General features: G+C 41.5%; 4 protein-coding genes and 1 long non-coding RNA gene across 9 annotated transcripts; 1 reads left to right on the top strand and 4 right to left on the bottom strand.

Annotated features, from left to right (window-relative positions):
* Positions 1–16,326: 16,326 nt before the first annotated feature.
* On the bottom strand, positions 16,327–17,301 carry SPERT (spermatid associated). Its single transcript, XM_017814986.1, has one exon. The coding sequence runs from the start codon at positions 17,299–17,301 to the stop codon at positions 16,327–16,329; it is 975 nt and encodes a 324-aa protein (XP_017670475.1).
* Positions 17,302–26,886: 9,585 nt separating this feature from the next.
* LOC108497425 lies at positions 26,887–29,168 on the bottom strand. The gene is made up of 3 exons (XR_001874810.1): positions 29,092–29,168; positions 27,665–27,743; positions 26,887–26,954 (listed from the first exon to the last, which is right to left on the bottom strand). It is a non-coding gene; the product is annotated as an uncharacterized LOC108497425 (long non-coding RNA).
* Positions 29,169–36,870: 7,702 nt separating this feature from the next.
* On the top strand, positions 36,871–65,957 carry LOC108497407. Its single transcript, XM_017814985.1, is given in 12 exon segments — positions 36,871–36,979; positions 38,999–39,102; positions 44,399–44,455; positions 45,193–45,546; positions 48,542–48,599; positions 48,943–49,080; positions 61,485–61,515; positions 62,000–62,056; positions 62,058–62,089; positions 62,385–62,497; positions 64,618–64,685; positions 65,811–65,957. Coding segments are annotated over 10 exon segments (1,035 nt in total). The 5' UTR covers positions 36,871–36,979; positions 38,999–39,102; positions 44,399–44,418.
* Positions 65,958–67,573: 1,616 nt separating this feature from the next.
* Positions 67,574–98,742, bottom strand: COG3 (component of oligomeric golgi complex 3). Its single transcript, XM_017815011.1, has 23 exons — positions 98,575–98,742; positions 96,285–96,431; positions 95,679–95,740; positions 93,807–93,972; positions 92,926–93,000; positions 92,711–92,803; positions 92,312–92,437; positions 89,989–90,069; positions 89,736–89,779; positions 89,406–89,532; positions 88,824–88,915; positions 86,218–86,357; positions 84,836–84,996; positions 82,462–82,567; positions 80,538–80,662; positions 78,824–78,913; positions 76,856–76,976; positions 74,466–74,554; positions 74,232–74,366; positions 72,965–73,040; positions 71,364–71,491; positions 70,673–70,771; positions 67,574–69,442 (listed from the first exon to the last, which is right to left on the bottom strand). The coding sequence occupies exons 1-23, from the start codon at positions 98,740–98,742 to the stop codon at positions 69,416–69,418; spliced, it is 2,478 nt and encodes an 825-aa protein (XP_017670500.1). The 3' UTR covers positions 67,574–69,415.
* Positions 98,743–101,882: 3,140 nt separating this feature from the next.
* Positions 101,883–113,323, bottom strand: SLC25A30 (solute carrier family 25 member 30). 5 transcript variants are annotated; one of them, XM_017815013.1, is made up of 11 exons: positions 113,212–113,323; positions 112,525–112,614; positions 110,432–110,510; positions 108,780–108,927; positions 108,047–108,141; positions 107,683–107,768; positions 106,223–106,318; positions 105,218–105,342; positions 104,561–104,696; positions 103,513–103,593; positions 101,883–102,754 (listed from the first exon to the last, which is right to left on the bottom strand). In XM_017815013.1, exons 2-11 carry the CDS (start codon positions 112,543–112,545, stop codon positions 102,713–102,715), a joined length of 909 nt encoding a protein of 302 aa, XP_017670502.1. In that variant the 5' UTR covers positions 112,546–112,614; positions 113,212–113,323; the 3' UTR covers positions 101,883–102,712. The 5 variants fall into 5 exon arrangements, with proteins under 5 accessions (XP_017670502.1, XP_017670501.1, XP_017670503.1 ...); XM_017815012.1 differs by having other exon boundaries at positions 113,181–113,304; XM_017815014.1 differs by lacking the exon at positions 112,525–112,614 and having other exon boundaries at positions 113,181–113,245.
* Positions 113,324–114,105: the final 782 nt, after the last annotated feature.

The following is a 114,105-nucleotide window of genomic DNA, read 5'->3' as shown; positions in this document are numbered from 1 at the left end:
TTTTTTTTTTTTTTTTTTACTAAAAAAACCTTCTATGCGCGTGCTTTCTTCCTTTCTGGATCGCTGCTGCTCCTGAGAAATCATTCAGGGCTATTCAGACCTAGCAAGTAGGAGGTCTTCATGTGGTACACCAGGTGCCCTCACACGCAGTTCACAGTGAAAGGGTCATTTATTTATCAAGCCTACATCTAGATAACTGGACCCATGAGTTTCCTCAGCTGCCGGATCCTACTGCACATCTGCATATGTCCTGCCTCCAAGAGCCTAAAGCAAAGCTCTTTGCCCCACACACACTACTTTCCACACAGAGGCATCCCGAGGCGTCCCCTGCCTCTTCTCTTCAACCCTCTTCTGGGGATGCTTATTGGCATCTTTGGACAGAACTGTCACACATAAGCTGAAGTTCTCATGAGGGTGCTAAGTGGTGGCCAGCAGGTGAGTTAAGACTCAAGGCCAGGTTGAAGCACCTGGCTGTGCAAGGCACAAGGGGCAGCAGGAGGGTGGAAATTCACTTTGGTGTCATGATAACTTTTGAAGTTCTGAAATCTGCTTTAATTTTGCCATATAGGAGAAATCCCATAGCTTCTGATGGTTTTCACAGCAGAGGATTATGTCAAAGCAGATTGAAAAGGTCTCTTGAAAAGTCAAGGGCTTTCAGGTCTTTCTGTATTTCTCCCCCTTTACTAACAACATTACTATTGTACATAAACCAAAACAATTTTGTTGAATCATCCAGTCCTGAAGAATTAAGTTTTTTGGGCTTCCTGAGGTTGTAGGCTTAAACCCATAGTGAGGTCAGAGACAAACTTCACTGCTGAGACTCCTCCCCTCCCTTTCCCTCCCCTCACTTCCTCTACCCTCTCCTCCTCTCCCTTCCCCTCCCTTCCCCTCTCCTTCCCTCCCTTCCCCTCTGATGGGAGCACGGCAAGAGCTTAATGCCAACAAAACTTTGATTTTTCTCTGAAAAGAAAGGCAACAGTCTAAGTTACTGCCAATTTTCATAAAGCCACAGAAGTCCAGCAGTATCAGTAAGATAAGATTCAGTCCATGGCTCCTCATTATTCAGAGGGATGGGAGGATATGGAGATACCAGAATAATCTGGAGCAGACAATGAAAGTTGTCAAGTCTCCCCTGATTAAAACTGCAAATCCTACCATCCTAACCCTAATCCTCCCTGTGGAAATGGGAGATTAGCCTGGGTCCTGAAAAAGATAACTCTATCTTTTCCTTAAGTTACGTGTTAAAATTCAATCTCTTCCCAGGAGACAGTGGGCATGGATATTGCTTTTTCTCTCCCCCTAATTAGAAAACCATAAGAAAGTAAACAGTACTGCTTGCACGGTGACCAGCATAGCGGAGGGGTGACCAGCATAGCGGAGCAGGCTGCCTCTGCACTCTCTGATTGCTTCATTAGCACGATAAGGTCAGGGAAGGCTGACTGGAGTGGGCCTTTTCCAGTCCTTGCGGGCTACATGGTGTTTTGCAAGACACATTGCTGAATCAATCCATGAACTTTTGCTCCCATGTACACTGGTGTGACTCAGCAGCAAGTGGGTGTGCTGTCAGGGAGAACACCAGCGTGCCAGGGCATCTCATCCCCTCTACCCACTTGGTTCTCTGGTCATTAGGACCAACTTTTTTATTGGGATTATACTCTGCATGATCTGCATAGTCTCTGAGACTCCTGATTCAGCCAAATCTTCATGTCTCCTAAAAGCTGCCTTTAATGTCAGCAGGACAGACCATGAAGGTTGCTTTCTCAGCAGCACACTGGAGGGATGTGATTGTGTGTTTTGTAATAAGGAGCTTACAGCCCACAGCCAGAACCTGAGGTAGCTGATGTCCTGTGGGGATGGGGACCGAGAAGCCATGCAATGCAGCCGGCAGCCAGTGGGGTTAAGCATTTGAAAGATGCTCAACAACGGTACATGGTGAAACACTCTCCTCTCTGGCATCCTCCATCATCCTTTGTTCCAGCAAGACCCTTGTGCATTTTCTCCTGGCTGACACCCTAGCAAGAGAAGAGGTAGACATGCAAGGCAACCAACAGGGAAGGACCAGAGGGGCTTTTTCCAGCTCCCACTGGTATCAACACTTCCTTTTCAGAGAGTGCATATCCTTGGTGACTTTCCTTCACTTAATTTTTCAAGCCACTGTGCTCACCACTGCCTCCATATGGGGCTGCTGGCTTTCAGCAGGAAAAGGCCAGTTTTGAAGTACAAAGTGGAGCAGACAAACCCTCCTGGAGAAGCGCAGTCACCACAGGGCAGGGGACTCACTGCAGAAAACCATGCCACTGGAGGGGTCAAAAAGCCCTGCTGAGGGGCACCAGGATGAGTCTCTGCCTGGGAAATGACCCTTCACAAAGGCTGGAAAAGATGACAAAATAGCAGCCTGTATTAATGTGACACTTTCTTTTTGTTAGCAGGGCTGTGACTGTGCTCAAATGGAGACAGTAATAACTCCATGTGGTTTGGTTTCCAAACCAAACACAGATGAGATCTTTGCAATCAACTGGAAACCCTGCTGATGTCTTTAAAACATGTCCATGGGAGGAATACAAAGCATTAGCTGTAATATTTATTTTTCACGACATAACTATGTTTTGAGAAGGGGAGGGCAATGCTCATTAGCAGCACAAATGTACCAACCTGTATTTTCAGGCTATTAATATGGTGGCTAGTGTTAATGGAAATATAATAGAATGAGGTGCTTTTAAAAGTGTGGGATGTAGCACAGTCGGGGAAAAAAAAAGACATTAATGAAATTTTAATGAGAAAATCAGCTTGCAGTAATTTTGCAAGTAATGATTATTCCCTTGATTTGACTAGCCTGAACAGCTTTGTCTTTGGTGCATTTTTGAGAAACTCTATCTGAGTAGTATGGTTAAATCTGTATGCTTCTTAAAGGACGTAGCCTCAGAGGCATTTTGCTGTTCCTGGAGTCTGACATCTAGAATATCCTCTCACCCTTTCCCACTTCTGCTGTTATTATGGAGAGATTTCTATAAGGCAAATTGTCTCTGGCCCCCCATAAAGAGCTGGATCATGGTAGTTAGCCAGGGAAAAAATCCCCTGTGACAAAAATTAAAACTCTTGGTGCCTGCCACTGCTAGTCCAAAATTCAGAAATTTTTGGGCAAGGAGGGAACTAATTGCCTAGTCTGAGCTCCTTGACAGAATTAATGGCCATTGATTTCACTCAGTAGTCTGAGACTGACCTCAAAACTTCTTGCTGAGCTGTGGCATGCACTTTAGGACAACATCTAATTACTTTCCAAGGTCACCAGTGAGAAAAAAAGAGTGAAGGTATCCACAAAGACTGTCACTTATAGTACCTTCTTTCTTAGTACTGGTCACACTTTGCTTAAAAAGTAAACTTTGGCTCTGTCAGACTGAAATGATTTGCTAATTTTATGCTCAGTGCTCTGTCCCCACTGTTACTGCTCACTCAAACAGTGTGTGAGCCTCCAACGTGGGCTGTGTGTTTTGGCAGGCTGAAGCCCAGGAAATATGTTATTACCTGAGCTTTTCTTCTTTTTTTTAATAGTTTCTTTTTTATTTTATTCTGGATTTAAAAAGCTTAAAGTGAAAATTGGAAGCCAAACCTTCATGCCTGAACTGCAGTGGCTGTAATACAGCAAGGTAGCTCTAACCACTTCGAAACTGTATTACCCATGAAAACAAGTGGATACCTCTAACATTCAGAAGTCACTGGAGGGACTCTCCATCATTTCATTTTCCCCAGTAGATTTATTCTGTCAGTTGTTTCTGTTTTTTTTTTTTCTTTCCAGTACACCATGAAATTTAAAATTAAAGCTCTACTCTGAGGAGAAGGGAGTGCAAGAGATGTTATAATTTATCTAAAAGTGCTAAAGAATAAGGGGAAAACTCAGTAAAGATATTTTTTGTCATTTGCCCTTTAAACTAGAGTATATTGCTCTGAAATGTGTACAATACTGCAAGAAACCTTTAGTGCCATTTACAGTATTGCTTCAAGCTTGGCTACTCACAACTTAATTTCTCCAACAGTTTCTACCTAAAAGCAAATTGTATATTAGGAAATAACACTGCAAACACAGATCATGCAGAAACACTTTTCAGCATCAGCAGTAGCACAGTCCCAGAAGCACAGGGAAACTGTGGGGTTGTGCAGAGCTCTCGCCTGTCAATGCACATGGAGCCAAAAGGGATCAAGCAGTGTGTGACACTGACTCATAACTGTTTTCTTGCTAGGTCTCCTGCAAGTTTTATATTAGTGAAATGCTGTCCCATGGAGTTTCATTTTAGTAGTTGTCACAGACAACACAGAAATAGATTAGTCATTTTTCTTTTTCGCTTTCGTTTCACCAGCTGAATCTTCTATGGACTGAACTTGTTTGCTTCAGGTCCTGTTTCAACAGTGTATATAAACATGCATTTACTATTCAATGGGTTATTAGTAGAATGGCTTGTAAACACTTTCAGGTTAGAAAACTGTATCTGTGCTAAAGATATCTCTTCCTATAGTGAAGGGAAACTAACAGTAGTGTGGAACCTCTTCATTTTTTTGTGTCGTTAACTTTTTTTAATGCAGAAGGCTGGACTTTACAGCAGCAAATCTTCAAGCACAAGGAATCAGAGATCTCTCACTCAGCTTTATAGTTTTAAATGTAGATGTTTACATCTAAGGCAATTGCTTCCTTTACATCTAAGGAAATAAGCACTTGTGGGGTTTTGTGGGGTTCTGCCTCAGGTCCCCTGTGCAGGTAGCGGTGACAGGAGACCCCCTGCACTCATGCTGGGGACCTTCACAGCAGCCACGATGGATCCCTGCAGCCTTCCTCAAGGATAAGCCTACTTTTTCCTTGAAACTTGAAAACCACATATTTTCAGCTTTGAGCTCAAGTCATTGATTTTTTTCTTTGGTGAAAAAAATTAAGCCAGTTGCAGATAATGGCAGCATTTCTTGCTTCGTAATCCATTTGAAAGAGGCAGGTAGCGCTACCAAGCTGTTCAGCTCACGGGATTTATTTGTGTTTTCAGCCCACTCTTAGGCTTCAAAGTGCCGTGTAAGTATTTTTGGGACTGTGTTTTCAAGACTATTCATTACCAGTCATATTGCTGCATACTTGACCATATTTCTATCCTTTGTAAACATCCACAAAACGCAGCTTGTAGGGGTATTATTTATTTATTTATGTATTCCTGGGCACCTTTAAAGGATCCAGAAATGAATTATAATTAATTTTACATACATATCTGTGTGTGTGTGTGTATGTGCATGTGTGTGCACGTACACATGTATTTATGGCTTATCTATTTTTTATATATTTATTTGTAATAACTTGGAATTATATTGGAAACAGATGATCCAGAAAGATTTAACCAGACATGAACTGCGCCTCTTCACCTTCATTTTACCTCTGATATGTGTATTTGAACGAGTGCCTTTTTCCACTGTTGCTGCCTGTATTAGTGACAATTCAGCCTGTTAAAAGAGATTTGGGGTGGTGAAGTTATGGTGCTAAGGAAGCAAGAGGGCTTCTGTCTCCCTGAATGACTGGGAAATCTCCAACCATAGTGTTTCCTGGGGTATTTACCAGGCACACATACTAGTTAGCTTAATAGCAGGAGTCTCTGAGGCCAGGCAGAAAGGAAAGCCATTGCTGTAGATGAACAATCCACCAGTAAACAGGGTCATTCCAAGCGATGGTCAAGCTCTGGGTGAGGCTCCAAGCCCCAAGACTCATTTCCATTTCCCCAAGGCTGGGTGTAGCAGGCAGCTAAGGCCCTTTCTGCAGACCAAGAAGTTGTCAAGAAGCCTGGCTCTCTTCCAGGGCATGTCAAGCCCTAAGGTAAAATGAATAGCTCCTCAGACTGTTTTGCATATTTTTGAATCCCTTTCCTGGAGACTGTTACTGGGAATATCTTTTATTAAACCACTGTTTAAAAAAAAAAAAAAAAAAAAAAAAAAAAAAAAAAACCAGACAGCTACCTTTTGTTCTCTGCCTTTACCCCATCTCTCCCAGAGAAAAGAGGGGCTGCCTGCCCCTCTGTCATAGCCACCGAACTGGAAGCAAGTCCTGAGGGTGGTCAACAGTTCCTTCACTGTCCCTCTCCCTTTCTTTGCCTTCTTTCTCTGTTGAAAACCTGTATGTTCCCGTTCAGCAAAGTAGTGGAGCAGCACAGAGCTGTTACTGGGTGCTTGTACAGTTGGATGCTCAGGGTCTAAAAGGTGGGATTGGATGAGGTAAATGTTTTAAGTCTGAGGGTTGACATGCAAGAAGGTGCACATCCTGGAAAAGGGCCTTGTTGTCAGTTCCTTCACCTAACTTCCCCCTCCCTCACACATCCTGCAAACTGCTACTTGCAGGGCCAGAACTAACATGTCTTTTGGCTTCAGGGGAAAAAGACCCCTTGGAACCCATGCTGGATCACAAGATACCATTTTTTTCTGACATGACACCTCCCTTTTCATGGAGAACTTGGCTGGGTCAGACAAACGCAAGGGACTTCCATCATACCTTGCTCTCTTAAACATCTATTCAGAAAAATTAGTACAGCTTCATGTCTGAGCAAGTATGTCCTGCTGGGAACCATGGAGGTTTAAAAGAAGGTAGCAGATCTTACTAACATAGCACAGCCCTTACAGCTGTGCACTTCTGAACTACATCTGCGTCAAGTCCCACTGAGTACTAGCGATAGCCCTGTGGCTGCACTCACCCTACAGATTTTCCACAAGTTGCAATGGTAGAAATCTCAAAGCTAATTTATTAAGAGGAAACATTTCAAGCTTGGCCCTCCCTTTTACCTGATGACATTTTTTGCCTGTAAAGTTTGCATCTCTGTGTTTACACTTGCAAAACACTTCCATGTATACTTGCATCTCTTCCCATTTATTCCAGCAAATAGCTGAAGGTGGCAACAGTTTTATTTGAGCTTGCTTTTCAACCTCAGGTGGAAAGAGTCCATGCAAACTGCAAGTCTGACCTTCTGAAAATGAGGCCTTGAAATACCCCTCTCTTGTATTTAACTTGTGATTTACCATAGAGATGGAAGATAAATTAGATAGGTTAATTAGGAAGCCCTGGAATTCTGTTCATCATTGTGCTATGCAATCATAGATGCATCTTGCCTTTAGGACCCTGAATATGCTGACATGAAATCTTTTCTGCATGCCAGCCTCATGGTATTTCCATCACAATAAAGGAGCAGGAGGGGGAGATGGTTTGAGTAGCCAAGCAAATCAGGAAAAACAACCAGCTAAACTGAGTGCTTTCTAATCTAATGCATTTAAGTCATACTCAATAAAGCTTGCCAACAGTCCCTGGCCTCTCTGCTGCAAAGATCACAGAGGCATCTGATTAGAATAACATGTGTCTTCTAAAAATCCCCTTTTAAAAAGATTTTCATTCAGAATAGGCAACATGTAATGAATTAGAAGTGTCCCTTTGGGAGCATGGGGTGAAGGGAGGCATTCAGCAAGCCCACCCAGCCCCACAAGTCTTACTGCTTACTTGCCTACGTCAAGATGGAAAACCTCTCAGCTTTTTCTTCCCTGCCAAAAGTAAAGAAGTAAAACAGAAATAGCCCTGATCAGTTTTGCATTCAACTAATTTCCTGAAATTACATTAAATCCAAGCCCAGTTTTAGATACCAGCAATAGCAGTGACATATGCAAGAGTCCCCAGGAACCTCATCCCTCAGAAAAGTGTCACTTTCAACATGTGTGTTGTATGACTTACAGTAACTTGCTCCAGGTAAGGCTCTTGGGGTTTAAGAGAGGAGAGCAAGCAAGGATTTGAGGAGAGATTAGGAAATAGATAACCACTGTGTCACATCACGGGCAGAGAGGCAGAGCCAAGTTGTGACGTGAGCTGTCAAGGAAAAGAGGACAGAAAGACTTTTCTTTTTTTAAAACAAGTTAAGTTTTGTGTCTGAATCTTGAAACACAGGCCAAATTAATATTTTATTGCATGTTGTAAAAGAGCACAGATTGTACAACAAATGCTTTGTCTGTGGCTATATATTTGCCTGTGGAAGAACAACTCCATGGACTATGTGCATCCATGCTCTGTGTGTGTTTATTCCCAGGAAGAGTCCGAGCTTTTAACTTGCAAAATAGCTGGTGTCAGTGCCAGGAAAATAGTACTTTCTTGTGCAGTCTTAGTCAATCTAATGCTCCAGCTCTGGAGACGTTCTTTAGCAGGGTCATTTGCTGCTTCCCCCACTGCTGTCTTAGCAGAGCACATGAGCCTGATAATGTCATAAATTGTATGTCCAAACTTTTTGAGCAGGATTGTGTTTGTGTGTTGTATTTCACACGTAGTATTAGAGCCAAGAAACACCTCAGGGTCTCTCAGACTACACCTGAGCAAAGTTTTTCTTGCAGTTACAATGTTCAGTGTACCTTCCCTTATCATAATCCAGTTTTCCCAGACTGTTGGTATCTTTGCAGCCTATGAGTCTTAGAGGACATATGATGGAGAAGGTGTTTCTGTTTCCTATAGGTGTGATGGAGAAGGGAAGAGATGGGTGGATATTCAAGGAAGGATCTATACTGGACTTGATTGGACTCAGTGATCCTATAGGTCCTTTCCAACTCAAATTATTCTATGGCTCATAGCCTTAGCCAGCAATTCCCAGGGTAGCAATACTGAATACAGCAAAGCTCAGGACCCTTCAGAGGTCCTTATGCCCAGTCAGAGCTCCGTTTCTGGCCTGGTGGGGTGGGATAACCTCCCTTTTCTAATCCGACTGCACCTGTGACAGCTGGGAACATGGGAGGTGATCAAAGCTGCATGGCCCTCTATTCTTTGCCCAACATCCACACCACTGTAAAATCCAGTTGAAATCCTAAGATAGCTGAGAAAATGTACCGTCAAAACAGACTTGCTGTGTACTGGTGCATGAGAAGAGCCTGTAATATCAGCTATATTCTTCAGTTGTATCTACAGTCCTCATAACCTCACACTTTCTTTGGAAAAACGGACAGGAATGAGGACGTAGCTTGTGATATCTGGTACCTGGAGGACCACTGCAGTGTCTTGGATTTGCAAACACACTTAAACTGAGCAGCAAACCATTCCTTAAACTTAGTGCCAGACTCTGCTTTTATTTGCTCTGATAAATGTTTCAATGCAGTGTTAATGCACACTGCTTTTACCAGGAATTAGAATGTCAGCTTTAGCGTGGCATATGGCATTTTGTTGTATCAACAATTAGGTATTTACAGGCATGTGATTTTATGCCTAAGGCTATCTTCCACCAAGCAGTAAGGGTTTGCACAGATGGTGCGGATTTCTATAATCAAGGAGCTTAGGTGGAATAGTAGAGCACTGGAAGGTTGTGTTCAAGTCTGATAATACCTTGAAGAATTGTAATTTCTCCTTGATTGTTCCATCTCAGAGGCATACAGCAATGCACTACCTCTATCCATTCCCTACAGTGTGTCCCATAGAAAATAATTTTGTATTCCCTTGTGGAATTCAATTAGCAGTGTTACAATTCCTCTTCAGGATGTTAAAGTATATATAAGGAACCTGTTTCTGATCTCCAGCTGACAGACACACACAGTTTTATACTTCCAGTATAAGCACAATCTGCTCCAATCCCCCGGTTGCTTCCTAGTCGAGTGCTCTTTTGCAGTGCATACGAAATCTCTGATTATTTAAAATAGTTAAAAATAGCTATGGGTTAAGAGCACTTGAACTTTTCCATGCTCTTTGAAGTCTAATTTAGAAAACCTGACAGGGTTCATCATTCTGTTCCTGATCAGTATAATCTATTACATTGTGGGTGGTGAAGTACCAGCTAGACCAAGGGAAGATGACTACTCTCGAGTAAGCTGTTGAAACAAAAAAGGTATTAAGCAAAAGGCTTGGACATAATTCAGTAACAGTCTTCATCAGCTGAAATGGTTTTGTATTTTAAGTGAACTAATGAGCTATAATTATTAGTTATCTTGGAGATGGTGATCAGAAAAAGCATTTTGCATAATGAAAAGAGAACAACACAAATGGAAGCACTGTCTGTCTCAAACAATCAGACAAGGTCCCTTTTGTTATAATTAAAGGTAATCACCTTCCTTACTTCTTAAAATGTGCTTCACAGTTTATACTTTGACATCCTCATACCACCACCCCATCACTATTTATGGTACAGTCACATCTGCCATAGCAATGGAGGTTTTGAAAATGTTTTACCTGACTTTTAACAGATGGATGTTAATGGGATATTTATTTACAGCATAAAATTAAATTGAAGCTGAATCTTAATGCACAATTTACATAATCAGCTTTGTTCTGAGCTGGTGAGCTGTTTTTCCAGCACTTGGGGCCCTTCAGTCACAGCTGCATCAAAGAAACAGCCACTGAGAATGGAGATTAAACAATTTCCTAAAGCTAGAAGTCTTGATGTGAATCTATTATTCCATATTAGAATCTCATAATTTCTCCAGACACTGCCATAAGATCAAAGATGTCTGTTAGAGCTTTGGCATAGCCCATGATCAAAAGGAAGATGATTGATTTGCATTTAGAAAATATTTCTACCAATTATATTTTTCTGAAAATTTGAAAATTCTGCTATTTTATCTTTTGCACCAAAAACATTAAAAAACCCACAGAGGCATAGGTTGATGAAACCGAGTTGAAAAACCAAAATGTATATGTTAACAATGAGTTTGGTGAGATTTGTTTGTGCTGGTTTTGCACTATCATCCTCTGTCCCGCTGATGCTCAGCTCGGCTGGAGTTTTGCCACAGGCTTCAAGAAGCACAGGGCAGAGCCCTCAGAGGCAATGCTGAATATGTGCTCAGTGCCTAATCCCTGACTCTGACACTGCAGGAATGGCTGTAGAACTGCATGGGATTGTTCTAATTCAAGTGCAGGACCCACCACTTTGCCTTGTTGAACCTCATGCAGCTGGCCCCAGCCAACTCAGATTCCTCTGTAGAGCCCTGTTGTCTGCAAACTGGCTGAGGGTGCACTCAATCCCCTAGTCCAGATTGTTGATAAAGATATTAAATAGAATTGGCCCCAACACTGAGCCCTGGGGAACACCTCTGGTGACCAGCTGCCAGGTGGATGTAACTCCATTAACCAGCACTCTCAGGGTCTGGCCATGCTGTCACCTTTTAACTCAGCACCCATCCAAGCCATAAGCAGCCAGTTTCTCCAGGAGAATGCTGCAGAAAACTGTGTCAAAGGCTTTACTAAAGTCCAGGTAGACAACATCCACAGCCTTTCCTCATCCATTAGGCAGGTCACCTTGTCACAGAAGGAGATCAGGTTGGTCAGGCAGGACCTGTCTCTCACAAACCCATGCTGGCTGGGCCTGATCCCCTCATTGTTCTGCACGTGTCATGTGATTGCACTCCAGGTGATCTGTTCTATAATCTTCCCTGGTACCGAGGTCAGGCTGACAGGCCTGTAGCTCCCCAGATCCTCCTTCCAGCTGTTCTGTAGATGAACATCACATTTGTCACCATCCCAGCTGACTGGATGTTAAACAGTTGACTCCCTGTTTAGCCAGAACTGCTGGTAAATCATGGAGAGTGACTTGGTGAGCACTTCCACCAGTTGCCTTGGTGTCCATATGTGAATCTCATCTGGCCCTATAGGTTTGTGTGTGTCTAAGTGGTAAGGCAGGTCACTGACCATTTTCTCTTGGATTATGGGGGCTTCATTTTTCTCCCTGTCCTCAAGCTCAGGGGGCTGGGTACCTGGAGAACAATTAGTCTTACTATTTTAGCCTGAGGCAAAGAAAGCATTAAGTACCTAAAATCTTCTCATCCTTTGTCACTATGTTTTCCTCCTCAGCCACTAAAGGATTAAGATTGTCCTTAGCCTTCCTTTTGTTGCTGATGCATTTATAGAAACATTTTTTTATGACAGTAACAAGATTAAGTTCTACTTGGGCTTTGGCCCTTTCAATTTTCTCCCTGCATAACTTCACAATGTCCTTGTAGTCTTCATGAGTTGCCTGCTCCTTCTTCCAAAAGTCATAAACTCTCTTTTTTTTTCCTTAGTTTCAGCTGAAGCATTTCATTAGGGATGTGACCATCACTCTGGTCTTGGCTCTTCCTACCTAACCTTGACCACTCTCTGCAGTCAGCAGGAAAAGACCTGCACCTTCTGAGAACACCAACAAATGGCCTGCACCACCATGGGAAGCATGGGTTTTGGCCAGGACCACAGCTTTTGTGAGGATTTCATGAAACCCTCAATTTCATGAAATCACGAGCAAAACTCCAGGAAAATTGTCTTCAGCAGTTAACAAGAACAAGCCAGGGCTCAGGGAAGCTCAAAATACTTTGAAAAAATCCCTAACTTGCAATTTAGGGATGGGAGGATGTGGTTGGGCTGCTAAGACAAGCACAAAAGGCCAGGGTAGGTGTTCTACGAAGACAGCACAAACCCAGCTGTATTAGGCTGTCTAATAAGAAATGAGAACAGGAAAGTCAGCATTTACACAGAGCCCAGCTACAGGCAATAATCCAATTTACAGGGAAGTAAGAGGCTGATGGTGACCTTGCCAAAAACCCAGCTTTCCAAAAATAGTACTGAGAAATGAGTAGTGCAAAAATAAGGGGCTAATCAGCAACAATAAGAAGGAGAGAGACAGAAAGTTTGTCTCTCTGCAAAAGGTAAATTATACACTATAAAAATGACATCCATCCATTTCAAGCCAAAATAGCTATCAGTTTCCAGGAATTTGTAAATCAGTGAACAGGCTAGGAAAAATTATTGAGCTTACCCCATTTTTCCCCAAACCTGCCTAAATTTTAGTAACCAGTTAATTAACCAGTTGTTTCTATAAATAGCTGCTGTTGCATTTTTCCTCCATTTGTACTTTAAATAGGGTGCAAAAGCTGTGAGTCCAGCCCATCTCACCACCACACACTCTGGATGGAGACCTGTAGGATACTATGATGGTCCCCACTGAAGTGATTAACGACACTGGCTGGGGACATGGAACAAGGCAGAGAATGGACAGTGCTTAGGACTGTCCCTATGCAGTCCTGTGGCACTCTGCAGGCAACTCAGTCAAATCTCACCATCTGTGCCCTCAACATTATCAGATCGAGCAATACTCAGGTGGACCAAGCAATACTCATGATCATCTGCCTTTCTAGTACCACCCAGAAATTATCCTCCACTGTTGTCACTAATTCTGTCTGGTTTGTAACCAAATAAGCACAGACCGGAGGTTTGGTACCTTTTGGGATTATGAGAGTTTGCTTATCACACAGTCCTCTGCAAGACTAAGTGACGGACAGTCATTATGGGCATTGTCATCTCAGCACATGACAGACTTGAGAAACCTTTAAGGAATGAGTCAATTCAACTTCTCTGTGAGAGATGCCAAAAAACATACATCAGGTATAGACTTTTTTATAACCAGGAAGATCAAAGATCCAAAGCAGTGACCAAAATGCAAAGGGTTCACAAAACCTATTCCCACCAGGAACATTGTTAGCATTCAGGAGAAGTAGTGTGTTCCTCTCAGGATCCTACATGAGTTTGTGACAGTTAAACTCTGCCCAAACTGACTCCATTTTATTCACAGAGTAATAATTTCTCCACACTAGAGACATCTGAGTCAGCTGCTTAATGAAGGCATCTCACAGAAAGCAAAGTCATGGACTGGAATACGCTTCCAAGCTGGTGCCACCTTATCACTTGATGAAGCACCTCCTCTGCCTAGGCCTGCCAAGATCCTCACTCAGAAAACTCCAAACTGAACACCTAAGGTGGAGATAATTGTCCCCAAAGTAATTATAGAGGCAACAGATAGAAACAAGGGACTCCAGCTGGTGACAGAGCCTACCCTAAAATTTTTGTCTAAAAGGGGTCAGATAAATCACAGCCTGAAGGTGCTCATTTCTTCCAACAGGCTAGAAAGGAAGCCCAGGGTCACCAGCTGACATGTGGATTTCCTGTCCTGGATGAACACTTGACATTAGGTGAGATTAGTCCCAAACGCCTGGTGGAAAGTTACATTCCATGTGTCCTTCCTGCCCATGTACAGGGACATGGCAGGATTCAGTGCCCTTACCACTGACAAAGGAGTGGTTTATTTCTTCTAACAGGACACATAAACATGAATATACAAAGCTTGTCACTACTGCTACCCTCCTCTGGAGCTCTGCATTAGAGTCTTCATAGTTCTATTTCTCACTCTTAACACACATTCAAACATGGTGAAGGAGATGGCTAAGAGAAAAGTAGCATGTTTGAAGGCACAGAAGCATGAACATGTTCCCCAACATGGGGCTGAGGTATTTAGCTATTTATAGCTGTGATCCAGTCATTAAGCTGTAGCAACTTGCTGTCAGCACATCTTCCTATTAATGAACATTGTTCCTCTTCTCACCTGATCCTTACACATACAGCCCTCCCTGCACCACTGAGAGCCATCCCTTTACCTTCAACCATGAGAGATTTTCCTCAGCATCTTGAAGCCCTAACAGCAGAAGAAAATGCCACTTTCTTTAAGCCTCTGAAGTAAACAGTCATCATTGGTACTTGGTATGGGGTTGTCTGAGTGAAATACAAGGTGAAAGATAATTCATGCTTTAGGTAATTTGGTGCCAAATCACTTAGAGACCTATAAACTAGAGTGACAACCCGGTTTTGGGGTCCTGTTGCAAGAGATAAACCTCACCATAACCTTTCCTTTGCTTTACAATAAAGCTCCTACAATTGCTCTGCAGAAGTCTCCTTATGCCTGTCTTCTTAGATTACCTAAAGGCTCCTATATTCTGCCTGAAAGATTGTGACAAATTGCACTGCATCCGGGATGTCCAAGACAGAGGAAAATGTGTTTCCAGCTGCTCTGGTCACACAACTGAGACTAGACCAGATTTTTAAACATGAGCATATCAACAGGCTCTGTATCTCCTGTGTCAGGAGATTACTTGAGACTGCATGTCCTTTAGAGCATGAGCAGATACACCTCCAAATACCAGCCTGAGTCATGGAATAGACATCAATATGCCATTTTTGGTAACGTATTTGCTTGCTCTGGAACAGGTAAAAACTTGCCTTATTTGACCATCCAAGAAATCAAGAGAGACCTCACTGCTCTGTTTAGGAGATGACAGGTTGCCTGCTCCATTCTCTCTTGTGGCCCCACCATGATGTCTGGGAGGAGGGATCCTCCTTTATTCATTATCACTTTGTAGCAGAGACCTGTGAGTATGCCCTTGGACTATGAGCTGGTACCCACATTTCTCATGGTCATCTTCTTGTCCACCCCTTCTGGGCTACAGTTACGTGCAACAGTTCAGCAGCAGTGCAAAAGCAGGCAGTTCTTCCCAGCAGCAGCGTCCCCCACAGCCTAAGCATCCACATGAGCGTGACACCTCTGTTCTTTCTCTCCCCTGCTGTCACAGGTGAGGATATACCCCTGACCTTCCTTCATTTTCTCTAGGGCTGTATACCTGGGGCAGGACCCAGAATTTTGAGCTGCCAATCAATGGGTCAGATCTGCTCAAAGCAACTTAATGGTGAACTGCAGGCTTCCCATCAGCTGGTCTGTATGCAAGAGGGGATGGTGGCTGCTAAGCTGTACAAGATTTGAAAGCAAAGCTGAGGAAAACACGTGGCAGGGGGGCACTGCTGAATTGATGTAAATTATCAACAGTTTAAAACAAAGGAGGGAAATTATCAGACAATCAAACAAAAAGGCACTATAAGGACAAGGTGTGACAATCCTAAGAGAAGCAGCAGCAGGACCAAGGTGCAGAGAGGTCAGACGTTCTCTGCCTGCCTGCAGTGGTCTGATCAATGAGTACCCACTGGATGATAGATCAGTGCTGGTGAAGATATCGGGGCTTACCCAGAAAGAATGTGGCACATACAATGTGTTTTTCTGTGTCCCATTTTCTTTCATGGGTCCATGTCATCTGGAAGGCTACATTTTCCATAATCCACTGCTTACCCTGTATGAAAGACAGAATGCTGGTGCATGGTAGAAGATACTTCAGCCATTGAACTTGGCCATCTGTAAGAAAGTAAGTGACCACCAGAGACTCAAATTCAGCTCACAGCTGGTATCCTCAAGCATGAATTATCTTTTGAAGATCTAGGCCTTATTATCAGAAACTTTGAAAAAAAAAAAGCTGAAAAACATGATTTTTGACTCTAGGCAAATTCATGGCAGTCACCCACACCGTATAACCGGAAGGTGAAATACATCTAAGTAGTACAAGAAAGTTTCAGAATAACACAATGTTCCCCAGATGTTTTCAAGCTCTACTGGGATTTTATTAGGTTTCACAAAAAAAAAAGGAGAAAAGCTTTCCAGGAATTGAACTAGCAGGTCTTAGAACAAAGCTTCATGTGTCCCCAAGCTGATGCTTAGTTGACAGTTTCTGTCCTGCTTCTTCATACATTGGGGAAGTGATGGCAACGATCTCCTTTTCCAGCATTTCCATTTGAGCCATAATGTCTGACACAGTGTTTTTCACAGCATTCAGCTGCAGCTTCAATTTATTGTAATCCTCTTGGAAGGATCCATCCATGTCATAGAGACTGTGACAGCCCTGTTTCTCCCCAGGGAGATGGTTCTTTTTCAGGAAGTTGTGGTGGAGCTCGCATAGGTCCGGGACAACCCAGAAGATTTCATGCTTACCTGGTGTAGTTGTGGCAGAATTGGTCTTATTCTGGGTTGGAATAGTGCTCCTCTTTTTACCTTCATGTTTCTGCTGAGGGACTGGACCAGTGTTACCTTTTTCCACAACTGTGATGGTATCAGTGTTCTTCTGAAGATCTGAGGGGGCATCTTTGCTCTCTTTATGGACTGCGATAGCTTCTTGGTCTTTCCAGGTAACAGGAACTGCTTTATTCTCCTGCTGGAAATCCTCAAAGACTTTATTCTTTTCCTGAACTGCTTGGAGAGCTTTTTTGCCTGGGCTGAACTGAAAGTCTTGGAAGAATGGAAATGACTTGTTTTCGTTCTGGAGGCTTTGCTGAATAGCATCAGTGTAAATAAACCGGACAGCTTTTTTCTGTGACTGACAAAGCTCTTGTAGAGCTTTGTTTTCTTCCCAGAGCATCCTGGTTTTGATGCAGAGGACTTGGTTTTCCTGCCAGAGTGCTCTGTTCTCCTCCCAGATGCTCCACTCATTCTGTGTCTTCTTGCTAAAGAGTTTCCAGTGGTAAGGAAAGGGTGGCTGGCAGTAGATCTCATTCCCCCATTTACCATCAGTGAAGACAAACATCTGATCCCTTGGTTTCATCCGAGGGGTGATATAGTCTGTCTCAGGCTCTGTACACTGCATGCTCTGGTTCCTCAAATCAAATGCAGACATCGCCTTTCTTTAGTAAATTGAGGAGAGCTGTGTGAAAAGGCTTTTTCCAGGACTTCTGCAAGGGGCCACTGTCCACTGTCAAGGAGTAGGTGATACACTGGGACTGGAGAAACTTGATTAGGACTGAAAGAACAGGGAACACAAATGCATAGACTTACTGCCAAAATTCCAAATCAGAATCAGACTACATTAATGATAGGAACGAGCAAATAAATCAGTTCTCACAGTTGACCGTGTTGCCCCTTTGATGCTGAAAGGTAAGGAATACACCAGATACTTAACTTATAGAAGCTGAGAAAATTGGCACTGGTAGATAAAGCACCCCTATGGCAGCACTACAAGCTGTTGATAAAACCTTAGACTTTTCCTTTGTCTCTCTACCGCATTTTTATGGACCTATAAGAGAGTAAAATGCAAGAATATCTTTTGCCTCAGAACAACCTGTTCCCAAATGACTGATAGACAAACAAATTAAAAATTGTTATGAGACTGAAACAACTTTACAAAATAAAATATTTTTAAAGGATCATAGAGCAAACTGGCTTTGAGAGAAGGATTTTCTTGTTGATGTTGAGTAGCCTGTGTTAACTGGACACCACAAAAATGCTGTGGCAGTTTTGATCTTAAAATCCACAGAACTGCGAACAGGAAGAGCATGAAGTGATACACTATGCACAGATAATTTAAAACTCCAAACCACAGCCCTGGGACATCAAGACCAAGACAGCTCTGTTGCTCTTTGCATGGTTTTTTGACAAGCTCCCATCACCATGGTCCAAACACTGTCACAACCCATAGATAATTCTCCATCTTTCTTTCTCATTTCTCCTGTCACTCTTTTCTTTATATCCCTTGATAGTTCTGTTATTTTTCTTGCTTTCTAACCCTACAATAGTGATTGCTTATCTTTTTCCTACAGTCCATCTGCCTCTTTTTCGCATCATCAGAAAACTCATCTCTAAAATCCATACTGCAGAGCCTCACCTTTAATGCTTCTCATTTCAGTCACAGAAACCTCAGCTGAACACTATTCCCCCCCTTTCCTCTACCCAAAATGTTACAGCATGAATCACCTTCTAGTCAGGAGTAAACCAAGGCAAATGAAGGACTTCAGTCTTTTACATGAAAAAAAAAGCAACCCACAAAATAATCAAAAATGTTTTGTGCCAAAGAAAAGCTTATTTTCTGCAGTTTTAACCAAAATTAAATTAGTGTGATTTTCATGATGAAATTATTTGAACTGAGGTTGAACTGTTTTTATAACTAAATTGTTGGAATTCTTAGGATTTCTGCACAATGTTTCTAATGGAGCAAATGTGCCTTTTTCTAGTTAAAAAAATAAGAAAGAAGTTAGTTGTCAAATTTCAGTCAGGTCTACTCCTCTCCCCAGCTGCCCTTCTGTCCCTTGGAAAGCCTTGTTCTGCCTTTTTGTCCATGAGGAGAGTTTTACCTTCATGAATCTTGCCCTCATGTCTCTACTCCAGGCATTAAGCACGGGGTGACCACCACACACAATCTCCTCGTAGCCTCCAGCTCTGCCATCCCATTGTGCACGCTGTGTCCTATTTTTGCCCTCTCCTTTTCAAAACCTGTTGCTTCCCCCCCTTTCCCTGTCATTTTCACAAAACAGCACTGCATCTCCAGGCTCCTCCAGGTTTCTTCTGAGAGCAAATATTGATAGATACATCCTTCACCCCCTTACTAAGCTTGTCCAAATGCTTATAAAATTATTGCTTCATTTAAAATCCAAAAGTCCTTAATATAGGAGAGGGCTATTGCAATATAGGTATGGTTGAAGTAACACTTGATTTTATTGAAATAGGGTTTCCATCTGACTTTCAGTGTTGTCTTCCACATCACTGGCTGCTTAATCACATATCAGACTTGTGTTTTCATAGTATTATTCCTCTTCTAAAAGGGATTTCCCCAAAATCTCTTTTTTAGCAGTTTTGTTTTCACTTACACCACATATGTTCAGAGCCATATGTTGCTCCCTCCCTTGCACCTTTTCCCCTGCAGCCTTTCTGACCCATTCCATTCCATTGGGGTGCCCATCCCATTGAGCCATTCACTTAAGAGTTGAACTCGATGATCCTTGTGGGTTCCTTCCAACTCAGAATATTCTGTGATTCTGTTTCCCCCAACAGCCCAAAGGCAGGGTCAGAGGGCAAATCAGTAACATGGGGGAAAGACCTCTAAATATCCAGAGGAGATGCAGAAAACATCCAGCATCATAAGCCCAGACCCACCTGCCACTGCGTATGATGGACCAGCAGCTAGAGTTGTTAAAGTCACTTACAGTTAAAGTGTTAAGACAGCATATTTTCAGGATAAACAGAAATGTATAATATATACGGCCTTGAAGGACATTATCTTGGGGACAATTAAACTTGACAGTGGCTCTGTCAGCTCTTTTGCACTGCAGGGGACACATCGACCCAAGCTTCAGAGAGAGACTTCAAGTTGTCCCGCCTCCCGTATAATTTTTCCCCCATCTCTGAATAGCCCTGGGAAATGCTGGGAGCTGGGGTGGATGGGCAAGGTAGCCAGCTGCAGGGAAGCCACACAAAGTCAAGACAGGCTGGGCAATTTGATTGCACTAAATTGCACACCCAGCACATGCTCACCTTCTCACTGAAGCCAGGGCTCTTCCCTTCTCCCCATGGTACAGCCAAGCATCCCGGTCTGAGGTCCTGCTGCTGCGGAGTGTCCAAGGGTAGAGAGAGCGCACAGCAAGGGACAGTGGGGACTGACAGTGATGTGAGCACTGGCAGAGACCTTGCCCCAGATGCAGCCACCTGCCCCCACCCCCGCCCAGGGGCTGGGAGCTCCTGCACGCCCTCCTTGCACAACCCACTTCTGCACTTCTTCCCTGCTGTCATCTCAAGATTGTCTTCGATTTTTCCCAGCATTGCTCTTTTGGGTTATTTCTCATGGAAACGACCTTTCTGCTAGCTCGGCTCCCACGCCCTTTCCTGATCCCAGACTTCCTGATCTGCCTTTGATGCTCATAACTGAGAGGCATTTGGATGGATTCTTTCTCCATCACACCTGCTTAAAACAAATTTTGTTTGTATTTTGAATCTGCAAATTATATTTGTTGCTGGACTGATATTGATAAGTTCAAAAATCACATCCTTGTATGCGCTATGAGAGTTGAAGTTATTTTCCAAGGACAATGTGGGTTTGAAGTTCTTCGACTATACGTTTAAGAGCAGATTATCACTAAACCTTATTAAGAAGAAAGTAGAATATGCAGGGCATTCATGCATTGCAAGTTTAGATATTATTTGTAGCAGCTATTCTCACTTCCATGTCTTTACATTTCTAATGATCTCATTGTCTTTCTTATTTGCTACATCTTTCAGATGTGGAATTTTTTTTCTAATCAGAGTTCTTGAATAATAAATACAGCAGTTAATTTCTTTTTCAGTGAAAATTACCATGGTGACATCAGCCTCAAGGTGACTGTTATTGCTTTAGGAACTTGGAGGTACAGTTCAGCTTTGGTGTTATATGAAAATTATAAACTCAGGTATAAAATTCTTCTCTGTAATTTCTCCCTTGCTTATATTTAATCTTAGACAACAAAAAAAATCACAGATTACTATGGCAACTCCCCAGGGAGCATTCTTCTTTATTTGAGCTCCAGGATCTTGTACAGGAAAACAAAAAAACGTCCTCAAAAGAGAAAGGAAAAGATTTCAACATGGGGTGCTTGTTCTTGGCCTGCCATCAGAGGGAATTTAAGGGCACTACCCTGTGCAACCAGTTTTCAGGAGAGGTGACTGAAATGGTCAGTCTGAACTTCTGGAGAACTGAGTCTGTGGGCACTGAAAGTGACCTCAGATGAACAGTTAGAAGTCTAAGAGCTGACTAGAAACTGACTTTTAAATAGAGACAAGTGCAGCATAAGACTGATCAGCAGAGAAAGCCTGCTTAACCAAAAACCATGGAGAACTAAGTTGGTAGTGTATCTTTGCCTTTTCTTATGCAGTATTTTTCTTAAAGTTGTGTAAAGTTCTTCTGGCAAGTCATTTATTTGCTGAAAATTATGAATTCAAATGCCAGTACATTTAAATCAAATTTAGTGAATATCATGAAATATGTTTATGCGCACATCAGAATTGGAAATGCTGCAACAGCTCACTGAAGAATTTTTTGTAGCAGCTACACTGATTTCTGAGCTGGACTCCCGAAAGGACTGAGATGTCATTCACAAGATTATAAAGGCAGAAATAATGCTGAGTGTGTTCCCCTCCCTGCCAAGAGACAAGCAACTTCTGCTCTGTAAGAAGGGTTTGACCTGACTTCCCAGCTGAGTGCTTTGTCCAGAGCTTCAAATTACTCAATTTCCCAAAGATGTTTCACTATACAAAGAATTAAATATTAATTGGAATCAAAGCCATATTCCCCATCCCACCCACACACCTTATATCAGGCTGTTCAGCTGACTTTGTTGTCCTTCTTCTTGGAAGTTATCTGGTTTTAGAAAGGATTCAGTGGGAGAGAGTGTATGACCCCAGACACATTTATATAATTCTCCATGTTCCATGCTGGGGTGCAAGAGGTCATCCAGTGATGGGTTGAAAGCAAGGGGGAAGAGTGAGGTCTGAACTGCTGCCACGAAGATATTGCAAGACCCTGTAGAACCCATACTAGCCTCCCTCCTAGTGGAAATGGTGGCATGTACCTGCAGTAAAGTTCATCCCTTTCCTTTCTTTGCGTTTGGGTTAGAAGACCTGTCAAAGTGCTTGCACTAATAATAATCTTTTGGTTTTTTTAGTAAAAGTATAATGTTTCTTTGAATTTTGAGCATCTTCTCTCTTTTTCTATGCTCATAAATATGCTATATTCCCAAATATTTATTTGATGAAACCAAAGGCATGTGCTGCCACTTTTTACCATCCCAAACACATTCGTTCTTCTGAAATGCCAGCCTCTGTTCATGTCAATGCAGTCTGGTCTCACCACACACTCATTCACTGTTCTCCAGTGCATTAAGCCTGGATGCAAATCCCACCTAGTCACTAAAAAGCCTCTTGCATACTTGAGTGCTCTTGAATCATATCCTGACCTCAGTAACTAGATAGGGAGTAAAAATGATGTTTTTTCAGTTTTTGAGGCAGTGAAGTCTCTGGAGGGAGATGTGGTGATATCTTAGCATAGTATTTTTCCCAGGGAGAGATGAGTGCCCTTCGTCAGCAGTGTAAAAATCAGTAATGAAAAACTCCAGATCAGTTTTTTTTGAGACAGATAAATGGCTTGAGGGACACACCTATGTCAACCTCTATTTAGACTAATTGTCCTTCCAGTGTCACCATCACAAAGCTGCGTTTGCCTTGGTATAACCCTCATACATCCAATACCATGCAAACACCAAACTCTGCACATTCCTGTCAACACTGGGTCAGTTGAGGGCTGAAACAAAAGGTAGAAATATCTACTTTCGTACCTTCTCTCTGATTCTATTTTCATTTTAGATATTGGGCAAGTCATCTGTTCCCATACCCCCATTTCCTCAGGTTCTCAGAGAGTTTGGGATACTGACTTTCTGATGCAAGTGTCAAGAGAAATTAATTTTTACTTTTAAAGTGCCTTGAACATGAAAGTATGACAGTAAAGAAGCCCTACATGCTACTTTTATTTATATCCATGATTGTAATACACACATTCTTTACAAGGTGAAGCAAAACATTTAACTTTTGCTAATAAGTGACATCTTACAGACATGTCAGGCTTTGTGTTGTTCCACCTTAGATCTCATTCCCACTTTGCTTTCTTTCTACTTCAGCTACAAATATTTCAAAAATTTCATCAAAACCCTGTGCAGTCTCTTGGTCAACTCTAAGCCATCGCCTGTCAACACTATTCCTTTGTGCTGTGCCTCTGTGATATACTGCTTGTGAGCCTTGCCAACAAAACACAGCCGAACTGCTGTATCACTCTCCTAGTTCTGCCTGATCAGATCAAAATTTACAGAGCACTCTGTGCTGCTGGAACAGCCCATTAGTAGTTTATTGTTGATTAAATACTAGAAGAAATTATCATTGGTGCACTTTTTTCAGTTCTGCAGGCAGAGGCACGCTCACCACAGCGGATGGAGGGGCAGAGCTTACATTGCGCCCAGAGGAGTTCCTTGGTCTTTCTGTACACAGGGACAATTTGGATTGGTACAGTCACCTCAATGTGCCACACATGACCAGGAGGTATCCCACATGGCCTGCAAAGGACACTCTGAGAGGCAGGCCTGCCACCAGGATGTGCTGAACACACTGTCCCTGACCTCTGATACTCACAGACCCCAAACAGCAATAGGCAGTGGTGTTCAGGCAACAGACTTGAGCCCTTCATGGTTTGTCAGCCAAGTGATGCTTGGGCCCTCATTACTGCACTGATTAGTTCCCTGCTGACTGCAGTAGAGCTTAAACACTTTACTGTCCTGTAGGTATTACATGTAGACATCTCAAAGTAGCTGTCTACAGTTTGGAGGTGAATTCTTCCTGGCCCTCAGTGTTGTTGGATATGATGTGCCACTTCCTAAAGGCGTAGCTGTCTCTCCCTGCAGTGAGTGCTGAGGAGTCTGCAGCTGTTAGCCTCCTCAATTAAGGTGGTTAAAACAGAGACTCACACCCCAGAAGAGAGCTCCAGCTCAGCTTGGCTCACACATGCACCGTATAAGGGAAGGTGTTGCCGAGCCAACAACTGCTGCATGGCCTGGGACACCTAAAGGGGATCAGCTTTGCAGAACAGAAAAGAACTGTCTCTTCTTGACAAGGATTAAAAAAACTACGTGCAAAATTCCTGTCTCTCATGGGCACCAAGCAAGATGCTGCTAAAATTGTGGGAACAGGAGGAACATTCCATTTCACGTGCAGAGGCAGGAGCTGTGAGTCTTGGTGAGTAGAATAGAACACGAGAGCACAGACTTGAGCTGTGATGTCCTGCAAACATGCAAGATTTGGGAGTTGAGGGCATTTCAGCTCATGCTGAACACAGCAGTTCCTCCACATGACAAGTATCTCTGGGCGAGAGGAAAAGTCAGTGGTTCCATTCCTGATTGACAGGGAGAAAATTGAGAGTTCAAGCTTGTTAAATAATCTCTAATAGTGATTTATGGGGTCCTGTACATTTTAATCTAAAAAAAAAAATTAAAATCATCTAATTAGCTAAGTGTGTAATCCTGTATATTAATTGTCTATTAGCCACTTCTTAATTATAACGGAATGGTTATCAAATAACATGTGATGTCCACGTCGCACCAATTAAGTCATTATCAGACTAGCTCCTACTTTAATAAGGATCTGTTTAACTGAAGTCTAACCATTTCATTTTATTTTAAAAGCAGTACAGAAGAGGAAACAAACACCTTAAAAAAGTAATATCCTATTAGGACTTAAGAGACACTGTACTGTAAAAAATGATACATGAAGAATCATGAAACCAACATAAAAATTCCATTCAGACACTAATCCAAGGATTTATCAAGGAACCTGAAAACCCAGACCTTGTGTTTAAGTTTCTCAGAGCTCCTTATTCATCCACGCAGACCTTCCGGCATTTTTGCCTGACTTCCTCTTTGTTGGGATGTATTGCTTCTGAGCTTGGAGGAGGTGATCCTTGATTAATAACCAACTTTCCTCTTTGGCTTCTCTATCATTTGGAGAAGGAATTTATTATCAGTGCATTCCAGGAACATCCTGGATCATTAATGTCCTGCTGTGTTGTTCCTCCAACAGATATAATGGATGAAGTTCCTCCTAAGGACCATGGCTTGTGAACATGAGGCCACTCCTACCTGTCTACAGAACAACTCATCCACTCAGTCTTCCTGGTCAGGCAGCCTGGAGTAGACACCCACTGTAATGTCACTTATCCCTGCTCTCCCTTTAATCCTAGCCCATAAGCTCTCAGTTGGTTCCTCATCCATTCCTAGGCAGAGCTCCATGCACTCCAGCTAGTCATTGACATAGAGGCTGACACACTCCCTTCTCATCTGCACATCCTGTCCTCCCTGAAGAGCCTGTATCCCTTCATTCCAACACTCCAGTCACAGAAGCCATCCCATCCCATCTCCAGGAAGCCAATAAGATCACAGCCCTGCAGGTATGCATACTTCTGTAATTCCTTTTGTTTATTCCCCATGCTTTTGATAGAGACATTTAAATTGGGTCCCCCATTAAGCTGACTTACTGGCTGGAGTGGCCAGAATCACACTGTGCTGCTCTTCAGGTGCTTTCCTGCTGACCTGGGATCCCTCTCTAGGTTCTGAGCATCTCTGGCTGGCACTGGCATCAAACTGGTAGGAGTGGATAGATTGAGGTTTCCCTCCCCTGGTAACATTAGTTTAAAGCGCTCTTCACTAGCTTGTCAAGCCTATGACCAAAGGTGCTCTTCCCCTTCTCTGACAGACGAACCCCATCAGCTCCCAGTAGACCAGGTTTCTCAAAGTGAGTCCCATGACCTAAGTAGCCGAACCTCTGGCTGTGGCACCAGTGTTGTAACCATTTGTTGATTCTTCAAAATCAACTGGCCCTTTCAAATCACTTCCCTTTGACCAGGAGGCCTGAGCATCTTAGAGGAGCACTGTACCCCAGAGATACCATTTCTAAAAATTATGAACAGTCACTCCTAAGATTTTATATAGACTCTTCTCCCCCTTTCTGATTACTCATGTTTCATTTTCCACGAAATTTTGAAATAGCTTACTTGGTCTTGTACCCGTGTTCTGACAGGCAAACATTGCTCAGTACAACTCTCTCAGTCTTTATGGGCATGCAAGATTTGTTCTCCCGTTACGTTATCACTAGATCTGCAGAAGCAGACTTCTAACAGGGCACAGAACCCACCCGGTAATCTTATTAAAAATCAGATTTGGCATTCAGAATCAGTCTTTGCCTAGTGGGTTTCTCAAATGGTAGCTCTGTCACCTGAGTTTTGCAAAAATCTCTGCACCCAGCTTCAAGGACTGTCCTTCCACAGCATTTTTGCCTGCCATAGCACCCAGATTTTTACTGAAGCTGATGGGCTTGTGCAAAGCAAGCATCCTAGGAAAAATATAAGTATCTTGAAGGATCTCTGAAGCTTAATGCCAGACAGTGCACTTTTGCCAAACTAGATATTCAAAAAGCACATGAAGAAAAAAAAAAAGAAAATATAGGCTCATAACTAAACTTCAGATGTAGAGTGGCACTGAAAGAAGACTATTTCAAGCTCTGTGGAGCCACTGGTTTACCTTTTCTAGCATGTATCATGCTTTGATGGGCCATGGCACACTTTACTTAGAGGAACACAGTTTTAACACCTGCTCATCTCAGGATTTAAATTGCTGCCAGAGTACTCTTTTAATGGTATGCCTAAAGAATAGAGGTTTCCATGATGAAAAAAGAGAATAAACAGTTAGATCCCAGGTACTATTGTTAAGCACACCTAGGAACAGTTAAAGAGGCAATTGTAGAAATGTTATGCAACCCCTAGGAATGATTTTATGCCACAGAAGCAGCCCTTCTTACCCATTTCCTTCATCTTTTAATCTACAGTCTGTGATGGGGTGAATAGAGGTTATAAAAGTTTTGCAAAACTACCTGCAGACATCTGTGCAAATTTGGGGTCACTGTCTGTCCAAATGCTCTGTGGTGGAACTTGAAAAATAACTGGAACCAGAACACACATCCACTTAGAGAAATGCAAAGAGAAAGAAACAGGTTAACCTGTCTTCATATGTGTCTGGAGGATATCATTAACATTAATGTAGTCATAAAGCAGCACCTGCTGGCTCAATGCAGCAAATCTTTGCCTACTACCAATTAACTCTTCAAAAAATAATAGAGAACAGTTTTTGCCCTTCTGCCCCAAGCACAATAACTTGTTTCCTGCTAAGCATTGTTAATTATTATGTCCCTGCTGCTCTGCCTTGCTCAAATGAACAGCCCCATGAGTGGCATAAGCTTCATAGCAAGGTGTATCTCAGCAGGAGCAAGTGCAGAATTATTGAGCTTTAAAAAATATTACACTACCTTTTATTACTATTGTTGTTCCTTACTTGGTGTAGAGCTTTTACTCTTAACCACTCACAAGGAAAAACCCACACATCTGTGAGATACTGGATCCAAATCTCACTGAATTATTGATATGGGTCGGAGGTAAGGCTGCCTTATCGCATAAGGCCTGCTGAGAGCACATGGCAGAGTCGAAAGGTCCTGCAGTGGACATGGCTGAGCCCAGGCAGAGCACATGGCATCACTGAAGGCCCTGCAGCCAGACTGTCAGTCAAGGCAGACCTGCCTGGTAACCCACCCACACCACACCCCTGCAGCCCGCGACTGCCTACAGCATAACTCACTCTGGCCTGGAAGACACTGACCAGATATCCTGCCTGGGAGGGAAAATTGAACTCTATAAATACATGAGACTCCATACGAGCTCGCTCTCTCTCTTCTCTCCTGCAACGTGAACCATGTGAACCATCAGATCTTGTCGATAACCATTTTTTCTTTTCTCTCTCTCTCTCTTTTCTCTTGCTGCCCGCACCATGTGAATCATCGAATCTTGTCATAAACCATTTTTCCTTTCCTCTCTCTGCTTCTCTCTTTCTTCTCTCTTTAACCTTTTAATCTGTTTTCTTCTTTTACTCTTTTCCTTCTCTTATGGGTAACTTAAAATCAATGAGTTGAGTTTTACTAAAGCTGGTATACTGATTGTTTGTAGTGGGTGTAATGGGTCTTTGTGCTGAGTGTTTTAGTCAAACATTTTTTCTTGGTTGTATTTTACTCCTGTAAAATCTTTTGCCAAAATATCTTATTTTTCTCACTAAATTAAAAGAATTTCTCTTAGAGAAGAGTGTGTGACTCTTTCTCCGGATGCTAATTCAAGGTTATAATGAACCAAAAGGCTTTCAAAAAGTCTTAAATAAAATGCAACTGCTCTGGGCAGCTTATGGCTTAAAATCTGGCTTAAAAAGTGTAACAACATCTCTATCAAAGAACAGATCTCACCTAGGTGAAGGGACAAACTCCATGAAGATGTTCCCATTGCAGTAATGTCAATGATTCAGTGAGCAAAGTCTGAGAAAAAGGCTTATGTGAGGCAAGTTGTGTGATGAGATGGGGAGAGACACTCCTCAAAAAAATCTGCAACCCTGTTCTGCATTGCTAAATGTGAACTACAGTCAGATTGCTGATGGGAAGAGTGAAGGTGAAAGTGACCCTTCTTCTGTGGTTAAGTGTGACAGGTCTGTGACTATGCAGCTGGACATTAGCTGTGTGCCACTAGCTTTCACATGTCCTTGGTTCTCCTTCAGTGGCCTTTTTAAATCAGCTCTTCTCCAGTCGATGCAACCGCCCCTTGTGCAAGGTTTCTGATATGGTGTCCAACAAGGTCACATACATAAGCTTTGGATCTCTGATTTACAGTGTAAGAGACACTGTCTCTTCTGCAAGGTGTCTCTTACAGCATGTCATGTTATATGACTGAGCTGCTAGCCATGTCAGGTGTCCCTCCTGGTCTGAGCAGAGTTGGCTGTATAAGAAGCAAAGTTAAGCTGCTTCTGCTTAGGAAAAAGATAGCTCTTTTCTTTCCACCTGTATACAGGGATGAGTTGGCAGAAAAATGTGATACCTATTAAAATATTTTGCATGGTATTTAACCTGAAAATTGTGGTAGAGACCATAATCCATCTAAACTTTCTGTACAAAATAAACATACAATTTGTGATAGTCATTAACACCGCTTTGCATAACATAAATACTGAGGTTACACATTGTGCTGATGTTACTCTTCCTCTTCTCTTACCAAAATCACTTTCTGCATAGACAGAGTATCAGGAATCTGATTTACTGTTCATGCTTGTCAGAGCATGCCAGGTGATCACAGACCAAGTACCATGGTGCTCATTGCTGAATGGAAAAACACCGAGGACGCTGGTTCCTGTACTTACAATAGAAAGACAGAAATGTGTAAATAGTTCCTATTTAAAGCCAAGTTGTCATTAGTGCCTGATTGTATGTTTATTCACAAGTTTGAACTGCATGGAAAAGAATTGTTGTTCTGGCTGACAAATCTCCATCAGCCCTTCTTTTATGAGACAATCAAGTTTTTCCAGAGCTATGAAATGCTTTGTATTATTTGCTGCTGTGATTTTCAAATCTTCTGTATCTAACAAGGTACCTGGAGACTGCCCTCCTGTTTCTAGCAAAGATTTCTACCTGACACTAATAGGAATATTGCATCTCAAAACCACCTTTTGGAGACAGAAAGGGGAAGTCCAGTGACCTGGGAAGCCTCATATGAAATGATTAAACCAAAGCCTGTCATCATCTTACAGACATGTCATCAGCCCATATCTCCCTCACCTTTCACCTCAGTGTTGATTAGTTTCTTCTACAAGTCTCATCACAAGTATTGATGAATGACAGAAAAAAGGTATTTCTGTGGCTTGTGGGCCAATTTTTTGCAATGCATCTTTATCTACTTTGCCTGATTGATCAAAGATACCATTATCTGCTGTACTCCACAGTCTCATTGACTAGGCGCAGCCTTGCTAACCCCGAGCCTTCAGAAATCATAAAGCTTGCTAAAATTAAAATTAAAAAAAGGGGCATTCTCCCTTGTTCACTTCTGGATTCAGGATCTTTATAGAGGTCAAATTTCCTTCTTACCCCTGGGAGAAGGTACTTTCTTTCTAATGACAGCGGATGTTGTCCTGCAAATAATGAGACATCTGCCTAATTATTTATCTTTGTTTTGTCATATTTACCTTTGTTCTGTAATTTTCTTCCCAGAAAGAGCTTACTTGTTATATAAGTAAAAGACTACACCATGAGCATCTATTTCATGCAACTTCACCTCAGAAGAGAAAAGCAGACAGACTAGACAGTAGCTACCTCCAGCTCCTCTGGCCAGTGTGATTGTTAGCAGACCTTGCAGTCCTCTCTGTTCTGTTACCTGCCAATATCTCAATTTCCTTCTCTTTACACTGGCACCATGCCACCAAATACTGAGCCCTTAGAAACTGTCTCCAGTCACCTCCATTTACACCTACACATAACCCTCATTTCCTCTTTTGAGAAAGCCCCAGGCAGTACTGTTTAAAGGCAAAAATTCAGATGCAATAAATGTGCTTGAGCAAATGAGATCAGAAATTGCTTACCATGTTGTTGAAACACATCATCTTTGATGCACAACCACCGCCAATGCACAGACATACCTGGGTGATGATTAGGGCTGAGCTGCAGATCTCCTGGGAGGTCTGCTAAAGAAACCACTTCTGAGATGTAAGTGAATGCTAATACCAGGTGAAACTATTATCTTTCTTGGGATACCTGTGTTCTTAGAGAGGAAAACAGCACTGGAAGCATAGACACTCACAGAAATCTGAAGCAGCATTCTCTCTGCATTATGCATGTAAAACATCAGTACCTGAGAAATAACATCACACAACCTTTTTTTTTTTTTTCTCCCAAACAACAGAATCACTGAAATACTTCCTAAATAAAGGACAGCAGATGTGGGTAACAAAAGTTGAACAAATATCTGGTCAGAACACGAAGTTTATTAAAAAGATAGCTGTTTTAAATGCCTTGTCATTTGCATATACATATAAAATAAATGATAGAGATAGTGGTTCTTCATTATACTGACATCTTTTTGTATTGTGTCTGAGAAACCACAGGTACAAGTTCACATACATGTCACTGCGCAAAGTGCTTGTAGTAATCATTTTCATGGGGAAAAATAAGCAGTTGCAGGATCATATATTTTCTGTCGTGAATTCAGTTAATGCACACATCAATCAGATTGTCAAAGCTGTTTCCAGCCCATGACTGGATATTTCCAGCTTTGACATGTTATATCAAGGAGAACCAGAATCCTTGAAACATAATTTTATCATACACTCTCTCTCTCTCTCTCTCTCTCTCTCTATTTACTGCTTGTTTCCCATATTCAACTTCCCTAGTAAATTCTTTATATCATTTGCAGCTGCTTCAGAATTCCACAGTCACCAGCTCATTAGCAACATAAAGATCCCATTCTTCTGAGAGCCTTCCCTGGGTTTCCCCCAAAATTTACAAGGACTAAGATTTCCACTATTCAGGTGGGTTTAACTATCACATCCTTCTAACCTAAATTGCTCTGGCATTCCTTCATGCATTTGCACATTACTGTCTAATGTCTTTCATCCAATTTCAAGAATGTACCATTCTTCTTTCTTATCCTTGTTTTTCATTGTTATTCCCTTTTGCACTTGATGACTCAGTGTCTGGCTGGTCATAATTTGTTGATTATGAGCTGTGTCTCTTCTGAGGTTTGGTTGAAATTTAGAACTAGCCTAAGATATGTTAGTCACAAAAGAGGGTGTGAGAAGGAAGAAGAGTTGGAAAAATCTATATCTTTTTCTTGTGAAAATTGAAGATCCTGGAATTAGAAATGACCTTTTCTTCTATATTTTTTTCCCAGATTAAAATTGTGAAGAAATATGAAGTTTTCTCCCCATGTATACCATAACAGGGACTCTGGAGTTGGGTTTTTCAAGCCATGAAGACACAGTACTCATTAACTGAGTGAGTACTAGCACAGGAAATTTCTAGGAATGTCCACTGAAAGAGACAAGCTCAGATGTGCTTTACACTATCACCAAACAGGTTAACTCCACCTGATGAACTGTCCTTTAGAGACAGGCACTGGACTTGACAATGAGCTCATGAAAAATGAAGAGGTGCAATTTATTCAAAGGACCAAATATCTCACAGAAAGGGGCAGGGGGAAGGGAAGAAAATGCAGCAGGGGAGAGGGGTCAGAAGCAGTCCAAAATTTGTGCAGGCAACTGCAGCATAAAAACAACCGAACCAGTACTACCCCAAGAACTCAGTCATAAATTTTAATGGCTTGTTGTCTTTACAAAGCCTTCAGCAACACAGTAAGAAGTGCCTGTTTTCCCTCATTTCACATCTTCACTATTGAATGCTTTCTTTTCCCTCCCTGATGCCATTTTAGTCTAAACAATGTATCTGTTTTGAGTGCAACAATGAAGCAGACTGCTAGCAGGGACAGAGATGTGTGCTACCTGGAAACAGCCCAGCTCCCATCCTTTCCCGAAATCGTTCCCTGTTAGCCATACCTGAGGACAAGCTGGCTATGTTGTGGTCAGTCAAGGGCATGCACCAAGGGTAGCAAAGAGACAACACGTCCCAGAAGCTTCCTGGGTTGTGCCTGCATCCAGCAGGATCTCAAGCCTTTGAGGTGTTGTCAAACACTGTTTGCCTTCAAGACGTCTATTAAACGCTAGATTATAGAATGCCCTGATAGGTTTGCATGAAGGGCATTGTGAGACTGACTGACAGACTGATGGGATAAAGATGTCAGGAAAACCTTCAAAGTTTAGTTTTGACAAAAGTCAAGGAAAAGAACTGCAAAGGATTCCAAATCTTGTTGCGAACGGGCTTTCCCACAGATTTAACAGGGAAAATAAATGTGCAAATTCCAATAGACCCTACTTTGAGTCACATTAGTGATTCAAGATGCTTCATCATTCTCTACATCATACGAACTGCAGACTTTATATTTCCCAGACTCTACTAATAACAAGCCCTATAATTAGGTATCTGTCCTTTGCAATCAGCACTACAGATTTCTGTTCATAGGAGAAAAATTGTAGGGCGGGAGAACCACTCAAAAGCTGTCACCAGCGTAGCGTGTCTGGCTAATGGTTTCAGAAACATTAGAAGAGAACAGTTCCTTAATTTTGGTATGTAGTATGCTAATAAAAATGTTCCTATTCATTTGTCTGTCTGAGTGAACCCACACAAGTTTTGGGTTCAAGCTCATTTTCTCAGCCTGCAGTAGTTAAGTAACAGATTTCTTCTGATTTCCTCCTTCCCCGTACCTGTGGAGCTGTTTTCCTGGATGACTGGCCACAAACTGTTCCTGCTCATTAGTCAAGATTTGCTTTTCAAGTTTGATAAAGCAAGATGATGAAGAAATGCTGCCTAGGGCTGGTTTAGGAGTAAGAATGAGAGCAGTACCCATACAGTTTGCTGGTTTCTGTTCTTTGACTTGAAATGAAGAGCCTATATTTTCAGCAGGCAAGAATCAAACTGTTACTGGACTATCCTGGAAAGCTTTGAGAGGTAGCAACAAGGAGGTTTTGGTGTAAAATCTTGGCCTATTGAAATCACAACAACATCAAGTGAGGGATTTTACATCCAAAGGAAGATGCATTTACCTAGTCTTATCACAGACTTTAGAAGCAACAGAGCAAAAAATTATTCTGATTACGTTGCCTACAGTAAGGCAAAAGCCTGCTTCTCACTGCATTGCACCATTGAGATCGCAGCAACTCTGAAAGATATTCTAGTAGAGTTCCTCTGGTCCCTGTTTTATGTCTGGAGAAGTAAATTTCCCCACCAAGTTGTCTTTGACTATATTTTAAAAATGAATTTCATGCCAGTGCCTCCCATTCTTCACTCTAGCAAAACTGCCTCTGGAGGAAGCAATGACAGCTCTCAGACACAATCTTCTGCCCAGTACTTAGCCAATAGTCCTTCATCTCTGAGGTTTCCAAAACCAGGAGGGTTATTTTCAGGGACACACATATTAAAATTAATGCTAAATCAAAAGGGCTGCCTGCCGTGGGGCTTGATTGGATATGAACAAAGAATGTCACTTTCTGAAGTCAACCTGCACATAGATCATTTTTTTTTCACCACCTAATCATGATTGTGAGAACATAAATCATGAGAATTACAATAAGCAAGCCTGATGAATGTGCACCACAGGAACTCCAGCCTCAATCCCCTTCGAGGTCATCACTGGAGACAGTCCTTTTCTAGGGCTTGGTTTCTACTGCCTGGCACATCCACTCCTTAGCCACACTCTTTGGAGGGAGATAAGAAGTACACCACCCTTGCTTCTGTTTTGTCTATAGCCTGTCTCTCCTTTTAACCTGAAAATGAAGCCCCATAAGTGTCTGTAAAAGCTTCCTGTATTTTTTTTTCATTCACTTACAATGAGACTCTTAATAATTGGAAATAAAGCAAAAATCCTCAGGAGCATGACAGTGAAATCTGCAAGTGCACAGGAATTTAGTCTTCTCAATATTTATGTTTAGAATTAAATACTTCATGCAAAAACAATGACTTTGACTCCCGAGGCCTTCTCTCTCTTATCTCAAAAACCATTCATACACATGCTCCGGGATCTCTATGCAAATATAAAAAGGGGATTAAGTTGTATGTGTAGTAAATCCTGTTTTTACATTAAATAGGTAAGAGCTAACGGAGGGCCTTTGGATTACAAATAGGTTTCTATTTGCTGAGCAGACTAAAGCATTCTTTCCTCTGGCTGCCCTGCCATGCAGGAATTGACTTTTTCCTACTGAGAAATTCAAGTTAATTATAAAATCTATAGTATATTAGAGGTATGTACTGTACAATAAATGATTTTGATTTAAATAACTGTACATTAAGGAATGTCCCCTACCTCCACAAAACCACTCATTGCTTTGCAATGGGAAGCTGTGCCCCAGCCCACCTATGACAGTAGCATTGCATGAGAAACTTCTACACCCTTAGGACTTCATTTGGGAAATATCAGGGACAAAAGGTGAAAACTGAAATCACAACTGTTTGAATAGGAGGCAAGTACTGCCCCTGGCCCTAGACATCATCTTTGACCATCATCTGGTGCTTTCTCTCCACCCTTTGCAGCAGAAGCCAGGAGGAGAAAAACTCCTCTAGTCCCACCAAATCAATTGTTACTTCTGTTATAAGTGATCTAAAGAAATTTGCTGCTCAAAATGGGAAAGAGTTAATAAAACTGCTATATTATGTTGAATGCTTTGTTGGAATCATAAGTTAACGAGTTGTGAAATGCCTAACCACAAGTTCTGTAAAGCTGCGGAATGATTAACACAACGCAATAATGAGTTAGCATAATGTAGTTTAAAGATGTTTTGTTCCAAGTATATTAATAGAACCAATATGAAGGGGTCGACCACGAGGAGTCCAGGTGATCAACCGTCACCCTGATGGAAATTTCCAGGACCATGGCCTCATAGAAACTAATGACTTTAAAATCATTGGTGGACACCCCTCAGCAACGGCGACTGCCCGCGAAAGGAGGAACCAACCCAACGTTTGCCCGCCAAGAGGGAACCAAGCAGGATGCAGCCCGCGAAGCCTCCACCAATGGACTGATGACTTTGGGGGGGAGGTGACAACGGGGGGGTATAACAAGTGCTGTTTCAGTTCTCCTTTGTGGACCACGGTAGGAACTGAGGTTTCCTCCAGTCACCCAGCTAGCCGTTTTTGTTGTTGGCATTAATAAATCCTTTTATTACCTTGCAACCAAAATTATAGCCTCGTTTTACTCATTACACTTCTAAGACCACATGACAAATGCACTGGCATTTTGGTTCAATTTTTATGGCCTGTCCCACAACAAGGAAAATCAGGCTGTGGCATAGAGCTGAAGAGAACACAAAGCATAGGGCTCTGTAGGCAGCCTAGCTGGGTGGCTGCTGACCCAATCATGTGTTTTTTTGTTTCACCCGTTGTCCTTTGTTCCCTTATAACATTAAAAAAACCACCAAGACACTACCCTGCACAAGGCAAATTCCTCTCTGTGCATCTTGTAAGGCCAGTCCCTGGGTCCGCAATGAACACAGTCACCAGAGTGGGAAATATTCCACAGAGTCTGATGGAGGGATTTAAAGGAACTGGCTGCAGAGGGTAAAGCACAGCTGGAGGCTGAAGAGATGGAACCACAACTTCCTAACAACACCAGTACATCTCACAGCTGGACTCGAGCACGTGTTCCTTCAAACCTGGCTTTCCTTTCAAGAAATCTCTGAATGAAAAGTAGAAGCAGTTTTTGCCTTTGCAACTTCACCAAGCTCTTCCAGCTCAGACACTCAGCTGCCAGAATAAGTAGCAACCTTATTTGGCCTCTGGATGGGAGAAAAAAGGCACCCAAACCCAACAGGCTAGAGAGCCCTTTGGAGGACAGCAAGGGTTACAAACGCACTCCATGTCCCAGCACTGGCAGCTGGATTGGGTGAGGATGATACTGGGGACCATGGGGGCAGCTCATGACAGGGAAGGCTCAAGAGGCAGCACACGGCAAAAAGAACAGCAAGGGAGCCTTGGCTGGAACCCATCCACCATGCCTTACACAGATGAGCCCACCTCTCCTCATCAAGCAAGGTGAGATGCCCAGGCTCTGTCTTTAGAGAAGCACAGGAGGGCAATTCACCTAACTTCCCTCAGGGCTTGCTAGAGGCAGAGTACCTCAGGTGCAAGCAGTACTGATCCTTCCTCAAGACAAGATCACATACTGGCCTCCCACTTCCAGCATACCAGGCTGGCCCCACCTCTCTGGATGTGATCTCACACATCCTCCGCCACAGCAAGTCCCTATCCCCTCCATTCCCCCACTCTGGCCAGGCTCCCATAGCCTCACCAAAACATCCAGGAAGGGCTGCAAGCTGGCAGGAGCCCCCACCTCCCTGTCTGACAACATGTGATATGGCAATACAGGAACTATGGCAATAGAACCCCAGCAGAACCCCAGCAGAACTTGACGGATCCCCAGTGGAATGTGAGGGGACAACAGCCTAGCAGAACAGTGAGGGGAATAATCCCAGCCACACCCAGGGACACGGAGGACCAAGATGGCATCTCAGGTACCTCCCTGCCAGTAGAACTCTGCCTGTTCTGGGACACCTGTCCGGGGTTTGATGGGGAGGAAGCTTTTCTGGGGCCCTGGTGTGGCTGTCAGATGCTGCTTTACCATTTACCCCTATGTTTCCTTGTTGAACTGATTTTTGCTGTTCTCCTTCCCTGTTTTCCCTTTCATACCTTTTGTCAAAAACCAAACCCCTGACAGAAAAAAACCCATCATACATGGGAGCTAGGGAGGAAGGAAGAGAAGGTACCTGCAGAATGCCCCGAAGGCCATTGCCTTCCCTGCAGCAGGCCAGGGTAGAGACACAAGGATGGGTAATCAGAGGAGGAGAGACACAGAGCCAATTTCCCCCTTCGGCCCCCCAGCCATCCCTGAGATCAGACTTTCCTGAGATGTAGAAGCAACAGTTGACTAGACCATATTATAACATACCTTAACAAAACGTAAAAAGGGGAATTAAAGAAAAACTTTCTCAAACCTCTGTTGAACCAGTTCTAGTGAGAGCTGGAGTGAGTGCCCCTTCTGCCCCCCTCCCCTCCACCTCAGATCTTGGTGCAGACCCTCACGCTGGCAGACCCTAAAAATGGGGACAGCACATCCTGGCATGAAGCCTCTTGACAAGGTGCCTACAGATAGGGTGCAGGCAAGAGAGTTTTAGAGCATTTGGTAGGACTGTGCTTAGCAGGGTCAGTGCTGACAGCATTGTCTCTTGGCTTCTTTCTCATTCTCTGTGTTCTCTTCATAAACAACATTCACATTCCTTTATCTCTTTATTCTTTTCAGATTACACTGTCATAAATTTCTACTTCAGAGCTTTTAGTTTTGATGGACAGTTCTACGACTATATGTATTTTTTTCCTTAGACTTACCATAACATTTAGATTTCTAGATGCATGCTTCAGAGAGTGCAGCATAAGAGACTCAACTGAAGAGCATAAGGATAAGTTATTCTACCAGTGGAAGGAGGAGACACCAGAGAGCTTCTCAGCTCTCTCTCAGTACAGCTGGCTCAGTATAACTGTGATTTATTCTCCTCTAAACCTACAGAAATTGTAGTTACTTAGTATCACTGCAAATTTACACCTCTGGTGTTTCACTGCCTGTGTTAGGACTGTGACCTTTAGCTCCGTGTTTAAGGCTAATGGATTAGCTATGCATTATTTGCCATCTCTAAGAAATGCTGTTCTGATCTCTACTAAAATATTGGGCTTCTGCAGAGGCCAGGACAAAAGGCAGCAGTGCCTGGGCTTCCTTCTTGCACTGCAGGACATGAAACAGGAGAGACTATCTTGCCAAAAGGCCTTTGTGTGGATGAGAGGATCAGATCCTGAGTGCCAAAATGAGCACGAAATGTTTCTACCTGCAGTTTGCTGCAGTGTTAGAAATCAAAAACCACAGCCAGCAGTAACTTCAGCTCTGTGTTACCCACAGCCGTACTCAATAAATCCCTGATGTTGCTTTCAGATGAGTTCTTTACCCTTCCAGAGCAGGAAAGAGACAGACCCACCAGCAGTGTTAATCTGGGATTTCTGTGCTTTGAGTCTAACTTCAGATCACTTCTTGTGTCTCATGATGCACATCCCAGAACATTCACTTAACAACCATGATTTATAGCTGGAGCTGCTCTGTTTTACTGTGTTGTACATCGCTATGCTCTTAAAGTGCCAGGCTTCCTGAAGAGCATTCATAGACTGTATCTCCTCAGTTGTGTGTAGAGCATGTGTTCTGGGCCACAATGACATCTGCTAAAGTCAGGTTTTAAATCCCAACAGTAGAGGTTGGGAGTCTGATCCTGCATACCTCTCTTGTTTATGCCTACATATTACAAATGCAATTTTTCTGATTTACCAGAATAAGTGTGTTCAGTTCTTAATTTGGAGCATTACTGGTTACAAACAGAGCCAGTTGGTTCTCATTCCTGCACCTGCAAAACTAGCATGGTCCTTTTAACCTTGAGGGAATTCTCTAGGGCCTGGATTATCACATTTTTGCCATATCTGTCTGTATTTCTATTAAGCCTACTAGTGGTCACTGCATGTTACAGAAATGTAGGCAGCCCCTCAGCTGGAGCCAGTGTCACTTCTGGTGAGATCCAGGTTTTTGGACACAGCCCTTCAAATGGTAAGACACTGCTGAGGTGAGTATTACTGGCTTCTGTTGATGCTTACAGGACAGGTGGGATGCAACAGGCATAAGTGCTGCACAACAGGAGACCACTCAAGAGTCTTCTGTGTGACTTACAGAAACCAATTACTTTCCAAATATATTTGAAAGTGCAAAGTGCAGAAATAGAGTTATTTCAGGAGATTGTTTTCTCTGCAAGAGTAGTGGTTATAACTCAGATTCTGGAGACCTAGTCTGGACACAGCTGCAATGGCAGAAATAGGTGAAACAACCTGGTTGGTTTCAATAGGTTTGTTTGGCAATTAAAGCCCATGAATGTTTTTTCCATATATATATATATATATATGTATATATGTATGTATATATATAAAATATTGCTTTATGGTTTATATACATATATATATAAAGGTATATAATGTGTATAATAATAACAGTACTGAGTGTATAATATGCACACTATTAGGAAAGTAGTCAGCTACTCTCCTTGGATCTGTAAATAGATGCATATATGCATATGCATATGCATATATACACAAACACAGCTGCTTTTTTGGCATTTAAGGAAGTGTGGAGTCCAGCACCCCAATCTGCCCTTTGTGGGTGGTGTAGCTCTGAGTATCACAGCGCCCATGGTGCCAGTAAGCCCCTCTGCTCCAACAAAATGTGGGGACTGCAGGGATGCTTCACTGGAGCCCACAGTCCCTTCTGGCCTGTGGGTCTGACAGCTCCTGAGATCAGCTATTGCATTGCAAAGTCCTACCAAAAAGTCACATCTAAACAAAGCTGAGACACCACCAGATGCCTTTCATTGCAGTGGACTGTAAACTACAAGATTATAAATCCCATAGGATCAAGCAGGCATTGCTTAGGGGGAAAGATTTCCTCTACTAGCACAAATATCTTGAAGATAGCAAAGGAAATCAGAGGCTGACTAAACTCATATTTACATAGTATTCTCTCCAGACCTACTGTGGTGTGGAAATTCCACTCCAATGTCTGTGTATGAAAGTCTCTCTAGCTTTGTGTACATAGCACTCCTTTGTGTACATAGCACTCCTCTACCTTCTGGGGTACGTGCAGGGAGCTTATAGATGGAATTAATTTATTTTACATTTTAAAATACGGCACAGAGTTTAATCCTCATTTGATGGTATTGTACTCTCTGTCTTCTGACTCTACCTGGGGACTTACAGATGTGCAAAAACCACCATCTTCCCTGGGACAATCCTCCAGGGAAGGTGTCATCTCCTTTGCAGCGCCCAGTGGAGCTGCCTGGGATACTGGGTCCCACCAATTGCTCTCAGTGAAAGAGCTTGACAGTGTTCTCCTGACCATCATTCCACCCAACAGGGGATCCCAACCAAGTGGACGTTGTCAAAGAAAGGGTGAAGTCAGCTTCATTTTTAATGGGGGATGATGGGAGAGCTCAGAGTAAGGAAAACTAGGTTTCGATGGTGAAGCTGGCACTTGTGATGGGAATACCTGCATGGGGCTTGGCAGCTTGGTTCACCAGCCCACTTTGCTCAGGGCAGTGCCCCAGGATGGGGATGGCAGGAGGTCCATGGACTCATCGAGCCTGGCTGTGACTGAGAGCAGGGGAGTGGGGGGCTATGAGATGGAGCAAGAGCTAAAGAAATATGGGGGTAACAGCGCCAGGGAGGCAATTCCACTGTTATTAACACAAATACAGTCATCGCTCTGCCTTTGTCTCCTGATGAATCAGAGGAAATTGCCTCCTGAGCCCTTTGCCTTCCAACTACTTCAGCTGTGTTTTGTTTCTCTAAGATTCAAATATTCTGACTAGGTTTCAGCATATCATTATGAGAACAGAACAGCTATAGAAGAAGCTTCACAGAAGAAATAGCCTGTAAATATTGCTTTGAATTCTCTTGCTATTTATGGAGAGTTCTGATATCAGGAACAGATATGGCTTCGGACAAAATGAGTTGTGGTGCTGCAGATGTGTTTGTGAATACTTAGTGGACAAGCTCCTGTGACATTATAATGGGCAGCTTACCATTATCTATGAGATTTTTAAGCCTGACATTTTGATGTAAGTGATTTTTCTATTTAATACTAGTCCCCATGAACTATAAGCTTACGAAAGCAAGACTACTCTTCTTTGTGTGGTGATCCTATCTGGCCAGATTAGCAAAACGTTTATTTGCATTTTGCAAAAAAAGACTGGGCTTTGTAACGAAAATACATCAGGTCAAGTGAAAAATAGGTTTGACATCAAAATCCCACAATGGCTCATGATGGAGAGGGGGAGGCAAACTTCCAAAGCAGGAATATTTAATTCTGGCACTTTCAAAATGTGGCATTCCATCCCTTTAATTTCCCACGGGATTCTTTTTCTAACATTTCTTCTGATGAAAACAAGCATGTAAGCAAAAAAAAATACTCTGTATTTAGAATTCAACAAAACACTTCATTTGATCCTCTTCAGTTTCCTGGATAAGTTCAACATGAACATTCAAGTACTGCATTTCTTCAAACTGTGCAGAAACTGCTGATCCGTGAGTTGTGCAGCTTTGATGTGCCAAGAAAGGGTCCTCTAAAAGCTACTGTAATTCATATTACTCTGTAGGACCTTCCCTATGAGTGTGAAACTCAGCCTGGCAGGTACAGTACAAGCACAGAGCCAAAAACTGTCTGTCCTAAAGGCTTTACCCTCCTGGTATATGATTTCCATACCATCAGATATATGTTTTTGTGTGGAGTGGCATATGGAGAATGGGAAAATCCATTCAAAACATTTTTCTACCACTTGAAGAGTAGTTCTCCACACCTGCTGTATAAGGTGATTTTTCTCTTTTGTTTTGGAGGAAGACAGGATAGGAAGTGAAGCAAGGCAACATAGACATACTGTATATGAAGAATGAGATCCTGCCCCTAGGCGCTGCTGCTGCTGCTGCATGGAGCCAGTTAGTGAGCTAAGCCTGCAGGTTCATGGCTCGTGCTCTTCCACTGGGTTTGAAAAATGTGCAGCTCAGCTGTGCTTTTATTTATTCCAATTCCCTATTTTCAAGGTTGAAAGAGGAAATTTTTGAAAAGCCTTACTTATAATGCATTATAAAACATCCTTTAAAACATACATGGAAGAGGAAGAGTTCAAGGATAGCAGTCAGTGTTAAGCAGTGGTGGTGTGCACAGACATACCTAGGTGAAACACTGTGCATAGACAAAAGGCCAGGACAGCCCTTGCCATGCAGACATTGTGAAAATGGCACTGATTTGCCTCAGAGCATTCTCTGAGCTTGCCCACATGCATGCATTGCAACCCAAGGCGAATGGCAACTACAGGGCATTACAGCAGGGAAATGCAGGCAGCCCTGAGTTGGAGGAAGCAGCAACCAAAACAGCCCGGTTAGACTTGGCTTCTAAACACAAGATAGAGAGACATTATTGTTACCCTCTCCTCAGCACTAATGAGGCACATCTGGAATGGTATGTCCAGTTTGGAGCTCCCTAGTGTGATAGACATGGATGTACTAGAGAAAAAGTCATCAAGACATGTAGAAGCTGGAGCCTACACATGTAAGAGGAGTTCAAGAGAATTAAATTTGTTCAGCTTGGAGGAGAAAATACTCAAGTACAACCCACTGCTGCCTGGAGCTGCCAAATGAGAGGGTTAAGAGGGGACAGCTAGACGTCTCAGAGCTGCACCGCTGTGAGATAAGTTGCAACAGACACACAATGGAATATTGGAAATTCCAATTAAATCTTAGCAAAAATATTTTCAGCATGAGAGTGGTTAAACACGAGAGTCAGAAAGGCTATAGGATCTCGACCTTTGGAAATATTTAAAATTTGACTGGGCAAAACCCCAAGGACCCTGATCTAGTTGACTTGCTTTGAAGAAAATCCTGGACCCCAGTGATCTCCAGAGACACCTTCCAGCCTGGCTTGTTCTCTAGGTCTGTGACCATGAAAACTTGACAAATGAAGCAGAATGACAGGAGGACAGTGATCAGCAGAGCTAATGACATAGAGATGTTTTTAAATATGGTGAAGAAGCAAAGGAATCTTAATGATTTGTTACAAGAGAAATGACAGAATTGTTTATGAAAGGCAGAAGTGACAGACTTTTCACAAGCTAGTTCTTTAAGGAGATTAAAATTAGTGATGTAATTAGTTTACACGATAATATGCTATTTGGGATATTTTAGGAAACTTTGTGTCCCAGCAATGAAGGATGCAGTGTTAAAGTGGCACTAGTAAAGCTAGGTGCTTTACAATCAGATGTTGACAGACAACCTAAACCTAAGAGTAGTCACATGGGTCATATGTATTGGTTTTCACAAGTATCTCGACCAGAAGGAAAGTTCCAGAAAACAAAAAAAAATATCACAGGAGAGGACTAAGAGCAGAATTAAAGACCATCCTTAATGTGAATCAGCTCAAGGTTAGGGAATATGGCTTTTGCCAGACCCAACTCAGTGATTTCTTTTAATGAGATGTATAAGTTTGAGCCTGAGATTAGCTCAGTTGGTCAGAGCATGGTGCTAATAACACTAAGGTCACAGATTTGATCCCCATATAGGCCATTCACTTAAAAGTTGGACTCAATGATCCTTGTGGGTCCCTTCCAACTCAGAATATTCTGTGACTCTGTGACTGACAAGGGGAAAATACTGACACCCTGTACCTGTCCTTCTCCATAGCATTTGAGTTCATAGTATCAGACACTTGTATTAAGCAAGTAAACTAGTTCAGCCTTGTGGATTAAAATGTGCTAACCACCTATGGTCTTTAGCACACAAATGGTAAGGGGTGACCGCTGCAAGAGCACCTCAGAAATAGTGCTGGCTGGGACCTTGTCTAGTCAGCGTGTTCACCTTCAACAGTGCTGTGCTGGTCTTGCTTGGCCTTAGCCTACTCTTTTCTCAGAAATTATTCCACTGGGGAAACCCAGCCAAGGGATGAAGAGCATGTCCTGCTGAGCGATTCCCAGTACACCTGTACTGCCTGAGTGAGAGTATGTCTGTGGGCTCCCACAGTGCTGGTAGAGACAACTCCGCTCGTGTGGACAGAGGGGTCTGCAAAGTTTGGAGGTGATTCATGGGTGCCACAAAGTTGACATGCAGAGCACTGCAGGGTTTTGGGCTTTCTGCATTGATAAAACAAGTGAAAACAGCCATCTCAGTCTGCAGTCAGACAGAGCAGGGAGCATCATGCCAAATGGGAATTGACAGGGAGGGGCAGACAGGGAAAGAAGAGGTTGCAAAGCACTAGTTCTGCCAAACTAACCCTATCGTTTTTCCTCCCTTTATCTCTTGACATTAAACAGACTGAGTGGGTGAACAGAAGATGGAGACACAATTAAGCAGATATTGCAAACAGGAGGGTGAGCCGCTTTTTATGGCTAGTTCATGTTTCAGATACAGAACTATATAGAATAATGCAATAACAAAAATCATGCAGTATTCACCATGGGTTTATTTGCCGCAGGTCCTCTGAGAGCTGCTTTTGTTTATCTTTGTTTAATTGGCATGGTCGGATGGCCACCAGCAGGTCCAATTAAACAGATTCAACAGATTCCACTGTACATTTTTATTTTTTTCTCCATCAGCATATAGCAAAAGATGTCCAAAATAATTTGTCTGAGTACTAGTGATGAATATAAAGTGCACTCTATTCCAGCCTGCACACAGTAAGTTTCAGCTGTGCAGAATTTTACAGCCGAAGCAAACTAGGTTAATAATGAAATCACTGATGTGTGTCCTATCTAAAATGCAGATAAGGCATTATGCCCTTCCTTTGTAGCTATCTTAAGCTTTGGCCTTTAAGTGTTGGATGGGAACTATTTAAGAAAATCCCACCAACAGGACCTGGGCATGCCCTTAATATCAGGTATTTGTATAAGTGCTTTGTTGAATTGGAGCCTAGTAGATCCTCTTGAAAAGAAAGTGATTTTCAATCTAATAAGGTTATCTTAGTGTGAACATTTTAACTACATCAATCAATATGCCCGTCAGGAGTAAATGACTAATGGGATTTCTCTTTTCTTTCTTTCTTTGTTACAAGAATGATGAATTGACCTTGCCTGTTGCTAAAGATTCTCATCTCCTTAATGCATTGCAGATATGTTTAATGGAAGCAAGCTGTCAGGGTCTTGCAATAACCAGTCCCAACCAAAAATATTTACCCTTGGGACTGGGTCATCAGATTCCAGTTCTGCTCTCACAGTGGAAAATTTGAAAAGGCTAGAAGAGGAATATGCAGCTTCTGAAGAAGCCTTCAAAATGCAGAGAGTACAAGATTATATTGAACAGACTGATCTTGCTCTCTTCGACAAAGAGACAAGTAGGAGAACCAACAGAGATTTTGTCTGTGATGTAGAGCCTGAAGGAGTCTCCTTATCCCCTCCTGCAAAACAAGAAAAAATTACAACTGAGGTTCCTGAAAGATCCCCAAAGAAAGGAAAGATATTAACAGGTATTTTTTAGCAATCTTTTAGAGGAAAGGAGAGAGAATAAGTCAGTTGTCCTTGATCTTTTTTACATTTCTGTCTGCATATAATAGAATCATAGAATGAACCATCATAGAATGGTTTGGGTTGGAAGGTACCTTTGAAGATCATCTAGTTCCAACCTCCCTGCCATGGGGAGGGACACTTTTCAGTAGACCAGGTTGCTCAAAGTCCCATCCAGCCTGGCTTTGAGCACTGCCAGGGATAGGGCATCCACAGTTTCTCTCAGCAACATGTGCCAGTGTCTCACCACCCTCACAGTAAAGAATTTCCTCACAGAAGAATCACAGAATATTCTGAGTTGAAAGGAACTCACAAGGATCATTGAGTTCAGCTGTTAAGTGAATGGCCTGTACCGGGATCAAAGCCCCAGCCTTGGTGTTGTCAGAGCACGATGCTCTGACCAAGTGAGTCAGGGTCAATATAAATCTCCCCTCTTTCAATTTAAAACCATTACCACTTCTCCTGTCACTATTGAGCTGTGAGAACATGGTAAGCGGTGCCAGCATCCAGACTTGAATCCCAGCCGTGGAGAGAGCTTATCAAAAGTGCAAGGTACTAGTCTGCAAAGAATGGGATTTTACTGTTAGCTAGTTTCAACAAAATCACAATGAAACCAGCACAAAGTTTAAACTCAAAACCCTCTGATCCATTTTAGATAGCATCCATTTTAGTTTTGTCTGGGTAAGAGTTTCTCTGTTAAATGTAAATGCAAGCTAATTAATATTAGACATTTATCTGCCTTAATAGATATCTCAAGCTATGTTTACTTCATATATATATATATATATATATATATTCCTGCTTTTAATAATATTTTACAGCTCATAAAGTAATCCAGCCAATGTTTGGAGGCAGTTAGCAGGGACAAAAATACAGTTAATCCATGGAAAGGAAACCCCTCTAAGTTATAGGGGATAACCCCCTTTTTTAAGGACTTTAAGAACTTGTCCCATTTCAGTTCTGGCTGCCTGTGGTGACACTACTTGCAAGTCAGGACGTGGCTTGTGGCTGCATGCAGGACAGGGTCACAGCTGTCCCCTGCGAGTGGGTGATAAAGGGACAAGTGGCTCCATCAAAAGCCACTGGAAGGGGACCATGCAGCAGCCGTGGGGAACTGCAGCTGGGTTGTCTACACAGAGAAAGTATGGCTTTCTGCAGGAGACTCTGGATCACAAACAGGGATCCAAGTGGGACAATTTGGCCTTATCCTAAGTAAAAATCATTTTTTTTGAAGGAAAGGTTGAACTTTTTCCATAATTCCTCTTTGAACATGCTGTAAGCAGGCATTTCACCTGCTATGGAAGAGCCCCTAGCACAGCCTGCTTTGGCACAAACAGAAATGCACAGCCAGCATGAAAGAGACAGGCTGTTCCCTGAAGTAAAAGGTTACCTATTTCCTAAGGAATTCATGAATTGGTCCTTCTTGGGGGTTTACCAACAGAAGTGTTTTCTGCTCACTTTCACATTTTTCTCAAGGTAAATTTGCCAGCTCCTAAGAAGGAGAAAGATCAACTGTTCACACATGTAAGGTTTATTTTTTAAGAGCTTTCCATGTGGAAATAAAGTATTCTTATCAAGCATACATGTGAGCTGCATCCTTGGGGACAAATCTGTCCTGGGAAGAGGCTGAGGGTCTGAAACAGCCACAAAAGACAGGAAGCAAATGCACGTAAAAATCTCTCTCAGTGCTATTTCAAGCAGTCATTTCTTGGATTTCTACATCACAATTAAAATTCAGATGATATATGAAGTTTGTTTCAGACTGTTTCAGTAGAGAGCTAGTATTTAGACACAAGAAGATTTACCAATGAATATCAAATATAGGAATGCCTCATTAGGGACCCAGTGTCAACATTTAATATGTCTTCAAGAATTTGTACAGTACAGAGATTCACTGGGGCTTTTTTTGCTTCTTTTTGTCTCTTTTCATTATTTTTTGTCTTTCATAGGGGTGGCTTATGTAATCCAAGCAGTAACCTTCACTTCAATGCTTTTGATGTTTCTTCTAGCTCCCTGTCATAGCCATACCTCTCCTTTACTCTATGTGTTTTACTCTCCTACATTTTCTTTTCTCCCCTGCCACCCTATTGCCCTCTCCAAGTGCCTTCTTGTTCACCCTCTTTCCCCAGTCCGTAGGCGCCTCTCCTCTCTCCCATCACCTTCTGCATATGCCTGCCCTAAATCTCTTCCATCTGCCCTTTCTGATTTTTTGGAAATAACACCACATGGTATGCAGACGCTGAGGTAGGTTGCATAAGAGCTGTTTTACCTGATAGAGCATTTGAGACAAGCTGAGATGTACAGCTAACCTGGTAGATGAGGGCTGTAACAGACCCCAGGTCTGTCATGCTCAGCACAGAGGGAAACAGGCAGCCTGTGGCCACTGAATTAATGCAAACCTGGAGGAGAAAGGTGCTGCTCTGACAGCAAACCCCTCAGGGCACCACATCTGACTGTATGAGCTGTTTGGGCCAAAACTGGCGGTTTCCTCCTCATTCTTGTAGCATCATGACCTTCCCACAGAGGGGCAACCGCAGTCCCCTGCACCCCATTGCCTCTGTGCAGCCGCAGGGAAGCTGAAACATCCATGGGAATATGTCCTCCTAAAGAGTCCGTAAAATAAGGAAACCCAAGCTGTTTACAAATGAAACATGAACAGAAAGGCAAAGTAAATTAGCTGGTAACTCTTGTCTCTTCCTCTGCAAAGCCTGTCTTCAGTCTCCAGAAACTTTTTTTAAGGTTCATTTTCAGGAGCTTTTTCTTTGCTCTCCCACAATTTATCGTACCATTAAAACTGGTGGGGAAAAATGTTCCTCGTTAAGGTGGGAAGGTTTTATCTGAAATACAAAATAATGAAATGGCAAGAAATCTCAAAGCAGGAAAAAAATCCTCGCTGTTCTACACAAAAAGAGGATCTTTTTTTATTTTTAAAGAAAGCCCTCTCTCTCTCCCCTCCAGCACCAGCAACATATTCTCCACCAGCTCAGCCCACGGGACCTGTGCCGAAGGAATCCAAGTAAGCAGAGTAATTGGTAACATTTTTCTATATAATTCAATCACATTAGGCTGTATTTATGCCATACACAGGTGAGCAGCAGGAACACCTAACAACTGGAAATTTACAGTATGCCCGAGACATTCACAGCCTGGCAGCCACTGCTGTGCCCCTGCTATTAATAAACTGGAAGTTATGTCTGTCTCAGTGGTTGTCTTTGGGCCCCTCTACATTTGCTGTATTAAAAGGGATGCTGTCAGCCTCTGCAGAGAGTTTTTTAATTTTTTTTTTTAATTTTGTTAGACAAATAAATCCCGTGCAGTATCTCTCAAATCAACTGAGATGTGTGACTTCTGTTTTACAGGCTGCTCTTCCGGCTGGGGAGGAAAAGGAGGTCTGATTCTCCAGCCACAGTAAATCAGTATAATACCACCCTTCACACCATCGACACTGCTGCAGCAACACAGATTTACACCAGCTGGAGACGTAGCTCACTCCTTTAGTCTGTCCAACATAAACATACAGACATATCTAATCTTCCTTGCAGAGAGAAGGCAAAGAAAAGAAATTGAATAGAGACACTTGTTCAAGAGACAAAGACCAAATTCTTCTTTGATGTACTTTAAATGGCACTCAGTTCACTGATATCTTCATAGGAATATCCAAGGAAGTTTATAGTTTTTTTCTTTAAAGATGTTACCAGATGTTACCTTGGCACCAAATGAAATAGATATAAGCAGCTGTTTAAGGGAAGGCTGTTGCATTGCTACATGAACATGCAGCAAGGTGTTTTTTTCATTTTAGTTTATAAATTTTATTCATATAAATTTTAAGTATGTTATGACTTTTATATATATAAATATAATTGTTTAATATTTCTAGAAATAAATGTTATAAATCCGTAACTGGCAGCCTGAAAGAGTGCAGACTCTATTTCTTCCCCAGATTTTGAAAATGTTATGGACTGAGGTAAAACATCTGATGTGACATCAAGGGAAATCAGTCAAAGTTTTCTGGCTAACAGAAAGTCACTACACAAATGAAAGAAAAAAGAGATTTTCCCTCCATCTGAGAGGTTTGTGAGAAGGGACCAGCAGTCCAGCTCCCAGCAGTCCTGGCCTGACCTGACCTGTCCTTAAGGGACTGACTGTGATCTGGGGTGCATGCAGCCAGCTGCCCATGCATTGTTGAGGTTGCACCCTGACCTTTAATGGGCAGGCAGGTTGCTCAGTATGATCGCATCTCATCCTCAAGCAAACACTGTGGAAGTGTCCTGAGTCTCTCACCTACCCCCTGGTCCTAGGAACAGGGGCTTCCATGAGATTTGGACTTGATACTGGTCCCTGTTAACCTGGACATGGCCCTTTACTGGGCTTTGCTTCTCATGTGTAAGGCAGTGATGATGGCATTTTACTAACTCAGCAGAGCCAGGAGACCAAACACACAACAAAGGCACCAGAGCATCACTACTCCCCCTATTCCTCAAAAGTTTTCATCCACACATGCATTAATTTGTGTATGCTGTGCCCAGCATCCTTTATAATTTATAGGTAACTAATAAGAAATCAGTGATGTGTAAAGGCCTTGTTGAATTACTAATGAAGATAAATTAAAAAAAAGAATTAAAAAAGCCCTTCACTCCTTACCCTGAATCAGAATACAGTCAAGCATCAAACACAGTTTGTTTGGTATCTCATTGTCCTAATTTTTTTTGTGTGTTTTTTTTTATTTTTTTTATTTGTCAAGGCCACAGGCATCTTTAAATTAGTATATCACAGGGGCTATAAGAAATTATCTCTACATTGCACAGATAGAAGTGTCTGGACACCTTGATAGTTCCGTGTTGTAGGCTCAGAATGATTTTGTACCCTGACTGACAACTTTAGGTTAAAGGAGACAGAGGAAGGGTGTATGGAAAGTCCCAGTTGCTGCTGGATGTGCTATGGTTATGGAGGGATGTCCCAGAAGAGCTGCAGTCCATGTGGGTGTGGAGCAATACCATACCATCAGCTGAGTGGGGGTCACCTAATGCCATTTGCAGAACTGTGTAAACTGAGATAAACAGAAAAGCGATTTTAGGACTGATATAACCTTATTTCATCCAGTGAGCTAGAGGCAAGGAAAGCAGTAAGACCATGGAAGACTTTGTGCACAGCTGCTACCAACAGTCCTTGTCCATTTTGGTGGGCTGGCAGTTACCCCTCTCCACTCTGCTGTCCTTACCTTCATGAGTGCATCTCTCCCCTCTGTGTGCTGCAGACCTAACTTTCACAGGGATAAATACCTTTCATTATTGATATCCCAAGTTCTGTTCTGTTCCTCTCCTCTTAAGTAAGGTACCCTCCTGGTAAACCAGGACAGTGCTGAGCACCTCACCTTAAAGCCCAGCAGCTGACGAGCATCATCAAGAGTGTTCTGAACCCATTTGACCCCACTCTGTCAAAGAGCAGGCATAAGCTGATTTTGCAGTGAGCTGCTCCTTAAAAGCTGCTATCCATCACTACCCTAAGGCATAATGCTACAGCTGACGGATGACAGCTGCTTGAGGTGGGAGAATGCCTAGATGTTCTCAGAATCTCCAGCCTAACTGTGTCAGTGTGAGCTGTCTCAGTCAACAGAGATGGTCATGACCAAGAATGGAGGAATATTTTAGTTTTGAACTTCTTGATTTTAACAGGCCTCCTCAGGCAGATAGTTCCCTCTCTTTTTGCCTGAAAAGGGGGAGCTGATTCACTTGAAATCTACCATCTGTTTGATGGTGCTGTCATTGTAGTCTACCAGCAATGTGCAAAAACTGTTCCTCCCCTCCCTGCCTCCAGCAGTCCTCAGATTGTCCCTCCTTCTTGCCACCAGTTAGATGGGCCTCTGCAACCATCCAAGGCCATTTTTCAAGGCCAGCATCTCCTTTTAGGCTAGCACAACTTCTCTGTCTCCAGACATCCAGGTTTCAAAGGACATTTGAGGGCTTTCTGAACCATTCACAAATGGCATTCAAATCAAGCACATTGATTTCGAGGGACTCATAAGACACCTCAGTGTTTTAGGGGATCCTGGCCTAAGGGTTTCTCCATGAGTGAAGCACACTGTCACTAGGCTGTCTAGGGTTCATGAAATGCTTAGCTAGCAAAACAAAAAACATTAACTGCTTGGCTACAGCTTTCTGCCAAAAGATAGTCAGGTTGTGCTTCAATGCAGATGTCTCAGGGAAAAAATGTGCAGTGCATTAGAGAGCTGTGACTCATAGAATAATTATCCTCATTTCTCATAGTTTATTAATAATTTAAACCCAATCTTGATGTTATTGATCTATCATTGAATCGGAGATTTGTTTCAGGTCTGTAGTCACTGAAGCAGTAAATTTAATCCCCCTTCCCTCCCACCCTTCTATCCACTAAACTCACTTTATAACTAAAACATGATGTTTAGGCTGTTTCAATAACAGGAGAGAAGAATAAGAGCTCAGAGGCAGCGGGTGGCAGGAGCAGCCTTAAGCCCACAGATGATCAGTGGTGGTGACATGAGGTTCTGGTTTTAATACATCATTTTTGACCAAACCATCCCTTACACATTGCCTCAGGGATGCCAAAAGGACCAGAAGCTGCTTGCTGGCACATGCATCACAACCAGATCCTAGACCAGTTTTGCCTGTTTTCATCTAGGTTTTCTTGTCCATTCCCACCATTAACCATCAGTTTGCACCCATCCCAGTTGAGTATCCCAGTCCTACTCTTTGTCCCCTGGAAACACAGATATAAGCTCATCAAGGTTAAGTGTCTGCAACACGTGGGCTGTTGCGAGGCACACAAGCTCTTGGATCCAATACTAATCTTACTTAAACTGGTGAAAACCTGAAGCAGCTGCCTTGGTGTCCCAGGAGTACCATGAGTGTAAAATCCATTTATATGCGTGGACGATCAAGCCTAGAGAACTATAACGTGAAGACTCCTACAGCAGTGCTCACTGGGCTGTACCATGTGTCTAGTGAATTCAATAATACAGCAGCAAGATTTGGCCTTTAAAGGAAGCCAGGAATAGAAAACAGCATCCTTTATGGCTGTTAAGTGCCCAGAAGAGTGATTTTTGTAGGCAAATGAAATACATTTTTATTAGACCAACTGTAGTATACAGTTGGGTTGGAAAACATGTTCTTTGATGTACGAACTCTTTCTCAGGTATGGAAGAAAACAGATGTGCCCAAATGCTCATCTATTCTTTTCCATCTATATTAATAGATATTAAATATATTACCATCCCCTGCCGGCCCTTGCTGCTCACCTTAGACCCTGCAGCTGAAACCACAGCAAGTGGGGGCTTTTGGCCACCACTGGGGGTCCCGCAGCTATAGGAACGTGTGACAGGGCCAAGTTGTCGCAGGCTTGCTCTAAAAAGCAAACCAGATCAGTGTCACCAGACAGACAGGATATGTTGGTGCGATAAAGGGCTGCATGCACCCACAAATGTGTGCTCTTAGCATGTCTGGTGTTTTTTGCCCAAGTGGGAAACATTCCTAGAGATGAACAGCAGGAAAACAAAGCACAGCAAATACAATATAGTCTATTGTGTTCCAGAACCCACTATCCACCCTGACCTTATCCTTCCCCAACTGTGTTTCCACATATCTTCAGGCACACTACTCACCTGCAATATTTCATATGGGATTGTGCTGCTCTCCCTCCTGCTGGTCGGTGGACCCCCACGGTCTGCTTGACACACTACGCTAATCCTCCCCCCCACCCACCCTCTCCCCCCACCCTCCCCTCCCCCCCCAAACCTGGAATGCCAAACCTCTGTGTGCTCTGAAGCTTCCTTCTCCTCTTTCGCTTCTACTCTCTTATATGGTTCCGAATCATGGGTCATCTACCGCCACCACGTACGTCTCCTAGAACGCTTCCATCAACGCTGCCTCCGTTCAATCTTAAACATCCACTGGTCAGATTACGTGACCAATACATCTGTTCTAGAACAAGCAGCAGTCACAAGTATTGAGGCCATGTTACTGAGAACACAGTTGCGATGGGCAGGGCACGTCTCAAGGATGAAGGACCACCGCCTCCCTAAGATCCTGCTCTATGGTGAACTTGCCACTGGCTGCCGCATGAGAGGAGCCCCGAAGAAAAGATACAAGGACTCCCTGAAACAACATCTCAGCCTTGGCCATACTGATCACCATAACTGGTCTACTCTGGCCTCAAATCAGGAGGCCTGGAGACACGCCATCTATAACGCAGCTGTCTCCTTCGAGAACACACGCAGGATCACTCTCGAGGAAAAAAGGCAACGCAGAAAGAACCGTGTATTGCAGAATACACCACCTAAGGAGTCTTTCTGTTGTGTCTTTTGCAGTCGGATATGTCTGTCACGTATTGGCCTCATAAGCCACCAGTGTGCCTATAATAAATGTGGATAGAGCCTTCCCAAATCTTCGTTCGCAAAGCCTAGCCATGATATGATGATGATGATTGTTTTCCAGAGGTATCATTCTTAATGGAATAGCCATGGAGCTGAATTTTCCATGGTTTGGGGAATTTTTGGGTTTTAGTTTATGTTAGCTAAACCTGGAATAAGACCAGGGAAATGCTGCTATTTCATTGATCCTGAAGGACAAGGTGCTAGCAGTAATACATCAAAATGTAGGTACTGGGTGTTGCAGGACAGCTGGGAGTGGAGCAAGTCCAGGGAAATCCATGGCCGGAAATGCTGCTGGATTGCTGGGTCCCTGTGACACTGGGTCCCACCTATACCAATGGGACCATTGTCATTGGCAAGTCACAGCTCCTGCAAAGCGCAGGCTTGGCGGTATTGAAGCTTTCTCTTCTTTGAAGCCTGAGAGACTTGTTTGGTGAGTTTTCACCTGAAGGCATAAATTCCTGGAAATTGGGGCTTTCATGTGGTTGCAAAGCAGTGACCTCCTTCCTCCCTCTCTTTAGTGAAACAGGTGGAGTGAGTTATCACAGGCACAGGAGTGAGTCATTGCATCACTACTGCAAGTCTATTTTAAGTACCCACCTGTGATGGGAGCAGATTCAGTGCCTCTCTGAATACATAACCTTTCCTCCCACAGTTTACACCTGCACCAGGGAGTTAGCAAGGTGTTTTCAGTACTGAGCAGCTGAGTAGAGAAGCCAAGCATCACTTCAGGGCTTGGTTTACTCAGAATATGCCATTTAGCATATTCAGGTCTCATTGCATTCTGGTGAGGTGAGGAAATGTCTTTTCCTGCCATTCTGGGAGGGTGTAACTAGAGAGCTGTGTCCACATCTCTTTCCCCCCAAGCTACGTGCCTTCTACTCCAACTTGCTTGCTGGAGATATCTGTTCCTTGCTGCTGACAATATCAGGCCCCTAATTCAGCTGAGGAATGACCTTGGGCCTTGACTCAGCCACATAGGATGCAATTGGCTTTCTGGGCTGCGAGATCACATTGCTGTGTCATGTTGAGCTTCTTATCAACCAACACCCCTAAGTCCTCAGTAGTGCTGTCAATCCATTCTCTGTCCAGCCTGTATTTGTGCTTGGGGTTGCCCTGACCCATGTGTGGGACCTTGCACTGGCCTTGTTGTACTTCATGAGATTTGTTGGGGTCAACCTCTCAAGCCTGTCAGGGTCCCTCTGGATTGCATTTGTTAGGTAGAGAGTGGTTGCCTGAAGCAGGGGATGTGCACCATGGTGACATCTGCTCCAGCATTTTCCAGAAGAAATGCCGGGCAACTGGAGTGACACAGCTGCAGAGTCGCTGCCTGTGCTATCTCCCCTCGCCCACTCCAAACCTCTCAGTCTCCCATCACTGGGGCACAGCAGCTTGAAATCTGCAGAAGAATTCCTGGAAATCCAGCTCTATGCCTTCCCGTACCCTGCAGCTTGTCCCTCCAACCCTCCTTTTGCTTGCCAGGCATTTGTATAAATAGGATTAACATCTGCAGTTACACTTAGCTAGGTTGCAAATTACACAGGCTATCAAGCCTCGTGCTTCAGGGCATACATTGATTACCATCAGAGGGACAAAAATTAGTTTTTTCAATAACAGAATATTGCCTGATTTACTGGGAACATTACAGGGCAGAGTGGATTAGCCTTTGCCATCAGTATCAGTTATACGTTATTACCACATCAAAGCACCAGACATGGGTGAGCTGCTTCCATCCAGACAGGGTTGGAGGTGGCTGGGTTTGGAGGAGCAGAGCTGGTCTTTAAAACTGACACAGATTTCTGAAGCTGCTTATAAAATGTGCCACCAACAAGCTGTGCTCCCTGCTTCTGCTTGCCTACCTCCTGGACTGCGTACCTTCAGCTGGTCAGAGGAGTCTGCCCTCCTCTCCTTTGTCCCCTGGCGTTTCTTGATTCTGGTGGGATCAAGAGGTATCAGAGGATCTGTGGCTCACTGTAACGGGAGACTGGGAGACACCTTTACTGAAAGGTCTGCTGACCCCATCCTTATTGTGTTTCCAGAGGCTTGCAAGAGGAGCTGAGGTCCCTGTTGTCTCCCTATTATGGATGAACAGCTTTGCCCACTTTCAACCCATCTCATTTCCTCCACCTTGGCAGCAAATGCTTTTCTCATTTGAATGGAAGAGCTAGAATTGACAGAAAATCTAAAATAAGAAACATAATTAGCACAAAACTTTTAATTCCCCTTTCTAAGCCATTTCTAAATGTGTTAGTGCTTATTTATTGAACTTGGCTTGACATTTAGACAGTTCTTTTAATGCTAATAGGGTTGATTATGGGGTTGAATCCTACCGCTTTGAGGAAATGGCTGCTCAGTATTCAGAGCTGCCAAGTTCCCCCTGCACAGAAATACACTCTTTTCTTCGCAGGAAAGATGTATTATTCAGCACAAATATATTAAAATAAGGCCATTGCAGGAGTGAGGAGCCTGTGCCAGCGATACTGCACCAACAGCCCATGCACAGAGCCTACGGCCATGGGGTGCCAGGGCTCTGCCTTTCTGTGGCTATAAACTCCCTCCAGCATGGGCTGGACAGTGCCAGCCCTGGGCTGGGGCTTGCCCTAGTTCATCGTTGTGGCTCTGGTGCTGGGGCCACCCTGAGGAAGAGGAAGAGGAAGAGGAAGAGGAAGAGGAAGAGGAAGAGGAAGAGGAAGAGGAAGAGGAAGAGGAAGAGGAAGAGGAAGAGGAAGCCACCCAGTTTCCCCAGGTTGCAGTCAGGACCTGGGGTTTCCTACCCTTGCCCACTGGCAGTTCCCACTTAAAACCAAGACTCTCGTCTTCCTTCTAGAGACAAACCGAGAAGGGATTCCTCCTTCCTAATAGAAATCTAGGGGCAAGAAATGTGGGTGGGGTTTTTTTTCCCCATAACAGTCACTATCAGAGTATTTACTTCCACGTGTTCAATGGGCCTTTTTGTGCTCCCCCTCCTGCAGATCAATCGACAGAACAGATGTCTGACTGTCCCCCGTTTCAATGTGTATTATCAGTACTCCTTCAGAGTTGCTGCAAAATAGCACAAACATCAATAAGAATAGAATTTGAACTTAAATTTACTTTAAATTAGGCTTTATAGGTGAAAATTGTAGGTTTTCAGAAAATAAGCCTCACCACCACATTACTGAGCGTGCAACGTCAACACAAGGATGCCTGGGCAATGCAACAGCCTCCAGAAATGGGACAAGGTCCTAAATGCTGAGAGTGACAAGCCAGCCTGGTTTGACAAGCTTTGCCAACGGCTAGCCAAATGCAATGAGATTACCCTGATCTGGGGAACAGAGATACTTGAGCTCAGGAATTTCCCCCTGGGTGTGATTACCTTGTAATAGCCACTATCCCTCATTCTCATTTCTAGCTGTAAAAGAGGTGCAGAGAGAGGTTAATCCTAGTTTGTGTCCATTAGCCAGTAAACTGTCAAGGCATGGTTTTTAAGGCAACCTTGGAAAAGTGCACAGGAACAATAATGTCTGTCATTAAGGTGGTGAGGTTTCAACTAGAAGAGGCACTTGTATACTGTGTCAGTGTAGCATTCAAGTGTTTGCTTTTAATTTACTGGGGGAAATCTTAGTGAATCACTCAGGTCTGGACTGGCCATTAGAGCCACTGCTGAATTTTGTTTTCCCCTCAATTTCCTGTTGCTCAAAACTAAGCATTCTCTTTCCATGATGCCTTGGAACGATAAATCCAGGGTGATCTAGCTCAGGCTGGAAGAATGTGAGCTGACTGCCATAGAACATCCTTGTTCTGAGACACAGCCACTAACAGGTCACATTTTCACTTCAGAGTGAGATGCATATGAGAGGTCTGCATGGAGCACCAGGTTGCATTCCAGAACAACTTGGCCTCCAGCTGAGGACCTGCAGAGAAGACTTGTCCACACAAGAGAAGGCTTTTGCTTTGGGAGATAAAGGAAAATGAGATGCATCTGCCTGTGGGTCTTGGTGGAAGACTTGTAACACTGAAAACTGGTCCTGGTGTAGAGCCTTGGTCGCTGAAGAGCCACCAAGCAACTCTACCTCTGTGATGCAGGGGGCTCAATCAGAAACAGTGGCAGGCAATAGCACCAGACACCTCAGGCCATTTTGCCTTAGTGGGAGACATGGTTTGGTGTGAAATGCAGGACATAGGGATGACTGCATAGGGTTAGCCCCCAAAATACACCTGGCCCAGTATCCTACCCTGGATGAGACCCAGCAGATGCTTAGGAAGTAATACAAAAATAGAGCAAACATTTGTTTATACTTCCCAGAATACTCTCAATTTCCCTAGTGATCTGTGACTCAAGAACACCCTGAACTGTAGATGCCAGCTTTACATTTAATAGCCCTTAATGGATTCCTCTTCCATTGATTAGCTTGCACCCTATTGAAACACAAATTTTAAATATCCACTGTACTTTCTGGCAAGGAGTGCCGCAGCTAAAAATCCCCTTTGTTTATTTTGAACTTGTCACTTGATAATTTTCTTTAATGTTCACTCTCTTCCTTTGAAGAGCACTGAATAATATGAACAGCTGTTCCCCAGTCACATCGCTCTTCCTTTCAGAAAACTCGGTCGTATTTCTTCTTCAGTCATTTTTTCTTCCAGGATAAAAAGTCTTAATCTATTAAGTCATTCCCTGAATGGAGGCCCTTTTGTGCTTTTGATCATCTTCAATTACCTTCCTCTATAACTTTTCTACTTCTTCTGTATCATATTTGAGATCAGTGAATCAGGACTGCACAATGGTATTCAAGAGAAGGAAGTCCACGGATTTATACAGCAGCATAATGATTTCCCCTGTTTTTCTCTATCCTCCTTTCCTAATAATTCCTAGTTTTCTGTTTGCTTTTTTGATTGCTACTGTCTTGAGTTGACATTTGCATAGAGTTATCTATTATAACCTGAAGATTTTGCTCCCGAGTGGAAATAGCCAGCTCAGAGCCCATTATTTTGTATGTAAAGTTAGGATTGTCTTTTCCCATGTGTATCACTTTACATTTATCTACATCAGATTTCAGCTGTGATTTTATTACCCTTTTATTCAGTGCCATGTGGGTCTTTCTGCAACTATTCACAGTCAACCATTTGCCTCAACCACTCTTGATGTCATCAGCAAACTTCTCCTCTCTCTGCTTGCTGCTATTTTGAGATTATTTATGAATATTTTGAAAGCATAGAACAATGTTTAGGCTCATTTAGCAGCTTCCTCTCTCAAATCTGAAGTGATGTCTCCCAAGGAGAAGGAAGAAATGCAGTTTCTCAAGCTCTTGCAGTGTCACTGGAGAACAGCTGGCATTTCTGGGAATAAAGGCATTGTGCCTAACCAGCATGACTACTTTTCCCCTTGCACAGATAGGATGGCGGGGGTGACGCCACTTGCTGGGATGTGTGTCTTCCCCCACCAGACCAGTGGAAGATGGACTCAAGCACAAAGAGGCAGAGTGGAAGCAATGGATGACAAAGCTTTTCTCTGAGAAAACCCCTGCACACAAAGTTGCGTTGAATGAATAGGAGGTAACTGGCAACTCTTCCTTGCAAAAAGTGATCTGGGAGCCTGTTGAGCTTGCCCAAGGGAGTTCAATGCCAGAGTCAGGTGAGGAGTCTCTATCCATGGGAGGAGAACATGAGGATGATGGAGAGTCACTGCCCTCTGCACAGGCAAGGTGAGACCCAGCTGGTCAGTTAGAGAGAATACCCAGAGATCACCAGTGATGAGCACTTTTTCAGTGGTGTATTTTCCCCAGGAAGCAGCACCTTGTAGCAGTGCTTGTTTGGGGAGCAACAACAAGGGGCACTTCTTTCTGCTGGGGGTATCCTTGTTTGGGGAAAGAGGCTGGAGAGTTGCTGCTGCTATTTGTAGCCAAGAGGAGTCCAACTGAGCATCACTCCAGCACCAGAGGCGAGCATGAAATTAATTCACCTAGGGAAAAAACAGGAGGGAAAGTTAATTGCTCTGGTGGAGGGTTCCTCGTCCCTGTCCAGTGGTGTACCTTGGAGCCACAGGGTCACACAGAACGTTTCCCTCTCCTCCTAGAAATGGGGATGCTTTCCCAGATAGCAGAAGGTTTTCTGCATCACTTGAGTTATCCATGCTTTGTTGCTGTTTCCTCTTTTCTCCCATCATTTTGATCCTTTGGGGTTAGACTTGCAAGTGCCATCATATCTTCATGGAAGCAACAGTCCACACTGAAATTTGCCTCCAGTTCTGAGAGGCAGTACAAAGTCCAACTCAGGTCTCCAGGTTGGTTCTGTTTTAAGCCCTTTGGGCAGGGTCTGTCTTCTGGCTCTGCAGGGATCAGCAATGTAAGTGGTGTGCAGCACTTGGTCCCACCAGCCACACAAGCTGAGTTTTGCCTTGAGAGACTGGAGTAGCAGTCAGAGACACAACATGCAAATGGAGTAAGACAGGGCTCCCAGTCACACATGTGATGAACTGTGTAAGCAGGATGTCCCAAAAGATGAGACTCACCTCACCTATGGAAGTGCACACACATGCCTTCCCCCATCACCTGCAGCTCCACTTGACCTAAAGGCAGGAAAACAGGCTCTACTCACTTCCATACCATTCACCTCTCTTACCCTCCAAACCAGGCTGCTCCATCCAAACTCCCTAGCGGGATCAGATCCAGGCTGCTCAGCTAGAAATCAGGAGGGGATGTACTCCTGGTCCCAGGCCAAGCTCCGGTCCAAGAGTTTAACAGCACAGGCAAAAGCTTTATAGGATACAAGCAGCCTTGAATTCATCAGTAAGGACATCACCACTGTGTCCAGCAAGGGATGGTATGTCCTGGAGTGTCCCCTCAACCCAGCTGCCAAGAGAAGCAGCTCCCCAGTGCTTGTTGTCCCAGCCCCGGTGACCCTGGGAGGGTAAGCCAAGACTGGATTTCTGTCTCATCAGCCAGGGGCTGGATGGGATCCCCCTGACAGCTCAGGCCCCTGCAGCACTCTCTTCTCTCCCTGCCTTCCCTCTCCCCTCCCCAGCCAGACAGCATTGCTGTTTCTGTCGGTGTGCAAGAAAATTACCTGTGATTTATCACACAATCAGTGATTTTGTTGGCTTTTTTATTTTCAACATAGAAGCACGTTATACTGCTCTCCCATCCTGAAGTATAGGGTAGGGGTAGCAAATCCTCCTGCCTGGGACTATTTGTCTTTTTAGCCTCATAAAAAGCCTGAAAAATAAAAGCAAGAACAAATCTCCGGTTTGTTGCCTTTTTGTTCCCCTCTATCCCTTACAACCAGGAAGGAGATTCTTAGCTATTCTGCAGAGCCAAAATGTGCATCTTCAGGTTATATATAAATTAGTGCCACAGTTACAGATGGAGTCAGACACTTCATGTGTACAAAATGCAGCTACCTGGGAGCTGCTGCAGACAAGTCCCTCGGGTCCCTGAGACAGACACAGCCTGAGCACAGTCCCTTTCTGCACGTGAAAATTAGCTGATGCATTAATGATGATCTCTTTGCTTTCCCCTCTCCTAGTTGCTCTTCATTCTTCCCAGAGAAGCAGGTGGTAACACTGCTTATTTCTGTTAGACAGCGTTAAACCCAGCTCCCTTGTAACGCTGGGAGCTAAGCCCGTAGCAAAGAAATGTTTCTATGTTGCTCGTTGGTACCTTGCAGGATAAATTACTTGTGTGTCTGATGGAAAGAGGGCCCTTAGCAAATTATATCCTCAGAGAGCAGCTACTAACATAGCATAAGAAGACTTGAGCTTTGTATATGAAATGTGAAAACACAGAAGTGAAGGATGAATTTTTCTCAGTTATTTGAAGGGGTTTAATTAAAAAGTAAGCAAACAAATAAAAAAATCCTAAACCCAGGCTATGTGGAAAGCACGGAGCGTGTGTCTGGCAGTGTTCCGGGGTTGGTACCAGTGTGGGGAAAAAAAAAACCTGGGGCAGAGCATCCACATCCTCTATGTTCAGGCAGACAACCCTATCACACTTTCCCCACATCTCTTCCTGCCTCTCACCACTTCAGTTTTGCTCCTGCAGCACTGTCATTCTTCTGAGCCCAGAAGACAATGTTATCCCGATGGACAGATGTTTTTGTCTCCTGTTCCAGGATGGAAGTGGTCAGGTTTAGTATCCAGCAGCAACAACACTTGTGTGGGGGAACACCTGCAGGAATGCCCTGCCTCCAGGTGGGTCACTGTGACCCTCCTGCCTTAGATAACTCCCCTCAGCCTCCTGGACTGGCTACACAACTCGTGCTGCTCTTGTAAGGAAATGAGGTCTATAGAGCTGCTGTCTTGGGGGTGGCTGTCTTAAGGGTGGTGGAAGCTGGGGTAACTTCCCCTAGACACTCTCCCTTGACGGTTTTCTTCCAAAGCCTACTTTATGTGGGCTTTCTGTGGGCTCACCTTTCCTTGACTGTCAGCTACACACTGGGCAACATAGCTGTTTTCATCACATTCACCAAGGAAGGCCTGTTCACCTATTGCATGGAGAACAGCAGGTACCCAGGGCTGAGGACTGCCTCTGGGAGCCATGGTCACAGGGCCTGCTCCCACCCTGATGGCCACCTCTGGTGACTGCAAGCCTGGGGGACACCAGGTACCAGCTCACACCCAAACAGTCCCAGTGGCATCCCAGGGCTTTAATGCTTGCTGAAAGCACCTTCAATTTTTTACTCTAGTTTTATTTTTTCCTGTGTGAAAGCTCATGAAAAGTACAGCCTACTAGAGATGTCGTTTCTTGTGCACCAAGGTTCCAGGTGCAGGCAGGGTGCACAGCACAAGGGCACTTGGGTATTGCTCCATCGCAATTGCCAGTGACATTTGTCCACAGATGTCCTCATATCCCCTGGCATGAGGATTGATCCTGGCATCTACTTTACCAGCTTCCCATGGAGCCCCAAGTGGCCATGTTGGAAAAACATGGGCCTGCTATCTGCATGAGGGGAATCTAAAATAGCCAGTCAGTTAGCTTGAGGTTAGCATTGCTTCTGGTTTGTTTCACATCTCCAGAGGGTGCTTCTCACTAAAGAATGACTTAGGTGACCAATTTCACAGAATCACAGAATCGTTAGGGTTGGAAGGGACCCCTGGAGATCATTTAGTCCAACCCCCCTGCCAAGGCAGGTTTATCTAGAGGAGTCTCCTTCTTGCAGTCTAAGTTGTAATATGAAGTGACTGATGGCTTTAGTAAAAATGGCTAGTGTTTGAGCCATCAAATATTAATTTTTGACACCCCATCCCAGTCTTCAAAGTTTCGCTTCAGAAAGCTAGTGTCTGGGGGAATCAGTAAATCCCATCTCAATTTTACAAGTCTGCCCTGTGTTGAGGCTAATTAATGAACATCCTAAATGTCTAACTGGCTATTGCAAATCATTTTAAATAGCTTTTGCAATAATGCTTCCATCAGACTCCTGCAGTCCTACCATTTGCCTGCAGACATGTTGGTCTTTCATCCATCACACGGCAGCCAGGTTTTACAGCCTGACACCAAGGCGATCCCCGGCAGCACTAAGCCATCGCTGATCTGCTGTGGGTCTCTCCTGACCTCACAGGACCACAGGCTTCCCATTGGTGTTAGCCATGCACCAGCTGCTGGCTCACCACTGAGCTGGGGCAGGCTGCTACAACCCACCCAGCCTCCCCCAGCACTAAAGGGCAATACTAAGAGACCACTCCGATATTTGTAAAGAGAATATTGTAGTTTTGACGAGAGGAAAAGAGAAAACCAACAGCCTGTCCTACTTATGGACTGGTTCAGGCTTGCCCATGGCAAGCACACTGTAGCACATCATAGCAAAGTTAGATTTGTTTTTTTTTTCTTGCTGTTTTTTCAAAGTTGCAGCACAAGGTAACACTGGGGGAGGCCAAGCTGCTTTTGCAGCCCGGTGAGAATCAACTTCTTCATGCTTAGGCAGGAAAATCTCAATATAACACATGCTGTGAATGATAAAAGCTCCCCATGTGCCACTGCTAGGGGGATGCTCCAGCACCCAGAGTCATCTACGCAGATTGTCATGAGATAGGGAGTATTGATTTGTATTTGTATGCATAAATATGGGCTGTTTTCCCTCACACGCTGTCTTTCTCTCTCCTTTGTAGTTTGGCAAGGCCATTTCCCTCACCCAGCCACACGCACGACCATGCACACGTGCACAGAAGACCTATTTTTAGCATAAAGGTTGCCAGGGCAAAAGGAATTCCCATGTCCAAGGACTTTCAGAAGATGTAGATACGCAATAGAAGGAGGGGAACACACACACAACCCACACTCTGCCCAAGGATATTTTCTGCCCTTCAGGGACTCATTGCTCTCCCAGGGGCCATCCAATCTCTGTAGCATGCAAAAACTCACCGAAAACCAGCCCCAGAAGGGGTTGGTCCCAGAAGTGATTCTTGAATGGAAAACTGGAAGTTTGGTCCAATTGCAGACAAAATACAGCATTCGGGACCGGGCAGTTGTTGGGTCTAAATTCATCTGTGTGTTTCTCCCCAAGGCCACCCTGGACCCATGCACAGGGATCTACTTGGACTGGGCAAGGACCAGTCAGAAGCTCTGGAAGTGGCATGACTTCAGACACCACTCTCACAGTCCTCCTTTGCAGTCCATCACCATGAAACTGAACTGCCAGGTCACCAGTAAAACCCTGGTTTAAGGTGAAATTGGCTTAGTGTTCCCCAGCCACAGCAATCCTGTCTGCTTCAATGTGGGCTCCCTGCTCAAGGCAAGCACTTGTGGTAGCCCAGCCTGGCCAGCTCCTGTTTGCCAGCTCCTCAGAGAGCAGCAGGGAAACCCCCCAGTGGAGATAAGCTTGGGACTGTTGTCTGGGACTGGTCACAAATTTTCATGCGGAAAAATCACCATTTCTTTCAAAACCAAATTTCCTGCCTGTGTGACTCTTAATGAAATTCCATCTCAGGAAAGCATTTAGACGAGATTGAAATGCTGTCGCTGAAGGGTAAGAACAACAAGACTCACAAATTCATTTTGAAACACTTTTTCTTTTCAAAACCTTAATATTAAATGTCAATACAAGCACAAAGCCTCTGATTTTATCTAAACAGCATTTCACTTAACGTGAAACAAGCATCTGGGGAGAGAAACACCAGAATCTTCTGGTATTTGTTGTCACTCAGGTTTCCTACCTCTGACCCTTCCTCAGAGGTGGAAATGCCATTCTGGTCAGGGCTCAGCTGTGCTCGGTGCCACTGTGACAGTCCCAGCCTACTGGTGTGTAACCCTGTCCTTCACTAGATGCAAACACAACAGGTCACCACTGAAACACAGTGTTTGGTTGGGGGCTGAGGCCTCAGGGTAAAGGACATAAGTTGTCTTCCCTGGTGCAGGCGCAAACCAAATGATGACTGTCCTCACAGCAATAGTCTGTACGTGGCCACAGATGTATCACCAAGGGAAACAGGCCTCTGCCATAGCTGTTCAGAAAGGTGGCAACTACACACTGCCTCAAGTACACAGAACCATAAAGCACTGGCTACTGCTCTTTGGCCCCCAAAACTCAGACTTCTCAGGACCAATTGCTATGTTAGGTAAGGAGGTGATCTTCCTTGCCCCACTACTTCTGGGCAGCCCACTCCCACCAGAGCAGGCTCAAGTCGTGAGTTTAGCTCCTCAGTCCCTTTGTACATGTACTGGAGGAGGATCAGCTCCAAAGGGCAGCTGTAAGGGTTAGTGTGCTCCATGGCCATGAAAGGAAAGGGCACCCATGACACATTACACGGATAAGTGAGAAAGGCTGGGTTACAAGAGATGCAGGATACTCTCCCACTCGGCCTCCCCTCAAAGAGTTTAGCATTAACACTTTTCACTTCGCATGGACTTCTCTTTGCAGCTGAAAGACCCAGAAAAAAGTCACCTGCTGAAGTGGCCAGAAAGCAAAGACGAGCTCATCCTTCAGTATAAAAAGATTCAGCTCAGGAGCCTGCCGTCCAAAAATCAGACAATGTTGCAATACTTTTGGCAATCCCTTTCTCACTGATATCACTCCTTGTGTTTCATCATCTTCTGTATCTGCATGAAATACTGAAATGAAGATATCTGTGCTCACAGCAAGCAGTTACATCAGCATTTCAGATCAACTCTTCCTTCATCAAGGTGGTAACAGTCACTTTGCGATGAAAATAAAGTTCCTTTTTTCAAGCTCACAATGCCTATCTGTACATCAAGTCCTTGTAGCACCAAGTTTCTTTCAGCTGACAGCGTTTGATGGATTACAGTCTGATCAGTGGGGTTACACAGTGAATGCGCAGTACTCTGAAGCAGATGGCTTCCATCCTACAGCCAACAAACTGGAAATTTTAGGAACTGGTTGTACCAAATGTGACTGATGAGCCTGCTTTGGCTCTCAGCCAGAGATACCTGGGCTGGTGGAGAGAGGATGGCAACCAGGAGCTTAGGTACAGGGACCAGGGGCAACCCAAGAGAGGAAAGATGAGGTGTCTCTGGGGTTTCCAGGCTCCAGTTCATGGTAGGTGGCACCTCCCATGGCTTAGTGGCAGGGTTGGGCACCTCAGAAAGGGATCAACTCATTTCTTTTTGTTCTATTTAGAGCTCTTTACATCAAAGATCTGATTTGTTCCACAGTGTTGGCTTGGGTCTAGGACCCAGTGAGGATGAAAATGCATGAGAGCAGGAGAAAACAGCAATTGTGGACAAAGAGTTGGATCTACCTGCAGTCACCAACATGCAGCTGCTTCAGCAGCACAGACGTTTCCATTTCCCCTTTTCGTACCCACATCACTTTGTCAATACCAAACATGCAGTGTGAGGAAAGGACTATTAGTTTTGCTTGAAAAACACATGCCACAGTGTAAGGTTATGCCTCAGGCATCACTGTTGTACAAAAAGAAGGGTGGATGCCCGGCCAGCTGCTTTGGCATTCACCTCATTTATGAGATGCAATCCAAAGGGCCAAACCTCTTTAGGAGGCTCCAAGCCTCTAGGAAGCTAGTCACATATCACTGCCCCACACCTGTCAGACAGCAGCTGATTTCCACAGGAGGGTTTCTACCCAGGTTAGCTCATTCACATGACGTTGTCAAAGACAGAGGGTGAAGGGAAGCTTCATGGTGACATTACAGAAGACAAACCACAAGTCTCTGGATGATACAATACCAAGGGCCAGAAGAACACTGTGGTAACGAGGAACTATGGGAAGATGAGTCTGTGAGTAACCAGGTAAGAACAGTTATCAAATACAGTAATACTTGTGTTTTCTGCCACCAGTTCCCAAGTTTTCTCTTAGTAAAAGCCAATAGCTAAAATATGTTTTTGTATTACAGTTGTGGTTTCTTCCCCCTAACAAAATTGTAAGGAAAGAGACCAATCCGTCACACAAGACTGCTTGTCAGTAAAGAAAATATAAATTTACTTTTATTATAACCATAAAGAGGCATTAATTTAACAATTAGCTGTACATTCAGCACTCAGGTATGTATGTGTGCCAAATAAACCCAGTTCTCTTACTGCTAAAAAAAGAACACTTCTCAGCAATGCACTTGCCTGTGCTTACAGGATGTTTATTGTCTCTGTATTACAGTTATCTTGACAGACAGGCCTCAGGATACAGAATAAAGTTTTACTCTTGGACCAAAATAGGAGGCAACATTTTTATTTAAAAAAATTAAAACCAGCAAGTTTCTAGTCAGATAATATAAAGCATCTTAAATTAATCTTTTGAAAGTATTTACACTATTTGTAAACGTAAATATCTGAAACTGTACATGTTTAAACAAATGTTCACTTAGCAAACAGGCTGTATAAACTGATTGCTCTTCTAATCTTTCCACCAGCTGTCTGGGTACTCTAAGAGAGAAAAAGATCCCAACCACAAAAGTGACTACTGCCATGGTTTAGCCTTCATGTCTTTTTTGTACAATGTCTGTATTAAGTCAGTCATAACTCTGTACAGTGACCAAGCAGTCCTTCTGAAAAACTTCATAAAAAACAAATATACATATATTACAATGCACTGGACATTATTTTACAGCCTGTATTTCTACATAAGTAAAGAGAAAGGGCAAGTTTTCTTCCTTGTTAGTTAATTTTTAAGGGGTCATATAAGGTCCTAGGAGTACCACTGATGTTCCTCAGCACGACTGCTGCAACACTTCTTGTGGTAGCTTTAAATCCTACCATCTTGTTCTCCATTCATGTAACTTGTAATAGGAAAATTATTAAATCAAAATACCACCAATGTGCCTGGAAATTCTTCATATTTAGAAGTACAGAATAGGTTTTATAAATAAATAAAAAATCTGCCGTGTTTCTCACTACATTTCTGTTTTGCAGTGCTGACCAATAAGGATTTACACACTGACACGCCCTGAAGCTGCTTGAAGTGTTTCATTCCATTAATGCCCAGGTGCTTAGCATTCAGCTTTCTGCACTATTGACCAATAAATGCATACTGAACAGCGTGCATTGTTTAACAGGTACCGAGCACCTATCCTCTGTTTACAATGCTGATTTGACAGCCTTGCACACTGAATTTCAGGCATCCCCACTCCCCCTTACTCCACGGCACAAAGGCTGTGCAAGTTCCAGTCTCGATCCTGCTTTAAACAATATGAAACCACCATTTGATCTTGGGAAAGGCAAAAATCCAACTCTACCCTAAAACTAAGTACCTGAAAACCTCAATGCTAAGCTTTGCTGTAAAGCATCTGAAAGCATGCAGCTCCCTAGAAACAACGGAACTTATATTGCACAGCTTTCTATTGCATATTCCAAGGATCTGAGTCCCTTTCAAGAGGAAGGTGAGACCCTTTACAGAGGAAGGTTAGTAAAACTTCAGGTCAGACCTCACAGCTCCCAATCACAACAGTATAAGAAAAACAACACATCCAGTGTTTCAAGAAACACTTCACATGTGGGAAATAAAGTTTTCCCAACTAAGAACCTCTGAATTATGTTCAAGCACACGGTGGATTACCAGGATTTTCATGGCAGTTAAAGAAAAACTCAGGGCATGCCTGCTTGAGTCAAATTGTCATACCAATGTGCTTATCTTCCAAGTCTTGCAGATATCTCTTGCTGCTCTCATTTGATTCCCTGCACTTTATTTCCAGAGTGTCTTTGAAAGTGCGACTTTCCATTGCATACATCAGCTTATTAAGGGAAAGAAAAAACGTTTTTTTCATTAAAAAGCAAAAAACAAGAGGCTTCAACTTTGAAAACGTCTGGAGAAGGCAGTAACTGAGCTTCCATAAGAGTGATCAGCAAAGGCTTTTTTGTTTTGTTTTCTTCTGCCCAATTCTCAAGCCTATGAACAGAAAAACCTTGGGGGTTTTTTTCTTTTTTTTTCCCCTAGAAGTTTTGATGCAGACTGGACTGCACAGTGGGATCCTTCGTCTACTTCAAGTAAATGTCTTTGTGTTTCCTTCACTGCCTGGCATTGAGCTGAAGCTTATTTCAAGCAGTCTCATTGCTGGGTTACTAAGACATCGATAATAGTAAGTTCACCTGAAAGACAAAGGGAAAGCCTATGTTAGACAGAATAGCTAAGCTTCAGAACTGATGTGTTATGTTTTAACCTTTAAACATGATTCCTATGAAGCACATTAGTCAGGAGAAGACAGCTACAAAACAACCAGCCAAAATTTCCAGTCAAGTGCCTACTCGTAGGCTTTTTAAAATGCAGTTGTTGACCATACTGACTACTTATTTCACCAGTCACAAGCTACTGTGTCAAATTTTCTAAGATGACTTCATGTGTTGTCAAGAAACTCCAAAAAACAGGCACACTGGCAAAAAATGGTAACATTCATCTCAGATATCTGAAATACATTTGGGATCCTACGCAATACTTGTTTCCTACAGATTACAATATGGTTTCCCATCCAATTCAGTTTGTAGGATAAGTGATCCTAAGGTTTAACAGATAAATGATTAGAGGAAGCCATCTCCTCTAGGATAACCCCACCTCCTTATGGTGCATCAGTCCCACTCTGTGGTTCCTAGACAGTTATCACACATTCCTGTGGCCACATTCACTGCAGGAAACATCCTCTAACCCACAAACTAGTTTACCTGTTTAAATATTAGCATCCTGTGATAATCAAGATTCTACCCACTTTCCCTAGACCACTAAGGTCAAAGTGACATCTTCAAAACCTACTTGGTTTCTGCCAGAAAACCCTAACAGAGAGAATTCTTAAACCAAATCATCTCTGAGACTAAAGACTTTACCTACCACGTAGGGTTACACTTCCATAACAATCGCACATTTTCCCAATGCAATTTACTTGAAATGCACCCTAGTAATTCTTTCTCATGCTTCCTGAATGCAGAAGTTGCTGCTTTTTATATTTGGCAAAAGCAAGACTGCCTTCAAATGCACAGGCTTTTTTAAGGTGCATTCATTGGCTTTGATATCTCTCTGAAAAGACAACGCCTAGAAACAGAAAAACTCTTCTACAATGTTGTACAACTCAGTCCCAGCAACATCAATCATCACTTTGGTTTAAGAAAATCAGTTAGATAGTCTTTAAAGAAAAACCCAAACAAAGCCCTTTTCTAGCTGAGAGCCTAAAGTTCAGATAATGCCCTGAGTTTAATCATCCAGGATTAAGGGGGATAATAAATAAATAAAGATTCTGAACACTGGAAATACTAAAAATGAAAAAAATCAATGTTTAGAAAAGCAAGTCACATGAAAGAGCAACTGATAAAACATAGAGCTTCAATACATACCTGTTCCATTGAAGGACAAGCTATGATTTGCAGATCTTCATTACTAAATTCTTCCTTTAACAAAGCATGGAGTTTCTGGAACATTTGCTGAATGTTATTCTTTTAAATGAAAGAAGAAAAAACTCATTATTAAAAAACACAACACTCATCTCAAACATGAACCACAATAAGCACAATGTACATGGAATAGCTACTTATATGACCAGGCAAGGAGAAGCAGTCAAGCTTTAAGAACTTTTCCTCTAAAACAAGTCGTTTTGGGAACAGCTACAAGGAATCCATGTTGGCTGTGAGATAAAAAACTTCAGCCAAGATGTGCTAAACTGAAACACTGAGTCTTAAAGACTTAACCTGGAAGCCTAAAACTCAAGCTTGGTTCTTCTGGTAGTTTATGGTAGGTTTTTCATTAAATCTGTATTATCTTCTCTGCCCCTGGTGCTTCTGCCCAGGCATAACTGACCAAACTGAACTGGTTTGGGCTGGGACAGAAGTAATTTTCTTTACAGTAGCTCATAGGGTGCCAAGTGGCAGACTTGCAGAATAAACAGGACCAGTTACTTCCCTGTAGTGTGTGTGTGTTACATAGGCTGAGTACAACAGAGAGCAGGACAGCTGTTTGGGTTTGGTTTTTTTTTTAAGCTAAAGATATCATCGTGAAACACCTACAGAAAAACATGCCAGCAATACTCACCCTGACTGGCTTAAACAAAATTAATTCTGTATCTTTATTGGACAAGTACAAGGACATGCTTCGTAACGTTGACGGCAGCTTTGTTTTTATTGTCTTATAAGTGGAAGAGACCAGATCGTTGATCTTTGCTGGAAGTAAAATAAAATATGCTTAATAGGCTAAAATAGCTAGCAGTTCTGCTAGCTGAAACCTAGACTCCAGAAAATCAACTCCATTTTACTGGGGCTGACCATTACCACAGGTTTGGGCGAAAGAGAGAGAGGGGGCGGCTCGACTGTGCAGTATCAAACCCATCACATGACCACAGCATGCCAGACACTGCAGAAAATGCATCCAACCCATTTCTGCAAGATACCACATCCTCCTGAGGTTCCTGAAGTCACAGCCTTCCATTAGCAACAAAGTTCTACATAGGTTTCCCCCATAGAAAACCTACCTGGAAAAGAAGCTGCCGGGAAATAAACAATTGTAGTAAAGAGAACAGAATATCACAAATTCACCTTACTGAGCACAGGCCACATCTGCGAGAAGAAATGTCTGCACAGACACCTGGATTTTGAAACAACCAGACAGGAATCCTCTCAGACAAGACCTTCTTTCTTTATTGCTAGGAATTTTAATGATTTTACAAGATCATTGCTTAAAGGCCAGGGGAAAAATATATTTTGCAGTTTTAAAGTACTGAAGTTAATACACTCAATTTCTGCCATATCTAAATTTTTTGCCTAATCCTGCTTCCCAGACAAATGACTCCAAGATACAGCAGAAGCTCTGCTTAGATCTGCTTCTACACACATAATTATCTCCAAACAAACATTAAAAATACTCCTGAAGAAGCAGGAGACGTTAAGTAGAAGCTCAAGTTAGCCCTTGAGAGTGTCTGACCCACGGAGCAGCACTGAATTACGTATGAATATGGCTGGCTTTGCATCTTAAGAACATGATGCAACAGAAGGTTTTGATGTATGAATTGGAATAATCAGATTTTTGACCCAGAAGCACAACTTTGCAATGTGAAGAGCAAAACAACCCAGGAACATCTAAAACTGTTCCAAATGTTCCTATGAAGCATTCACATTTCAATTCTTAAGAATAGGAAAACAAAGCCAGATTCCATTTTTGCATAGTGACAGGGAAACTGTAAAGAAAGTAGGTACCAAATGTACAGACAATAAAAGCTACAGGGTGGATTCATTCTTTCGTACAAAAGCAAAATATAATCATAATATAATAATTTATAATTTAATATATAATTTAATATAATATAATTTATCATAATATAATCAAATAATTCCTTAAGCAGATTCTGTATGCAGTTGCAGAAATGCTGTTTACATGCAAGAACAGTCACAGCTTGAGAAATACTCAAGGCATTCATCTACTGCACCAATTAAATACATATTCTAAAGTTTGTCAGGTTTTGATTTAGAGGTGGCTTAACACATTTAAACTAGCACATGGGTTAAAATGGAAGGCAGGATTTTCAAGAAAAAGGTAGACAGTTCAATTTTTCAAAATCAATCACAGTCTCACAGTCCAAGTTATTCTGGCCACTTTTTCAGGTTCTTAATAGTATCATAAATATAAACCAAAGCAAATACCTGGTTGTGCCCAAGGTTGCTGTGATAGGCTGTAATTTGGACCTCCTTGAGTGGCCATTGTTTTTAAAGCAGCTACCTAAAAAAAGTAAAATCAACAAAATTATGTTTCTTTCAGTTGAATTCACAACAAAGTGACCAAGTGAAAATTGCACAAGTCTCTCAGATACCGTAGTGTACGGAATCTCCCCTGCTCTTTCTCTTCTATGACCTGGCTTAACAACACACAGGGGAAGCAGTGTGACAGAAATGCAATTCAAAATTACAACTGTGATGAATTCTTGAAAGTAAAATTCAAAATGGGATTAAATTTACAAAGACGCTTAGGCATCAAAGGATACAAAACCTCAAAAAAGATTTATACTTAAGCAGCTTAGTCAAACTCCCCAGATTCTCAATGAATCACTGGGATCACTCAGACAATCTATCAATCTCTCCAGTTACCCATCTATATTTTAGGCATGCCACTGACCCCTACCCCAGCATGAGAGGCATCAGTAAATTTAATACTGTAATCTTCTAAATTCTCAAAAATCAGCAGCTGGGATATCTGCTGTCCATGCAATGCTGTAGCCCCAGTTTCTGAGAGGTCATGTCACTTATTCTCAGCACATCAGGATCCACATCACTCTTCATTTTTCAGAATAGATTCTCCTGCGTGGTTGTTCTCAAGATACCTAAAAATCCTGAGCTCTAGAGCAGGTTCTAGAAAGAGATGTATTGTAAAAAGATATCTTTTTTGTTTCTATCCCCTAAGATGCTTCATCTTTCTAACCAACTTTTATCAGGAATTTCTGTCCCAAGAAGAACTTGTAAAGAAAGTCCTGCTCATCAAACACCTCATTGGTGTAAAATACACTGAAACCAGAAAATTTTAACACACTTCACAGTCATACTCTAAGACCTCCCTCAAGAACACACATGACCCAATATTGTTTTTGAAGGCTTACAAATGCAGTCAAGGTAGGAATTTTCCAAGAAACAGAAAAGCTCCAGCCAACCTTCACAAACCTGTTTCAACTCAATGGAACATTAAAGCTTCTTGATCTAAGAGCACAAGGGTTGCTTTTAAAAACAAACTATGTCATGTACCTTTAATGCATTAACCTCAAAAAATGCCCGGAAAATTGTTTTTGGAATTTAAAGGAAAACACATCATCTTCAGCTAATCAGACAGAACTAGCAGCTTCTCCTATACCCAATTTAAATACTAATTCCCTTGTGCTACCAGTACTTCAGTTAGGTTAACAAACACACAACACATTTGTACCTTTGTCATGAACTCCTCCAGCTGTTCTATAAATTGTTTGGTTTGCTGCTGAATAAACTGCTCACAAGCTGATTTCAGATGACGATCTACATCTTTCTTAGAGTCGATATAATGTTCTCTGATTTCTGGAGTACCCTTGAACAGAGGACAACAATTCTCTTCTTTTAATTTGCCAGAAATCACCAAACACTTAAATGACACAATTTTTCCTAATGAAATAAGACTCCGTATTACCTCCAGTAAGAACTGTATCAAGGCGTTGTTGCTGTTTAGTCTAAAAAATCTTGAAACTGCCTTGGGATTCAGGATTTTAAATGCTGCATCTGTGAATCAGAAAGTCACTCATACCATAAGTCAATGCGATTCATCTCCAGGACTTACAAACTCTAATCATCCAGTCTGAATGATTACAATGGTGACATTAATGATTCCAGTATTGCTAGGAGTGGATGCACAAGTGCACATGCACAGAAGCACACAAAGCTTAATCTTCTATTTTTTAACTGTGCCTATGGTAAACCTGAATCCAATAGTTGCACAGTCTAAACAGATAAATACATTACAAGAAACTAACAAGTTACTGATATTAACTGCACTGCTATGAGCATGTAAAGTGTGCAAGCTCTCCTTGTTAACTGTATCTACAAGTGAAAGACTTTTACATAAGCTATGTAGTTAAGCATTTACAAACAATATGCAGAATTTTGCACATTGCCTGGGAAAACCAAGTAGGGTTGCATGAAATAACTTAGAACTGGTGCTTTCTTCCTCTGTGCTTAATTGTTTTAGTTAGAACTAAATAACAAAACACCAAGGTTGACAGACACTCATATTTATGTTCTCTACAGAAGTCCCCGGAAGAAAAAACAACAATGTCTGTAATTAACGCAAGATACTGAAATTACTCCTATAGTGCTAACAGGATGTTGTCAACCTGAAATCTAGTCAAATTGGGGAAAAGAAAATTATCAGTAGTTTCAGTATAGCTTACTGCCCTACTGTCATTCATTTATCATCCTACACATCCATCTGCTTTTTTATTTTTTCAAAAGCAATTCTGTGCCCTTCTTGCTGTATAAAACAATGTGAGGGAAACAAGACATAAGAGCTAAAGAAGTGCTGTACAGGGCATTAAATCAAGAAGGAATACCAAATACACAGGCATGTAGGTTTAGCACCGAACTAAGAATCTGCACTCCTTGCAGTTAACGGAAACCACAGAGAAACATTATTTTTGTTCTCTGAATTATTCCCCAGAAACTTCACTAATTCCAAAGACAGCCCAAGCTCTTGATTAGAAGTCTATAAGCCAGCCAGTGAGAAAGTCCCTTTTCCCACTGCATATTTCAGTTACATGAACCTTACATTTACACTACTTCAAAAAAAATTGGGTGAAAGCATGACTTTTACATTAAGCAGTATTCCTTTGTCTATAAATCCCAAATTAAATCTTAAATCTATGTGCAGAAAGTTTGGCTAGAACACAGTAAACCTGCTAGCCCATTAGCTAATTCGTTATTTTTCTTCTACAACTCCTCCCAAATATAAAAGCCCTACTGTTCCATGCTACACCACATTAAGAATTAAGCACAACGTACATCTTTTCAACACCACTGCCACCACCCAATATAAAGAAAGTGTTTTCCATTACTTACCACTACCATCTGCAAAGCACTGGCTGGCACAAAAATTTATTCCATTAAATGAAAACGGAGAACAAACTTGTGTGTCAGCCAGGACAAAACACCAAAAGGATATATTTGCCCTTTAACCTCTAGTCAACTAGAAACTACTCAACAGGTAGGAGGTTTCATTGATGTTCAAGTGCAACAAGTGAAATAGTTAGTGTAAGAATTGCTTGCTTCAGAGTTAAGAGCGCAGTTTATTAGATAGCAGGAGAGACAAGTTATTTTTTCAGCTCTCTCTTCTGGAATGGAAGGAGAGAAATTTGACATGCTCCCAGTAATTTTTCCCATTATCTTTATAAAATTGGAAACTGCACAACAGTTCACTTTTGTATTGAGAGCTTTTTTCCTGTATTTTACACAGGAACCATAGTACAATTTCAAAACCATGATCATGGCCACTATTTCTATTTTCACTTCCTAAAACAAACACACTTGCTACATAATACCATTCAACAATACTGTTTACTGAACTTGTAAAAGAAGAAAACCTTTTCAAAACAAAAACCTCACAGAAATGTCTAGGAAATCTTGATTTGTTCTAGGAAAGTTGACTATGTATTGTTAAATTCACCTGCTAAACAGCAGTAGCAAAAGATATTCCTTTAAGGGGTCAGAAGAGGGAAAAGACATCTCTGTGCAATAGAAACATAGGTTACTTAGCTGTTCTTAAAAAGGACTGGATAAATAAGTTAGGTCAGCAGCAAAAAGCAGACAAACACATTTCATACAAAAATAAAGAATTTGTTAGATACATCTTGAATTGCCCTGAGTAAGAGAATGGTTTTGGGTTTTTTTCAGAGAAGCTAAGAACAAAGCAAGAGATTAGAAAAAGCATACAGGTCATTGCAAGTGAACATAAAATAAACCCAGAACTTTTGCTGGCACATTAAGGGAGGACAATCCCACTCCATTCTGTAGCCAGCAACTGTTCAGTACCTCTAGTTTTCTTAAGGTCCAGGGAAATTTCCTTAATGGTGAAATCAGTGTGGAAAGGAGCAATTTGTTCACGAAGAATCAAAAGGTGTTTTATTAAGAAAAGTTGTCCATCAACCTGGGTCTACAGCAGAAGAGAAAGAACATGCATTACATGTAAAAAAATCCCCAAACAATTAGATGAAGAGCAAAGTTTCAACATTTCTGCTTTTATTAGTTAACAAGCTTTTTCCATTAGTCTGTAGTGCCATTAACTACGCTCTGGGATCAACAAATCCCGCTTCTGTACTATTCCTAATACACTGCACTACAGAAACAGACTTTATTCACATCTCTTAGAAGAATTAGATTATATAGCCATATTACTAAATGTCCCCATTAAGTACAGGTATCCACTCTTTGAAAGATACAAACTTATTCTTCTTAAGAGCCAGGAATTATTTAATGTAATTCATGTAATTTATAGTTGAAAAACATGAGGTTCTAAATTTGTTTTAATCATTATGATGACTAAAAAAAAGACAAACAGTTAATGTTCCTGTAATAACCCTGATTAACTGTGCTATTCTGCAAAGGTCTTACAAGGCATTTTTCTCATGTCATTAAACACAAAACTTAGTTAATTTCTAAGCAGTACAGCAAAGATAGAAAGAATAAAACAAGGCCAAGTTCACACCACCCAGAGGATGTTTTGCACTGCTTGTTATTTTAGCTAAGTGGTTTATAATGCATGCTGGTTTTAATCTTTGAAGTCCATGGCTCATTGAGGTAAAAGGAGGAGGACTCAAGAAATCAAATTTGCTTTTGCAAGCTGGAAGAGAAATTTCCTTGATATAATGTTAAATAAAACAGTAAAGAAGAAATCAGATTTAAATATGCAGTTTTAACAAATAAAAATTTCACTAAAAGTAAGTGGTGGAAGGGCTTCTTGAATTGTTTGATTTTGGCCTTTTGTTTTTTTTAATTCTTACATCCACGATTTCACCAGGTAATGTTAAATTAACATGCATCAAGAACAAAGTGGTACAGATCCTAGTTCTGGGCCAACCTATCTAAGCTTCACGGCAGGATAAGTTTCATTCTCCATAATACTTTTAAGTTAATGCTGAACACAGTGCTGGAATGGATATTTAACTGCAGAATTCTGAATCAATTACATAGGCAATAGTTATCTACTCAAACTAAAGGAAATGCAGTTTGAATTTCTTTTTAAAGATACTATGTTTAACAGGCATTTTTCAAAGGACACTCAAATAGTTCAAAACAGCTCTTCACAACTAAAACTTTTCATTACTAAGTATTTACTGCTTATAAAAATCCAACAATTTTAGCCTACTAAGACTTCTCCTTTTTTTTTTTTTTAAATTCACTTCCTGGCTGTTAAGAATTATCAAATTACTACAGTATTTGTATTAAAGGAATTGTGACAGGAAAAACTAAAGTTTACTCCAACTACTTAAACTAACACTTTAAGTTAAAATGACTTGATGAATCTGCATTGAATTCTGAGCAACATAACAGATCAGACCTTGTGATAATACAGCTCTGAGCAAAGAATACTTAGAAAATCTTCCCAGTGAATATAACAGAAAGATTTTTGAAAATTCAAACAAACAGTGGAGGTAGAGAACAAGAGTAACAGACAGTGAAAATAAATATAGGGAGCAGAGTCCTCTAGCAGAAATTTTTCTTTAGACATCACTTCATTGTATTCCCATGAGTTAGAGCAGCCTGTAAACATGATTGCTACGACCTGTATTTCCCATTTTCAGATAGGCTTGCATGTGAATCATTATCTTTGCTTGGCAATACATTAACCATAACTAAGAACTGGCAAATCCCTCAGGTCTCTGGGGGCAGAGGAACATGTTTTGACTAAGATTTCAACAGAATTCTGAAAAACTGCTTCATGACTTTAGATATACACAGAGTGGAGGGGAAGGGTTTGGAAAACATACCACAGATTCTGACCTTGTTTTTGCTGATGGAATCAGCAGCTCCCAGCAGCGACTGGATGCAGGCAGATAAGGCCTCCTGTGATAATCCCTGAAACACTGCCCTCTGCGGGGAAGAGGAAATCAAACCAACAAAAAAGGTGTTAGCAAAGCTTAGGCAGAATTTAAAGAATTGCAGTTTCTGAACGATGTGCTTACCAGCATATAAACCTCCAGATCAACAAGCTACAAACATGTTGTCTGCATGCAGTAAGACAGGATGGCGTGACACAAAAGGTTGCTACAAGCACTCGGGCTGGATACGGGTGCACTCTCGAGCATGCCCTGCTTACCCTCTAGCTCTGAATTGGCACCCGGGGAGTGACATGGTGAGTGACACCTCACGCACTGAGAGCTACCAGCACGAACGATGTTTGCTGGGTAACCTGACCAGACACTTTGTGTGCCAGGGTAACTACCTGTGTTGTGCGTGCAAGTTGAACCTGCAACAGACTCAAGATCATTCGCATGAGTTTAACCTCAAGCAAACTCAAATTACCTCACATTTGCGACAGGTTAGTAAACAAACGTGACAGCTGCGATGGCCCAGGTGACACGCAGTAACTCACTAAGCTGCAGCATCTACATCCTACGGCTGAACCAGCTGTAGGAACACAGCTCGCCTCCACCAGCACTGCAATGCAGTACATGACAGCCCTGACTGCCCCCAGACTTGCCAGTGCCACGCATTCATGACTTCTCCTATCTACAGGGTGCAGGCAAGGGGTACCAGTTCTCTAAAGTACCTCATGGGAAAAATAAATGATTCTCTGTGCAGACACACTACAAATGAGCCTTGCAAACAACATAAAACCGACCTCATCTCCAAAGGTCTAGCTGACAACAAAGGCAAATACTCATCTATCTTTAATGAGATTGATATTTTAAGCAATAAAGCATTCAGATTTTCCAGCTTCTTTTTAAGCAATAGCATCTTGGTAGCAGTCTCAAATAACACCCATCAAAGGTATTTTGAAATGCACTCTGTATGTATCTAATAAAGATACAAGACATACAGAAAATTTTCCTCAGAGACTTATCAGCCTCTTATGCTATTAGGTGAAAGACAATAAAACAGATTCTAATGGGCAAGTCTCAAAATATGTGTTAAGTAAACACTGCTTTTGTTTCTGTTAGACATGTAGATTTCTACTGTCTTAAACTATGGAAATGTCTCCTACGTTTTGGAACTTCAAAGATGTGCCACAAAAAGAATTTCAGAACATTTCCAAAATATAGAAGTAGTAGAGTCACCATTTTTAAGAGCAGAAACATCACCTTGTCTGATGTCCTGCAAAGCACAAAGAAATACGTTCACCCAGTAATTTCAGCAATAAAATCATTCTCTACAATTGACCCAGAACTTTCTATTCTTTCTTGTCCTACTCACTCCTCAACTTTGATGCGACCAGTATCTTGAACATCACACACTGAATTATTTCTATAATAGTAAAAGCAATAGATGTACAAATCAGTGCCATTCTTCTAATTCTACAAGTACAAAATTGTCTTGAAAATTATGACCTACATTTTTTAGTTCTCCTGTTTTACATAAAGATAGCAGCAAAAAGACTAAGAGATAAGAGGCCTGTAATTGTCCATTCCTAATTTATATTAAAATATTTAGACATGGTGCTATACACACTTCATAACTTCACTTAAAAAAAATAGATAAAGAAAGTTTTGCATACGTCTATACATCTATACAGTTTGGAGAGACACACTAGAGTCCTTCTGACAGTAGGATACCACATTCCATGCAGATCTGCTGGTGAAATCGTGGTCTGGTGCCTGGGATTAAGGGATTCAGCTGAACCTGTTTAAAAGCAAAATACACACATGAAAAACTTGCTCATCTGTCCTTTCAACCAAAGCAGACTGTAACATCCACTGCACTTATACTGACTGTAATAAGTAGTAATATACTGACTGTAATAAGTAGTAATAAGACATTTTATTTTACCCAACCAGGTAATTTTTTTTCCTTCTGAGCAGGTCAGTACTAGATTTCTGATGTGAATAGAGCACATGGCTGTAAAAGACATGAATTTGCTTTCAGGGGTGGACCAGCTCAACACCTTTGAAAGAGTTACTTTTACAGGCCATGTCTCCAATGACAGGCACTTCCCACTCAGCTGAACAGCTGAAATGATCGAACAATTACTGAAAAAATGGGTAGAGATCAGAGAATTACAGGAAATGTTCAAGGGAAAAAAAATTCCATTAATTTTACTTCCTGTTTTCTGTTCTGCTGGGGATAATCCTACATTGATTAAACAGTTGCAGAAAATACAGGGTCTAAACATCATGTTAATAACCGCAAAAATAATGGCAAAACCCCAATTTTGTCATGAGGTTGTTGCAAACATAAAAAAGTGTTCCTCCTGAATAACTTTCGTAATAATTCTGTATGCTCAAAATGGATTTTCACAACACCTGACAGACAGAAGTCTGTATTATTTTCATTTTCTCCTCAAATCAAGCTGGGAAACAGCTAAGTCAATAGCATCAGAACTCGGATTTCAATTAGCAACCATCAGAAAAAAGTAAAATGTTTAAAGTTTTACCTGATGATGGAAAAAAGCACTTGTGAAGTGTTTATGTGATCAGTGTGAAAATTGTCTGAAATAATTCAGCAATATCTTTCTACCTTTTGCAACTATAAATTTATTGTCACATTAATTGGAAAGCCTGTAAGATCTTAGTTGCCAGTTTGAGCTTCCTAGGCTATTTATTAGTCACTTCAACTACTCCTGCAGGCACTGAAATGGGACGGAGGCACCTTTGAAGGGCAAATAATCCCAATTATCTTAGAGGCATATCTTCAAGTTACACCTTATAGGTTCCTTCCATTTCCTGAATGCACGAGATTAACAGGACTTGCAAATTCCATCCACCTGGCTTGAAGTAAGATGAACTCCTTTCTCAATAGGTTTTGTGGAGTTCAGCCAAAAACAGCCAGAAAGACCTTTGCAGACCTTCCAAGCCAAAAGCAAGAAAATACCACATAACCAAAAACAATTTGAGAAACAACTGATAAAGAGATGACAAAGATGCTGCTGGTAAAAATGATGTTGTACCATTCTGAACAATGGTTAAAAAAAAAGGAGAAATTCTTAATGGATCTTAGACAATAATTTAAAAATCTGTAACACTCAAATGACTGGCATCAAAACCACCATACTTCATGGAATTTCATTCCAGTGAACTGTAATTTACAGACACACGGGTCACAGAGCACAGCTAAAGCTAAAAGTCAGAAGCATCCCGAAGTACACATCTTGATGGCGGGGCTACTTTGCAATGGAGAATAGAAAAGCTCAGTTTCATACAAAGTATAATAGATGCTGTTGGCTGCAAAAGTAGCTGCTTCACATAATGGATTGCATTGAAAGCACAAAGAAATGCCACCAAGAGAACAAGATTAAGCTGTTTCTCATAAAAAATACAAAGCTAACAACTTTGAGACAAGTTTACCTCTCAAAATCTCTTACGAATTTCTCTAGGAAAATAACCCTTTAAGATACATGCAGGTTTCTCACAAATGGTTCAGGTTAATGCTCACTCCCCACGAGCTTTATGCATTAATCTGACAATATAAGATGTACTTCATACCAGATTTAACTAAACTGCAGGTCTTGGGATCTTCTAGTTGAACATCTGAAAATGAAGCTTCAGATGGCAGCTTCTTCTGTTCCTCTTTTAAACTCTGTGCAATTTGCTGCAAAGAAAGATACACAATAACATTATAATATTTTTTCTCCTTTATTCAAGCAGCCTTACACTGCTTTGGTTACAACAGAGAAAAGCATACTAAATTGCAAAAGGAGTCAGCTACACTCAGCTCCCAGTGTTTCACAGACAGATGTTTCCAAAACAGTGGCAGAAACATTGAAATGTCAATTAAGATTCACAAATATTACACAGATCTGTGTAAAGCACTGTTCCTTCCATTTTTCCTTTTTTTCACTGATCTCTAAATAATAATAACCTATGAAGCTACCTAGAAAGAGAAGCTCAAATTGGGGAACTCAATTCAACACTCACTTGGATTTTATACGGATAATTTTTGTGATGGCTTTATTCCCATAAACGATATGTGCAGATGGCCTGAAAGTACTCTCTAGCTTATTCCCTGCAGGAGTTCAGCCAAAAGTTCTCCTCTAACATTACTCAACATTTCCACACTTCAATATTTTTCACTACTTGGTCTGCTTCAAAGCAACAAGAGGCAGCAAGAATGGGCAAAGAACTGCATTAATATTTGAGTAGAACAGCACAAGACATATTTCTGCCTTGTGCTTTTAACATTTTAATAATTAATTTACTAAGACAGAAGGTCTCTCTGAATAGCAAGGTTTTGAGGTTTAAAAGCAATCAAGTAGCAAAATGAATCTCAAACCAGGCAAAAACTGGAGTCTTATGAGGACATATGAAGAGCAGCATAATTTCTCAGTTTGGAATGAACTTTCTAACTGAAGGGCCATAGGACTCGTGTTAGAAAATAAGGCCCCCATATGGACCAAGCAGCTGCATTACTTGCCTAGAGAAATTATAGCTAACATGAAGAAGGTCTCACAACAATTTTTTAATCCAATTCTATACACACAATTTTAGCAACACAATAAATAAATAATAAAAGACCCCAAACCAACCAAACAAACCTGTACTCCTAACAGTTACACTGGTAAATCTTCTGATCACTAGTTGTTCTGAATGGAGGGATCCCATTTAGTGACATTTTGTGTGGTGGACAAAATGTCTTCTCAGTTACTATTTTTGCTCTGTCTTCAAATGCTTATTAGTCCTTAAACTTTCAGTACAAAAAAGCATGTATTCAACAAACTCACTAGCTTTAGGGTTTGTAAATGCTTTCCTAAAATGCCATGCATGTCCCTTGTAATCACCAAAGCATAAACTGTACCATAATAAAAGCTTTAGACATGTATAAAGACAATGTCATAGAAATGTTAAGTTCACTGCCAAGAAGTTCTCTCAAGAACTGAGCACAGTAAGTACAACATTCATTTCTTTCAGCACACAGCAAAACATATATATATATATATATAGCTGTAAAGCTTCTGTGTTTAGATAAGTAATGCTCTGATTCTGAAGTCAAACAATAGCTTCTCTATACCAACTGGTCAGCTAGAAATAAATCCTACAATTTTGTAAGTACCACCACCTATTCTGGTAGCTAGATGGAAAACAGAATAGAGCAATAAAATCTAGATCTTGCCAGTCCACGTTGGAACTGCCGTTCTCAGTCAACTCAATCCTTTGACAGCTTGGGCCTCTCGTTATAAAGTGAAGGGCAACTGTTACCTGAGGGGGGAATCTTTACTATGCTTTACTGCTTCCATGCAATGCTATCCTTCAGTTGCATATCAAATGCATTTGCTCTAGTCAAAAACCAATTTTAACTTTCTCACTGGCCACTTTTTTTATTTTTGTGAGTTAGTTCATTTTGAAATCTTTCATCGGTATAGTATTAACTTTTTTAAGTAAGAATAATTAGTTTGATCCATTTCAACAGAAACATTGACTCAAAGCTCTTGGAATGACTACAAAAATGGTTAATACTGCTAAGAACCTGAAAAAGGCTACTGGAAATTGTTGCTGACATCTTAAATTATCTGAAGTTGCAAGCAAGTCTGCCCTTACACTGCCTGAACAAGCGTGCACACGTGCCTACCAAACACTAGCAGACCAGTACTTCTGAAAACAGACTTTCAGCTGTGACTGTCTAAAGCTACTCTTCAACTCCAGCTCAACTAGAAAACACATTGGTAATACCTACTAGTTATTAATGTAAATAAAAAATTTAGGGTCATAATTTAATCAGCAGGTGCCAATTTGATAATGCCAGTAATACTAAATACACCTAGGAACTGGAAAACCCTGGCTGCAAAGCACCGTACTGCAGAGCTGTGTACACTGCACATAAAAAGAAAACCAATCAAGGACAATAAAATAGCTGATGCTATACCTCCATCATTTCCAACTTGTCAGGATAAGCGAGATCGCCCGGAGCAGGCTTGTAGCCTATGATATCAGTCTGAATGTAAATATGTGTCCTATAGACAAGACGCTCTTGTACATCTTCTAACATCTGCTTGACACCAGCTGCAAATGCACCCAGTTGTTCAGCTGACAAAGGTAAAGAAAAGCACAAATTCGTTAATTACAAAACCAGCTAATAGAAACAAAACTTTGAAGTATCACATATAGAACTATCAAAAACCTGCTTGCTGTAGATGAAGTCAGACTATTTTTGGAACAGCAGCCTCCAGACAAATTTGTGACAAACAAGGAATTACTGAACTCCATGATGCAGTTCCTTTAGCTCCCCAAATTTTCATTAGACTGTGAAAATTCAACCTCACGCTGATTACATCAGAGGCCTTGTCAGAATTAATCTTTCTAATTATTTGAGACGTGGGTATATTAACTGGCATTTCAGTGAGAAAAACAAAGCAAGGTGGCTTTGGTTCTATCACAGCCAATGCCTGTGGTGTGACTGTTAGGAGTTGATAACTCTTCTACCTACCAGAACAGATAATTCAAAGCAGCTCATATACAACTTAAGAATTATTGTAGAAGCCCAAATTTAAGCAGTATGAAGACAGTTCTTAAGATTAACCAAAAGATTATGCCAGCAAGTTTTTCCTCATTCCCAACAGTGTTACATTTATACTTTCAGGAAAGTAAGCAGTTCTTCATGATTATTGGCACAGCTTCAGTAACACTGTGTGATATATCAGTATGATTTCTGTTTATTGCCAGGTGCAAATTTAAGACTGTGAAAGGATTCCATTATGCACTGGTCATATTAACACCAGGTAAGGTCACTCCTATGAGACTTTAAGCTCTGAACACGTACACAGCTCCAAAATCTACACCAGCTACTTAACTCCTCTGCTGAAGTTACAATTTCTAGTCTGGGAAACAGGACATTAAGGAAAATTTAAAAACAAATCAGTTTGCATTCCTTTGTTTTATCATCATTATGCAGAAAGCTCTACATGGATGATGCATTAGCAGGGCCAAGCGAAGCAATTCATTAATTTGAAAAGTTAATTTAAATCAATTCTGCATATGCACTGGGTGGATGCTTCCTTGCATTTGTACAATCTAGAGCAAACAGGACTACATCAGTATAATAATTTAAATGATGCTATACACAGAATCCCTAAATACAGACCTTTACTATAAATGAAAAAACATAATTCTTTTCACATAAACATGTCAAAGATGACGTAATGTTAAGATGTACTAAAAAAACATCTAGGCATTTTTTTGCCAATGCAATTAAGTAATTTTATCAGTTAAGAAGACACTTAAAACAATCAGCTTCCATCTGTGAGTTACCATTGTTCTGTACATGATCTTCAAGCATCTCATTTTTGAGAATCCCGCAGAGTTCAGAAAGCGTCTCTAAGTGAATGACATGGATGATCATTGGCCTCAGGACATCATACAATGAAAGACACAACTTTTCCAAGAGTTCACTATGAAGTAAAAATAAAACAATACAAAATACTTTCAGGATCCCACAATACCAAAACAAAATTTTATCACAAGCACGGACTATTTTGTGGCAAAGATTTTTGAAAGGAGGGTGAGAAAACAAAGCAACACAGTGCCACAGAAGATTTTAGAATGGACTGTTTGAAACATGAACCCATTATTTTCTACAAAGTCTTTTAAAATACGTAGGATAACAACTGCTTAAAAATGGTGGTACATATTTTAATTAATTTTAAAATAAAATTAAAAAAAACCAAACAGACAAACAAAAACCCATACACACCAACCAACAATTCAACCTGTCACAAAGGGAAGATACTGCAAACTGGTTTACTTGGCATCTGTGTGAAGAAATGTCCCTGCTGAGCTCAGAATCCTAATCCCAATTTCCCCTTGAGAAAAGGTTCATCAGATTCCAAGCACTCAATAGTTTATCAGAACCAGGAGGACATGAAAAGGGACGCAGGAGGAGAGCTTGGTAATGTTTTCTGTAACAACTACCAACACTGCAGTACACACACTTTCAATCTAACTAAAGTTATGATATCAATGCAATATGAAACATTTTTGCTTTCATGTCCAAAGTGATGCATATCTTAGTTAAAAAACGAGTAGCACCCACTCGACATTTTTGCTATTCTCAATGCTCCCTTCACTAATCACAGATTAAGCAATATGCAATTGCCAGTAGCTGAAAATTCAAGTAAATCCCCAGTTAGATTTGCAAATATAAACACCAAGAGCATTTAGATGTGTGATAAAGATGTTGACTTTATTGAACTTTTTTTTTAATTCACAAAGAATGTCTGTCAATAGGACAAGGACACTTCTGTTCCTCTCAGAGAGGGAACAAAAATGCTCACAAAAGAATACTCACAGAAGAAACATTTTGAATGTCTCTTCCTTTGCATCCCATAGCATTACAAGCAACTTGGTAAAACAGTAACTCTCCACGGGAGAAAGTTTCACCAGCCTTATTATTAAATACAACACTCAATCTCAGATCTCTAGTCTTGGCTAGATTTTTGGTAAACTCTTATCTGTATATAGACACCTGGCTGTTATGTCTTCAGAGCACCTCAAAACTTTTGAAAAAAACAAGGAGGTTATTTGTTATGCTAAGAGAAACCTAATTAAGTAGTTACTATTTGAAATGTTTTTCTTAAAGTACTTTAGATGTAGGCAAAAAAGGGAAAACAAGTTCTTAGGAAATGAGGTAACTACTTTCCACCAAGATTCAAAAATAATCAGAAGTCTGTTCTCGTACAGCACTAGTGATGAAATTTCTGTCTGAACATTTTACACTAATTTCAGTTAGGGATATTTACTCCAGGATTTGGACTGAGAGAGCTAAACTCCTAAGCCAATTTAGTTAGGTCAACTCAAATTCTGAGCATGTCCCACATGAGACCAATTTCTCAGGAAAGACTGGTACTATGGCACTGTGGCTTATCTCTAGTGAGGCTTTATGTGGTTGGGTTTTCCTTTACCTTTAGAGGATGGGTAGGGTAATGGGAAATATTTTTTCCAGGTTACACACTTATTCAACTCAAACTGCAATCAATTTAAGACATTATAACACTCAAAACCGGTGTCTCGGTTATATTAATAAAAATATATTATTTATTAAATTCACAGTAAGGGAACATGACCAACACAGATTTCAAAATTAAGTATCATTATTAAAAAATACCAGCAAATTGCAGAAGGGGTGTAATCTATTCAGTTGCTCTAATATTGCAGGTGTGTTGTAAAAAAACTTATAATACTTTTATAATGCAATTACTATGTGTAGCAACAACCTATCCCTCTTCTAGATCTAGGCAGAGCAGACACAGATACTGCTCTAGTCAGGCATTCACTACCTGGCCTTCAATTCAGCCCATACACAACATGCAAATACTCTCTGACAGTAAGGGCAGCTCACTAACTAAATCCTTGATGAAAAATAGCTGGAGTTCATCAGCTTAAATTTTACATTCAAGCAAATAAAAAGCACTTCTGCAACTGGCTGTGTAAACCATTGGCACAGAGGATGTACAAAAACAGCTGAGAGCTGTAGCACTGTTAACTTCCACAGCTACTTTCAAAGTAGCTGAGCGTCTTTATCTCTTTCAGACCATCTACAGAGCACTTGCACAGATTATTTATGGAGAGTGCAAACTATTAGCTTTGCTTGAAGAAAAAGGAAACAAACTTCTGATGCGTAAAGTGAATTAAGTTGGGTTTTTTCCTTGCTGGTTCTTACCAAACCACTTCAACACAGCCCTATCTGCCATATAATATTCTCTGCTATATTCACAGATTTCACAGAATACTCTGAGTTGGAAGGGGTCCACAAGGATCATCAAGACCAGCTCTTAAGTGAATGGCCCATACAAGGATCAATCACAGCATTCTAAATAAATACAACATGTAGTAAAACAAAACCAGCATGTACCACCTACTCCAGTTTTGGTGTTGGTTTTGTGAAGAACTCATTGTAAAGCTGATGTTCATCCTGGCATACATGGACCATAAAGGCACAACCACTTCGTACCTGTATTCACAGAAATACCAATACTTGATTATTAAATTATTTTTTGCATCAGTATTACAAGAGATATTACACATATTATAACTATATATCATATATTGTTATTATTATTATAGCTATGATTAAATTGAAGCTTTGTAAGATTCAAAATTAATGAGATGAACTCTAAAACTATGGACCGAAAAGATGTTACTAGACAAATAAAAGCTCATTGTACAACTTCTGTCCCTTTTTGTTTCTGAAATGTAAGTACCCACATTTTATGCCTTTTTTTTAATCCTCCCCCCTTTGTGAGGTTTGTAACAGGATGGAGTTTGTACAGAAACAAAACATGTATTGCTTGAAAATATTAGTAAAATTTTAATGATTCAAAACCACAGACAACAGCAACAATTTTGCATATAAATGACTTAATTAAATAAGTACATTTTATTTGGGGTAGAGGCGATTAAAATATAACAAAAACCACATAACACAAGACTGCTTTACCTACCAGAGCACAATGATCTCTGTTGTTCTGACTGGTTAGTTCTGTAACAGTGCTAGCGATACTGGGACCAAGCAAGAGCTCCCTCTGGTCAAGGTAACATTGATGTATTTCATTGAGAACTTGCTGATACCTGTCCAAGAAATTAGAACAGTAGCTGCATCCCGAAGATCATTTTCTGGTACACATAAAATGCATTCTAATACCCTCTTTGAAGTCTACATAATTTTGATTTTTAAAACTTTATTTTAAATGAATATTGTGTTAAACAGTACTTAAAAGTAAATATTTTCAAAACTTAAAATTGTTGAAGACAAATTATGTAGACATACTCACTCTGGCATTTTTTCAGATCTTTGCTCTACTTGTTCAATTAGAGTCTACTCAAAAAAAAAAAGGGAAAAGGTATTATTAGTACATTATTTTTCTGTAATAATTGGAAAACTGCTTGCAGTATTTTTCCAAGCACAAATTATACAATCTTTGGATATTCGCACTCGCACAATATGCAATCCTAGCATTCACACTAATAAATTCTAACTCCATTTTCATAAGTTCCTTTTCAAAAGTTAGTTACCAGCCTACTTACTCTGACTTTGGGAGCAGCTGCTCTGAATTTTACATAAAATAGCGTGAAGGCATTGTCAGAATTTGGCACAGCTGAAGGATCCTGAAAGAAGAAATGAGTAATTGGTTAGACAGCAAACTACTATATTTGGCTTCTAGTATATAATGGCCAAGATAATTAGGCTCTAAAACAGGGTCTTGGTTCTTTATGCTTATACTGCCAGTGGAACAGCTCTTTGCCACCTCCCACCAAGAAAGGCATGCTGGCTTCAGAACTCAAAGTCAGATGGAAGAACAAAACCCAAACCAAAAGTTTCAACCAACAGCCTCTACAGCAAAAGTAACATTTTCAGTAATTATGACATTCTCCATTAGAGACAACAATTGTCTCTGGACCTGCCACAGTAGCACTAATTGTTGGTCCTTAATCTGTAGTACTACAGTGGAACAGAATTTCCCTTTTACCTGCCAGTCCCAGGGCAGAGAAGCTAAATTTCAGCTTGCATTCAAGCTCCAACTAGAATATCAAGTGTTAAGGCAGCTCCCTGCAGGTCCCCAGCTCAGCTGGGCAGAGCTTGAACTTAGACAAATTTTAGCACTAATGAAGCAGATCAGAGACCCAATTTAGCCACTAAAGAAGAAGTGCTCTTCCCCTAATCCCTACTGATGACATAGAGAAAAGCAAACGGCCTTTTGAAACATGGTGGGGACAGGAAAATGCTTCCACCTTTCCCACCTCCTACTGTCATCCCTGCGAGCAACCTGAGCACCCATTTACAAACACAGACCAAAATCCCCAAACACTCACGTGTGAGTAACAACAAAGAACATCCAGATCTCATCAGTCCCTTTCCAGTCCTGACAAGGCCTCTTGTTTTGTTGCAATACGAAATCTCAACTAAAAAACAGTTTCAGTACTGCACTTCTAGCAGAAGCAGACACTAGATGTTTCAGAGAAATAAGCAGAACATCCACAAAATCCCTACCTATGTGGGAAGAAAGAGGTGATCTGACTCCTACAAGAGATATCCTTCCTGACTTAAAACTCCTAAGTGGCAATTCAAATCCAGAAATCCAGTTACACACTTCTTTCTGTAAACATGCTTCTTATCAGAGGTGTTCAATTCTCTTTAAATCCAGCTCAGTCACAGTAATCCATTGGCATCAAACCAAGCTGTGACACCTCTTTTTCATAATAAAACCTAGTTTTGTACCAAACATGAAAGATATTCAATGCTAGTTAACAAAGATCTTCGCTCCAGGAGTATTCTTTCGCAAGTTTGCATGAACACTGTCTAAAATCCCCTTCTTCTAGGTCTGTCAGTTCTCAATTCTAGCATCTTTCAATGTCACTGGTTATCCCTCAGGACAACAAGTTTGCCTGTAATAGGACTGAACACAAGGCACACAACAATTATTTGAAGAATCGAAGTGGGTAGAAAGAGACACTCCTCTCTCCTTTCTCCTCTGCCAAAATATTGTAGTACACAACTACCAACACTTTAATGAGACCAAAAACCCTCCCAACTCACCTTTATGCCTAAATCTCACCGGAGTGAGTGAGAGAAAATACCTAACTTTTCCCTAGAACATTCTAGTATCACCGTCAACATTTTAAAGCAATACAAAAGACACTGGCAAAACTAGTAGGAACCTGTCTCAGTTGTTCTCTGCAGCTACACAAACCACTGCAGAAAAAAAAAAGAAATATTTGGATAACCAAGAGCACCCAAAAAAATTACTGGAATATAATACTGAAACGGTCATGGCACAAACTCAGAGTTGTGCTTTAACAATTCTCATCCTACAGCACCCAGCTCCTGTATACTTTCTCCAAGTATTCCCTGCAACCTCTCTCTGTCTCCAAAGCAATTCATCTCCAAAACACACCCCCCACAGTTCCCTATTTCTCTTGTGCTCCATCCCCATTTGGCAACACAGACAGCAACGTGCACTTCAGCTGATTCAGAGCTACAGTGAACAAGCTGGTCCAGGGAAGCAAACTGTCTGGCCAGCTGGCTGCTGCTGCTCTAACACAGCCATTTATCCATCCCTAGCCTTCACTAAGGTTACTGCTCACCTACCTCAATTCAGCTACTTCACCTTCAAATTCCATGATCTTTTTAATTATTACTATTTTGAAATCTTTTGGATCACTAGGTCTTGGTTATTTTTGGCTGAAAATTGGACAACCTACACAAACACTGTAGCACTGACCTATTTTCACAAAAACCTGTTGACACCTTCCACCCCCCAAAAAAATTTTAAAACGAGAAGAAAACTGTATAGTGTTACAATACACATTTCAGTACAGCTCAAGTTACCACTTCCTGATTCATTCTTACCCTTTTCATTAACTGGCTTGTGAGGTTCTGTAGTGTATTCACAGTGTATGTCTTGATAAGGTGCATAGCTTTAGAAAGGCATTGTTTAAACTTGTTCAAATATACAGGATAGTCTTTAAAATTTGGCTGAAAGAAATAAAACAGTTTTAAATAGAAACAGTAAGAGTCAAAAATTTATCAAAACTCCATATACTCTTATAAGTAGCTAGAAATGCTAGATTGTACCAACTAAAAGCAATATTTTATAAAAATTAAATGGGATAATAAGCATATTCAGTAAAAATTTCCTAAGTTTATAAATCATCATATTTGACTTCTTAGGAAAAGGAAAAAAACCACAAAAATAGTATGAACACACAGTTTTGAAGATTTAGCTGAAACTAGTAGAGAATTACTGACATGTGATGAAATATATGCAATACAATCATCGAGCTTAGCCAGCATGGGAATGAATCCTTCACTGTTCACAGACAGCGTAGGGGAATTCAATTTCTGTGGAAAACAAGACAAAGTGTCATTGTTAATAAATCCAAGTACCTTACTGTTTGAGACAAAGTTCAAAAGATCAGTACACTTTCGTTTTCTAAGATGATTAACAGTAAAATATTACTTACAGTGTTTATGTTTTCCAGCTCATTAAAGTAAGAAAGTTTCTGCTGAATGTTTTCAGCCAGGTCAACAAGTTCTGACTATTAAAAAACAATAATTAAAAGAATATCAGCATCCTAGCAAGTAGCTTAAATATATATTTTTATGTATGTCATAATATACATATAAAATTAATCAACCTCCCTTTCAGCTCTCAGCACACACCACTGTTAAATAGTCCAAGATAACTTGCAGCTAATTAAGTACAACAAAAGATGCAGAATACAGCAGTGCTCTCTTGCTCTCTCTTACCAGAGAAGGACACACTACTCTCAGTAGTGTATTTAAAAAAATATATTCTACAGGTTTGTCAATATTCCACAGGCACTATTGCATATAAAGAGCAATGCTGCCATCAGTATTAAAAAGAATAATAGAAATCCTGCATTTCAGGATTGGAGTCTTAAAAAAATTTCTCACTTATCCAGTCTTACTAAAAACACACGTTCATTATATCACTGTTGGAGCAGTTCACGAGGAGAAAGAAAGTATTTGGGATATAAGCTCGCAACTTTAAAAGATCTTTCTCCTTGTGATAACCACTTCAAAATACTTCTGTAAGTGATATGAATTGTTAATCTCAATACAGTTTGCACTTGTCAGGCATCAGTTAAAAAAGCTGCCCTCAGCTAGCTACCTTTTTTGATTAAAGCATATATTGACACATACTGAACATTCTACTGCAGAGCCTGACACCCTAGCTACAGGTGAAGCACACACAAAAAATGAGGTCCAAAGCAAATGGAAGGATTATAACCACAGCTCACAAGTTTTCTCAGCTTGAGAAAAAGAAACTTTTGTTTAAGATGTCTTTTAAGTTCTCATTAATCCTCCCATCAAAGATTACCTGCTCTTTCAAAAGCTGTTCACAGGCCTCATGCAGCGTTCCTGTCTTTGTGGACACAAAAAGATACTGTTTTTGCAGTGACTCCAGGTGTTGAAGGGCACTGTTCACATCATCCAAGATAGCATCACACTGCTCCTGAAAGCCAGACAAGTAATCCCTCATCTGTCTAGAAAAAGAGAATCAATAGATAACAGAAGTAAAATTTCCCTTTCTGTATTTGCAAATCCAGCTGCCTGCAGGGACACTGCCACCACCTTTCCCTCTCTAGGAATAAAAGATCACTTGCATCAAACAAGAGTGCACAACAAGCAGATGTTTCATGAACCGCAGAAATAAGAGAGCTAAAGGGTTTGGAATAGCCACTGCAGTAACTTCATTTCCCCAGCACTCCTTACAGCAAGCCTACCTAGAAAGCAGCAGCTTGCACCACAGCAATGTGAATACCGTCTAAGTGGACAGCACAAACACAGTTGTTTGCACAGTAGTGCAAGCTACTGTTAGCAGCCAAATTCTACCTGCCTTACTTCCAACAGGGGTGTTAATTTGGGTCTCTTATTCTACACAATTTTCAGTTTCCATTTAGAAATTACTTTTTCTCTCTTAAAGTAGCTGAAATTATCCAGAGGATTCGAAACTTACTGTGAGGATTGAAAGAGGCTTAGATGAAACAGATCTGGTGTCTAATGTCACCAAATTTGTCTAAGGCTCAATGCAGACAAAAATTCTAGACGATCACTAAATATCAGGTGAAGCATTCAGCTTAACTAAAGCATCATTTAAAGTGAGTTACTTCTGGATGTCAGCTAAAAATTCTGACCTCTACATTACGGCATACAAAACAGCAAAACAATTCTTTGTATCCATGTATCCTATTATTATGTATCCCTTTAGTGTACAACAGGCAAAGAACTTGCTTTCCTCCTGCCCCCCGGCCTCCTGCGGTTACATGTTGACCATCCTACAAACCACTGTGCATCCATGGCAAACCTACGCACTCACATGCCCTACTAAGAACGTGTCAACTGACAAAGTGCAAGGCTGCTACTCTTTTTAGGTTCTTCATGATCTAATCATGGGCTTAGTATACTCCTAACCCTCTGCTTTTAAGGAAAGTCATGTGTCCTCAAATGTCAGAGCAAAAGAAGAAGAAACAGCCCAAAGAAAAGCAGAGGAAATCAGAAGAGGAAATAAAGGAGCACCTCTTTTCAGCCAAGGGCAAGTTTGTAAAGTCTCAAAACACAAGCCAGTTTCCAAAAAAGCCATCAGCAGATGTAGTTAAGCCATTCAGCTGTACTTCAGACTCTCAAGGAGTAAATGTCAAAGTCAGTGGGAAGGGGTTCTTCCGAGCCTGATGGGAAAGTCAGTTAGGCAAAAACAGATGAGAATGACAAGCCTCCAAACTGGAGTTGAGCGAAGTGGCAAGGAATGCAGGGAATGCAGATACAGGATCACAGCCATAGTCACTGGTGAGACAAATGGTGAGAACAGAAATGACTACCAGCCACATCTGCTTACACAGTCTCACCCTCAGAGGATGCCATTCCAATGGCAGCAGCAGTTGAAAAAGCACAGGAAAACTCTTAGACTGTGTTTGTCTACAGCTCTGTCTATAAACCAAAACTAATTTACATCTGTCTTAATATACTGGGCAGTTTAGAAGGAAATCTGCGTCCCCTTTAACTACTCTGCCACAAGGGTAATGGCCTTCAGGATGGGAGTGAGGCACACTGCCTTGGAAAGCTTCAGCTGCTCCAACACATTCCCCCATTCCCTGTCAGCTGAATCTGAACACGTGCTAACATTAATGGACAAGATGAAGTCCTTCAAGGTTTGAACAGTTTATAGCGAAAGGAACTGAGGAAGAACACGTACCTATACTTGGCACCATCATCTTGATCCATCTGAGTTTGCACCTGAGCAAACCAGGAGAAGAACTAGAAGAGATTTCATGGTGTGAACAATATAAATATCACATGCAATCAATTTTAAAAAAAAAATCCAATCTATGATCTATGAAATGAAGATGACCTTTTGTTAAAAACAGAGCTGTTTCAGAACTCAACTATTAATAAAGGAAACAAATTCCTCACTGTAGGTCCCTTCTAACTGAAACATTCTATTCTATTCTTTCACTAAATTAAAATGGGAAAGACTGAATTTCATCTGGTTTTATTTGCACAAGAACAAGGATGTCACACTAGAAAGTGGGGAGGGGGCAGGACGTTCTTCTACATTAAGAGCAACACCACCTTATTGAAGGGGTGCCTTACTCTCACATAGGACTCCACTCCAAATGGGAAAAGTATCTGTCACTTAAAAGCTGAGACTTTAGCAATTTTTCCCCCCCACGTTCCCCCTTATGTTATTGAAAACAGCCCTAAAATTTAGCAAACCCACCAAAAGCTAGGTAAGAGACACAGAAACTAACATAATTCTCTGCATATTACAGCATATTGGAGGTTATTCAGCATCACTTACCTGCTGTGCTGTTTCAATTCTTTCATCCTCCATCCCCAGTGCTGCAAATCCTTTCAAAAGGACATCCTCTGTGGATTCTGGCACTGCAGCTGACAGCATAACAGGTAGAGACTGGGAAGTCAGGCTGCACAAATCCTCAATTGGAAGCTGCTCACAAAACCCCAAAAGCTTTAGTTAGAGAACTCAGAGAATTAGTATATGCAGCTCAACTACAACACAATCCAAAGCAACAAGATGAGAAAATTACAGGCATTTACTTTTGAAGAAACAAATGCAATGGACATTTATCTATCAATATGATTATCATAGAATCAGTAAGGCTAGAAAAGATCTCTAAGATTATCAAGTCCAATCATTACACCAACAACTACACCACCTATTCATTCAGAAACACCTAACAATTTTAAGTTAAAGTCAGAAAACACTGTACAGCATTTTATGTAAGTACATGTTTGTGTAAGAACAGAAACTGAAGGTACATGTCTCTGACATTGATAAGCTACACTTTATTTTCCAGTATAACTGGTTCTAACCCAGAGAGATGCACTAGAAAAGTATCTGAGAGCATAAGAACTCAGAACTGACATAGAAGCAAAAAAAACCCACCAAACCTATTGTCCATGGTACCTGTCAACACCGTTGCACAGGAATTGTCAGAGTTTTTTGCTCAAGGAAAATTCAAGACTTAACACTGCCAGAATTCATTCAGAAGACAAGGAATAGCTCTGCTGAATGGGAATTATTTTTTAGCCACAATTATTTTGTTTAAATGAGAAAAATATGGGAAAAAAAGGTAACTTGAGATAAATTGTATTTAATTATGACCAGAGACTGTTAATTAGCTTACATGAAGGAAATTCAAGAAGACAAATATTGTTATATACACTTATTTAATGTAATAGCCTCTTTAAATAACACGATAAGCTGGATGTTTTCAATTGCTGAGAACATCAGTAATGTAAAAACAGAAAACAGTACTTAAAATACAAATTGGTATCCCTCTAAAAAACGACTTGCTTAGCAAAATATTCACTGCCTGGCAATATTTGTCCAACAAAGAAAGAACAATCAGGATTTCAACTATTTGAGAAATGACAGATTGCTGTATGTTGTTCAACTTCCATACACCTTTCTTCCCCGCTTTCTAAAACAGGTAGGACCCTAGCAGTGGAGCCAGGGTTTCTCTCATGTCTACTACTGAGAAATACAGAAGTCCATCAGACCCTGATTTTCCAGAACATCTGAGATGCCACTGTCCCAGTCCACTGAAGAACTCGATGTCTTGGCATCGCCATTGTCCTGACTGGCAAATACAGTACCTGCCCTGTTGTAAAGCTGGTTTAGATCCTATGACAGCAGCATATCCTGCTACAATCATTTTGGATGCCTGCCAATATTTACTTTTTGCATATATTTACACAAGAAAAGAAACCAGGAAGAATGAAATCAAACATCTGCATTTCTGGATGGTATTGCTTTACACTCCCCCCTTGCTATTTTGAGCTTTCTGACACTTGCCAAGAGCCAACTTTCTTGATTTTATGGCACCGCATCTTGTGCTACGATCCTGCTCACATCGTAATGATGTATCAAATGTGTCAAATACAAAGCCCCTCATGAAAAGTGCAGCTAAGGAATGCAAACATTCTGTTCCATTTCCCTTTGAGACAAAGGAGTATTCACAAATAATCACTTTGTCAGAGTTCGGTATTCTATAACTGAGTGGGAGACCGTGTCCTCTATGGTGTTGACAAATTATTATGCTTTTTACCACTATTCCTGGCTTTACACCCTCGTTGGATCATCTGCAAGTCGTACCAGGAAATAACACTGGCGCCAGCAGCTATGCATTAATGAGGATCAAACTAAGAGGACCAAAAGAACGTAGCTCCACAACTAAAGCTCTCAATTTCAAGAGGACAAACTTCGATGAAGTGATGGAAGCAGCGAGGGCAGGCTCAGGGATGCTCAGGGGAAAGCTGCCACCGCTGCCTACAAACCCTGCAAGCCAGGGCGGGCAGTAGGCACGAGGCGCCTCGGGAAGGCAGCAGAAAGAGCAAGCCCTCCCGAGGGAGGGAGGGAGGGAGGGAGGAAGCCATTGCAATTGCCGGGAAGCAAAGCGCTGAACGCAAAGCGCTGCTGAGCCCCTGAACCTCGGAGAGCGGCGGCCCTGCAGGCCCAGCCGGTCGGGCCGGGCAGGGCCGTCACCGCCGCCCGCCTGGCGACGTGGCACCGCGGCCGCTCCCGCCCTCCCGCCATCCCCCCGGGCCGGCCTGCGCCGCCGCCTCACCTCGGGCGGTACCGGCAGGTTCTCGGCCGCCGCCTTCAGCTCCAGCACCGAGTCGGTCTGGCGGTCGCTGAGCGGCGCGGTGGGCTGCGGGCGGCGGTCCCACAGGCTGAGGCGGTCCCGCACGTCCCTGCCCGCGGGCGGCGGCTCCGCGGGCGGCGGCTCCAACATGATGATGATGACGCTGCTGCTGCCGCTACTGCTGCCGCTACCGCTGCCGCTGCTGCCGGCGGCGGGGCCGGGACGGGCCAGGAGCGGGGCGGAACGCCGGGAGCAGGGCGGCGCTTCCGGGGGAGGCTCGGCGCCGACGCGCGGCGTCGCGCGGCAGTGGCGTCATTAACGGAGGAAGAAGTGCGTCGGGGGGGCGGCCGGCCGGGATGGCGCCCCCTGGCGGCGGGGATGACGGGGGGCGGCTGCGGCATCACCACGCGCCCGGGTCGATCCGCAGGAACATAGGATCACAAAAAATGGTGGAAAAACCCTCTGAGGTCATCGAGTCCAACCTAGGGCCGAACATCACCCTGTCAACCAGACCATGGCATTAAGTGCCACGTCCAATCTTTCCTTAACCACCTGCAGGGACGGTGACTCTATGACCTCCCTGGGGAGCCCATTCCAGTGTCTAATCGCCCTTTCTCTGAGGAAATTCTTCCTAATGTCCAACCTAAATCTCCCCTGGCACATGTTAAGACGCTGTCATCTCATCCTGTCGTCTGGGAGAAGAGACCAGCACCCACCTGGCTACAACCTCCTTTCACGTAGTTGTAGAGAGCGATGAGGTCTCCCCTGAGCCTCCTCTTCTCCAGGCTGAACAGTCCCAGCTCCCTCAGCCTCTCCTCATAGGACTCGTGCTCTAGACACTTCACCAGCTCTGTTGTCCTTCTCTGAACACACTGCCAAACTTCAATATCCTTCCTGAACTGAGGGGCCCAGAACTGGACACAGTACTCCAGCTGTGGCCTCACCAGTGCCGAGTACAGGGGAAGAATCACTTCTCTGGTCCTGTTGGCCACACTGTTCCTGATACAGGCCAGGATGCAACTGGCCTTCTTGGCCACCTGAGAACACTGCTGGCTCATATTCAGCAGCTGTCAACCAGCACCCCCAGGTCCTTTTCTGCTGTGCCACTTTCTAGCCACTCTGTCCCCAGCCTGTAGCACTGCATGGGGTTGTGGTGGCCAAAGTGCAGGACCTGGCCTTTGATCTTGTTGAACCTCCAGGCACAGGCAGCCCTGCAGTGCTCCTGGGCAGGGACCACCATGTCCATGGCTCTACCAGGGATACCTGTGGGCAGTCTGGCAGGTGACTCATTCCCTGCATTTCCTGGAGTCTTCTTTCCCAAGGCAGCAGAGGCAGAGAGCCCACAGGACAACCCTGGAAGTCACAATGCCTCCTTCTAGGCCACCCTGCTCTTCCCCTGCTCAGCCACATGGAAATACTGATATTAACAGCTGGGTCTGGCTGCTGCAGCTGTACCAGTGATGCAGTTTAATCTAACATGGCAACTAAAGGCCTCCTGACATGTCCTCCACCGTCAGATTTGCCTTGACTGGTGCCAAACCACTGCCTACCACCAAGAGGACACCCCTGTGTCTGCCCGTCCCTTCCATGAGCTCCAGCACTTTCCTAGCCTACAGCAAGGAACAATCACACCCTTTCCCACACTAGTGGCTCTCCCTTAAGGGTCAGGACAGCACTGAGGCAGTACAGGGTGGGTAGGTGACGCCAGACAGCCCTCCACTTTGACAGTGCACACACACATCACCACCCAACTTCCTGATTATGAGACTCATTTTCTCCATCGTTCCATAACCAGAGCTGCTTTCTCCATCACACACCAGAACCTGCATGCCTGCAGAATTCAATTAACTTCAGAAACATCTTCCCTTATCCTTGGTTTGCTGTTAGCTTTCGTAAACTTAAATGTTTTATCATTACACACTAAATCCTAAGGTACATTAGAATTAAAGATCTTGAAAACATCTTGTAGTCTTCATTGCAGTAGTCACCTTCAGCTGAGATCCTGAACTCCTATTTCACTGTTTGGATTCCTTTGGTGCTATGTGATTAATTTCAGTCCACCTTGTCCAGCTGTCCCACAGATTAACTGATACAATGCACTCCTACCCTGTCACTCCAAACTGGGATATTCCTCAGCCTCTCAGAATTGGTCCATCACATTTGTCCTACCACACTTGAACTCTAGAAATCCATTTTGGTAAGAAGTGTAATAAATTTATTCTGTTGCTACACAAAATGAAGCTGATTGATCTGTTCCAGACCATGCAGTTTTCATAATAGAGTGGGAAATGGTGTTGCGATTTAACATATGGCAAAGAACAGTGAAAACCTATAGTTAATGGATGTTGTTCAGCCAGTAAGTTACAGGAATATAAGCTTTAGTCCGCCTTGGCTAAATAACCAATAGCACCAAACAGTTCAATGCCAGCAACAGCTTTCCTTTGTTAATCACCCTGAAGTATTTGAGCCCCACTCCACCCCCCTACCCTTTGAAACGCAGAAACTGAAAGCAGTTCAGAGTCGTTACATAATGATTTTAACACTTTTAATAAGTTTAAAAATGTCAAACATACTCTTTGCTTATATGGTGTACAAAAATATTTACAAGTGTTTCTATTAAAGCACAGAAAGTACAGAAACAGTTGTAAGGAAAATCACTGCACATCAGCATACCCATATATATAGAAAACATTGTACCTTAGGAAAGAAAGTGCCTTGTGCATTTAAAAATCCATTTGTATATTCAAAATTAGTAATTTTAAGCAATTATAATAGTTATGAAAGCACAATGAAAATTCTTGAAGTGGAATGCAGGATTCTATGAAAAACGTGTAAAAGATTAACACAATGCCACAAAAAATCCAAACCTATGCATCTTGCTTTGCTACCTGCTGTAAACACAGAGGGTTCATCATATGAGTTGCATCTCACCATTCCCTTTCCTGGAATCAAACAGCAGCATTTAATAAGAATGTAACTCTTTAAAGGCCCTGAAGTTTTGATACACACTTAAGCCTAAAGGTAATGTTTTAAAAAAGTTGTGGTTGATTTCTGCATAAAGTGTTTCCCTGCATGTAACAGCAACTTGAGCCTCTTTGGTATATGAAAGCGCTCAGTAGTTCTGGGTTTGGGTGTCTTTTTAAAGAAGGAAAGCAGTCTTTATAGTAGATCTACTTTGGAGGGGTTAGTTCTTTTCACATAAACACCTACATGAGACAGCCTGAACTGCTCAGTGCACCTTTCAGATGACAGGTAACAGCCAGTAACCAGTACAAGTAGTTCTTCCCAACAAAAGAGGCATGGAAAGTTTCGCTGCAAGATCAGCAGATGGGCATGAACTTGTTTGAACTTTATTCATATGTAAATTGCAAGTAGGAATATCTTGAAGAATGACTTATGCTGAAAATCATCATGATACATTGGAAAAAAAAAACTTTCTTCAAGCTATGCAAAACTGCCAACTGTAGCAACCACACTTGCAAATGAAGCTGGATTATCCCAGCAGATTACACAGACATCTAAGGATTTAGAACACACAAAAGCTCCAAAATCAGAAGCAGATTTTGCACTGCAGTAGGTATTTTGCTGACCCGAAAGCCTGCAAAGATGTCTTGTGACACTTCCAATTAATTAGAAGCTTTAAGCTTTTACACTCAAATCGTATACATTTCTGAAAGCAGAAAAAGCCCAGCTCCTTGGTACTGCCTATCTGTAAGAAAAATAATTTTTCTTTTCAGAAAATTTTTTCCTTTCCTTACATAAATACAGAAGAAAAAACCCTGTTCTTTGCCTCTTATAAAAAAACCTGCATGAGTCTCAAAAGCATCAAGTTGTGTTACAGATCTTCTCATTCAAAAACACTGAAACAGTTGACAGTATTCCACCATGTTTGGTTCAGTCTAGAAAATAGTGCACATCATCCACTGAATCACACAAGCCATGGTTACAGGAGCCAGTTTGCCTTGAAATCACTTACAGGTTCTTCTCACTCAACAGTCTTGCAGTGACCTCTTCCTTTGGCCAGCAGTTCAGACAGTAAAGAGCAAATACACAAGACAACTTGGACATTGCTCTAAAGTCAGACAGTACATTAACAGAATTCAGTATGCAGCTCAGCATGTCAGGCATCCAATTTCTTCAGCTGTTCATATGTCAGAAAGAACTGGGACAGCTGATTAAGGAAAACTGTTTCCTGTTCATGCAGTACAAAATGGTCACTTTATTAAAGGATAGCCGTGTCTGTGTGAAACTGTGTTCCATGCTTTTTTCCCTCCTGTGCCATGCTGCAGGTTGGCCACTTTTTTTACCCAATACTAGGCAGAACAATGAAACTTGCTTTTAAGGCTGGTGATGCCAATTACTTTCCTATCTCTATTCCACAGGACTGAGGATGCAGGAGAATACTGCAAAAGCCCCTAGAGGGGCTTTTGTGAGTCTTTCCTATCTTAGCTTTGAGGGGCTATGGGAAGTTCGTTCATGGCAAAGTAACATTACTACCAACCCACTTCCCAGGGCTCTGATCACCTGGCTCTTGAAATAAAACCAAAATTGTGCGAGACTAAGATAAAAAAAAAGACCGCATCAGTAATTGCCAACAGTTTCCCCAGTTCTGGAAATAGTCCCCATTCCTAACTCATCTGGTCAATTTTATTTAAAATGAGGCTCCAAACTAAGGAAGTGGACAGATTTGACATTGGAATAACAGAGAATTATTTTGCAAGATTACATTTTAATGTTCACTCTGTGTGAAACTGACCAGCAGCAGTTGACTAAAAAAACCTGTCAACTACACAACTTCCTATTCGTAAAAAGGGAATATCTGTGCTGAGAGGACACTTTTCACACTGAGTATTCTGTGAAAAACAATACTTGTTGTTGTATGGCTAACTTCTTAGTCTGGCACACCTTTGAAAAGGATACAATGATATTCCAAGGACCAAGTCTTAACCAGTTTGGCCAAAACCCTTTATATAGAGCAAAAAAGCCTTCATTCTTCCATGTCTAGGGAAAAAAAAAAAAAACAAAACAAACAACCATAACAACAGAATAAGAACATACTTATGTAATTCTTTATTAGTGAGAAATCTAGACAGCATCTCAGCTAACAGGACTATCTATGCCAGAAAAGAGAAGGGCTTAGTCCTGTAACCTTCATTTAAACATATTGTATGATGGAACAAAGATAAATTTCACTAGATAAAACCAAGATTAGTAATGCCTGCAGCATTACCTCGTAGGTAAAATTGCAGTCTATGTAATTCAGTACCCAACACAAATTAATCCAAATTGCGCTCCTGGACTTCCACCCAAAAAAGAAAAAGCCTTGCAGAGTTCTGCATGCAAGCCTGTAGCTCACATTAGGCATTCCCTTGAAATTTTTCAGTTTGCTTTATGGACTTCAAAAAATTTCGCTGGACAGTGAGACTTGGGCTGTACAGTCAACAGCCTGACACCAATATCTTACTATCCATTCTTCTCCATGTAAAAGACTGCCATGCTCCCACCTCATATCAAATTTAGAGATTTAAGAAACCATATCAAAAGTAATCAAGATCAGAGACTGACTTTGCCTCCGGCTTAACTAGGCTCTCCATTATGCAGTACACAAAAAAAAAAAAAAACTATCTGTCCCAGATCTTGTTCTTCAAGAACTGAAAATTATCACTTCCTATCAGCCTGGCATAGTACAAAGTTTAGTAAGACAGAGTGCTGCTGAGAGCCTTAGTCTCCTCATTCAAGCACCAAAAGGAAGTAAGGGTTGTAGCAGACACTAACTTTCTTCCTTTCTGTCAACAGTAGATACTTTCCACACCAAGTGCATTACTGCCAGTATATTCCCTTCGAGAATTATGGCAAAAAGCACACCTAAGTTACGAGGATTAATTTCTAGGGAATTGGAAAAATTGAGCTCTACTCCAAAATCATTGATTGATGGCAGCAGTATTTATGTTGACAATGAATTACTTACTTGTAACAAGCAATCCAAAGTGCCCTTGTAGCTTGAGTGTCCCCCATGTTGGCTTCTCTGATTCATCATGCGTGTTCTTACAACATCAACTGGGTTGGATGCAAGGGCTCCAGCTAATCCACAAGCAAAACTTGAGCTAATAAAAGAAAGGTTTAATGACATTTGATCTACCACATTTAAAGATGCACAAGAATTCCCCTTCCTCAGGAAACATGCAGTAGTAATAGCTGTTTAATCCTTTCAGTTAAAATTTACATCAGCTAATGGATATGAAAAATTACTTTTCATTGACTATAAAAAGTGTTTTTTTGAAGACCTGCTATGCAGCACTTATACAGTATGCTTGAACAGATGTTGTGCCCCTGTGAATAATATCTAACTGGAACTCTGCTAGCAAATTCTAACCTCAGTTTACACAGCTGAATGATTCAGACCACTCACAAAATAAATTTCCATATTTCGAAAGAAAGTTAAATCCAAGTCCTAAATAAAATTAGCTTCCATGCTACATGCTGCCCTTTGAGATGTTATTATATTAAAAGTTATACACATCAGAAAGGTATTTACATCTATACTGATGACAGATAAATCAAAATACTCATCCCCATAACAAGAATTAACCAATGATGAACTACACAAACAGTTACACAAACTTACAGGAAGTGAGTATATACTGTGTCTCCCATAAATCCAGACATAATTATGTGCTTCTTGATAAGGTCATACACAGGCAGTTCCACTCCAACAACAATAGCAGCTCTCTGTGCTGTCAGTGATACTCCCTGGCAAAAGAAAGGATATAGTTGAAGTTTGAAGTCAACCTTTGTGCATTATCAGAAAAGCTGAGCTCCTATAATACCAAACAACACCACAAATGTGTTAAGGACATTATTCATTTAAATAAGGTTAATTAATACAAATCTTAGATGTGTGTGCTCCAAAACCACAAATCTGAAATAACAGATAAATCGTTTTTCTACAAGGAATGGTGATTTCATTTTCTTTATGCTATTTTCTATCTCTGCTTAATATCTCAGTTCTTGCATCCACAGTCAGCTAAAACCCCAAAAACTGTGTTCCTTTGCAGCTAACTGAAAAACTGACGAAGTAAGGAAGATGAACAGAAAATGGGAGATCACGAAACTTTGCAGAGAAAAACACACTAACAGAAAAAACATTTCTATTTCCAGCTGTTTCAGAACAATTGTCTATTTTGTGTCTTCAGTTGTTATATAGTCATTTACTGTAATTGGCACAAGAGCAATCTATGACTGAATATGAGAATCCTGAGATAGAGGGGATGTTCATTAGTACCTCTGCTTCCAGTGTTCTTCAGTATATGTTTTAAAACAGGCAGAATATACAGGTGTCATGCAAAAAGTTGTTGAACTAGTCCTAGAGCCAGTCACTCTAATTGAAGCCTACAATTGTTTTCCCTTTTCTAAGTGGCAGCTAATCCTTGAACACAAGACTGGCAGTAACCCTTCATCTAAAAGCACTAAGACACCAGCAGTGAAGCAGTCATGACAAATGACATACATATTAGCTCCTCCATAATTTAGCTGAGAATGCTGTAGAAATACACAAAATTCAAATGAGCAAGAAAGTGTACTTAAAGTGTAAGATAAAGTTAAAAAAAAAAAAAAAAAAAAAAAAGCTTGCCTTCCATAATCCTTTAGTGCCTTCCTTTTGGTAGATCTGTATGAAGTTGCCCATCATTCCTCCTTGAATCACACTACCTTGGGCTTGCATTCTGATCTGAGATTCATTTGAAGACAAAAGTAAAAGGTAAACATTTTTCAAACATACAACCAAGAAAATAGCTTAATACAGTTTTGTTATTAAGTCACAATTTTACGTAATAAAGTCAATTTCTTTTGAATATAAATTAAGAGCTGTCATTATCATAACCATAACATAATCTTTTGCTTTAACTACCCAAATGCAGCTGCTAATTTTGAACAAGTATGTGGTAGAATTCTTAGCTGCATGAAGTCACTTCTATTTCTGTATGGGTACACTTCATTTAGATCATTTAGACTGACAGACGGGTTTTGCAGGATGCCCTTTACAGTGTTCTCACAGGAACAGGTTGAAATGAAAGGTTAAATATTAATGTTTCAGCCAGTGAGAACCATGGTCTTTGACCCTATAAATTTCTAAGAAAGCTCTTAGAAACCTGCCACGGTAACTTCCAAGTACAAGTTGGCAACAAGCAACTTGGTAAGTGGACATAATTTTAGGATATAACTAATTGAAGCCATACTTGAAATACAAGCTTATATTTGAAATGCCACTACATAACCACAATAGCACTATGAAGGGTTAAGTTTTTTAGTAGTTTCAGGAGAACAAAGTTTTCTTGACTTTTTTTTTTTTTTAAGCAGCTATTTAAGTCACAAGCCCCAGTTTTGTAAGATAAATACAATCAACCATTTCAAGTAACTGACTGGCATTACTTCACAGATTATTCTGAGTTGGAAGGGACCCACAAGGATCATCGAGTCCAACTGTTAAGTGAATGGCCCATGCAGGGATCAGACCCACACCCTTGGTGTTATCATCACAATGCTCTGACCAACCGAGCTAAACTGACAGATTTTTAAAGACATGGTCATTTCACCAATTCACTTTAAATGACTGATGCTGGAACACTATTTCCATGGAATATAGGATTGCAAAGCCTCTCTACAGAGTTAAAGAATCATACAGTCCAAGTAGCGCTCACTGGAACTCTTCCCTCTAAACTGATCTTCACCTATTTTGAGCTTTAGAAACATCCTAGTGTAAAACAAGTGTTACCAAGAAGTACAGATGAAATAAGTAGTGTGGCTTCCACACAAACACTACAGCATGAAAGTCTGAAAGAATTATCGTGTATTATTCTCTCACAAAAAGTTATGTGTATCCAACTACCTCCCCAGCCTTCAGTTTCCTCGTGCATAATTCCAAATAATTAGTATGGACTAGAAGGAGGTTCCAAGCATTCAGGATGTTACTAATTTTTTAAAAGTTAAAAGATGAGAATAAATAGGCCTACAAAACAAATCCTGCATTCATCAGGAGATTCTGCATTTCCTCAAGGAGAGAACAAAAACTAAGGACAAACTGTATATAATTACCTTTAAGACATCTGTAGGGTTGGCAATAGATGATGAGATTACTCCAGAAAGAACGCCACACAGAACATTTATCATCAAGGTTTCATCTATTTTGCAAACAAAGAAAAAGAGTTTAGCTGCAGATTTACAAATCTTAAGATGCATCAGGGCAGGATGATGCCTCCCCTCCTGTAACCAGAGAGTGCCAGTTAGAGAAGCCTTAAAAACTGCTCTGACAAGTTATCCTTGCCGACTCATTTTGTTGTAACTAGTACAAGCAATGTCTTCTCAGTAGACTTGTTCAAACTGCTACAGTAAGATACCAAATGGAAACAACCAGCTTCAAGCAAGTCAGTCCTCAATGAAATGGAAAATAACAACTCACCTTCTGGACGTTCAACAAACATTCTTTTTAAGCTCTGATAAGTCCCTATTTTTATAGTTCCATATGAAGCTTGCCGTAGCATTGCAGGTGCAATCCTGTAAAAACAAACAGCGATAATGTTTATGCTCAAGATGGAAAAAACTGATCAGCAGACACTTTCTAGAGCAGGAGAGACTGAACACAAGATACCTACCAGAGAAAGGCTGGTTCATTTAAATAGACAATTTAAACTCACTATAGACAAAACAATCTTTGGAGCTTTTTTGTTTGTTTGTTTTAAATAAAGCCTGCAAGAACAGGAATGAACTGCGTAGGGATTACTATTAGACCATATGCCTCAACTTGTGATCTATAAAATAGCTGGCAGGCATGTCTGAAATGTAATTCCCCCACCATCCTACGTGTTTTAAAGAAAAGTATGTTCATCTATATACAAAGGTTAATTCAATTTTTCTTCTGCAAGATGGGCCAACCAAAGCAGCACTGTAGAGAATAACTGTATGCTTAGCTATTTTTTCCAAGTAGGTTTTGTTGTTTGTTTGATGAGTTTTTTAAAATACAAAATTCTATTGCAGAGTGCAAACACTGAAGTGATCTTAGCTTGGTCTTTCAACTTCCAGATTAAGGCTAACCAAATATCTTCTAATTCTAAAATCCAAAAATTCACACACTATGGGCTTATACTTATCAACAGACTGTTCATAAGCCATTGCTGCAAGTCAGTTTATTTTACCCAGAGTATAAGGCTTTCAATCCTTCTTCTCTGCATATTCTGACTAGTGCATGCACCATTCCACGGTAGCGGATCTCTTTATATTTGGCATCATTAACCTGACCTTGAACCTGGAGACGTGTTTTGGTCAGATCGATGGGGAAAGTACCTTGAACGAAAATCAGAGAGAAAATTAATTAAGTACTTACCTAACAAGAGACAACAAAGAACATCATTTATGAAACAGCAATCTTTCTTATATACCAAAATATATAAAAATACTCCCATGGGAAAGAAGTCTCTTAACAAGAGTTTCTTTTAAACAAGTGGTTCATGCTGTATCACCTTGTTTCTTCTAAAAGTTTGTCAGAGGTCTTACCTACTCCCTGTGTTTACACTCTCCATTCACTTTACTTTCAGGCAACATGGTATTGCCCGGTTGTAAACAGCTACACTGAATAGGACACTACAATCACGATCAAGTACAGAGTTTGCATGTGCATTCTACCAACGCCTTTGAAAAGCACATCATTGAAGGCAAATAAATTCCACAGGACACGCTATACAGATTCTAAAAAAAAAAAAAAAAAAAAAAAAAAAGCAAGAGCAGCAGTACCTATTTCTGTTATTGCTTTCCTACAGCTACGTTCAGTTCACACTCTTCATGCTTCCTTTATGAAAGGGTTCAGAAAGCATATCCTTCCAGAGCTCATCTTTAGGAAAATGACCACCTCAACATTCAGTACTGACCTAAGCACTAACAGGAATCAGGATTAACTACATTTGTTCTAACAAGGTTTACCAGACGCACAAAGCTTTTGTGAATTGTTTGTCTTCCTTACAAAGCTTTTAGTATTATTGGCCATGTTCAGTCAAGTCAAATAAGAGAAGTTTCAAACTCAAGGTTGCACAAGTTTCGTAAGAGAAAGTAGAAATCTTTCCCTTCCCTGGAAACATTGAAAGTCAGACTGGACAAGACTCTGAGCAACCTGATATAGTTAAAGATATCTCTGCTCAGCGCAGGGAGGTTGGACTAGAGGACCTTCCAACCCAAACTATTCTATGATTCTATGAAAACAAAACAGTAGTTTTAGGTGTAATTTTATATTGCATCTACTTTACTTGACAGACTTCCCATGAAAGTCAACCACATGCCCAACTATATTCTGCTACTATGAAAATCCACATTTCCTTCATTTTCATGTTACATGCATTTCAGATATGACTTTATAAGGATGCAGATATTTTAGGTCAGTCTTTAGAGCAGGCCTAAAACGTCAGGCGTGCTGTCTCACTACAGCAATTATTCTATGTTGCTCACAAACTGAATTTAATTGTTCAAATCTAATCAAATCTAGCTTGTCTACTGTAGCAAAGCAAAAGCTGTATTTACTCATGACCACTAAGAACAGATCAAACAAACACCAAATAATAAAATGTAAAGGCAAAAATTCTATAAAAACAAGACTCACAAGGGATGAGGGTTTACAGACACAAGTATTCTCACATGGTAACACAGATCACAGCAAATCTTCAGTCAGCATTACACAAAAAAACTCCTGTGCTGTAGACCACTATATACTACTGTCACTGATAGTCTCTATTTAAATCAAGCTTGGTTCTATGCTATCTGAATAAAGAAAGTAATGTGAACAGGTAAAGGAAATGCTTACCACATTCTGCAGTGACTGATGCTAAACCTCCATAGATAAAGGGCTTCCAGTTTAGTGCTGGCATTATATGTTCCTCTTTCTGCGAAATAAGATGATTTTATGCTTCTGTAAGTACATCTTATACATGCTAACACTTAATAAAATTTTGTGCCTGCTCCGTTTAAAATGGCCTTTCAAACCTACTGAGGGTAAAAAATATGTAATACGATTGACAATCAGAAGAAAGTCAGGAATACTGTACAAAGGCATCTGGGTTCAAATCAATGTCTACTATGTACTTAGGCCACCACTCTCCTTACCATGAAAGGTTAAAGCAGTTTGTCTCCTAAGGCATGATGTTAAGGAGCACTGCAGTGAAATAGCCTCCAAGGGTTTTTACCAAGCTGAACTAGTTTGGCTACATCCTGCACTCGAATGGAACTTTTAAGACAGTCATGACAAAACTTCCTTTTTTTCAGTTATCAGCACTAACATGAGCTGAGCTGGTACACTGGGACAGAAAATAAGGGTGCACATGCCATTTTGCTTCCATTAAGACCTATTTCTGCTACTGGTGTTGACAGTATTTGTTCTTGTGAACATTACATGAAAATACTGTAATCAGGTATATAAGGCATTGTACATAAAAAAAGGCTGCTCTAACTCAGAGGTCAGTTAAGTAAATTTGACAGTGTGACTACAAATCATAATTAAATATGGCATGTGCTCTGCAAGATGTTAAATTATCTTAGAAAAAATAGAAGAACTAGTCCAGCCAATACAAGACTGCCCTTCCCAAAACCAAGCAGGTCTGTCCACAGCTTATTTTTCCCCTTCCTCATAATATAAATACTTTCCCATTTTCTACAATATCCTCCTGAGCATTGGATTCTACAGTTATCTTTTACCAATTAATTTTATGGGAAAATTGTACTTGAAAGTACCTCCCTTGGCACTTACATTCCCAGTTATTTTGTTTATTCACCTGTACAGCCCAGCTGGAAAATATCACAAATACACCAGTTACTTTTTGTTAGCCTTTTGTACAGCTGAACCTTCTTTAGTCACTTCCTCTAGAAGTGCCAATAACCCAGCATCTAAATGAAGTTTCAGAAGTTGCAGACACTCAGCATGCCTGAGCAGTTTCTGCAGCCCTGGTTTTCCTTTTATCATTCTTTACTTCATGAAGAGTTGCCTGGGTCTTCTGACACACAGTACGATGAAACTCCAAAGCACACAATTTCAAATACTCAACACCTACGTGCACAGAAACCCATCTTACTCTTTAGACCACTGCAAAGAACACCGCTGATGTAAAAAACAGATAAACAAGGAAAAGGCAACTAAGGACACCCTTCCATACTGCCAAAAAAGTGCAGTACAGAGGTCAGGACCACAGGCACAGACTATGCCAGCTTTTCCATACAAATGGAGCAGAGCCACGTGGGGATGGCATTGTATAGAGGGGAGCCAGTTCTAGCTCCAAGATCATCTTATTCCTGTTCTGCCATGATTAATGACAGATCATTTAATTAACAGAGACAAAGCCAAACTTGGTTTTCCCACTATCAGCCACACACTGACCTTTGCTTCTGAGAAACTTGTCAAAACTGGCAGTTAACTCCCTCCACCCCAATATACTAAAACAAAGTTTCATCTATCACAAATACCACAACACTGATAAAAGTAAAATATATCCTTTTTCTGTTTGTTTTGTATTTCACTCTGTCTACGCAGTGAAGGCTACTCACTTTTTCTCTGTAATGCTGTGCACTGCCAAATAAAGTTTTCAATTTGTACATATATTTACTAATATTAGTTGAAGCTTCAATATCCACGTAGGATACCCTAATGCAGAAATTTTACAGGGCACTCTTATTTGACATATCCCAAGGTGAAGATCAAGGTCTGTACCTCTGAAAGGCTACTAGTCTCCTCCCCTGCCAGTATGGAAAACGAACTATATGAGTCTTTCCACTTCTATCCTACATCCTTCCTTCTAGCTTTCCTTAATTTAGAAAGAAGTAGGAAGAAGAAGGAGAAATTAAAGCAAAGAGGCAGAGCTGATCACAGAGGAAAAAAAAAACAAAAAACCAAAAACCCAAAAAACACACCAGCCAGTAATTTCGTCCCATGACCTCAGCTGTTTCATTTTCCGTTCATTTTCTGAATTCTTGGTTTGCTTCTTCCTCGGAATTTCTTCTCTATACCAATAAAAACAATAAGTATCTCCTTAGAAGAATTCCATATCAGGTGAGTGAGTGGCAAACTAGTTAAAAAGGGAAACCAGCCATCATTATAGAAAAAATTAAAGTCTTCAGTTTTATAAAAAGATAGTGTCCTTATCAAACATATATTGTTGTTCCCTGAACTTTAGTGATGACAGAGGGATACTTGCTGGGTTGAATTAATACAGAGATTCATCCATGTGCTTTCTGCAAAAGTCATAAGCAAGTCTGCTTGCTTTTAACCACAGCGTGACCGGAATAAAACCAAAACCCCGGGTTCCATAAACGAATGCATTGCTTAAATAGCTCGAGATTCCCCTGTTGGGGAACAAGCTTGAAAAGTCACGTATCGAATTATACACTGGTTAAAACATCGTCACCGTATTAAGCGCACGGTGTACTTCAGTTTACAGTAGTTTTAGCTACTTAAAATGGATTCGGCTCTAGAGAGACAACAAGGACTGTAGAAATAACTACACACAAAAGATGGTCTCCCACCCCACCACGACCTGAGGGGCAGCAGCTGCCGCCTCCCCACTCACCACCGAGGTCTCCTCCACCCCTGCGTCCTACCGTGCCGATCCCTGCAGCTCCCAAATCCTGATCCAAATCCCAATCCCGCTCCCTGCTTCCGAGGCGGTTTTTGGGGAACGCGGAGCTCCGCCCCGGGGCGGGCTCGCCCGAGAAGCCGAGCCGGCCGGGAGGGGGGAAGGAAGGGTTGGGTATAAAGGCGTAGTCGGCAAGAAGGGGATGCTGAGCCTGCCTGTAAACAAACTTGGGAAAAGATTAACCACCCTGACCTTGCAGTCAGACGTCTCCTCTAGCCACTGGCTTTGGGAGGCTGCTGGGCTGGCGGGACAGGGTAGCGTTTTCCACTAGCGTTCCTGCCCTGGAGCCTGGAGCGGCTGTGTCAGGTATTTCAGCGCTCCCGATTAACGAGCAGGTCACTCGCCCCTTAGGGTTTCTCCTCAGTATTAATTATAAGGGCACTGATTTTGCCCCTCGGTTTACGGTCGTATGGGCGCCCGTGCTGCCAGCGACCCCGCAGCTTCCCTGAGTCGGCAAAGGAACTTTTAGCTACCTGCTGTGTGGAGGAACAGAAAGGAACAAGGTGGGCTTAAAGAGCTACTTTGCTCTCTAAAATACCCTGCTGAATGTTTTTGACAAAGCAGTTAGACAGGTGATATTATTATTATTATTTTATTATTTTTTAGTTTTGTTCAATTCTAACCATATTTCTTTGCATTACCAATACTGAAATTATGCATTCAGTACATAAGCTTTACATTGCTTTGTAAATACAAATCCAATGCCTGTCCAGAAGGAACACAGGGGCTATCCAAAAGGGTGGGTCTCAACCACTGTGTAGGTGGCAGTGACCAGTCGATGAAGACTGGACAAGAACCAGAACTAGTCTGGTTCTGAGCCCAGGACTTCCTAGAAACAGTTGGAATCAGCTCTTTTGCT

Source organism: Lepidothrix coronata, unplaced genomic scaffold (genome assembly GCF_001604755.1).
Source record: "Lepidothrix coronata isolate B3197 unplaced genomic scaffold, Lepidothrix_coronata-1.0 Scaffold48, whole genome shotgun sequence".
Lineage (NCBI taxonomy): Eukaryota > Metazoa > Chordata > Aves > Passeriformes > Pipridae > Lepidothrix > Lepidothrix coronata.
The sequence above is the reverse complement of the archived record's forward strand: the minus strand, read 5'-3'. Positions and strand labels throughout refer to the sequence as shown.

What these genes read in the sequence shown, in the direction of transcription:
- COG3 (XM_017815011.1), bottom strand. Translation starts at nt 98,742, where the DNA reads ATGTTGGAGCCGCCGCCCGCGGAGCCGCCGCCCGCGGGCAGGGACGTG. An exon ending in ACCTGCCGGTACCGCCCGAG is followed by an intron (nt 96,432 to 98,574) that starts GTGAGGCGGCGG and finishes TTTTGTGAGCAG; the next exon opens with CTTCCAATTGAGGATTTGTG. An exon ending in AACTGTATAGATGTATAGAC is followed by an intron (nt 78,914 to 80,537) that starts GTATGCAAAACT and finishes TCTTCCCCGCAG; the next exon opens with AGGGCAGTGTTTCAGGGATT.
- SPERT (XM_017814986.1), bottom strand. Translation starts at nt 17,301, where the DNA reads ATGTCTGCATTTGATTTGAGGAACCAGAGCATGCAGTGTACAGAGCCT.
- SLC25A30 (XM_017815013.1), bottom strand. Translation starts at nt 112,545, where the DNA reads ATGGGACGAAATTACTGGCTG. An exon ending in TTGAAAGCCTTATACTCTGG is followed by an intron (nt 108,142 to 108,779) that starts GTAAAATAAACT and finishes TTGTTTTTACAG; the next exon opens with GATTGCACCTGCAATGCTAC. An exon ending in TTGGTCCTTGGAATATCATT is followed by an intron (nt 102,755 to 103,512) that starts GTATCCTTTTCA and finishes CAGCTGTCCCAG; the next exon opens with TTCTTTCTGACATATGAACA.